Below are 110,841 nucleotides of genomic sequence, written 5' to 3' on the forward strand. Positions count from 1 at the left end.
TGACCATTCTAACTTTTTCATAATGGAAGTGTCTATCACTTATATGGGGTAGGGAGATGGAACTATATGATGTTCTGGAGAGGCTGGGCCCTCTAGATTTCAGGACTTATCTGGTCTAGGGACCCATCTGGAGGTTGTAAGTTTCTGGAAAGTTACTCTAGTGCATGGAACTCTTGTGGAATCGTATAAATTTCCCTAGGTGTTCTTTAGGATTGGGTGGAATGGTCCTTTTGAGGTTTGGCAGGTTATGATAGGTAGCAAGGTCTAACTGAAGCTTGTGGAAGAGCAACCTCCAGAGTAGCCTCTCGATTCTATTTGAACTCTCTCTGCCACTGATACTTTATTAGTTACACTTCTTTTCCCCCTTTTGGTCAGGATGGAATTGTTGATCCCATGGTGCCAGGGCCAGATTCATCCCTGGGAGTCATCTCTCATGTCGCCAGGGAGACTTTCTCCCCTGGATATCATGTCCCACGTAGGGGGGAGGGTAATGATTTCACTTGTACAATTGGGTTTAGAGAGACCGAAGCCACATCTGAGCAACACTAGAGGTCTTCCAGAAGTAACTCTTAGGCATGCCTATAGGTAGTCTAAGATTCTCCACTACCTACATAAGCTTCACAAGAACAAGCCTCAGGATCAAGGACATGGCCTATTGATTTGGGTGTCCCTAAAGTTTAACACAGTATCGGGGGATATCCTGATGGTAAGGCTTAATAGTTGCATATCCTTTCTCCCATCCCTCAAGGTACTTTACCAATACTTTTTGATTATCTGCTTAATATACTCTAGGATGTATGCAGGTATTACAATAATCTATACAGGATTAAAGGACCTCCTTTTTATTCTGGGATCCCTGTGTTTCAGTTGTCCAAATGAGCTATATAGATAGGTTGAGTTAGATTATGCGCTACAGAAAATTTCAGTTCCAGACCAAACAAACCTTTCTTCTTTTGGTCTCAAAGAGCATGTGTGGTTCTAAAATACAGACACCGTATTCCTTACCCCTGTTTTAGCCCCAACCTGTTCAGCTTCATTCTTATCTCTAAATATCAAGATATATATATATATATATATATATATATATATGAAATCCACCACTCTGGACTTAAGGTTATAAAAGCTTACAATCTAGGCCCCTGTTTTCTTGTAAGCATGTTCTAAAGGAGACCATAACATTGTTGTTCTTTTGTTTCTGGCTTATTTTGACCCACCAAGTGTCCCACATGTTCATTCACATCATTGCATGCCTCAAAACTTTGTCCTTTTTGTAGCAGTACAACCTTCGTTCATAAATATACACCATTGGTCGCCAATCTACTTCTCCATCAGTGCATCCTTCAGCCACCTGCATTTATCAGGCATCATGTATAGTGCCCAAAGTCCACAGTCCATCAACATTCTCAATTTTAGATAATTTCATTGTTCCCAAGATAAAGAAAACCAATAAGCACACCCTACAAATAGGAAATCTAAATCTAAAACTCCTCTTAACCCTTGTCCATCCCCCCATTACTTACCTCTTCTGTTGCTGTAGTACTGCTGATGTTTTCCTTTTGAACACAGGAAAACTGCAACAGCAGTATGCCCCCTGTACCCTGGACCTAAACACTCTTTGTACAAGAATCATATCTTCAGGGCAGGCCACGGTGGCTCAGCAGGTAAGAGTGCTTGCCTGCCATGCCCGAGGACCCAGGTTCGATTCCCAGTGCCTGCCCATGTTAAAAAAAAAAAAAAAAAAAAAAAAAAGAATCATATCTTCAGAGTAATTCTTCCAGGAACTAATTTATATTTCTAGTGTTAATCAGTGGGACGCATAGGTCTATACAACCCCTTTCAATCTTGTTCATCCTCAATATGGTAATATTACTTACAGACCCACAAGAGAACCACCCTCACTTCTAACTATTCCCTTACATTGGAGTTCAACCTCATTAGCTAATGATTCACCTATCTCTAGCTTCTATGTATCTCTAAAAGTCCCCTATATTCTCTATTATAAGCCTCTGATTATACCTTCATGCTGATCATAAAAGTGGAATCATACAGTATCTATCCTTTTGTGTCTGGCTTATTTTACTCAGCATTATGCCCTCAAAGCTTATCCATTTTGTCATGTGCTTCAGGATATCATTTTGTCTTACTGCTGCATAATATTCCATCATCTGTATATACCACATTTTGTTGATCCACTCTTCTGTTGATGGGTATTTGGTTTGTTTCCATCTTTTGGCGATAGTGAATCATGCTGCTATGTACATGGGTGTAAAAATGTCTGTTCGTGTCATTGCTTTCACCTCTTCTGTGTATATTACAAGTAGTGCTATTGCTGGGTCATAGGGCAACATGATATTTAGTTTCCTAAGGAACTGCCAAACAATCTTCCATAGTGGTTGCACCATTATACATTCCCACCAGCAGTTCATAAGTGTCCCAATTTCTCCACATCCTCTCCAAAATTTATAGTTTCCTGTTTATTTAAAGCAGCCATTCTTATAGGTGTGAGGTGGTATCTCACTGTAGTCATGATCTGTATTTCCCTTATAGCCAATGAAAATGAACATCTCTTCATGTGCTTTTGAGCCATCTGTATTTGCTCTTCAGAAAAATGCCTATTCATGTCTTTAGCGCAGTTTTATAACTGGGTTTCCTGGCTATTCTTGAGTTTTTTTCAGATTACCTTTATTGTCATTCTATTACATTTTGGGTAAAATCTTTTTGATATTTTTATTGAGTTCCACTGATTTTTTAAGGTTAAGAGATTTATCATCTTTACAATATTGACTCTTCTGTTCTATGAACAAGGCATTTATTTATTCACTAAACAAATATTTATTAAATACCTACTCTGGATCAGTTACTCTTATAAGCACTGGGGATATATGAGCTATTAAAATAATCATAAATTTTTCCCTTGGGAAGCTTATATTCTAAGGGTGTGACAGGTGATAAACAGGATAAGTAAGTCAAATACATAATCAGTTAAATAGTGACAAGAATTATCTGGTAGTGATGGGAGAAGTTAACATATTAGATGGGGCAACCAGAAAAGACCTCATTGAGAAGTAGACATTTGAGTAAAACCTTAAGGAAGGTAGGAAATGAACCATGGAGTCAATTTGGGGAAGAGTTATTCCAGAAAGAGGAAACAGCAAACGCCAAGGTCCCGAGGCAATAGTATACCGAGTGAGTTGGCAGAAAAGAAGGGAGGCCTGGACAGGTAAAGTAGAGTGAATGATGGGAGATGATGAGATGAGACTGGGAAGATCATATAGGGCATTGTAAGGCATAGCAAGAAATTTGGAGCATTTCAAGCAGAGGAGTGACATAATCTGATTGAATTTAATGGTACTTCTCTGTATATTGTGCTGAGAATAGACTGAAATAAAGGAAGGTAGAAACAAGGAGACCAGTTAGAAAGCTTTTGCAATAACACAGGCAAGTAACAATGGTGACTGGGACTAGGGTGGCACCAGTAGTGATGAGAAATATCTAGCGTCTGGATATATTTTGAAGTATCTAGAAGTATCTGGATATATTTTGAAGTATCTAGAAGTATCTGGATATATTTTGAAAATAGTGCTGAAAGGCAGAAACTTGAGTCATTGCAGATTCAATGAGTAATACAGGGAGCTTAGTTGGGGCATGTTAAGTTTGAAATCCCAGCAGTGATGTCATATGAGCAGCTAGATATACTAGTTTGAATTTCAGGGGAGCAGTCTAGGCTAGAGATGTAAATTTGGGAATAGTCACCAGATAGAAGGCATATAAAGACAGAACTAGATAAGATCATCAAGGGAGATAGGAAAAACAGACAGGCTCAAGGACTGGGCCACTGGGTACTCTAATATTGAGACTTTAGGGAGTTGATGAAGAACTAGAAAGAAGACTAATAAGAGGTCAGGAAGATAAAAGGACATCTGTGAGAGTATGGTATCCTGGAAACCAAGTGAAGAAAGAGGAAGAGGGAGTATCAAAGGTAAGATGAGACAAGATTAACTAGGATGAAGACTGAGATTGTCCATTGAATTTAGTAATGAGCACATCAGTATTGACTTAAGAGCAGATTTGGTGGATTCGTGGAGGCAAAATATGACTGGAGTGCCTTCAAGTGTAAAAGGAAGGAGAAGAAATGGAGTTTTGCTGTAGTAAGAAGATTTGTAAGGAGATAGCTGAAAAATAAGCTGGACCAGGATTTTTTAAATAAAATGGAAGAAACAACACCATGTTTACGTGCTGACCAAAATGATCAGAGTTAGAGGGGAAATAGATGATACAGGGATAGCACAGAGAGTTGCTGGAGCCTGTACTTGAGTCAGAGACAGGGTTGTGAGCTAGTGCATAAATGCATAAGCTAAGGTACAGATAGTTTATCCAAGTAATAGGGGAGATGGCAGAGTGTATGGACGCAGGTGCGAGGAGGTGGTAAGATGTGGTGGAGAGATCCCGTGGGATTTCTCTTCTGATTGCTTCTTTAGTCTCCGTGAAATAAGGAAGCAAAGTTGCTAGCTAATAGTGAGGATAGAGGAAGAGGTGTCGGTAGTTTGAGGATGGAGGAGAATATACAGTTGTGTAATAGAGTAGAAGAGTTAATGATTATGGAAATATAGTATAATGCCTAGGCAGCATGAGAGGCCTACTTGAGGTTAGTGATCATGAATTAAAAGTGACATCAGTGTGCATGGCTTTGTATTTTTCTCCAAACAGATTTAGCTTATTCGGTGCAGATGTAGAAGAGGTAGAGGGTTGGATTTGCCCAAGGTTATAGGTTATCCAAACAAGTACAAAGAAGTGAAAGTCAGATAAAGGAATTAATAATGTATGCAAGGAGCTGATTATGATGATGGCCCGAGGGGATTTAAGCTGAAAAAGGAAGGAATTGAGACCGTGCGTGGATAAGCTGAAGGAAAGGAGTTGGGATCAATAGACTGTCCTGATGGGTCCTGATAGATTCTAAAGTTTGTTGGAATTGGAATATCAGAGGAAGTGAACTAGACAAAGAGGAGATGGTGATTGGAAATAAAGTTACTTGAAATTGATGTCATGGAGAAGTTCAGTTATTAGTTATGACAAGGTCTGCTAGGTTATGACCACAGGAGTGAGTGGCTGAGGGAGAATGGAGAACAAGATTACGTGAAGAGGGGAGGTCAGGAAACAGGGGTATTGGATGGATCCTCAAAGATGCATACTAAACCCACCAGAATTAGAGCAGAAGAAGAGTTGAAGAGATTGACAGTGAGCCAGAGCTAAAATCTACAAGGAGTAAGGTAGAATGACATCAGGAGTTGGTAGTAGATGGCATTAAGACAGAGAGTAAGAAAGTTTTAAGATGTTTGACTCAAAACTGTTGTTTTTTTTTTTTTTTTTTTGAGTGTTTTAGGGAGGAAGAAGGGAAAGTGGTTCAGATTCTGCAATGAAGAAAAGGGAGCATGCCTATCTCACTTCTCGGCCCAGTAATACAAGGATGTGGGTGATACACTGCTACCTACCAGTAGTTTTTAAGTTTTCATCATGCAGATCCTGAAAATTTCTTATTGCCTTTATCCCAATGTATATTATAGTTGTATTGACGTTGTAAACAGGATATTTTCTTTGGGGTTTTTTCTAACTTCTGCATAGCGTCTTAAACCCTGCACCCCAAACTAAGCATGCCATTCCAGTGAGTTTATGAGAGGTAATTCATCAAATCTGTACCTCCTGCGGATCTCCACCACCACTGCATTTGTTTAGGTTCTTACCATCTTTCACCATGACTATTGCAAAGGCTTCTTAACTCTCTACTTTCAGCCTCCCATTGAGAATCCATTTTCTACACTGCTGGGAGGGAGAGTTGTCATGTATTTGTTCAATACGCATTTAGTAAACACCTACTAAGTACCGGTCCCTGAACAACATGCTCTAATTTTCAGATCTGATCAAGTCACTTATTTAATTAAAATGGGTCCTTGTTACCTATATAATAGAGCCCAAATCCACTTGCTATGGCACACAAGTATTCCCATGGCTGTCTACCTTTCTAAGATCCTCTCCGATTACTACTCCTCCACACCCTTCACCTCCCCATCCTCTCCAGTCGTCTATACTCTGCCACCAAACTAATATTTTCCTTGAACAGGTGATGTTCTTCCTACTTCTATGCCTTTGCTCTTGCCATTCCCTCTTCCTGAAATGCCTTATCCTCTCCATTCTCCACCTGCTGATTTACTTTCATTCTGGCATTCTAGCTCCAGTCACCTTATTAGTGAAGCCTTCCCCAATTCTCTCAGACCGCAAAGTCCTCTTTCCCGTCCACTTGGGTCAGTCACCTACTGGAGAACTTCACATAGGATGTTTAATTATTTGCCTACAAGTCTATCTTCTCTATAAGCTCCAAGTTCCCCTTGGAGAGCAGGGACTGGGACCATGTCTTATTCATCTTGTATCTCTGATACCTAACATAACAGTAGGGCTCATTTAATGTTAATTAAGATATGAATTATAATAGATAATATTTACTATAGACTTACTATTACCAGGGCAAATAAATGCTCTGCATATATACACTGTATGCTTAACCAATAAAGCATACCACATCTTTATGAAAGGTGTGCATCTGAAAACAGCAGAAAACACCATCCCATTCTATTCTTATGTGTAATTCTAGTAACAGAATAACATCTACAATAACATTGCTGACTGTGATCCACTAAGACCTCTAAATCTTTTCCTGTTACTCTATTTTTGGTTCCTACATTCCTTAGACCTTTGTACTTATCCATATCACACCTGCTGTTCTTTGGGTTTGCTCATTTCTGTAATTCCTGGCACTTTTCTAGTTTCAGGGAAGTCAGAGGTTGACACATTTCCTTAGATCCCTGTCTCAATTTCTCTCTCTGATTCAGTTTTTCCTTCCTTCCTTCCCCCTCACTTCTTCTCCTTCCCTCCCTTCTTTCTTTTTCTTTTTCTTTTCTTAATGTTTGATATGAATTACAGTTCCATGATTTCTTATTTTTTTTTCTAGCTGCTCCAAGATCTGGAAACCAAAAGAAATATCAATATAATGATTCAGCAATCATACTCATTTGTTAAATCCTATCTTCTCTATTACACTCCTCCTTCTCTTTAAATAACATATGTACATAAAAGCAATAAATTTCAAAGTACATCGCAACAATTCATTGCAGAAAAGATTTTGGAGTTTGATATGAATTACAATTCCACAATTTTAGGTTTTTATTTCTAGCTGCTTTAAGGTACTGGAGGCTAAAAGAAATAGCAGTACAATGATTCAGCACGAATACTCATTTGTTAAACCCGGCCTTCTCTGTAGAACTCCACCATCACCTTTGATTTTTCTCCCACTCTTTATGGGTATTTGAGCTATTTCTGTTCTAACTTTTTCATGTTGGAAGGGGCTGTCAATAATATAGGGTAGGGGGATGGAACTAGTTGATGTTCTGGAAGGGCTGGCCCCGCTGCATTTCAGAACTTAACTGATCCAGCCTCCTTCCCTTCTTTCCATGCTCTCTTTGTAGGTGAAAATCAAATTCACAAAGGAAGAGCAATTAAGACCCTCAAATCCCCTGAATCCAACAGAGAATGTCCTATTTTTTCAATTAAAGAGGAGTATTCCCTTGTCTCTAATGATTTACATTCAGAAGAAAATGCTTTTGTGTTAAACACATATGTGAAAGATTTTCTATTTTACATCACTGAGTCTTTATTCTTTGTTTCTTTGATTGCTAATGTATGTGTGGTCAAAGATTTGTCTATATTCACCTTGAATACTGTACCTATCTTCTGTGTCTGCAGGGATCTTTCTATCCTGGAGTCTCTCCCTCCACTGCCCCACATTGATTTTTGGTTTCTTGTACCCTAAAGGGGCTCTTCCTTTTCAGACGTTACCTGTAGCTCAATTCCTTGGAATAAAGAAGACACCAAGATCTCTCTGGGCTCCCCCAGAGAAGCATAGTATGTCCTGGCACATCCAGCCTTGTTGTCACCCCATTCCCCACCTACACAATGAGAAGGGATGCAACTCTTTTTCCTTCCTTTTCTGTATCCGTCTCCATTTCCCATGGCTTCTCTTCCATGTCTCTCTCCCCTTTCATCTCCCCCTCCCCCATTCCTACTGCCTATTTATTCTTTAAGCCTTTACCTCCTAGGTACTGATTGCATAGCTCATAAATATTCAGCTTCTCCTAGAAGCAACCTCTAAATGATATTTCACCAGCCAGTGCTGTTCCACACCTAATCATAAATGGAGCTAGACTGTTCTCAGGGTCCATTTGCCTCCATCCCTGGAGTCCTGCACTTACTAGGAAGGGGTCTTACTTTCCTCTCAAGTTCTCAACCCTAAAGGGATTCCCACAGTGACTTTGGAGCAGAAGCCATTTATTAGATTCTAACTTCAGTAGGCCCAGAGACCCCTATCTATAAATGCAAGGATTTCCAAATATTCATGATAAGAAGTTTGGCCTAATCCAGGGCAAGAAACCTGGTAGTAGAAGAGGAGACAGACCTAGGAATGCATCTGTAGTTATGATAAGGTAGAAAAATTTCAAGAACAGTACCTGGCACATAGAAGACATTCAGGAAATATTTTAGAAATGTTAAATGATTTTCTATATGCATGTGAAAAAATGGAAAGAAAATAAATAAAAATTGAAAGCAAAGATTGACCTGGGGGTGAGGAAATAGGTACAATTTTCCCATCTTTCCCCATTTTCAAATACTTTATGTTTATAGTAATAAACAATGTAAAAAAATAAAAATGATCATTTCTAAAGGATCAAGTAGAGGAAGAAGGGCAGGCAAATTATGGATCTGGGGCTCTCCTCAGGACACGGAATTACTGCCTCTGTGAACACCCAAGACCAGCTCAAGTCTAGAACATCAGAAAGTTTCTCCTTTCCTCCACTGGTTTGTCACAAGGGTCACCAAGGTCACAGCTCTTTTCATGAATGGAAATAAGAGAGATAAGAATGGGAAATACATGTAGGGAATCAAAGAATGGAAGGTCCCTTTGCCAAATCCTCCCCAAACCTCTCTTCTGTGACATTTCAGACAGATATCATTCAGGGTTGGCTTGAGTCCTTCCAGAGTCAAGGAACTCAAAGCCTGAAGGGAAAGTCTAGTCCAAGGCGAGACAGCTCCAGCCATAAGAATGGCTGTGGCCTAGAGATACCTGCCTTTTCTGTAACTTCAACCCACTGGACATGGTTCTAGTTCTACCTCTAACTAACGAATTGGTTGGGAAGTGAGTGGGAAGAAAGTTAGGAACAAGAAATAGAGATTCAAGTCAAAGAATGAAGGAAAAGAAAATCTCTTGGTAAGATCCCAATATTAGTTGAGACACTGGACACTGAAGACCAAGCTCATCTTTTAACTCTGCCTTGAGCCATCTCTGCACAACCCACAATGGGACTTAGATTGGTAGGGGTTGGAGACGGAGAGAGCAGCAAGGACATGGGCCAATGTCCAAGGGAGCAGCTTCATAGCCCTCGTTTAGCTCCTCTTCCAACACAGCTCAGGCTGGGGATGGGAGTGACAAATGTTCCAAGAAGCTATTGCAGAAGGCCAGGCTGCTGTCAGAGGAAGCTGTGAACGTGTCTGTGTGTGTGCACGTGTATGTGTGTGAGGGGGAGGGTCGGTGTCCGGACAGGGCCCATGTGTTTCGGGCTCTATTAACTAACTCCCTCCCATCCATCACAGTCTCCCCCCGGGGCCGCCGCAGCCCTAGCAGCTGGGTCACCCCGGGGAGGCTGGGCTGGGGGTCCCTAAAGGGATCCAGACTTGGGGCAGAGCAGCAGAGACACATGTGTGTCTGGCTGGGTTGGGGCCGGCACCTCATTGAGAAGTGGGCTCTCCAAGCTGGGCTTCATTAGGACAGTGGCACTAATAGGGGAGGGGGTGCAGGGGACTGGGCTGACAGCCAATTACTTGCTCGTCTGCATTATGGATTAACCCATCTGGGACTGGGAGATTGGCTCTGAAAGGGGCACAAAAGGGGGGGCGTGACCACAATCACACACTGAATTATCCCGTCTGAGAGCAATTGTCCACCAACAAACGGGGCCTCAGGATGGGTGACCCCCTTGGGTTCTCTCCACCCTCCACCCCTTGCCCCACAGGAAAAGCCAGAGATAAACTGCTGCCTGGTTAAAAGGCAGGGTCTGAGGACTGGGAGAACAAGGACAGGGTTCCAGAGAGGCGGGGGCTTTAGGGGAGAGGGCTGGGTTTGAGGATAAGTCAGAGGAGCCAGAAGCCAAGCAAATTTCTGCCAGCATACTCTTTTGCTTCAGCTCTCTACCTCGGAGGCAAAGCAGGACATAAGAAACTCACCTACTTGGGATTCCCGGCAGAGCCACAGAGCAGAGGAGTTCGCTGGTGGGTCATTGGGAGAGGAAGGGGAAGTACCCTCAGAGCCTGCTGCCTCATATCTCACCCTTCACCCCTTCTAAGGCTAATAATTAATTCCAGTCATGAATAGGGGTGCTCGGAAGGGGCCTGGGAAGACCCCTGCCCTGCTCTGGCATCTCTGATGCTCTCCCAGTGGGAGTGCCTGCACCCCTCCCCCCCATCCTTCCAGGAATAAGCCCACAGTGCAGGACGATGGAAGGAAGAAAGGGAGGGGGCAGCAGGCAGGGGGCCTCTCTCCTCTAGCTAATCCCCTCATTACCATTACATAATCAGAATCACGCTTTCAATGTAAATGGGGATGTTAAATATTGGTTTCTCTAGACACACGCTCCTTTGGAGAAAATTATCGATGCTCCCCCTTTTGCCAGTGTTGGAGGCTCCCCCAGTAAGGGGGGTGGGGTAGGGATGGGGCATTAGTGAGGACTGGGGCTTAAGGGTCAGGTTGGTGGGGAAGGTGGAGGTGTCTGACAAGAGGAGCAGGCTGATACATTTTCAGTTGGCTGGAGTAGCCCTGGTTTCCCTGATTCAGCAGAAGAAACACATTCAGAGGAAAGTGGCTCATTTCAAACTCATCAAGACTTTGTTGGAGCTGATTCGCTTCTAGTCTCTAATGACCAAAGATCAATATGGAGTTGTAGATCCCAAAGTCAGACTACTGGGGGAGGGAAGCACATTTATTGGGGGGGGGGGAGCGCCTCGGGCTCCTTGCCCTACTGCCCACCTCTAAAAACTTCTGGCATGCCCTGGGTAAGTGACCAGAACCTTCCTTCCAATCGCTTGTAGAGACAAAGCAATGGCATGAAATGACAACGCCCTTTCACATGCAAAACTTCATGTTTGTCCTCTTACCACAGCCCTGTACCTAAAATAAGGAGGGCAGGTATTGTTCCCAATTGGCAGATGAGGCTCAGAGAAGTCAAGCGATACATGCTGATTCACGTGGCTAGTCAATGGCAGATTCGTACTGGAACCTGAGTCTTCTGAGACCAAATCAGCCCATCCCTTTGCTCCATGCTCTCTCCTTTAAAATCAAAGGCTGCCACAAGTGGGGAAACTGAGGCCATTTGGAGGCTCTGACCATAGAGGTGTGTGCTTTGGGCCGGGGGGGAGGGGGAGGGAGTCAAACAGAGGTAATTTTCTGCTCTGCTCTACCGCTGTGGCTAGTACAGGGAGGTACAGACTGTTGGAAAGACCATTACACTGCCTGTTCTCTCTCTGTTCAGGGCTCCATCCCTCGTGTCTCTATCCAGGGTTCAAAGATGGGAAATAATAATAATTATGGATTCTTCTCACACTTGCTTAGTATTTTACCATTTATGAAGTCCTGTCTGTATGTTATTTGATCCTCACAACCACCTCGTGAACTAATCACCGTAGCTCAATGCTTAAGGACTCAGCTTCTGGAAGCAGGCTGTGTGGATTTCCTTTCCAGTTGCACGGCTTATTAGCTGGGTAAGCCCAGGCAAATTATTTCCAGGCATGTCTCCCTGCTTCAATGTCCTTAGCTATGGAATAAAGATGATAATAACAGAGCCCACCTCCTGGAATCACTGGTAAGAATAAGTTAGATTACACACGCCAAACGCTTAGAGTACCCAGTTCTCAATAAATTTCACCTACTTTTAGATAGGGTAAGGAGTAGGGTCCCAGTTTATTGAAACGGATACTGAGACTCAAAGGGCTAAGCAACTTGCCCAAGATTCCTCAGTTGGAAATGAAGTTGCTGGCTCTTACTTAGGGTCTGGAATGCAACCTGCAGGTGGTCTGGGACTCATGTCCATCATTCCCCGGAGGAGTAAAAGAAGGACGGGTCATCTTAGCTGTGTTCTAGGCGGCCAGGGCAGGTTCTCTTTCTGCTTAGCGGGTCCAGACACACGCGGACGAAGGAGAACCGACTTCGCTCCGCGGCTAGTCTGATGGCGCAGGCGATCCCTCTCTCCGCCGGCCTGAGCCAGCGAGTGAAGGAGGGCCAGGGGCGCCATGTGGCCCGCGCTAACCTAAGAGAGGGCGGGAGATGCCTTCGGAGGCCCCCTCCAGGGCCTCTGAGACGGCTTCCGCTGCTCAGCTCGCTCCGTTTAGCTTTCTCCTCATTAACTCCCCGGCCTCATTAATCAGCGGCGATGAAATGCGCCCCCGGGAACGCTGCCCGCCGGCTCCGCCGTTTGGCGCTTTAATTATCCTCCCAGCGGGAGGAGGCGGGGTCGGTGAGGCACACGCGCACATACACACACACACTCACACTCTCCCTCTCCCTCTCTCTCTCTCTCTCTCTCTCTCTCTCTCTCTCTCTCTCTCTCACACACACACACACACACACACACACACACACACACACACGCTGGTCCACGAGGGCCGAGCTAGGGGTCCGGGTCGTGACCCAGCCGGGGCGGCAGACGCTGGGCTCAGTCCCCAGGAGGCCACGCCAGCCCCGGGCAGCCCAAGCGTCTATTCGGCAGCTGCCAAGGGCGCCTCCGTGGAGGTCCATCAAGTCCTGGCCCTGCAGGGGAAAGGAGATCCAGACCTTCAAGAAAAAGACCTCGAACCTTCACCTCTTGAGTCTAACCCCAGTTCCTAACCAAATCCCTACTGACCTGCTCGTGCGCTCCTGGCACCCGGTTCTAGACACCGGGGATAGACACAGCCCCCGTCAGGCCTTCGGAGGCCCCCACCTGGTCCAAGAGGGAGACAAGTAAAAAAACAAAGCCAAGCTTCAAAGCAAAAAATAAAGAGAGCACAGGATGCTATAGAAAGGCAGAGCAGGACAGAGGATCCAGCCAGGTATACCACGGAAGGTAAGTGAATTGACTCTTAAGCTAGAAGGGGGGTTAGCCCCTGAAGGAGAGGGTGCTTAAAGAAGCAAATAACAAATACAGGGGACAAAATAGAGACAGCACTGTGTGCACAGAGTCCTATGGGTAATTCAGTCTGGCTAGAGGATGGGGTCACCAGCAGGGAGCAGGATGAAGTAACAAAGTAGATGTAATAAAATTGGGTCATGAGAGGCCTTACCTGCTTTGCTAAGGATGGTTGACTTCTAACCTAAAGGCAGTGAGAAGTTAATGACGGATTTTAAAACCAGAGTGACATGATGAGACTTCTGTTTTGGAAAACCTCTTTGCTAGTGAGGAGGATGAGTTGGAGGGGGGCAGGAAAGGAGGCAGGGAGGCTAATTAGCAGCCTAGGTGACTGACTGGATGTGGGAGGCAAAAGAGAGAAAGGAGTTTGGAATATTCCTAAGTTTCTTCTCCAAAGCATGTTTTGGGAATTGGGAGACAGGTTATCTTGGGGTGTTCTGAGGTCTCTGACTCAACCCAAATTGAAGGTAGGGCAAAGTCCAGCTGGTTCCCTCCAGGTTGCTTTGCTCTCCTCTTGAAAGACAGCCAACAGACTTGTCTTCTAGTCACAGGTAGGTGATTTCATCAGTTCTCTCATATGTAAGATGAGATGGTGGGATTTGATTCGGTTTACAAACTCATGCCTGCCAGCTACGAAGAGATAATAGAAAAGAGTGAAGCCAACCAGGGCAAGAGCAGGTGCCCACCAAAGGGGCTGATGCCCTCAACAGCAGCGGCCAGCTGCAGCCATGCTGGAAAAGAGCTCAGAGGACTGGATCTTTTCCAGGAGAAACCAGATCTCAGTATTTTAAATATGAAATCTCCTCATTTAAAAATGCACAGGCAATAAAAAATTCTTCATTTGAAATGCATTAAACATGTTGAAATCTATGAGTTTATAATGATAATAATGCTTAAAAAAAAAAAAACATTGGTCACCTTTAGAGGCTGCTAAGGGATGGTTTGTTATTTTTGAAAAATACTAAGTAAAGGAAAAGAATCAAACATTTACCGTAACCAAATAGTTGATGTCGGGTTCTCTTTAGAGAAGTATTCCATCAAATAAATGAAGGTGGAATGATAGAATTAGAATGTCATAATTTGTCAATCCTTATGAAAGAATAGATCTGGGCAATGATCATTACTGGGTGCTAATCTAACAACAATAACAACAGAGTGAAATAGGAGATATTACTCTTGATGGAATTAAACAATTTTGCCCATGAAGTATTCTTGCCAGGGGGCTGGGGTGGGGGTGGGGGAATCCCAGACATTAATTGATCAAGCCTCCATCTCTAAACAACCAATTTAAGGAAATCTAGGGACAGAAGAACATGTTAAATGACACCATGAGGATGCATTGAGCAAAATCCAGACTGTGGAAAATTCTACAAAGCAAATGACCTGGTTTCTTCAAGAAATAAATTGCCAAGTTACAATAAAGAAATTAAGGGGCACTGCAGATTTAAAGAGACATTGCCCTCTATAGACTCAGTTGGGTCCTAATTTGAACAAAATAACAATGGCAAAAAGAAAAGGATTGAGACAATTGGGGAAGTTTGAACACTAACCAGATATTTGATAAGGAATTCTCATTAATATGTTAGGTGTGCTAATGGTATTATTATGCTATTTAAATGAGTTCTTACCTTTTTAGGGCTACATTGAAATACTCACAGAAGAAATTATATGAGAGGGTACAGTAGTAGATGAAGGAAAATGGCCTTTAATGAATAAGTGTGGAAGCTGGCTGATGGTTTCATGGGGGTTCATTACATTATTCTCTCTCATTTTGTATATGCTTATTGCCACATTATGCTATTATCCATAATAAAATGTTCACATAATACTTAGTGGGCCAAAATGAGTCTGAAGCCTGAGTTGCCCCATTGTGGCCTCAAGATCCGATGATGGTTCCACTTACATTCAGTTCTAACCCATGAATCCAAACCATAGGTGGTGGGGCCTCTGACTGGAGCTCACTTTCCTAAACCTTCTTCAAGTTATTTTTCAGGTGCTTTCCCAGAGGTGCCCATCTTCCAGGGGATGTTATATTATGGACAGAGATGAGCATTTTGTGGACAGAAGACACCACAGGAATAGGGATCCTGAACTGTAACAACCTAGCATCCTTCCTCAAGATCCCTGTCTGTGCTCTCGCGCCCGTGGAATTTTTCCCCCCACTACATTAAAGGTCCACGCTGCAACTGGCCCGACCTCCCGACTTTTACCCCAGCACTCCAAAGCCAGGACTAAGGCATCCGGAAATAAGAAAAAAAAGAGGATCTCCCTAGAGCAGCTCAGAATAGGGAAGAGGTTCCTCAATCTGGGGAGACAGAACACATGGGGCGGGGGAGGGGAGCGATAGTGAGAGTCTCCTTATCCAAAGGCACGTGTGAGGGACAGTGCTGCCGGCAGAAACAATGACGTTTCTGTGCAATCTCTTAGTTGCACCTCTAGTTTCCTCCACCCTATCTCGTTTCCCTCCGCGGCGAGCGACCCTGGCAAATGTGTGTGGCGCTGGCTGCTCATTTAGAAAGAAAAGGCTGGCTTGCCGAGGGAATTACTAGGGCTGAAGCAAAGCGGCGGCCGCCGAGCGGGCGGAGGGGATGGGCCGGGCCGCGGGGGGCGCGGGGGCAGGCGCGATGGGGCCGGGGGAATGCACAAAAGGCGCGATCGGCGGACGCGGGAGGTTGTGTCTAGGCACCCGTGGGGAGCGCGCACCTAGGGCGTGCGTCCTGCCCCTCCGGTCCCCACGTGCCGCTCCTTATTGTTTCCTGCATCATCCTCCTCCCACCCGCTAGATTGGCGCTGGCGCTTGGGTGTGGGGAGGGTCAGTTTGGGGACCGCAGCCTGGAAGGGGATTCTCGGTACAAGCCTGTCCTCTACCCCGCGCTCACTTGGGCCCAGGTGTCCGCACGCGGTTATCCATCGCCCTCGCAACCCCCACTCCCATCCAGCTTCCACCTCCTTGATCACCCGCTCCCCGACCGGTCAGGGTAATGAGTCACCGTCCCCTGGTCCCTGCGCCATTGTGTGCACGTTCGGGTGAAGCCGGGTCTCCGCGGCGCGATGGAGGATGACCGCGCACGCTGCCGCGACGCCGCTTCACACCTGCTCCCCGCCCCCAGCCCTGGGCGGCCGCCCGCGCATCTTCTCGCTCCCCGCGGGAGGAGTCTCAGCTGGGGCTGCACTTGGTAAAGAGGCCGTGGAGAGGCCGGCGGCGGCCCAAGCAGGAGCTATAAATTTGGAGCAGATGCGGCCTGACAGTCACCCAGCCCGGGGAGGTGGGGGAGGGCTCTGCTCCCCGCGCAAGCCTCATCTTCTAATCTGTAGCTGAGTTAGACCGACCCTAGGACGAAGTGACGAGGGACTCTGGACATACGGAGATTGTTTGCTCTCCCCTCCATTCCTCTCCCCCACGCCTCGCCTGCTCTTTGTGTGCCCACGTGAGGGGAGGAGGAAGGGGTAGGGATGTTACCTAAATAATCTCTACTGCTTTCACCTGAAAAAGTGAAAGACTGTGAGCGAGAATGATGAGACCCTGGCCCCGAGCTTCACTTGTTGGCAGCAGTTAGAGAAAAATGTGAAAGAGAGCAGAATCAGGCTCCAGTCATTCAATCCACACCATTGTGTGCGTTTTGTGCTAGAAATGTCAGGTGGGGAAGCATGGGCAGGCAGGATGGGGGAGGAGGCACTGAAGAGGATGGCGGAAAAAATACTAAAGAATAATGCTGTACCGTATCGTATGCACTGTAATACTGTAAATTTAAATAACATTTCTCTTTAGCAAGTAGCATTATCTCTATCCAACAGGAGGGAGAGGGGAGTGGAGTGTCTCCAGGGGGTGGAAGGAGTTAGTACTCAATCCAGGTATCCAACCACAAGTGGGGCGGGTGAGGGGTGTATTTTCATTACACCCCATTGCTAGAGAGTTGGGATTGGGTCTGTGATGGATCTGAAAGAGAGTGGAGAGTTGAAGCTGAGTCTGGGAGAGGAGCCGAGCATGGATAGGGTTGAGCCTAGCCCTAGTTTGTTTACCCTGCTCTCTCCAAAGCAGCATCAGTGGAAGACTGAGTCCATGCCCCTCATCTGGAGACCTTGATACCATACCCAAGCTGACCAAGGATGATTTGGGGGTTAGTGTCCACAGCCCAGTGCCAAGTCAGGGAAATCTTCTCCCTTTGTAGCTGTCCCTGTGCTTTCTTTAACATGCTGGGGATAACTGGACTGGCTGGTATTATCTGTCACTCCTCCATTTACCTCCCACTCCCCCCAGTACCCTTGGTCCACACCCACAGGATTTTCCTTGGCCAATTGTTCTCAAGCTTGAGTGTGCATCAGAATCGCCTAGAGGGCTTGTTAAACTACTGATTTCTGGATCCCACCCCCCAGAGTTTCTGATTGGGTAGCTCTGGGGTAGCACCAGAAAATTTGCATTTCTAACAAATTCTTCCTAGATGAGGACAGCGCTGAAACCGAGCACCATACTTTGGCAACACTGACCTAGGTGGAAAGGAAAAGTCCAAGCTGGTGAAAGAGGAAGAAAATCAAACGGCTGGAGAAGGTTACTACAAGTTTGAGCTCTGCAGGATCTTGGGGTACCTTCACTCTCTGTGCAGGGTCTATAGGCTAAATCCTCAGGAAACAGTGGGTATATTCTAGAATCAGCCCTGTGTGTGTGTTCGCGTGTGCATGTGAGTGTTTCTTTTTCTGGAGACTTGGCACTCCCCCTAATGGACTCAGATGGTTCTGCGTTCTCCTCAACCTTTCAACGGGAAACAAGATTGAGGGTAATTTTCCCACCCTAACTTCATCATCCACCCATGTTTTAGTCACTAAACAAACAGAAGCCTTAGTAAGTTTATTAGCATAGGTCTTGGCACACAAAAGTGATTAAACAGTGTTTGTGGATGAATGAATGAATCGATGTCTTCTTTCCTCTTTAAGGGAAGCAAGATCTATCATTCCCCTTCCCACCTTTGCTTCTCCCTGCCTTTCTAAAACACTGTCAAGGTGATTTAAGGTGCTTGAGTTACAGAAATTTGCTGAAAAATTCTCCCTAAGGTGACAGTATCACTGCAAGGCCGTTTAGGAGCCCTTAGCTAATGGCAAGCAAGCAATCCCCCAGTAAGAGGCTAAGGGCATGTATGCAAAAAATGGCACTTAAAAAATAAAGGGGATGGGGGCAAAAAATAAATGAGAAGAGCAAGTGGGATTTTATTTCTTACCACCAGATGGCAGGCCTTGCTTCAGTAATGCAAATTATCCCTAAACTTTGAAGCCACTATAGCCTGAGTTCTACTTTTTTTTTCAAATCAGAGTCAGGACAAAAGGGCTATTTCTCTGTTTGGCAAGTATTTCCTTAGAAAAGCTGAGAATTGAAGAAGGGAGAGCAGTTGCTTGAAAACATCTTTGTAACTGCTGCTGGTGTACCTGAGTGAGCTTTTTGAGTTTCCTCATCGGTGAGACAGGGTCCACTGAAGCTTTCTAGTTTTTCCTTTTGGAAAAGAGGCTTACCATCTTGTACATGTAAGACAATGGGTTAATTAATCAAGAAAATGCAAAGGATCTAACTTAAAACCAGAGGTTTCTGGTCTCCCACAAACATGTGGCAGCCCTAAACAACTTCGCAAGCACATTGCTTGGTTTCCTTTGCTCCCAGCTCTTTTCCTACTGTGAATGAGTTGTTTTGTTGTCCATATTGAACTTTCCCATGCTAAAATCAAAACACTTTGTTCTAACTCTAGACTCCGCTGAGGACTTCTTACTAAATTCTGGTTTGCAGTCTGATGGCGTTCAGATGGGATGGTCTCTACCCCCAAATGCTCTCACGCCTCAGATGATATTCATCATATAACCAAAACTAAATCATACACTCACTATAGCAAGAGCTACACATGTACACCAAGAGTTCACATCTCTTACAGGAGGGTTCAATGAATGTTTTGGGGGAAGGGAGGGTGGAGATTTCTGTTTTACATAACTTTTTCATCTCAGGTATAATCTTATACAAATGCTGAGATTAAAATAGCACCACCTCAATGCAAGATCAGAGCAGATCTATACCTTATACAGAAAGTAGGAAATACATGATCTACACCAGCATCAGCTCCCTTAGCATAGGTGGAACATTGGCCTTTTAGCCTGAAGGTGTCATAACTTCTGTCACTCAATCATGTTTAGGTCTCTTACCCCATTTTTGGGTGGGCGGATCACACTAAAAATCTTAGACTAAGTAAAACTATTAATCTTCAGCAATTCTCTGCCACTGCAGCAGCTACCTGGTATACCTTAAGTGTTTATAGATGCACTAAATAGAGACTATGATAAGAAATAGAAGAAGATAGAAAGAGTACATATATATTTTTTTCTATGTGGGTTGTTAACAGAATCAGTCAACACATACAGATGGAATGCCTGCGGGGCACATTGCATGATCTTCACCCTTTGTTGAAAATCCATTAGAACAGTTACCAGGTCATGCTTGGAAATGTTTTTTCACAAAGGAATTTGCCCTAGTTGCTGGGTTAGCAGGAACTAATTGAGATGCAAAGCTAATAATCCCATTTGTTGTTAGGAAGCCATCACACAGAACAAATAATATATGTGAGTTTATTTGTACGAGCATCTGAGTTTATGAACTTAAAAGCTAAAGACTAGTGGGGCTAATGTTCATATAAGGGAATAAGAATTTTCAAATTTAGTGAATCATCTGCTACTAATGTTCCAAAGTTAAATGTTCATCCAGACAGTTATGCCCTGGTTATAGGCAACTAACGACCATTAATACATAAAACTGGGTTCACATTTATGATAGTTATGGAATATGTTACTCTCTTGCTCTCATATCAGGTAACTAGGCTCAAAACAAGAAACTACAAAACCGCTTTTTACTGAGATACTGTTGATCAAGGCAAAAAGCCAGACTCATTCAAACCAACATTTGGTCTCCAAACTTAATGTATAATTAGAAGAAGATTTCACGAGTTCATATATTATTTTTCTCACTGCTAACTTTAACTACCTTTTTAGCATATGTATGTATACACAGTTAATTGTGTCTTCTTTCAATCATTCATTTAATCAGGAATTTTCATTACCTAATTAAAGCTTTCAGATAGAACGTTTCTCCCCATGTTACTAGTGGACACAAAGTTTGAGGTAGTTGTGGGTGGTGCTAATGGTTACTAGGTGTAGTGGGGTCCCCACCATTTCTATGTCTGCCCATGTTTCTTGTCTCAGGTCTCTCTGTGACCATTATCCAATCAAGTCTTCTACTATATTCCTTACCTACTCTTCTACAAAGAGGAGAGAGAAAGAGTGGAGTTTGGCAAAGGGGTTTACTCTGCCTTAAAAGAAAGATATACTTTCTGTCAAGTGGTAGGATGTGATGCCAACCTAAGGAAAGTATTATAGGTTGAAAGCATATATTGGGGTCAGACAGTCCTGGAGTTGAGCAGATCCATCACTTACTTAGTGTTATGACTTGAGACAAGTAACTTCTCAGAGCTGAGGATAGCCTTTTCACAGGAAAAGTGAGGCTTAACTATGATAATGCATGTAAGATGCTTAGTGCAGTGCCCTGTACAAAGCATCCGTGAATGGAAGTTCTTAGTACCCATGAGACCCAAAGCTCTGTGCGAAGAGAAGCCTACTTCACCTCTGCTGATCCTGGCTGCTTCTGGAAGACCGCTATCTGTGATTATGAGTGTAAGCATGTATGCATGTGAAAATACAACAGGAAGCTCATTGAACTGTTAGTAAACCGGGATGCTGCATCATAGGAATGTTCTGCTCTAGGGACAAAGCTTTATTTTGAGTAGAAGTCAAAGAGCACAGCTCTTTCTCTTTCTTTCTGATTGCTGGGGGGTCAGATTGAGTTCCCTCAGAGGTAGACACTGAGTCAAGAATTCTAGTGTAGCGAGTTTATTTGAGGAAGGAGATCACCGGTAGGAAAATAGAGAAGTGAGAGGGAAGGGAAGGAACCAATAAAGGGTGAGTTGTGGGTAACCAGGGCTTAATTTCACTGAGAGAACTCTGGGAGATGGTGTAGGACACACCTCAGAGTCATTCGAGGAAATCGGCATATTTATCTACCAACTGTCCGCCCATTGGCTACCATCTGCTTCTGGGAGCATTAGCCGTTGCAGGCATGGCCTTGCAGCAGGATCCTAGAGGTCCATATCGTGACTTTCTTAATTGAGCTTGCAAGAGACTCTATTTGGCAAACATATCTGCAACAAATACCTGTTGCATCATAGATCTACTGGTCATATGACCCAAGTAGCAAGGCTGCTTGAACTGCCACAAGAATCTGCTACAGAGTCTAGTCTTGCCCTGGGCCTCTCTCAAAGATGGTACCTTTGAACATTACCCAGAACATGGATTAGAGCACTATTTTCAAATGTGGTATATGTTGCTGCAAAAGCCTAAAGGGCTTTACCTGCCCTATACCCCTTTCTAGGTGGTAGGAGGTACAAGATACAATAGTTTGTCCTCAGATTGGGAGTGGATATCTCAGCATGCCCTCAACAACTGGCCCTGTAAAAACATCACCAATCTGGCAGGTCCTTGAATCTTTTTGAAGTTTATTTCCTACCTTCTGGTATTCATGTGGTCCAATGAACATAATGCCACTAAGTAGAGGAAGTTTGTGGTGTTCTGTGCTGTGTAAATCAAAACAGTCAAGGTCTTTTTTTTGGCAGTGCTTTGAGGCTATTGTGGGATAACACCCTTTAGATCCTGAGAAGTCCTTTTACCTAACTAATAGGGTCCCTTAGGCTTTGCCTTAAATCATTCAGGAGTCTTACAAGGGGTCTACAGCTATATCCTTGATATGATCTTTGGCTTCAGTTTTCTTTTGCTTTGAGAAATTTCTACCAGCTGGTAAAACTGGAGATAAGATACAATTACATTTTCCAAACCAGTTTCTATATATCCTATAAATTTTGTTTGTAGACACAACAGTTCTTTCATTTGCTCATCTCATACACAGGTAGGAAGAGTCAAAAGGCACCTTGAACATTAGGTTGGGAGATCTGTTTAATTATGTTTTTAAAAGTTTATCAGGTATTTATTTGGTGTGAAATTTATGTTTTGGGGAGAGCATTACCTAATTTAACTTGTTTGGTCAGTTTAGTTGAGTACCATAAGTACGTGGATTCTTGAACAGGGTGTAAGATCTTGTTGTTTTTTAACAGGTTAGTGTGATGCCTTGATATATCTGAGAGTAATTTGGGCAGAGAATAAAGAAGTGTTTACAAAGTCCTGATATGGCAGGTCCTTGAATCTGAAGGGGGAAATATTCAACTTCCCTATTTGGAGAATTCCACCCAAGCAGTGGGGGCAACCCGATCAATAGGCTAAGCCCTTGGTCTTAGGGTTTGCCTCCGTGAAACTTATTCCTGCAAAGGATAGGCTAAGCCTACATATAATTATTTCTAAGAGTCATCCTCAGAGAACCTCTCTCTTTTTTTTTTTTTTTTTTTAGAAATAGGTAGCTGAAGCATTTATTATTCAAAATGTATTACAAGGTACAAAGGAAAATGTTTCCCTCTCATGCTTATTCTCTAACCATGCTTTTCTAGTTTGCCAGCTGCCGGAATGCAACACACCAGAGACGGATTGGCTTTTAATAAAAGGGGATTTATTTTGTTAGTTCTTCAGAGGAAAGACAGCTAACTTTCCACTGAGGTTCTTTCTTAAGTGGAAGGCACAGGATGGTCTCTGCTGGCCTTCTCTCCAGGCCCCTGGGTTCTAACAACTTTCCCCGGGGTGACTTCCTTCTGCATCTCCAAAGGCCTGGGCTGAGCTGTGAGTGCTGAGATGAGGAATGCCGAGCTGCTAGGCTGTGCTACGTTGCGCTCTCTTATTTAACCACCAGCCAATTAAGTCAAACGTCACTCATTGCAGCAGGCACGCCTCCTAGCCGACTGCAGATGTAATTAGCAACAAATGAGGTTCAGGTACCATTGGCTTATGTCCGCAGCAACAAAACTAGCTATGCTCACCTGGCCAAGTTGACAACTGAATCTAACTAACACACATGCTTTATGAGACATCCAATCTTATTAATTTCTTTTGTGTCAATCTAGAGATTCTCTATGCATGTATAAGCAAATAAATATACAGTCTTTATTTTTTACAAATGTTCTAGACTTTGGTTTTTTTTCCAAAATAAAGTAAGTTGGAGGTTTTTCATATCAGTGCTTAAAGATCTGCCTCACTTTTTAAAATGTTGTTTTAATTGTGAAATATAACATATATACAAAAAAGCAATAAATTTCCAATTACATTTTAACAAGTAGTTATAGAACAGATTTTAAAATTTGGTATGGGTTACAGTTCCATGATTTTCATTTTTTTCTAGCTGCTCCAAGACACTGGAGACCAAAAGAAATATCAATATGATTCAGCCGTCATACTCATTTGTTAAATTCTATCTTCTTTGTTATACTCCTCCTTCTCTTTAAATAACATATGTATGTAAAAGCAATAAATTTCAAAGTACATCACAACAATCAGTTATAGAACAGATTTCGGAGGTTGGTATAGGTTACAATTCCTCAATTTTAGGTTTATTTCTAGGTTCTCTAAGGTACTGGAGGCTAAAAGGAATATCAGTATAATTCAGCACTCATACTCATTTGTTAAACTCGACTTTCTCTATAGAATTCCACCAAGGAGCTATTCCCATCCTAACTTTTTCTTGTTGGAAGGGGCTGTAGATAATATGGGATGGGGAATGAAACTAGTTGATGTTCTGGAGAAGCTGGGCTCTCTAGATTTCAGGACTTATCTGGTCTAGGGACCTATCTGGAGGTTGTAGGTTTTGGAGAGTTACACCAGTGCATGGAAACTTTGTAGAATCTTATATAATGCTCTCGGTATTCTTTCAGATTGGCAGGAATGGTTTTGGTTGGGGTTTGGCAAGTTATGATAGGTAGCAATGTCTAACTGATGCATGTGTAAGAGTGTAACCTCTTGACTCTGTTTGAACTCTTTCCACCACTGATACATTATTTGTTACACTTCTTTTCCCCCTTTAGGCCAGGATGGCATTATTGATCCCATATTGCCAGGGCCAGGCTCATCCCTGGGGGTCTTTTCCCATACCATCAGGGAGACTTTCATCCCTGAATGTCATGCCCACACAGCAGGAAGGGCAATGGTTTCACTTGCAGAGTTAAGGAGAGAAAGGCCACATTTGAGTAACAAAACAGATCCTCTAGAGGTGACTCTTAGGCATACCTATTGGTAGGCTAAGCTTCTCTGATACATACATAAGCTTCACAAAAACAAGCCTCAAGGTCAAGGGCTTGGTCTATTGGTTTGGGTGTCCCTAATGTTTGGCACAGTGTCAGGGGGTTCCCTGGTAGTAAAGTTTAATAGTTTCATAATTTTTCTCCCATTCCTCAAGGGACTTTGCCAATACTTTTTGATTATCTGCTCAATATATTCTGAGATGTATCCAGGCATTACATTAAACTATAAAGGATTAAAGGCTCTCATTCTTATTCTGGGTTCCCTGTGTTTGGATTGTTTAAATGATCTATCCAGACAAATTGTGTTAGATTATGTGCCACAGAAAATTTAGATTCTGGGCACAATAAAACTTTCTTCCTTTGGTCTCAAAGAGTAGGTGAAGTTCTAGATACAGGCAATGCCTTCCTTACCCCTGTATTTGAATCACCTTAATCCTGACCCAATTGGCTTCATTCACTCCAAGTACCAGGTTATACATGTATGAAACAGCCCCTCAAAATCCAGAAATAACAATGACCACTCCAGGTTAAATGTGAGTACCATAAGAGCTTACCATAATCTAGGCCCCCGTTTTCTTATAAGTATTTTCTGAATGAGATCGTACAATATTTGCTCTTTTGCTTCTGGCTTATATTGCCTCACGAAATGTCCCACAGGTACACTTACATTGTTGCATGCCTCACAACTTTGTTCCTTTTGTAGCAGCACTGTGCTCAATCATATGTATACACCATCGTTCACCGATCTACTTCTCAATCAGTGCCACTTTGAGCCACCAACATCTACTGGGTCTCATGTATAATGTCCAAAGTCAACAGTCCATCGACACTCAATTTTAGATAATTTCATTGTTTCCAAGAAAAAAATAACCTATAAACACACCTTCACCAAATAGAAAATCAAAGCCTCCCCCAACTCTTGTCTCTCCCCCCATTATGTACCCCTGGTGTTGCTGCAGTACTGTTGATGCTTTCCTGTTAAACATAACCCATGGCATGCAATAGCATTTCCCCCCTCATACCCTGAACTTATACATTCATTGTACAAGATTCCTACCTTAATCTTGCAGTAGTTCATGCAATAACTTATTTATAATTGTAGTGTTAATCGTGGGACACATGAGTATATACAACCCATTTTAATCATGTTCACCTTCAATATGGTAATATTACTTATAGACCCACTAGTGAACTGTCTTCATTTCTATCTATTCCCTTGCAATTAAGTTCAACCTCATTAGCTAACTGTTCACCCATCTCAAGTTTCTGTGTATCTCTAGATCCCCTATATTCTGTATTATAGGCCTCTGCTTTTTACCTTTACCATGGTCATAAAAGTAGAATCATACAGTATCTATCCTTTTCTGTCTGGCTTAATTCCCTCAGCGTTATGTTCTCAAGGCTCATCCATTCTGTCATGTGCTTGAGGACATCATTTCATCTTACTGCTGCATAATATTCCATCATATGTATATAACACATTTTGTTAATCTACTAGTCCATTGATGGGCACTTGAATTATTTCCATCTATTAGCAATTGTGAATAATGCTGCTATTGAACATCGGTGCAAATCTGTTTGTGTCACTGCTTTCAGCTTTTCTGGGTATATATGGAGCAGTGGTATTGCTGGGTCATAGGGCACTTTGGTATTTAGTTTTCTGGGGAACTGCCAGACTGTCTTCCATAGTGGCTGTAACATTATACATTCTCACCAGTAGTGCTAAAGTGTTGCAATTTCTCCACATCCTTTCCAACATTTGTTGTTTTCTGTTTATTTAATAGCAGCCGTTCTTATGTTAGGTGATCTCTCATTGTAGTCTTGATCAGCATTTCCCTTATAGTTAATGAAAATGAGCATCTCTCCATGTGCTTTTTAGCCATCTGTATTTGCTCTTCAGAAAAAAATGTCTATTCATATCCTTAACCCATTTTATAATTGGGTTCTTTGTTCTTTTGTTATTAGGTTGTATGATTTCTTTATGTATACAGGATATCAAACCTTTATCCAATATGTGATGTCCAAATATTTTCTCCCATTGAGTTGGCTGCCTCTTCATCTTTTTGGCAAAGTCTTTTGAGGAGCAAAAGCATTTGATTTTGAGGAGTTCCCATTTACCTATTCTTTTCTTTTGTTACTTGTGTTTTGGGTATAAAGTTTAGGAAGCTACCTCCTGTTACTAGGTCTTGAAGATGTTTCCCTACATTTTCTTCTAGAGGCTTTATGGTACTAGTTGTTATATTTAGGTGTTTGATCCACTTTGAGTTAATTTTTGTATAGGGTGTGAGGTAAGAGTTCTCTTTCGTTCTTTTGGCTATTGATATCCAGTTCTCCCATGCCTATTTATTTAAAAGACTATTTTTTTCCAGCTCAGTGGATTTGGGGGCCTTGTCAAGAATCACTTTACCATGGATTTGGTGGTCTATTTTGCCCTCTCAATTTGATTCTATTGGTCAATACTTCTGTCTATCTTTGTGCCTGTGCCATGCTGTTTTGACCACTGTGGCTTTATAATATGTTTTTAAATGGGGAATGTTAATCCTCCCACTTCGTTCTTCTTTTTTAGGATGCTTTTAGCTATTTGGGCTCTCTCTCCCTTCCAGATTAATTTGGTAACTAGTTTTCCAATCTGAAAAGTAGGTTGTTGGAATTTTGATTAGTACTGTTGAAACTGTATATCAATTTGGATAGAATTAACACCTTAACTACATTTAACAACATTTAAATTGACACCTTAACTACTTAACTATCCATAAGCATGGAATATCTTTCCACCTATTTTATTTTCTTTGATTTATTTTAGCAATGTTACATAATTCTCAATGTGCAAGTCCTTTACATCCCTAGTTAAGTTCATGCCTATATACTTGATTCTTTTAGTTGCTATTTTGAATAAGTTTTTTCCCTTAATTGACTCCTTGGTTTAGTCACTGCTCATGTATAGAAACATTACTGATTTTTGCATCTTAATTTTATAACCTGCCACCTGGTGAATTTATTAGCTCAAGTAACTTTGCTGTAGATTTCTCAAGATTTTCCAAGCATAATATCATGTCATCTGCAAATAATGAAAATTTTACTTCTTCAGCTCCAATTTGGACACCTTTTATTTCATTTTCCTGCCAGATTGCTGTAGCTAGAACTTCTAGTACAATGTTGAATAATAGTGGTAACAGAGGGCATCCTTGTCTTGTTCCCGATCTCAGATGGAACGCTTTAAGTCTCTCACCATTGAGTATGATGCTGGCTAAGGATTTTTCATATATGCCCTTTATCATATTGAGGAATTCACCTTTGATTCCTACCTTTTGAAGTGTTTTTATCAGAAAAAGATGTTGAATTTTGTCAAATCTTTTTCAGTATCAATTGAGATGATCGTGTGATTTTTCCCTTTCAATTTGTTAATGTGCTGTATTACATTAACAGATTTTCTTGTGTTGAACCATCCTTGCATTCCTGGTATAAACCCCACTTGGTCATGGTGTGTAATTCTTTTAATGTGCTGTTCAATTCAATTTGCTAATATTTTGTTGAGAATTTTTGCATTTATATTCATCAGGGAGATTGGCCTGTAGTTTTCCTTTCTTGTAGTATCTTTATCTGATTTTTATATTAGACCGATGTTAGCTTCATAAAATGAGTTAGGTAGTATTCCTTTTTCTTCCTTTGGAAGAGTTTGAGCAGGAATGTTGTCAGTTATTTTTTGGAATGTTTGGTAAAATTCCCCTGTGAATCCATCTGACTCTGGGCTTTTCTTTCTAGAAAGGTTTTTGATAACTGATTGACTTTCTTAACTGTGACTGGTTTGTTGAGATCTTTTATTTCTTCTTGAGTCAGTATAGGTTGTTCATGTTTCTAGGAATTTGTCTATTTTCTCTAAAATGTCTAGTTTGTGGGCATCAATTATTCACAGGATCTTCTAATGATTTTAGAAATTTCTTTGGGATCCATAGTAATGGTCCCCCTCTCATTTCTGATTTTGTTTCTTTACATTCTTCTCTTTTATTCTTGTTAGTCTAGCTAAGGATTGGTCAATCTTGCTGATCTTCTCAAATAACCAACTTTTAGGTCTATTGATTCTTTCTATTATTTTTTGTTGATGTTGTTCTCCAGTTCATTTATTTCTGCTTTCATCTTTGTTATTTCTTTTCTTCTACTTGCTTTAGGATTAGTTTGCTTTTCTTTCTCTAACTTCTTCAGTTTTTCAGTTAGGTCTTTAGTTTTAGCTCCTTCTTCCTTTTTAATGTATGTATTTAGAGTTAAAATTTTCCTCTCAGTACCACCTTCACTGCATCCCATAGATTTGATATGCTGTATTGTCATTTTCATTCGTTTCCAGATATTTATCAATTTCTCTTGCAATTTCTTCTTTGACCAAGTGATTGTTTAAGGGTATGTTGTTAACCTCCATATATTTGTGAAACTTAATGTTTTTTGTGTAGTTATTGATTTCCAGCCTCATTCCATTTTGGTCAGAGAAAGTTCTTTGAATAATTTCAGTCTTTTAAAATTTTTTGAAATCTGTTTTATGCCCCAGCATATAATTTATCCTGAAGAATGTTCCATGAATACTAGAGAAGAATGTATATCTTGGTATTTGGGGATATAATGATATATATATGTATCATTATATATGTTATAGATCTCCTTTATTTGTCACATTGTTTAGGCTCTCTATTTCCTTATTGCTCTTCTGTCTGGTTGTTCTTTCTATAGAAAAGAGTGATGTACAGAAGTCTCCCACCGCTTTTGTAGAAATGCCTATTCTCCCTTCAGTTTGCCAATGTCTGCCTCATGCATTTTGGAACATAAACATGATTATGATTGGGTGCATAAACATTTATGATTATTATTTCTTCTAGGTGAATTATCCATTTTATTAATATGTAATGTTCCTCCTTGCCTCTTATGACATCTTTGCTTAAATGCAAAAATTTAATAGACTTTAAATAGTCTATTTTGTCTGATATTATTATAGATACATCTGCTTTCTTTTGGTTACAATTTGCATGGAATATTTTTTCCATCCTTTCACTTTCAATCTATTTTAATCCTTTGTTCTATGGTAAGTCTCTTAAACAGCATATAGATGGATCATACTTTTTAATCTGTTCTTCCAATCTGTGCCTTTTAATTGGGGAATTTAATCCATTCACATTCAAAGTTATTCTGTGAAGGCAGTACTTGAACCAACCATTTTATTCTTTGGTTTTTATGTCAGATCTATTTTATTTCCCCCCCCTCTCTTTATATCCCTCAAATTACCCTTACTAATACTCTTCAATTTTATGACCTTCTCCAGACCTCTGTCTCTACTGTCTTTTTTTTTCTCAGCCAACATAACTCCCTTTGGTATTTCAGAGGGCAGGTCTCTTGTTAACAAATTCTCTCAGCATTTGTTTGTCTGTGAAGATTTTATTATTATTATTATTATTATTATAACTGTTTATTTTCCTTGCCAGGTGGGTCTGCATCCCTTGGCACGGATTGTGCGCTGGGTAACAGGATGTGTGGGTGAGCCGAGCTGGTGGTAAGAAAATTCCATGAGTTTTGGGGTCTTCTTGAGCCATCCCGAGGAGGGCTGCGCACAGCAGGGCTGCTAAAGGCCAGTGAAGGCTCAACCACAAAGGAAGAGGATGGAGATGAAGTGGCAAGATAAGGGGAGGGAGATTTGGGAAAATTTCCCAAAACTCTGAGGGGTTAGGAGCCCACAGCATCAGACTCGGCGCTAGGCAAGGAGTGGGGTGAAGAAACTGGGGGAGGGGCAGAAACAGAGGTACGTACGGATGAAGGCTAAGAGGTGTCCCTGGCAAAGACCTGAGGCAGATGCTAAGTCTGGGGCCTGAGGTTGCAGATGAAAGAGACGGTCCTTTCTTCACCAAGATCCAAAATCAAAAAAGCCATAAAGGACATGATGAATGCACAGAATTATGTCCAATTCCAGTGGATAAATGACACCTTAAAGCCAAAAGACAAGCAACTGGCTGGGAGAAAATACTTGCCACATGTATTAATTATCATTTGCATCCTGACTGTGAAGATTTTAATCTCTCCCTCACTTTTTTTTTGCATGGGCAGGTACTGGGACTCGAACCTGGGTCTCCAGCATGACAGGAGAGAACCCTGCCACTGAGCCACCATCACAGCGCCCACAACCTCACTTTTGAATGGATAAAGAAGTCTTGGCAGACAATTTTTCTCTTTCAGAATCTTAAATGCACCACTGTCTTCCTCTTGCTTTGATAGTGGCCATTGAGTAGTCAGTACTTTGTCTTATATGGCTTCCCTTGTATGTGATGAGTCACTTTTCTCTTGCTGATTTCAAGACTTTGTTCACTTCAGAATTTGACATTCTGATTAGTATGTGTCTTGGAGTGGGCCTATTTGGACTTATTCTATTTGGAATTTGTTGGACTTCTTTGATTTGCATATTTATGTCTTTTATAAGGGTTGGGAAGTTTTTCCCAGTTACCTCTTCAAATACTCATCCTATCCTTTTACTCTTCTCTTCTTCTGGGGCACCAATTATCCTTATATTTTTTCACTTCATGTTATCCATCATTTTCCTAAGACCCAATTCAAAATTTTCCATCTTTTTCACCATTTGTTCTTTTGTGAACTTGCATTCAATTGCCTCTCGTCTAGTTCACTTATCCTTCCTTATGCTTCTTCAAATATACTGTTGTTTGTCTCTAGTACATTTTTAATTTGTTCTACAGTATCTTTCATTTCCATAAGATCTATTATTTTTCTGTTTACTCATTCAAATTCTTCTTTTTGATCTTCTAGTATCTTCTTGAGATCCTTTATGTCTTTAGCCAACTCATTGAAGTTATTCTGGAGATTTGTATGAAGTTCTTTGATTTGTTGTTCCAAATTGTGTCTACTCCAGCTTTTTTATTTGGTTCTTTGGCTTGGTAATCTCTTTTTTGAATCTTCATGTGTATTCTAGTTCGCTAGCTGCCAGAATGTAATATACCAGAAACGGAATGGCTTTTAAGAAGGGGAATTTAATAGGTTGGAAGGCTGATAAAATGTCCCAGTTAAAGCAAGTCTATAGAAATGTCCAATCTAAGGCATCCAGATAAAGATACCTTGATTCGAGAAGGCTGATGAAGTTCGGGGTTTCTGTCTCAAGTGGAAGGGCACATGGCGAACGCAGTCCAAGTTTCTCTCTCCTCTGGAAAGGTACATGGTAAACATGGTCAGGGTTCCTCTCTCATCCGGAAGGGCACATGGCAAACGGCATTAACTGCTAGCTTATTCTCCTGGTATCCTATTTCATGAAGCTTCCCGGGAGGCATTTTCCTTCTTCATCTGGTGGACTCTGCTTCTCATGGGTTTGTCATTCTCTGCTCTCTCAGAAATCTCTCATTCTCCAAAATGTTTCCACTTTTATAGGACTCCAGTAAAACAATCAAGACCCACCCAAATGGGAGGAGGCACATCTCCCCTAATCCAGCTTAACAACCACTCTTGATTGGGAGACATCTCCAGGGAGATGATCTAATTACAGATTCAAACATACAGTATTGAATAGGGATTATTCTGCCTTTATGAAATGGGATTTTGATTGAAACATGGCTTTTCTAGGGTCCATACATCCTTTCAAACCAGTATGATGTGCTTTATGATTTTCTGCTGATTTCTAGACATTTGATTATCTTGATAAGATTTTTTTTTAATGTCAATGTGTCTCACTACCTAAGATTTTATTTTTTGCTTGGGTTTGTGTTGAAGCTCAGAAAAGCAATTTGCCAGCGTGCACTTTCCTTGCCTTCCCAGAAGATGGCGCTCTTGGGCCATGTCTTCCACACAACCACATTTCTCCCCAAGGATTGGGCCCACACCAGGCTACAATCCAGCCAAAGCCACCACTCTCCTTGTGACCTGGTATCTTCTGATGCTGGGGGTAGGGAGTGGGCACTGTACGCCTCGAGTGAGAACTAGCCTATGGACACGATGTGTTTAGCATTTCCCAGGCTCCCCCTTGGAAAAGCCTTGCATTGTGGGATGAGAGTTTCAATTCCAACAGCCGGACCAGGAGTCACCTGCTTTTTGCTGTCCAGTAAGACCTGGGTTTATTAGGGTCCTCCTTTGACAGTTGGGTTGTCCATTTTTCTCAGCCTAAACAGACCTGGGTACCTTTGTTGACTGTGTAGACCAGCCCTGACCACACCTGTGATAGGATCTGGAAAAGCTCTGAAATGCCTGGTAATTTCCTTGCCCTTTCTGGTCTATCCAGCAGATGGCACTGTTTGGTGACTTAATTGTCCTCAGAAGCTGTTTGCCTTTGAATCCAGGCAGCATCTGCCCCAGCTGCATCTGACTGTGGAGTTCCTCTACCCTCACTTCCCTGGCCAAGATCTGGCTCAAAATGAGTCCATAACCCCCACTTCACTTGTAGTGGCAGATTCCTCCAGTTACCCCAGCCTGCTGCCATCCCCAGGCCAGGATTGGGCATCCTGCTATTTCCCTCAAGGGTGTCCCTCCCCTGTCCCCTGGGTCCCCAAACATTTGATTTGGGTGGTCTCAGGATGTCTGCTTGCTCCTTATAGGGAAAATTTTGCAGTCCCCTCCCTATCCTCCATTTAATATAATTCTGCTCCCCCTTTGTATTCTACCCTCCCTCATGGCTTAATTCCTACTGGGGTTTCTGTGGGCTTGGGTCTCTGTGTTTGGATATAGTTGGAAGTCTGTCTCACTGCAGAGATTTTTTTTTTTACATTTTTATTGTGAAATATAATATATATACAAAAAAGCAATAAATTTCGACGTACACTGTGACAAGTACTTATAGAGCAGATTTCAGAGTTTGGTATGGATTACCATTCCACAATTTTAGTTTTTTCCTTCTAGCTGCTCCAAGACACTGGAGACAAAGAAATATCAATATGCAGCAGTCAGAAACATTTGTTAAATGCTATTTTCTCTGTTATAATTCCTTCCTATACTTTGATCCTTCTGCCAATCTTAGGGGTATTTGGGCTAGGCCCTTTCTAATTTTTTCATGTTGGAAAGGGGTGTCAATTCTTTGGGATAGGAACATCAATAGGAATTAATTGATGTTCTTGAAGAGGCTGGTCCCTCTGGGTTTCAGGACTTATCTAGGAACATTTTTGGGAGTTGTAGGTTTCTGGAGAGTAAACTTCATGTGTAAAATTTTGTAGAATCTCAAATAGAGCTGCAAGTGTTCTTTAGGGTTCACAGAAATGGTTCTGGTTGGAGTTTGGCAAACTGTGGCAATTAGAAATATCTAGGTGAAGCTTGCACAAGAGAAGCCTCCAGAATTGCCTCTCAACACTATTTGAAGTGTCTTTACCACTGATGCCTTATTTTTGTTACATTCTTTCTCCCCTTTTGGTCAGGAAGGCATTGTCAATCCTACAGAGCCACAGCCTGGCTTATTCCTTGCAGTCATATTGCCAGGGAGACTTTCACTCCTGGATATCATGTCCCATGTCAGGGGGGTGGGCAAGGGTAATGGGTTTCCTTGCAGAGTTGGGCGTAGACAGAGAGAGAGGCAATATTTGAGCAGCAAAAGAGATTTTCTGGAAGTAACTGTTAGGTAGAGGTTGTTGTCCTGTTAAATTTAGACCAGAGCATGCAATAGTAGTTTTCCCCTATACCCTTCTATTACTGACTCTTTGTACAAGTTTCAGATCTTCATTTCACACAAGAACTCATTTATATTTGTAGTGTTAATCAGTAGGATACATGGCTCTATAAAACCTTTTTCAATCATGTTCACGTTCAATATGGAAATATTACTTAAAAACCCACTAATTAACTGCCTTCACTTCTATTCATTCCCTTATATTTAAGTTCAACCTTATTATCTAACCATTGACCCATCTCTAGCTTCTGTGTATCTCTAGGTCCTTATATTCTATATTATAAGCCTCTGAGTTTACCTTTACCATGGTCATAATAGCAAAATCATATCGTATCTATCATTTTGTGTCTGGCTTATTTCAACCAGCATCATGTCCTCAAGGTTCATACATGTTGTCACATGCTTCAGAACCTCCTTTCATCTTACTGATGCATAATATTCTATCATATAAATACTCCACATTTTGTTTATCCACTCATCTTTTGATGGACACTTGAATTGTTTCCATCTTTTGGCAGTTGTGAATTTTTTGCTATGAACATCAGTGTGTAAATGTTGTTTGTATCACTGTTTTCAGCATCTTCTGGGTATATACCTAGTAATGGTATTGCCGGGTCATAGGACAATTTGCTATTTAGCTTTCTAAGGAACTGCCAAACTGTCTTCCACAGTTGCTGTACTATTATACATTCCCACCTGCCGTACACGTAAGTGTTCCAGTTTCTCCACATCCTCTCCAACATTTGTAGTTTCCTGCTTGTTTGTAGTCTTGATCTGCCTTTCCCTTATAGCTAGTGAAAGTGAGCATCTCTTCATGTACTTTTTAGCCATTTGTATTTGCTCTTCAGGAAAAATGTCTATTCATATCTTTAACCCATTTTATAATTGGGTGGTTTGTTCTTGTGTTGTTGAGATATACAATTTCTCTGTGTATACAGGATATCAAACCTTCATCCAATATGTAATTTCCAAATATTTTCTACCATTGAGTTGGATACCTCTTCACCTTTTTTGACAAAGTCCTCTGAGGCACAGAAGCATTTAATTTTGAGGAGTTCCCATTTTCTATTTTTTCTCTTGTATTTTTTCGCTGCTTGTGCTTTGGGTGTAAAGTTTAGAAAGATATCTCCTATTAATAGGTCTTGAAGATGTTTCACTATGATTTCTTCTAGCAGTTTTATGGTACTGGCTCTTATATTTAGGTCTTTGATCCACTTTGAGATAATTTTTGTACAGAGTGCAAGGAAATGGTCTTCTTGCATTCTTTTGGCTATTGATATCCAGTTCTCCCATGCCCATATATTGAAAAATGCATTTTGTCCCAGTTCAGTGGAATTGGGGATGTTGTTGAAGATCAATAGACCATAGACTTGGTGGTCTGTCTCTACACTTTTGATCCTATTCCATGTCAATACTTCTGTCTTTATGCCAGTACCATATGGCTTTGACCACTGTGGCTTTATAATAAGTTTTGTAGTCAGGAAGTGTTAGCCCTCCCACTTTATTCTTTTTTTAAAGGCTATTCCAAGTGATTTGATTTCTCTTTCCCTTCCAAATGAATTTGATAACTAGTTTTTCCAAGTCTTCAAAGTAGGTTGTCAGAACTTTGATTGATATTGCATTGAATCTGTAGATCAATTTAGGTAGAATTGACATTTTAACCACATTTAACCTTCTTATCCATGAGCAGGGAATGTCTTTCCACCTATTTAGATCTTCTTTATTCCTTTTAGCAATGCTTTGTATTTTTTGTGTACAAGTTCTTTACAACCTTAATTAAGTTTATTCCTTGTACTTGATTCTTTTAGTTGTCATTTTGAATGGTATTTCCCCCTTACTTGCCTCTTCAGTTAAGTCATTGCTTGTGTATAGAAACATTGCTGACTTGTGCACATCAATCTTGTATCCTGCCACTTTACTGAATTTGCTTATTAGCTTAAGAAGCTTTGTAATAGATTTCTTGGGATTTTCCAAGTATAGTATCATGCCATGTGCAAATAATGAAAGCTTTACGTCTTCTTTTCCTATTTGGATGCTTTTTTTTTTTTCCTGCCTGATTGCTCTAGCTAGAACTTCCAGTACAATGTTGAATAACAGTGGTGACAGAAGGCATCTGTTCTAGTTTTCTAGCTGCCAGAATGCAATATACTAGAAACAGAATGGCTTTTAAAAGGGAGAATTTAAAGACTTCCGGGCCAAGATGGCAGCTTAACAATGTGTGCATTATAGTTTGTCCCTAAATAACCAGAAACAGTAAAGAACAACCCTAAATAACCAGAAACAGTAAAGAACAGCTCCTGGGGCCATGTCAGTGACCAGACACACAGCGTACCCCAGCCTGGACCAGCTGGACTGGCTGTGAGCCTCCCCAGAACCATGAGTTCCCCAAGCTGTGGCAGCCGGCACCCTTCCCCTACAGGATGCTTCCCAGAGGGGAAAGGAAAGAGAATTTACCAGCAGCAGTGGCTGAGCCCAACCAAACGCCAATTGTGGAATTAATTAACAAATTCTGACCACTAAAATTAGGCCCCCAGCTCAGGTGAACCTGGTCAAAGTGGAGATCACTCATTTTTCCCCAGGGACCAAGGGGGCACGGCTGACAGAAAAAGAAAAAAAAAAAGAAGAAGGGAACAGAGGTTTTTGTGGCTGTGTTTCTACAAAGGCTTGACTGCCTTTGGATACAGTGGCAGGACTTCTCAGGCTGCAACTGCCCCAGGCATAGGCAGAAACAAGCTCTTTTGAGGGCTTGTCTGGAACCTGTGCCTCCCCCAGGGGAGGGTTGAAGCCCAACTCAGGTGGAATCCCTCCCTCAAGGAATTCAGACACCAGGGCTTGGTAATTTGAAGCCATTAAAACCAGCCTACAACCTCTCCTGTGTCCCCACCATGCCCCCAGCAGGGAGAGTCTGCCAAAGTTAAAGGTACCGCATCATCTTATGCTAGTGGAGCCTGCAGGTGCCCCAAATTGCTAAAAGTATCTTGAAGAAAAAAAACGAAGCTGGAGGTCTCACGCTGCCTGACTTTAAGGCATATTATGAAGCCACAGTGGTCAAAACATCATGGTATTGGCACAAAGATAGATATATCGACCAATGGAATTGAACAGAATGCTCAGATATAGACCTTCTCATCTATGGACATTTGATCTTTGATAAGGCAGTCAAGCAAATTCACCTGCGACAGAACAGTCTCTTCAATAAATGGTGCCTAGAGAACTGGATATCCATATGCAAAAGAATGAAAGAGGACCCGTATCTCACACCCTATACAAAAGTTAACTCAAAATGGATCAAGGATCTAAACATTAGGTCTAAGACCATGAAACAGTTAGAGGAAAATGTATGGAGATATCTTATGAATCTTACAATTGGAGGCGGTTTTATGGACCTTAAACCTAAAGCAAGAGCACTGAAGAAAGAAAGAAAGAAAGAAATGGGAGCGCGTCAAAATTAAACACTTCTGTGCATCAAAGAACTTCATCTAGAAAGCAGAAAGACAGCCTACACAACGGGAGACAATATTTGGAAACGACATATCAGATAAAGGTCTAGTATCCAGAATTTATAAAGAGATTGTTCAACTCAACAACAAAAAAACAGCCCACCCAATTACAAAATGGGAAAAAGACTTGAACAGACACCTCTCAGAAGAGGAAATACAAATGGCCAAAAGGCACATGAAGAGATGCTCAATGTCCCTGGCCATTAGAGAAATGCAAATCAAAAGCACAATGAGATATCATCTCACACCCACCAGAATGGCCATTATCAACAAAACAGAAAATGACAAGTGCTGGAGAGGATGCGGAGAAAGAGGCACACTTATCCACTGTTGGTGGGAATGTCAAATCGTGCAACCACTGTGGAAGGCAGTTTGGCGGTTCCTCAAAAAGCTGAATATAGAATTGCCATATGACCCAGCAATACCATTGCTGGGTATCTACTCAAAGGACTTAAGGGCAAAGACACAAACGGATATTTGCACACCAATGTTTATAGCAGCGTTATTTACAATTGCAAAGAGATGGAAACAGCCAAAATGTCCATCAACAGACAGGTGGCTAAACAAACTGTGGCATATACATAAGATGGAATATTATGCAGCTGTAAGACAGAATAAAGTTATGAAGTATGTAACAACATGGATGGACCTTAAGGACATTATGCTGAATGTAATTAGCCAAAAACAAAAGGACAAATACTGTATAGTCTCACTGATATGAACTGACATTAGTGAATAAACTTGGAATATTTCGTTGGTAACAGAGACCATCAGGAGATAGAAATAGGATAAGATATTGGGTAATTGGAGCTGAAGGGATACAGACTGTGCAACAGGACTGAATATAAAACTCAGAAATGGACACCACAATACTACCTAACTGTAATAATGTTAAAACACTGAGTGAAGCTGAATGTGAGAATGATAGAGGGAGGAGGGCTGGGGGTATAAATGAAATCACAAACAAAGACAGATGATAAAGATTGAGATGGTATAATCTAGGAATGCCTAGAGTGTATAATGATAGTGACTAAATGTACAAATTTAAAAAATGTTTTTGCATGAGGAAGAACAAAGGAATGTCATTACTGCAGGGTGCTAAAAATAGATGATAATTAATATTTTAAAATTTCAACTTATGTGTGAGACTAAAGCAAAAAATGTTTATTTGGTACAAAATTTATATTTTGACTAGTGCATCTCCTAATATAACTTATGTAGATAGTTGGTTGAACACCATAAATACATGGAACCTTGGGTAGGACATGAGATTTTGTTGGTTTGTCCATGTGATGCCCCAATGAATCCCACAGTGATTTGATCAGTGGGTGGAAAAGTATTTGCAAAGTCCCCTTCAGGGAATGGTGAGAACGAGGGAAACTCAACTTCCCAAGTTGAATTCTTAATATTCTCACAAGCAGTGTGGACAACCAAAGCTATAGGCTGAGCCCCCAGTCTGGGAGTTTGTTCATATGAAACTTAACCCCACAAAGGATAGGTCAACCCTACTTAAAATTAAGCCTAAGAGTCACCCCCAAGAGAACCTCTTTTGTTGCTCAGATGTGGCCTCTCTCTCCAGCCAACACAACAAGCAAACTCACCACCCTCCCCCTGTCTACGTGGGACATGACTCCCAGGGGTGTGGATCTTCCTGGCCACGTGGGAGAGAAATCCGAGAATGAGCTGGGACTCAGCATCGGGGGATAGGGAGAAACCCTGGAATGAGTTGAGACCCAGCACCAAGGGATTGAGAATACCTTCTCGACCAAAAGGAGGAAAAGTGAAATGAGACAAAGTGTCAATGGCTGAGAGATTCTAAACAGAGTCAAGAGATTATCCTGGAGGCTATTCTTATGCATTAAGTAGACATCACCTTGTTATCCAAGATGTAATGGAGAGGCTGGAGGGAACTGCCTGAAAATGTAGAGCTGTGTTCCAGTAGCCATGTTTCTTGATGATGATTGTATAATGATATAGCTTTCACAATGTGACTGTGTGATTGTGAAAACCTTCTGTCTCATGCTCCTTTTATCTACCTTGTCAACAGATGAGTAGAACATATGGAATAAAAATAAATAATGGGGGAACAAATGTTAAAATAAATTTAGTTTGAAATGCTAGTGATCAATGAAAGGGAGGGGTAAGGGGTATGGCATGTAAAAATTTTGTTTTTGTTTTTGTTTTATTTTTCTGTTGTCTTTTTATTTCTTTTTCTGAATTGATGCAAATGTTCTAAGAAATGAGCATGATGATGATTATGCAACTATGTGATGATATTGTGATTTACTGATTATGTATGTAGAACAGAATGAGCATATATTAAGAATGTTTGTGTTTTTTTCTTGTAATTTTTTAAAAATTAATTTAAAAAAATTTTAATGTAAAAAATGGGGCAGGGGGAATTTAATAAGTTGCTAGTTTACAGTTTGAGCGGGAACCCCTGATCCTGTTCGCCATGTGCCTTGCTACCACATTTTATGAAGCTAACAGCACTCTAATACCAAAACTGGTTAAGATGCTACAAGAAAGGAAAACTACAGGCCAATCTCCCTAATGAATATAGACGCAAAAATTCTCTACAAAATACCAGCAAATTGAATCCAACAGCACATTTAAAGAATTATACATCACAACCAAGTAAGATTTATACCAGGAATGCAAGGGTGGTTCAACACAAGAAAATCAATCAGTGTAATTTAGCACATTAACAAATTGAAAGAGATCATCTTGAGTGATACTGAAAAAGCATTCAACAAAATTCAGCATCCTTTTTGGATAAAAGCACTTCAAGAAATAGGAATCAAAGGAAACTTCCTCAAAATAAGGGCATATATGAAAAATCCATAGCTAGCATTGTACTCAATGGTGAGAAACTTAAAGCCTTCCCCCTAACATTTGGAACAAGACAAGGATGCTGTGCTGGTTTGAAATGATGTATATACCCTCGAAAAGCCATGTTTTAATCCTAATTCCATTTTGTAAAGGCAGCTGTGTCTTCTAATCTCTATTCAGTACTGTATGTTTGAAACTGTAATTAGATCATCTCCCTGGGGATGTGATTTAATCAATAATGATTGTTAAGTGGGATTATCTGGAGGCATGTCTCCACCTATTTGGGTGGGTCCAAGCTAGCGGATGAAGCTGTGTTTGCCACATGCCTTTCCAGATGAGCGGGAAACCCTGACCATGTTCACCATGTGCCTTTGTATTGACTTGTTATAGAAACGTCCAATCTAAGGCATTCAGGGAAAGATACCTTGGTTCAAGAAGGCCGATGAAGTTCAGGTTTTCTCTCTCAAGTGGAAAGGCACATGGCGAAGATGAAAATTTCCTACCTGATATTTTAATTTTTCTTCAATTCAGTTTTTTAAAGATCCTTCTACAGTCTATATCTTTCTCCAGTGTTCTGAGCAAGTGGGAATAGTACTTTTTTCCCACAGTATCTCTGAGGAAAGTTTTTCAGTAGCTATTTACATTGCCATATTGGTGATGTCTCTCCCCCTCATTTTTGAAGGAGAGCCTTACTGGATAGAAAACTCTTGCTTGGCAATTTTTCTTTCATTATCTTAAGTATGTCATGCAACTGCTTTCTGGCCCCCATGGTGTCTGATGAGAAATCAGCACTTAGTCTTATCTGACTTTCCTTGTATGTGGTGAATTGCTTTTCTCTTGCCCCTTAAAGAATTTTCTCCTTCTCTTTGGCATTTGACAGTCTGATTAGGATGTGTTTTGGAGTGGGTCTATTCAGATATATTCTGTTTGGAGCATGTTGGGCTTCTTGGATTTGCATCTTTACCTCTTTTATAAGGGTTGGGAAAATTTTAGCCATCATTTCCTTGAATATTCGTCTTGGACCTTTTCCTTCTCTTCTCTTTCTGGGATACGCATGTGTGCCAGTTTGAATCTCTGGTGGACCCCAGAAAAGCCATGTCCTTTAATCTTCACTCAATATTGCTTATGTATAAGCTTCCTGTTTCATGAAGCTCCCTGGGATGCATTTTCCTTCGTCATCTCCAAAGGTCGCTGGCTCATGGACTCTGCTTCTCATGGCTATGTCATTCTCTGCTCTCTCAGAAATCTCAGTATTGCTGGGTGGGAGCATTTTCATTGTTTCCATGGAGATGTGACTCACCCAATTGTAGGTGGTAACTTTTGATTAAATGATTTCCATGCAGGTGTGTTTCCACCCATTGAAGGTGGAGTTGCTTACTGGAACTCTTTAAAAGAGGAAACATTTTAGAGAGAGTCCCTTTTTTGTAGAGCCATGAAAAAGCCAGCAGATGCCTCCATCTTTGCCACATGCCCTTCCAGCTGAGAGAGAAACATTGAATGTCATTGGCCTTCTTGAACCAAGGTACCTTTCCCTGGATGCCTTGATGGGACAATTCTATAGACTTGCTTAAATTGGGACATTTTCTTAGCCTTAGAACTGTAAACTAGCAACTTATTAAATTCCCCTTTTTAAAAGCCATTCCATTTCTGGTATATTGAATTCTGGCAGCTAGCAAACTAGAACACCATGTTATGTATGTTTGTATATTTTATTGTCAATCATTTCCCTGGGACCCTGTTCTGATTTCTCCATATTTTCTCCATTTGTTCTTTGTCTGTTTGAATTTCGTTACTCAGTCTTCTAGCTTGTTGATCCTTTCTTCTATCTCTTCAAATCTGTTGTTGTCTATCTCTAGTGTATTTTTAGTTTCACCTATAGGTGTATTTCATTTCCATACTATGTTATTTTTCTATGTATCCTTTCAAATTCTTCTTCATGCTCTCCTAGTGTCTTCTTAATATCCTTTATCTCTGTATGTACAATTTCTTTGCATTTACTCAGGAGATTTCTTTGAATATTTTGGCTAATTGTTCCAGATTCTGTGTCTCCTCTGATTTTTTTTGTTTGTTCCTTTGACTGGGCCACTTCTTCTTGAGTTTTAAAGTGTCTTGTGATTTTTTTGCTGATATCCGGTCACCTCATTATCTTGATGAGTCTACTCTGAAGATTGGTTTTTCTCTCTCTTGTCTAGGATTCAGTTGTTGCCTGCATTTGTATTAGGGCATTGCTTTAACAGTTGGATTGTATTTCTCAACTAAAACAGGTCCAAATACCCATGCAGAGGGTGTTAGACTGCTCCAATGGGCCTGTCACCATAAGATGTTAAGCAAGCCAGAACCTGGAGAGAGCCAAGGGAAGTCAAGAGATGAAAGCAGCCCCAGAGAAGCAAAGTGAGGAACTCCCATAGAAACAGAGGCTGAAAGCAACAGAGCCCAGGAGCAAGGGACCAGCAGATGTCAGCCATTGTGCCTCAGAGCTGACAGAGGTGTTCCTTACCCATCAGCCTTCCTGGATGCCCTAGTTTGGACATTTTTATAGTCTTAGAACTATAAATTTGTGACTTATTAAATTCCCTTTTTAAAGGCCATTACATTTCTGGTATATTACATTCCAGAAGCTTAACAAACTAATATAGTTTGTAAATAGCAATATCTGGCTGAAGCTTGCATAAGAGTAGCCTCCAGAATAACCTCTCAGCTCTATTTGAATGCTCTCAGCCACTGATACCTCATTTTGCCACACTCTTTTTCCCCTTTTGGTCAGGAAGTCATTATCAATCCCACAGTGCCAGGGCCAGGCTCATCCCTGGATGTCATATCCCATGCTGTCAGGGAGATATTCACTCCTAGATATCATGTCACACATGAGGGGAGGGCAATGATTTTGCTTGCAGAGGTGGGCTTAGATAGAGAGGCCACATCTGAGTCAAAGAGGCTGTCTGAAAGTAACTCTTAGGCATAACTATAGGTAGGCTTAGCTTCTCCACTTCATAAATAGGCTTCAAAACAGCAAGCATCAAGATCAAGGGCTTGGCCTATGGACTTGTGAGACCCTAATGTTGAGACAGGGCTTTAATTGTGTTTTTCAAAAATTAGAAGTTCTGACTCAGCACTCATACTCATTTGTTAGACCCAATCTTCTTATAACTCCACCATCACCTTTGATCTTTCTCTCACTCTTTAGGGGTATTTGGCCATAGCCCAATTATGGGCTATGATAGAAAGCCCAATTATGATGAAGTCCAATCTATCCATTCTTTTCTCTTATGGATTATGCCTTTGGTATCAGATAAAAATGTATTTATTTGTCTGACCCGAGGCTGCAAAGATTTTCTCCTGTTTTTTTCTTGGAGAAGTTTTACATTTAACATTTAGGTCTGAGATTTATTTTCAGTTAATTTTTATATGTGGTGCAAGGAATATATCCAAGTTCAATTTTTGCATATGGATATCCAATTATTCCAGTACAATTTGTTGAACAGATCATCCTTTAGCTGCTGAATTATCTTTTTTCTTAAAAATCAAATGACCAGGGGCAGGCCATGGTGGCTCAGCAGGCAGAGTTCTCGCCTGCCATACCAGAGACCTGGGTTCAATTTCCAGGGCCTGCCCAAGCAAAAAAAAAAAAAAAAAAAAAAAAAAATCAAATGACCATATATATGTGGGTCTATTTCTGGGGCAAAATACTTTTTTGAGTGTTCTACTCAATGCCACATGAAGTATGAGATTTCCCAATCTGGCTAGTGGGAACAGGAATGGTTTCTTCCCTGGCCTCCAGTTGTTTTGTCACACGCATGTTACAGATCAGTGTTCAGTTAAAAAGATTTGAGGGACACTCTCTGCAGTTCTCTGGCATTCTCTTTTTGCAGCTCTTTGCTCTGCATTATTCTGCCTTAGGAGCTTAAGCTGCCTTGGCCACTCCAGATGCTCAGCTTTGTCTCAATTCAGGGAGATCATAGAATTCCTCTGGGGTTCCCTCCTATTCCACTTCCTACCTCTATCCCCTCATGCCATGGCCTGGAAACTCATTCTAGTCAGTCAGTTTGGTCATTTGTAAGACTCACCTTATTTGTTTCCCACCTTTCAGGGTATACTGTCCTTTGTTGTGTGATTGATGTCCAATGTGATAGAGAGGCAGGGAAAGTGATCAATAAAGGCTTCTCTGAGGAAATGACATTTGAGAGGTGAATTATAAGAAGGCTGTCACTTGTAGAGCTAAGATAAGAACGTTCTAATAAAAGGACATAGGACAAGTCCAAAGACCCCAAGAGAGAAATAAGCTCAACTTGTTTAATGGGATATATATGAGATCAGTGTGGCTGGAATATATTTTAGGTTGGAGAGTTTGGTGCAGTAGGTTGGGCTTAGAGTAAAAAGGGTCTCATAGATCATTGTTATGGTTATTTACGGCTGCATAACAAAACACCCCAAAACCAAGTGGCTTAAAAACAACAGCCATTAATTTCATTCATGAATCTGGGGCTTGCCTGAGGTCAGGGAGCAGCTCTTACAAAAGGTCTGTCATGTGGTTGCAGTCAGGTGGTCGCTGAGGCTAGGGGTAATCTCAAGGCTTCTTCATTCACATGTCTGGAGCTTGGGCTAAGAAGACTTAAACAGCTGGGGCTTGGAACATCTCTGGATACATGGCTATCTTTCCCTTTCTCTATGTGGTCTCTCCATGAAGACACAGATTTACCCAACTTCTTATGTGTGGTTAAAGATTCAAGAGCAAATATCTCAAGAGAAACTGGTAAAAGGTGCAAGGTATTTTCAAACCTAGCCTTGGAAGTGGTCAGATTTAGGAAATATTTTAAAAGTAGAGGTCACAGGACTTGATGTGGACTGTTGAGAAAAAATGCTAAGATAAAGCAAACATACCGACAGCCATAAAACTCAGTGAGAAAGTATATAACAGAAATAACGAAGCTCTTGAAACAGAAAACATTAACATGAAGTGCCAAATTGTGTGAGTGGGCATCAGATGGAGAACTTCTGTCCAACTGATTTGGGCAAGGTTTCATAGAAAATCTGGGAAAAAGAACACAACATAGGTCATGGAATATAAACGAATGAGGGGATGATACAATCAATGGGAACAGTGTGTCTTAATACTTGGTTGTCTACAGGAAGATTAATATGTATCATTTTGTTCTCTTGCACATTTTTGAGACATTGCATAGTATTTCTCAAATATACTTTTATCTACTTATGACTATCATGTGAATCCACAATAAAAGGTGTAGCACATACTTCAAATGCAGGAGATATTCTGTCAGTTCTGACTGAACTATGAAGTCTTGAATACACACCTCACACATTCCCAAAAATCCAGAAACAGCTACGATAAGAGAGCATGACAAACATGTGATCCTGGTTGCCCATACAGCACTGTAAATACATTGCATAATACATATGAATAGCTCTTACGATACTAGTTTAGTTTTAAGCTGAAAATGTTACTAGAAATTGTATTTTTTAACATAACTTTTTCTCACTAGATATACTGATGGGTGTGGGAATAAATGGGGGTGGGGATTGCAGAAGTTTGTGGGAACTGAAAATTCCATCAGCCTAACTTATCTAGGAAGGCTTCCTGCATGAGTCAGTGTTGATTTAAGAATCATCCAGAATTAGGCAATAAGAGGAAGAATGTTTTTTTTTTTCAGGCTTGTGGGACAATGAAAGTGGGATAAAGCAGTGATTTAAAAACTCTTTGTGGAGTCACTGATTTAATAAATGATTTAGGCATGGCTTTCCCTTTCCTATATACTACATACCTCATGACATTAAAAAAATCCACCACTGGGGTGACTGAAAGTGAACTTTGCTTTGAAAGATGTTTGAGATTCCCACCAGCGCCCTTAAGATAACTGAAAATAAGAAGAACTAAAAGTTTAAAACCACTGTGGGAGAGAAAGCAACAAAGGAAGGTTCTTATTAGGTAGAAAATAGGCAAGGTAAATAATAGCCAATGCTCATACAGTCTTTACTGTGAGCCAGGCCCCATTCTAAGGTCTTTACTTAAACTCATTTAATTCTCACAACCATGCTCTGAGGTCATCCTCATTTTATAGAGACACCAAGGCATTGAGATATTGTTTAAGTAATTTGCCTGAGGTCACACAGCTAGGAAGTGGCAGAACAGGAATTTGAAGTCAGCCATTTTTACTTCAGAATCCATATGCTTAATCAGGATGCTTTGAAAAAGAGGAAGGAAAGGATAGAATAAATTCTAGAACTTCCTTATGCTTGTTCATACTGTTAGCTTATAAACTATAATGGCATTTAAATACGATTTATGTAGACAAATAATTAAATCATCTCCTTTTTCATCCCTATTGCTTATTCCTTTAGCTTTCCAACCTGCAACCATAAGTATTAGCTATCCTCATGGGTAATTCTCAGAGTTAAAAATGTAGCCGACCTCAGCTCTTTCTTTTTAACCCAACATATATTTTCAATTTAAACTGCTGTATAATTTATTCATAGTCATTAGTCAGCCTCCTGTTATGTGTGCTTTAAAAAAAAATCGTCGACGTTTTTAAGTTTAAAATAAAAATTAGACATTCAGCTTTGAAGAATTTTGAAATACCTTACAGCTATGTACTGGATTTGGTGTGCTAATTTTCATTAAGTGCCAGCGCTGTAATGTGCTTTCAGGGGTGACTAACACACTAAATGTATTACCAGGGGTCACAGGAGCTTTCATCATTGACAGTCTTCTTTTTAAATCTCCTTATACTTGAGGGTATGAAAAACAGTGAAGAAACTGCTCAGGAATTCTTACAGGTTCAAGCTAGACAAGCTGTACAAATGCAATGAAGACATCTAATTCCTCTATAAATGGTCACACCTACACAGACCCAGCTGGAAAACAACAGATCATAACTGGAATCAGAGTCACTATTTTTCAAATAATGAGCTCGGGTTTCTTGAAAGGCCACAGCATACCAACTCTAACCCTGGGCAATATCTACTTTTTAAATTTCCTTCAGAAACGCTCTCCTTTCAGCCCTGGCGCCTTCCTGGATCTATCCCCAGCAGGTTTCCCCACGTTCCACCCAAGACGTCAGCCTCTGCACCTCGAGGCCAGCTAAGAGGGAAGAGAGGCAGTGAGCAGAGAGAGAGGAGAGAGCGAGAGAGCGAAATGGTCAATTCCTCCTTAACTCCGAGCCCCCTCGCGGGCCTCACCCCTCCTCCCCGGGCTGAGATTGGAGAGGAAGTGGGAAGGCTCGAATCCGTTCCTCACACCGGCGCCCTCATGCCCCCACCCTTCTCCTCGGCTCTGGGGTTCGGCGCGCCTTCTTCCCGCCCCTCGCCCCGGGAGAGGAGCGGGCGGCGCGGGAGGGCTCGTGGAGAAAGGCTGGCGGGAACGGACCGGCCCCGCTCGGAAGCCGCATCCTCCGCAGCTGGAGCCCGCTGTCGGCCGGCCAGCGGCGCACCAGGCCCGAGGGCAGCCCCGGAGACCGCGGTGGCCGGATGCAAGGGCGCGTCACTTCCGGGCGGTGCAGCAGCGGCCTCTTGGAAGATGGCTGCGCCCTGTGGCTCGGAGCTGCCCGCCAACTCGCCGCTAAAAATCCCGAAGATGGAGGTGCTCTCCCCGGCCTCGCCTGGTGGCCTGAGCGACGGAAACCCATCGCTGTCCGACCCGTCCACGCCTCGGGGTGCCTCCCCGCTCGGGCCGGGCAGTGCGGCGGGCTCGGGGGCAGCGGCGTCCGGGGGTCTCGGGCTGGGGCTGGGGGGCCGCAGCGCCGCCTCGTCCTCGGTCTCCTTCTCCCCTGGAGGCGGCGGTGGTGGGGCTGCAGCAGCCGCCGCCGCCGCCTGCCGGGGCATGTCGTGGACGCCGGCCGAGACGAACGCGCTCATCGCAGTGTGGGGCAACGAGCGGCTGGTGGAGGCGCGGTACCAGCAGCTGGAGGGAGCCGGCACGGTGTTCGGCAGCAAGGCCCCGGGGCCAGCCATGTACGAGCGCGTGTCCCGGGCCCTGGCCGAGCTGGGCTACGAGCGGACCCCGTCCCAGTGCCGGGAGCGCATCAAGGTAACCGGCCGCCCGGTCTGGGGCAGCGAACCAGAGGCAGAGAAGGCGGGGATGCGGGCCTCGGGGGCGGGGGCCGGTCGGAGCACAGGGCTCCCCTCCGGGGCCCCGGGGACGATTCGCATCTCCTCCGCCTCTTTCTTCTCTCCCTGGGAGGGGGCTTTTTTCCAGATGGCCGCCAGCCCGTAGGTTTCCTGAGTTTGAAGTTGGGCGTGTCTGCCGCCGCCCCTCTTTCTTGCCAATTGAGGTTGTTCACGCGCTCCGAAGTTGGTAGTTTCTTATTGTGCGCCCTGCGGCGGTCCGGGTGCCGCTGGCGCTACTCGCCCCCCACCGCCGGGGCCTCTCGCTTTGTTCCAAGCCGAGGGTCTCCCTGGCAGAGGCTTACCGGCCTGGGGCGGGATTGAGAAAGGACAGAAGAGGGGGGCCGGTGAGCCCTCAGTTAAAGGATTTTTCAATGAGTGACAGTGACCGAGCCATACAAAAAGCGGCTTTGGACGACTGGCCTTTGTGTCAGTCCTATTGCTTCCTACTTGAGCTACGAAGGACGAGAAAGATTTGAGATGTTTTGGAGAATCGGAAAGGACTTGATTGTAGCCAAACTGTGTGTTGTTATCGTGGAGTTATTGGACACAATGAAAGTTACTCTGGCTTAGTGTTGGTTTGGAATTTGGAGTGTCGATGCCTCCAGTGTTAGATTGGTTTGAGGCCCTGCAATATTTTTGATGTTGCCCCTTCATGAAAGCCAGTTTTACCCTGGCTTAGTTATTGTGCCGGATGTGGTGACAAGTAAAGTTCTCAGCGTACATCTGGCTATCCTTGTGTGTCTGAATATTTAAATGTTGAGATTTAATTTGGGCTGGAAATTTTATCACCAGCCGGGTTATCATTTTGCTGTTTCTACTGACTAGGCATTCAAATTAGTGCTATTGACTGATGTGGGTTTATATTTCAGTAGCTAAAATAGCTTTAGTTCCTCATCATGGAGTGACTATTAGAGTTGACAGTCGGGTAGGTTTCTTCCATTTCTCACTGAAATACTTCCTCTTCATAGTCATTCTATCTTTACTTATTTTCTGGTAGGGGTGACACTCTCTTCGGAAACTCCTTGGGTGGTAAAAACCCAGTAAGAATGATCATAATCACATAAGGAGGATTTTTTGTGTATATTATTTGCAGAGGGAGATTGCTTCCAAGTTGGCAAGGTCTTGGCTCAAATACTGTTCTTCTGGAGATACTATTGCTTAGAAAATTTGGTTAAGAAACTTGGATATTTTAAACTTATTAATTGTTGTTCAAAGAATCTGGCGCTCAATTATCAGTTACAAAATTAAATTAGTTTACTTGATAACATGTACATTTGGGGCTTCTTATGCCCACCCCCCCCCCTTTTTTTTCTTCAAAGGATGTTATTAAAGAAGTAACTAATAAACCAGCAATAGGCTGCTGTTCTCTGAACCTCATTCATTTTTCTGTTCAGGGTCATTAAGGTTAAATTTGGGGGAGAGTTTTTGCACTGTACTGCTCAGCATTAATCCATGAACTTTTCTTGAGTTTAGAAGTGCACCTTAGATATTTGTAACTGTTTCAGCTTGAATGGCTTTTGTCCAAAGACATTTTTCAACCAAAGGAAAAAAGTGTTGTCCTATCAAATCCTCACTAAACATAAATCACTCTCCATAAAATTGATTTTTTAATGATAAAGGAGTATCTAGTTGGATTGCTTAACTGTTCAGTTATGAGAAGGCATTTCATAAGACAAGGAAAGGAGATTGAACTCCCTTGAAGAATTTTAAAAAGAGGATCGATTTATCTGTTTTTGCACAGATGAGGCCAAGTTGACCTTAAACTCTTAGAATATTTTGAGAATATGAATTCTGTGATTCACAAACTACTGTGGCCAGTGGCAGTTAAGGAGGGCAGATAGCTTTAAAAAAGAAAAAAGTGCTCTGCCCCTTAAATGATTTCAATACAGTAATCCAAACTTGTTCATTAATAATGTTTTTCATTAATAATGTTATTTTTCCTGCCAGAATTATAAGCTCCATAGGTTCTGGTCTCCCATTCACTACAGTATCTCCAGACCATAGCACATGGTAGGCACTGAATACATATTTATTAAATTCACCAAATAAAGTCTAGAAAGAGATTATTGGAAAGTATTAAATTTCAGAGCAATGTTATTCAAACTTTAACCCAGAGGTACAGACTTTGGAACCCAGTTTGAAAAATACTGCATTAAAAACTAATGTCTTGGGGAGGCCTGGGTTCGATCCCCCACCCAGGCACTTCCCCAAAACAAAAACAAACAAAAATAAAAATTCAAAAAAAAAAAACAACTAATGTCTTGGGCAGGCCACGGTGGCTCAGCAGGCAAGAATGCTTACCTACCATGCCAGAGGACCTGGGCTCGATTCCTGGTGCCTGCCCATGTTTAAAAAAAAAAAAAAAAAAACTAATGTCTTTCCCCTTGGGAGACTTGGTATGAATGTAATCTTAAACATAGAAGCAAATATGGTCACTGAGATCACAGCCTTACACAAAGATGAAGTGGAGCTTATGAAAATAAAAACACAACTGTAAAAGATTCTGAAAATTTCAAAACTTAAAAACGAATTCAGAAATGCCAGTTTAGAATGGGTAATTCAGAAAGATTTTACTTTATTGTGTTGATGAGAACTGCAAAGAAAGAAATTCAGTAATCCTTTTTGCTTTACATTTTACAAAATAGAAACAGAGTAGTATGGTAAAAGTGGAAAATGAGGGACTCCTTGAAAAGATTAATGCCCTTCATTCAGTGTGAACCTAATGTCAGAGGCTCACAGAGAAGAACACTGTGAGTTAATTACATTTCTAGTCTATCACTATATTGAAATACTTATCAAAAATTCAATTATGAAAATTCAGGACATAATTTCTTCTAACTTTGAAGAGGGGGGATATTTATTAGCTTCAGTTTTTCATGAAAACCTTTCCTTAATTATATAGACTCAGCATGTTGATGGAGCAGTCTTTATCTCAGAATATTAAATCTGTAGCATAGGCTGAGGCACCAGAAAACAGAGTCCTATCTCAGTCCCTTCTTTGACCACCTTCCTGAATAACCTTTAAGTATGTCACTTAACTTCTTTGGACCTGTACCTCAGTCCATTTGTACAATGAAAGTATTAAAATTGTAAATCATGACATGGCTTTTAGTTACCAAGGTCTATTTTCTAGAACTATCCCATCAATATGTACTGTCTAAGCAGACACATTTTAACTTAAAAGTCAGATGTAAACATTTGTTTATTTCTGCAAAGAGCTTTATTTTTGATGTCTGGCATGTCCTATTATTGGTATTTGTTAATGCATTTGGAAATGGAAATGTTTAAGACTGCCTTTGCTATGCAGATTGTTGTTTGGTTCTTAAGTTTTGTTGCTTTTTTTTTGTTTGCCAGAAGAAAATTTCCTAACAATTTCAGCTTAATTTTGAAGTCATATAAACAAATGTAGGTGGTTTTCTTTCTAGTTATGCATGATTTTTCTCCTTTTCTTTAAGCCTTTTCTTAATATCTCCAAATATTCACCAAATATTTGAGCACTTACTATGTTCAGGGCTGTCTGCTAGGTGTTAGGATGACTAAAAGAAGAGTTTTTTTATAGTTCCTGTAGTCTACAAGTTTATAATCCAGTTGAAGAGTTTGTATACACACATCAAAGAGTTAAAAAGCTGTACAAGACAACACAAGGGATGATATGCAAAGCAGTTTTTGTCATATGAATAAAACAGAAAATAAGTATGATGACTTCCAAGGAGGGAGAGATCGCATCACAGTCCATACTGTGGTAGTTGTATTCAGCTTTGAAGGATCTATTTAGACTTGGAATTCATGAAAACATTCACTTCTGAGCCAGATGCTGTATTCACACTTCAGTCAGTTAATCTGATGCACTACAAAACTCATTTTCAAGTCCCATATTTTTGGGTGATCTCCAAAAATTTGCCTCTTGAGAGTTGGCTTTATATGTTTGAAACAGATGTGCACTTCTAACTCTGCCTCAAGATGAAATGCAAGGTGATTACATGACCTAAAAAAGCTTGTCTTTGCCGGATCAGTGCTGCTTGCTTATCAGGCAAGTTTAAAAGGAGTCTTCTCCCTAGCAAACAAAATGATTAATTTTTTAGGAACATTGCTTAGCAGTGGTTATACTCTCTGGAACCAGATTCTTTCTTTAGCAGACAAATCACAATACAGTATATTTGGACTTTGATTTTAGCTCTCAAACCTTGACATTATTTGTTGTGAGAGCCAATAAGGCAAAGATAATTTGGAGGCAAAGATACTTTGTCTCTGTATAAATATTTTAGTAGACTCTGTCCATCTTTGAGGACTTTTCTTAGGTGTTTTTACGGAAAAAGCTTTCCCTCTGCATTGTCTTTGAAAGATTTCCAAGAAATGTGGTTTGTAAGATAGATTTAGTTGGATTCACCTCCTTCCATTTTCTGTTCAGCTTCTGTTGTTCCCATGCCACTGCAACCCTAAAGCTTGTGCATTCCAGTTTTGCTTGTCTGCTGATGAATGTGACTGAGGTTTGGTGAGTAGCTTAAAGAATAGACCATATCACACTACTGACCGTGAACTTATATTTAGGTTTCTGTTTTGGAAATAAGCAATCTAACAGCACATGACAAAACTGAATGAATGGACTTCTGAGATTATTTTTTGACATTTCATTAACTCTTATGAAGATTGGAGTTAAATATTCTGGGTCCTTCATTAAGAAAATATATACAAGGAGAAAAGAATTTAGAAAGCATGTAGTAAAAGCAGTGTTGCTCAATAAAACTTTCTGTGGTGATAGAAATGTGCTATATGTGGTTAATGTGCCTGAGGGACTGAATTTTTAATTTAATTTAATTTAGTTTTAAATTGTGAGGAGCCACTTGTGGCCATAGTTATTGGACAGTGTAGGTAAAAAGTCGTTATTCAGAGTACTTAAGAATGGTCATTTTATAAAGAGATTTTCTTGGCCACACACTTGAACCTCTAGGGGTAGCTCAAAGTTCCTTCTTGCCCTGGCTGGTACTTTACCCTTGAGTGGAGGGAACCTTGATAGAAGCAAAAAAATGGTTCACCATTCAAGGAGGAGGAGGTTTTAGTATTATAACCTGAGTTGGCTTTGGCAAACAATATCATACTCTTGATTCTCTGGATTAGTGCTACCAATAGAACTGTCTGTGATAATGGAAGTCTTCTGTATCCACACTGTTCAATATGGTAGCCACGAACCACAAATGGGTTTTTAACACCTGAAATGTGGTTAGTGTGAATGTGAAACAATTTTAAATTTTATTTTAATTAATTTTAATGTAACTAGCTGCATGTGGCTAGTGGCTATTATATTTGGCCACGGCAGCTGTGGAATAATGATGTTCGAACTTTTTACTTATGTATGCCCAAATAGTTTTGAGATCCACTTACTCACTCCAGTGTGTTTAAGCTGACACTAAAATTTTTTCATCAGGTGTTCTAAAGTTTATAGGAAGTTAATAGATTGTAGAAAATATTAAATATTAAATTCCAGGTAAAGATTGGCTATGAAATTTATTGAATAAGGTACTCTGGATCTGAAAAACCAGTGCGAAATTTTTATCTGTTGGTTCTGTTAAATGTATCTTGAAAAATTTGGCTGTCAGAAAATAATACTTCTTACATTTAAAAGAAAAGTATTACTAACGGATATTGTTTCAGTTCTAAATTCAGGGGCCAACCTTCACCCCTAAAATACCCAAGCAAATCTGTAAGATGGGAATGTCCAGAATCCCTAAGGTTTTAAGACATCTTGCTCAATCATTAAAAGGAGGTTCTCCCCCCTAAACCACTATTTCCACTTCTCTTTCCTGGTTCCCTGGGTGGTTTTAGCCCCCAGGATAACATGCCATAGTAAGATTTATGATGGGTGAAAGAGATACCTTTCTTTCCTTAAGCAGAGAAAGAGCTATTATGTACAATGGACCATTTTTAAAAGACTATATGGAAACTGAAGACCTGGAAATTGATTCCCTTAAACATATTCATACATGTAAAGACTCGAAAAGACTTCAGTATAGCTTCACATGCCTGTAGGTGTATGGATACCTCAGTGGAAGACCACTGCTTTAGAACTCTCAGATCTTTTTGATAACTTTCTTGGCTGAGGTAGTAGGACTGGGCTGTTGAATACCATTGCCCTTAGAAAGCCCAGAGGGGAAACAGGAGGGTTACAGGGAAAAGCTATGGACCTTAACTCTAGCTAAAGGGCCAGGTGTCTGGGAAGAGATTTGGAGATCTTGCCCATTCCCTTCCATCAGACACAACTGACAGATTCATCACAACATTTCCTAAAATACCAAGGTTGGAAGTGAGAATTTTTTTTTTTCCATTTATTCACCAACAATTAAATTTGAGTGCCCTCTGTACAGTGGTAGGCTGGGAATATGGCAGTGTTCTGTTTCCCTTCAGGGTGTTCCTCTTCCAATAAAAGGGTCTGATTACTAAAGAACCAGTTGTAATACTGTGAGCAATGGGTTGTGTACCACGCTAATGTTAAACCCTTGCTGCTTCAGGAGCACACATGAAGGGCAAGTTATCCTACACTTTGAAGAGTGGATCCTGAAGGTGAAGTGCAGTGGGCAGAGGGAGTGAAGCGAATAAACAGTTTGTGTAGGAGTCCAGAGGCAGTATTACCTAGTGTAGTGTGAACTGTACATACAGTAAACTATTTTTAAGAATCCAAAATTTGAAGCATCTAAATAATGACTTGTTCCAAAAGGTTTTTATAAGCAATTAGCCATTTAAAAAGTCATGCCTTTGAATTGAGGAACAATTTGCCATGATGTATAAAATGTGAACTGTTGTGACAGTGTGCCTTGTGAGCTGTAAATGACTGCTTGGTGGTGCCCTGAGATCCATGTAACACGGTGTGGCTGGTAGTTGGGGGATAACATTGTCGTAGACATCAGTTTGTGGTTATTTATATGTTTTGACAAGTAACAACTTTTTTTTATAGAGTTGAATTGCAACTTGTAAATGTTTTATATTCTCATTCCTTAATTTATATACTGGGGAGAAAAAACAAAGCATTGTATTTTGATCACAACCCTTAAGAAGAAGAAAAATATTTTAGCATGGGATATAGTATTCACATAATTCAGCATACACATAACAAATTTCACAATATGAGTATAATAATAGCCAACAAAATGTAGCACTTATTCTGTGTCATGCACTGTTCTAAGTGCTTTACAAATACTAACTCACTTAATCTACATAAAGACACTACCTGTGTGATACACTGTACTATCTTCTATTTTATTTAGTTTTTTCTAGAATGCTTGATACAACCCACTAAAATTGATTTCTAAACCCACTAATGGGCCATAACTCAAGGTTACATAAAAGAGGATTAGAAGATATTGAGATGAGATTGTCTTTTTACACCATTATGCTTTTTTAGAGTTAAAATAGCGAAACTCCAGAAACATTAATTTGGAACAGGTCAGGTCCCATATAGTCTGATAAATTGTTCCAGATAGCTGGAAGATGAGGGGAGGTAGAAAGTGGTAAGAAATATAACTTGAACATAAACAAGGGGTCAGATGATGTGATAAGGAGTTTGGGCTTTATCCTAGTTGTCAAAGGATTTTGAGCAGAGGAGTGACATTGTTAGTCTTAGTTTTAGAACAGTCACTGGCTGCAGTTTGGAGAATGGATTGGAAGGGGCAAGACTGAAAGCACAAAGTCATTGTAATCTAGACAAGAAGTGGAAGTAGTGGCAATGAAGATGGAGAGAAGTGAACAGATTTCAGATATATCAAAATCAGTAGGGCTATTTGGAGAATCTGAACATTTTTAATTTACAGGACTTTTTAGATCTTAACTTGTAACATAACTCACTATCGACTTCTCCACCAACAGTATTCCTTGCTTGTAGTAATTGAAGATCACAATACTTCATAGTTTTTAGGCTTAATTTCTAGAACCCAATGAGATCCAACTAAAGTAACAAATTAAGATAGTCCTGTCTGTGTTCTCTTTAGGATATGCTCTATACTGATTCTTTTAGATTCTATTGTTTCCTAATCTTCAGAAGTGATTATCGTGCCTTCTTGTTTCTCTCTTTTTCTTATTACTACCTCTTTTCACCAGAGAATAAGACTGAATATTCAGATCCAAGATTTCAAATGTTAATTATCATACAGCTCCCCAAGTATGCTCTTATCTTTTAACTTGAGGTAAAACAGGATAAAATGGGGTTGGGGGATCTTTCTGAGTCTTTAAAAATGCATTTTTAGGATTGCAGGGATGATTAGATTCTCTTTAGTTTTATTTCTGCCCTGTGGTTACTGTAATGTGTTCTCTGCTTGCTATTTGCCGTTGCAGAAACTTCATTCTATGTTTAAAAGAAATGCTGAATGAATCTGTGCTTCGTATACATATATTACAAATTATCTGGAGATTGTAATCCATGTTGGGTCTTTCCCCCTTATTGTTCTGAATAATTGAAAGTTGTCTGCATGTTGGAAAAAGACATGTATTCAAATTTGTATAATTCTTAATTATTTGTAGTTGAGAGAGTCCTCAAGAGCCAGTGGAAAAAAACATTTCTCTTATTGGCATTAATCAAGCAAATGTTACCTTGTCACTTACTAAGATATGTTGTTATTCCTCAATTATTAAAATACAAACCTGTGTTTATTCTCAGGCATTTTAGGAATGACAGCCGCTGTTTTGCTTTTTTTATGTGTTATTGGCTGTATTCATAAATTACCTTTTTGAGCATCAAAAGTACTTAATTCAATATAAATTGATAGAGTAGAGTGGACATTGTTTACTTAAGTATGTTTTCTAATTGCAGTTTCTCATCCTATGTAAGACTACTTTGTTGTAATAGACTGAATTTTTGAAAATCACAGTACTGTTTTCTACTGACTTAAGATTATTTCATTTATTCAAATAAGCCAATTATGTTTGTAATTGATATTAATAAACCAGAATAAAGTTCATATCTACGAAAAACTGCTTTTATTATTTTTTAAAACACTTACAAATACTTTTCTCTAAATGGGAAGAGCTGGTTTATGATTTAGAAAGAAGACCACAATAGATCAAAAAATACTCTGAGCTTGCATGTGGTGTCTCAGCCACCTATATATAGTTTCAAGGAATTTCCATCCATCTATTTATTTATTCATTCATTCATTCCAAAAATTTACTGAGCACTTCGTACATGCTGGGTATTGATTTGGGTGCTGGGAACACCTCAGGGAACAAAACTGACAAAAATGCCCACTCCTTCCAAGAGTTTATATTGTGGTAGAAAACATTATAATATTAAAAATATGTAATTCAAAATAGAATGGACACAATTAGGGAAAAAAAATCCACCTCAAATAAGCTAATCCTCAATGTTAGCCTTATTGATCTTAGAGACTTTGAACTATTTACCTTTCAATATCCATAAGAAATAACGGTCCATTTATTGTTGACCATGAAGCTGTTTGCCTTTGCTTTATTAAGAATGACTTACAGAGTTTAATATTACTTATTTTTATTGTATATATCCAGTTGTCACTGACATACCACCTAGCAACAAAGCTCTGTGTCGCTAGCATTTACTCAGTTGCAGTTATTAAACCAGCCACTGTGCTGATTCTAAAGGCACAGCCCAACAAAAACCAGGTGGCATCCCTTTCCTTAGGAGCTTTCCATCTTGGGCAAATCAGGAGACATTGTTAATAGTTGGGTTTTGAGATGTTAGAGTTGTGCCAATTTTAGAACAGTGTAAAATAATTATTTTTCTTTATATAAGTAATATAACCATATTACAAGATTAAATGAAAAGATAAGGAAAAATGCTGACTTCTTCACTATAGCATAATAACATATCCATGAAATATTTTGTCATTTTTCAAGAAGTGGTAGGAAATCTGATTTTAATTCCATGAAGTGTCATCTAGGCACCGAAACGGAATGAAAGGTCTGCATGCTTTTGTGCTATCAAACTCAAAGAAAACATATGGATCATTCACACTCCTTGTTTCTGTTCCTGCTGAGTTTTGCCTGCCTTCTGCTGCTTACCCTGTAAGCAAGTGAAGCCTAATCTTCACTTTGGATGCATAGTTAGGATCCCCTTTTTTTACCCCCTTGGTTTATATGGCAGTCGGTATGATAGTCACAATATACTTGTTGAGACCATAAACCTTTGAAAATGGTTTAATGATTGGTTTTTATCTATACAAGAGGAACTATGAGCAAAAAATTGAAGAAGCTATGATGATATCACCAAGTATTTCTGAAACCTGAATAATGTGTGGTCAAAAACATATTTATATAATTACTTAATATCCACAGAGCTAAAACTAGGTATAAACTCCTTTTACTTATAGACCTCACATTACTAAACAAAAGCAACTTTATAAAACACTGTAAGTACTAAATAAAACTAAAAATCAAGTTAGCATTCCTTTAATATTTTGGATGATGTTGTTTTGCTGAAACTTGCTTTTCCCAGTGTTACTATGATACTGACTGCTCTACTGTAGGTTCTCTTGAGTTTGTTATTCCTACCATGTGCCTTGTGATAAGTTATGCTGCTCCTACTTTACTTGAACTAACTTTTATTCATAAGGCACATTGGTTTCCATATGGTATGATTGTATCATTTACATCATAATGATGGCTAACATTTACTGAGTGCCAGCTTTTAGGCAGACATTGTTTTAATGCTCTGCTTGTATTTTTTCACTTAAATCACATGACAAATCCTTGACGGAGGTAGTATTAGTCCTACTTTACAGATGGAGAAATAAAGGCACAGAGAGATTAATTTGTCTAGTGTCAAAAAGCTAGCTAAGTAAGCAATCTAACTCCAAAACACATGCTCTTAAGCTCTTGGTTATATTGCTTTTTTGAGTCACCAGCCCACCTTTATTAAATTTTGACAGTAATATTGTTGGCATTAATACAATCATTAAGTCATAAATGCAATGCCAAATTCACATAGCAGATCCCAGATGGACATCAATGTGCTCATACGTGCGTAGCATTGAAATGAAAACTAAAATTTTAACAATTCTTGCATGTAATTCATAGTGTCCAAAGATTGTGAACACAATGAGAAACACTGATTTGGAAGTCCTAAGGAAGGATATAAAACGGCTTGAAACAGAAGTAAAGCCTTTATTGTAGAAGATTCATTAGGTCGTTTATACAAGTCTTTATATAAATGATAGTATTCCTTGGACTACCGACTCTTAAAAGAAGTTTGAATGATAACTAGAGAAACATTTACAGTGCAAAATTATTTTTTGACAGTAAAAGCAGTTAAGGATGTGACTGACCAAAGGAGTCCATGAAATGCCCCATATACTCTGCCTGCCATTGTTTATCTAATGCCCAAGGAATGGTTTGGATACTCATTGTCCTGGAGGTGGTGGGGATGAGAGGGACTGTTTTGTAAAGTAGAGTATGCAATTAAAGGTATATGCATATTGAGAAAGCTACAAATAGAACAGAAAATAAGAAATCAGAGGAAATACAGGGAGTACAGCAAGTAGAACCCTTGTAAATATGGTTACTCTATTAAAATGATCTATGAGCTTCCTGGCAACTATGATAAAAAGATAAATACAGTGACTTCATGATTTTCAGTGTCTGCTGGAGAGAAGCAAGCATACCTAGTTTAGAAACACAAAATGAATTCACATTAAAAATACCCTGATAGTGACTTTGGATAAGCCCTTTTTCTTGTCTATTAAATGAGGATGCATGATGTAGCTCTCAGTGTGTATGTGAGACACTGCCCAGATCCCACCTCCAGGAGGGAGGCACTGGTACTAATCCTCCTCACCCCTCTCCCCAGCTATCTGGAGCCCTGACTGCTAATGGTTTATGGTTGAATTACTCCTAGAAATTTTCCTTTGCCAAGGGAGCTGCCTCACTCAAGATTAAGCGCCTTTTCCAGTGGCAGCCTGAATCCAGTGACTGGTCAGTGTTGAAATACAAAGTTCCAGCCTCCTTACCTCAATTCAGGACAACTCTGAAAGTTGCGTGACTCACCTTAGGATCAGCCGAGGCCTCTGTTGAATTACGTCTAAGTCCCACTTCTTTCTCAGCCCAGTTCTTTTTCCTTCAGTCTCTCACAGGCATTCTCAAGAGTCCTCCCCAATAAACTCCTCCTTAGAGTGTTTCTTGGGACACCTTCTTTTAGCAGTATTGTAAGAATTGGGGATAGTAAATGTAAACTGCTTAGCACAAATTTCAGTACATAATAGCCACCCAGGAAATAGCAGTTATGATCTTAGAAAATTTCATTACGTGGGGCATTGAGCCACATAATGGGCAACATTTGATTTTTGTAGATGATACATGTTTATTCACATGACCATTTCTCTTTGCAAAACCTGTAAAGCTAAGAATGAAATATAAAAATTCTACCAAGTGAGCTATAAAAATAGTTTTATGAATTTCTTTCCAAAAACATCCTAAATAAGTTCAGGTTGTCCAAGGACAGATGCTTATAATAAGCTTTGAAAATGCTTATTGTTTTAAGGTTTTCATGGAAAGGTTATATGTCAGGGTATGAGGTTATGTTTTTCCCTGTGCTTAAGATCTGTAGTTTGCACAACATAAATATAAAAGCACTTGTTCGGAGTAATTTATGTTTTTCACAATTGACTGAATCTTGACTTAATGTTTGTACCCAGATATCTTCACAGAGGATTTCTAATAACCTTAGTTTTTAGATGATTTTATCTGAATGTCAGGATTATTCTTTTTTTCACAATCAAATACAAATACATAAAATTTACTCATGGAAAAAGATCTATATCATAGATTATCTTTGCATTATAGAGAGTAGTTTTTCAGGCATAGTTGATTGTGGAACAGTTAGTAACAATGGAGACCGTTTGTATGGGAGGCATTCAAAGATGGATAGCTCTCCCCTGCAATGCTAAAAATACTTTGGATAATTCTCTTGGATGTGTTTTTTAGATAGCACATACTAATAATGTCACTTTTAACGTCATCCGAATACCACTTTGAGGTGGTGCCTGAGGGTGTGAGGAACTGAGAAAAAGATTCAGTAGAGTCACTGACATAAGCAACTTTATAGGTCATGTAGGAGGTGGGATGAAAATCACCTCTAATCTGTCAGGTTTTTACTAATAATTGATTTTTTTCCTTCCAGTTGGGGAGGAAGTTCTAGAAAAATAGTGTTATCTGCTATGATTGCTGCCTGTGTTTGAAGTAGTTAAGTGGTTCATTGTACCCTGATTTTTTGACCTGTCTGTTCTAAATAGAAAAGACATGAGGACTCTATGTCCAGAAGGATTCTTGTATCCCAAAGAAGCCTTTAAAATGAACATGTATATGAGGCATGCCTTTTATAGAGTATTACTGTTAATAAAAGATAATGGCATATGTGTCTATATGAAGTACATACAGTGTAAGGTTAAAGCTTTATGACCACATGAATTTTGTTCATTGAGTAATTGAAGATGTTGATTTTTGACAATAGTATTGCCTTTGTGTGTGGTTTTTTTTTTCCCTTCATAATCTGAACCAGCAAGACCCTCAGCTGTTAGGATGAAGGAGCCAAAAAACTTAGGGATTGATATTCATTGAGAATCAAAAATTCCTAAATTATATACTCAATGCAAGAATATCCCCCTCATGAAGACAGTATGGACCAGTTACATAAACACTAAGTGAATGAGTCGGCAGTAGCCAGATTTAGAATGAAGTACAAACTGATAGGATTCAACCCTGGAAGTTCCCCTTAAAGACTGAGGCTCCAGAGAGGTAAGACCTCTTGGTTTGAGATGGTTCTATTAAAGTCCAGGAAACAGTGGAATCTTTTTTTCCTTTTTATATGTGTCAAAACTGCCTTATTTTCTTAAGTACCCTTTTTACTTATTTCATTTGTAAGGCATAAGAAGAAATAAAGTTTGGACAGGGCTGCAGAGTACTCTTTGGCAGGTTACCGTTCCCCCCTCCTTGCCCCCCCCCCCAAGAAAAATAAAACCACAAGTACTGTAGTTTTAGAAAAGCCTTGCCTGCTACATTGGACTTTGTTCCAAAGAAATTAATTTTTATGAATTACCTGTATGTTTTCTATCCTTGTCTGCTCCTGCTTTTCTTAAAAGGTTTTAGGGGCCCTACCTACCTTGGATTTATTCCTTATAATTTATAGATATAACCCACCAGTGCAGCTAAACAGTGAGTTTCATGATTTTCTTCACTAAGAAAAATTTGGTCCTCTTTGCTAGTACTTTCCTACTTTAAAGTTATCTTAATTCATTTATTTAGTAAATGGATATTCAACAACCTTATGCAGTAGGCTCTGTTCTAGCTCAGATGAACAAGGCAGACAATATTGCCACTTCATGGATTTCACAATCTAGTGGATTAACCCTCTTAGTGCTGATGAGTGGCATTTTATACTTTTCATATACCATGGTCCTTTTGAAGGAATACTTATTTATCCCTGGATCTTAATTCTTCATTCAGTAAGTGAGGAAGTTGGACTAGATGATCTCTAGGGTTCTTTTCGGTTCGAAAACTTCCATAATGCTTTAGTAGCTGGAGTCTGGGTTTGCAATTAAAGCCTTGGGCATACTCACTCACCTCCCTTTTAGGTCACTGTATTATAGAAAGTTTTATAGAAGAGAAATTTGCAAGGATAGTGACATAGATAGGTGAGGAATAGGAAAGTACCACAGGGAAGTCAATTAAGTTAAAGACAAAGTTTAAGAAACTTTGTTCTAATAATTAAGATGATATCGATGTCCATATTGTAAACAATTTCAGTGGAATAGTAGATCAGACTTTGATCCCATCAGGTTCAGCATTGAATCAGTGTAGGTTACAAGTATTGCCTACTCCTATGAGACTCTTCCAGTCATTAATTAATTCATTCAATGAGAATTAATACTCAAATTTGCAGTATTAAAATTGTAAAGAGTCAAAATTTAGCCACTCTTAACTACTGAGGAAGGCGATCAAGACTTATATGCCTATACTTGCTCCTGGATGTTGAATATCCCCTCTTTAAGGTGTTACCTTAGGTAATTTATCTAGCATCTGTATTGATAAGTCAATCAGATAATGAATGATCAAGTGCTATGTGATACAGCTGGATAAAATAATCTGCATAACTAATGAATCTTTTCATTCGCCCAATTGCCACTTCAGAAAAAGATTTCTTCCCAGGAAGTAGAAAAAAGTGCTATGTTTTGTGAAGGCTAAATTGATATCTTGTATACCCTTACAGTTAGAAATTGTTTTCTTTAAGAAACTGGAATTTGGCTACATATCTCTTAAAGGAAATATTAATACTGCTTTTCTAAGTGAGCAGGATACTCAACAAATTGGATACATTGCACTTAAACTGGTTGCCCCAATATTTAGACTCTAGTAAAGCTTAAGACATGAATTAAGTCCGTTTTCTTTTAGGGCTTCTGACTAATATGCCAGACTGTTTACTGACATGTTATGGAATTGAAAACTAATTCATAGTATAGAACAGAGATTTTTTTTTTTTAACTAAAGGTTCTTGTGTGTGTTCATGCACCTCTTGAAATTATATAGCAAAGTTTGTGTTTGTGTGTATTTTTCTGGGGAGGGGCTCCATATTCTTGCCAAAACTTGCTCTATAGTGCTACAAACTGGGGGAGTATGAAGCAAGTTTGCTCATTTTTTGTTTTTAAGGAATTTAGGTGATTGACAAGTCAGTTTGCCAGAAACTAAAACGAAGAAAACATAAGAAAATAGGTAGTAAAAGTTCTGCTAGTCCTATGTGGACTTTGCTATTGATCTAATCCTTAGTTACAGCTCTGTGTCAAAAAGATACATATAATGATTTATACTAAATTTTTTGTCATCCTTCTGGCTGTGTGCAGAAATCTGTTTACTTATGTCTGCTACTCTTTCCTACCTTTGTGCTCACAGTAAGAAAATAGAGCAAATTAAAGAAGTTTTGATTCTTTCTTAAAGATACTAAAATAAATCAGGTGGTGTTTTGTTTTATTGTCTCAATCAACAAGAGCAACTAGTTATATTATTTACAATAACTTAGTTTAAAAGAGGTAACTTATTTAACAATAAAGCAGTAACAGTTTAAAGGCAGAAAGATCTTTTTTTACAAAGACTTGGTGCTTCAACTTACACTCTTGCTTTAGTCTGAGATATTATTTTTAACACTTTCATAAGAAAATCAGTTATTAGAGATTTGCTCTCAGTGTAATCTCCCTTATCTCTTGTGGCATGTAATATGTGACTTTTTAAGGCTTTATTTGCAAAAAGTGTGTTCTTTATTAAATCAAAAGAATCTCAAATTGATCATGCTTAAGTTCACAGAGGGTTAAGATAAACTATATAATCCATTTCTAGTATGGCCAGTTTGACAACTACATTTGAAAATCTGTTTCACTGCTTGTTTTTTCTTATAACATTGTTTCCTGCTATTATAACTAAGCTGTCCTCCCTGCAGTTTGACTTTATTTTTCATCAGACATCTTAGACTGATCATACCAGTGTTTTCTAAACAACACATTTATATAGCTGTTATGCCTTATTTCTATTCCTCTTTGTCCCACTTCCACTGTTAAAACAGTGGCTTTGCCATGTCGATTATTTTATGATTGTATGAAATGGGGCAAATGCTGAGAAAATTATTGGGCCAGTAGCAGGATTAGTGGTATGTGTGCCCTTATGATTTATTTAGTTTGCTTCCTACTTTGCCACACCAGAGAAGAAATCAGTTCTTCTCACTTCTTGAAAGTCAAAGGAGGGATTGAAAAACACTGAGGCAAAAAAAAAAAAAATCTTTTTACCCCAAAGTAGCTTATAAGATGTTAGGAAGGATTTTGATGAAACCACTGGCCCTACTTATAGATCTTATTTTCCAAGCCTTTCATTATTTTATTTGCCCTTTTCTGAACTCTACAATTTCCCTCTCTTGTAGCTGGTTCGATGCCCAGAACTGAATGCTGTGCTCCAGCTGTGGCCTCACCGGTGCTGAATAGAGAGGAAGAGCCACCTTCATAGCTTACATGTGATTCCTCTGCTTAAACAACCCAATACTGGATTTACTTACTTTGGCAAGATAGCTGCATTGTGCACTGTATTTAATGTTACGTGTACTGTATCCCTGGGTCTTTCTCTGCATTGCTGCCGTTAAACCCCAAATCCTGCCAATCTAAAACTCCTGCCTTTGTTTACCTGCGTTCCCCCACCCCCATAGATTCCCCTTACATTCATCCACAATGAATGTCATCTTCTTATTCTCTCATTTCCTTTCACTCTAATCCTAAAACTTTGGCAAATCTCTGTCCTATAAATTATCAGTTGTCAGCCATCTTATTTATCTCTCTGCTTTGGCAATGGGACATCTTTCAAGTCTCTTCTCTGGTTCTTTTCCTTTTATGGTCATTAAATACTTGGAATGGTGGATTTAGTAAGCATTCACCTGACATTTCGAAATACCAAGAACTCCTCTGATTTGACCACCTGATCAAGTAGTAACCTATACTTTAGTTCTTCTGTTCAGATTTTCTTGATTTCTTTTGATCTCTATCCCTGTGCCCTCATTCAAGGTATAGTATTATCTCACAGCTTTTCTGATAGGAAGGAGACAATAAGATATTATCAGTTACCTAGAGATATCTGACAATAAGGGAAGTATTATTATTCCTAAGTATGAATAGAGTAGTCTTTAATAATTCAAAGATATTCTTTTCCCTCTGAGATCATAATTTTAAATATATATGTATATTTGGGAGCTTAAGTTAGTATAAATTTCTAAGATGAGTGACATAAAGGGGAAAGGAAGGGAAATAAGGTGTTTGTATTGAATAGGACATGGTTCTTCAAGATAGCCAAATTGAAGTTTGTACTGGGTTTGTATAGCTGTCTTCGGATGGGAGATGAGACTTCATTTTTCTTAGATTCTGGAGCATTATTTTAATTTCAGATTTAGAGTAGGTTTTCAAGTTGTTTATTTAGGATTGTTGACTCACAGTGTTTTAATTACATGCTTTGGTTAATCATTTGGAGTGCGGAAAGTATAACCTTTTCTGATTTATTAAGGATAAGAATTGGAAGATCTCCGTATGTCCTTCTTATCCATTTTTAAACTCCCTCAAGTTTAACTAAATCCCAGTGTTTCTTATAGCAATAGCAAAGCTGATGTTTGGAGTTTTACTTTTTTTTCTATCTCAGTTGGTGTGTCTCCTTTAAACAGTTTCTGCATGGATTTGTGGTCTTTACTAAACCCAGGAAGTACCTCTTAGATGTATTTATGCCTTGAGAGAGTTAAAATCAATTTGGAAATCTTTTAATATTATTTCAGTATACCAAATTCCTATCAGGCGGATTTTGAAGTTACCAAATATCTTTTATTCAGACATCTAACAGATCTTTTACATTTCAGAATATTATGCTATGAAAGTGTATTACAGAAGTACACCACAAAATAAGTGGTGGCAAGAACTATGAGCCTTTTTTGGTGAAATACAAAGTATATCACCTGCCTATTCTTCCACATATCTCTTACTATTAGATATTGCTAGTTTCCTCCTTCACAATTGCACAAGGCCAGTAAAATTTTAGGTTCAACCTGGTGGTTTCAAAGAAAGCAAGAGTCTTTTCTGTGGTTTTCCACCATGAACATTGTCAAAGATTTAAGGCTTTGCTTATAATGCCTGTGTCACTTCCTAACAGGTGTGCTTTCTAAAGCACCTTGCTTCAAAGGAACCTTAGTTTTATCCTTGACTTCTGAAGTTACCCTCAATGACAGAGACAAGTCGGCTGGGCATTTGTGGGCTGTGTACTTTTCTCTAGGCAGCCAGTAAGTAGGGACCAATGGCATGGTTTCCATCTCCATTTATGGCCTCAGAAGGGTGAAAGAAGCATGGTCAGGCCTCTCCATTTACGGTCCTTGGAGGAGCTGAAAAGAGTGGTTGGGGTGTTCTTGGAGGCAGAAACTAGGCATTGTGAGATAAAAATAAATTGGCAGGGGATGTTTGCAATGCAAATTCCAGTCCCTGCAACAAGGGCAGAGGGCACTGGGAAAGGGAAATATGTGGAGAGTCAAATGAGATCTGCTGCAGGCATTTGTTTCCTGCCATTGGAAGGTTTGCCCATAACACACTTATCCCAAGTTTTGTGTTTCTGGTTTGTTCTATGAAGTTTTATGTAGTTGTGACCAACCTTATAAAGAGAAGGAAGGAATGCTGTTTTTAAAAGTATATTACCAAAACCTCAGTCTTTAAAGCATGATTTGAGGCCCAGAAGAGATCTTAAGAAAGGGAGAATGAAGCAGGTGCTTAGGCAGGAGTTAGGTCTGCTGGCTTTAGGGTGGGGTGACTATGTCGTTGCTCTGCTTATGTCTGAGAAGATCATCATATATACCAAACTTTTATTGTTTCTTGTGTCCAACTGGATTTCTGACCTCAAGGGAGAGATTTGCAAAGTATTCAACAGAGTGTCTTGTAGTTTGTCAGCTGTGATTTAAAGATACTGAACTTTCATGGAGGCTCTGTAAAGATTATGAAGAGTTGTTTTGATTTGCCAAGAACAGATAATATATTGGCTTACGGAAGGTAACCTCATGTATAGGAGAAATTTCCAGTCTGACCAATGCCTATAAATTAAGTCTGCAGTGACTCAGTTTTACACAGTTGAGAAGAAAGTATTTGGGAACCACCAGGGAAAAGGGGTCTTGTATCTCAAGAAAATTCTTAGTGTGAAACCCAGTAAAGCAGAAGGGAGATTAGCAGGAACAAACGGAGGCAGAGATGGGATACAGTCTATGAATGTAACCAAACCAAATTACTAAATTTGGAAGCTGGGACCAAGTCCTTGATTTATCTTTTAAGTATATAAGATAGCATACAGTGTACCATTAAACTCAGGAGCCCGGGCTAGTAATCAGAAATGTGCGTTAGAAACAAAGACTATGAAGGAAATTGAAGGATTTTACAAGATAATAAAATTATCCAGGATTTATCTGTGGACTTGCATAATGATATTTGCTGTGTGCCATACTGGCAGTAAACGAAGTGAAATAACACTCTCCCCTTCTCTCCCCCCCCCCCCAAAAAAAAGTATGCTTGACCTCATTTGTTGGATTGTTTAGCTGGCAGTTTGAGTTGGTAGAATAGAAGAGCATTATTGGCTAACTTTTAGGCAGAAGTATTAGGGTACTGTTTCTTGATAGTTGATATTTGAGACTGGGAATTTGTAGCATTACTGATTTGATCTTCATTTTAAACCTTAGCAGTTTCCCCAAAGACAGAGTTAGTAAGGATTATGGACCATGTAAATAATATGTTTTACTAGCTAATCAGTTTAGGCAATTGTTTTTATCCTGAATTCTTTCTTAATCAGGAATAAGGAAGGTTATATTCTTTGCTTTGGGGAATTCTTCTTTCTGTCCTCCCTTCCCTCACTTTTTCCAAATTCTGAGCACAATAGCAGCTCTCTCTCTTCTGTGGCAGGTGTGCATCCTATTGGCTGGCTGGTATTTCTTGTTTTTTTTTCCCCCTCCCCTTATTCTTTTTAAATTGGGGTGGGGGTATAAAAATATGTGTATGGGGTACATGCAATAATGTTGTAATGTTTTTTTTTGTTGTTTAATGGATAATTGATTGCAAAATAATTGTTTGAATTATAACATGTTTGAATAAATGCTAAAATTAGTAATTTTTTTCTAATATAATAATGAATTTGAAATCTAGCATTCCTGTAACAATGTGTCTATGTTTGTCTGTCTGTGTCTGTCTAATAGTAATTAATATCTGTGGTCCATACCTGGAAGAGGAAGTACAGCTTTAAAGGAATAACAAAAGACTTTGTGTCTTAGACCCTTCGCAGGTGTTACAGTCGGGTGAAAGAACATGGTGTTGGGAAAAGAAAGAGCAGTTACACATTTGAACAGTTGGAACAGGTGTTTGGTCAGGGAGGATGGGATGCTCAGCCCTGCCAGCCTGTACTTATTAACAGTAGTGGCTTGTACCAGGAGCTGGAGTCAGATGGCAGCACTATGGAGGAGTATTCACAGGAGGACTGGGGAAACCACAGTCAGGATCTCCATGGCTATCCAACAGATCAGGAATTGGGTAAGAAAGCCAATGTGTGTAATACTTGCCTGTATATATATGTATGAATATATATACCTGTATATGTGCACCAACACTGATACCTGTAGCTCACATTGTCATCTCAAGGCACTCAGTCTCTTCAGGGCACTGTGGGCGTCCTTGGTGTGGCCTTTAACTGCCAACTAGTGCTTGGTATTGGTCATTTCATGATTTGAGTACCAGCAAGACCTCTAAAGACACCTAAGATTTCCTCCTTCTGAAGCTCAGTGATTCAGTCCTGTGCAGTTCTAAATATCCTGCGCCTTCTGGTTCTAAAATGACTTCCAAGAGTATTGACTCTTGGCCCATCTGCCAAAGATGAATCTTTTTCTCCCTTCATCCCCAGTACTTTCTTTTCTGTTTGAGATTTGGGAATAGTCCCCTACCACACTTAAGTCTGAACAAAAAAAGAGGGGAAAACGCTATTTATCTTGAAAAGAGCTGAGATTTGAACTTTATCAGGGATCATATTCCTTCTGCCTTCTTAAGTGACCCCACCTTGGCAGTGGCTGGAGTATTCCTACACAGTCACCGGACTTAACAATAGAAAATAAAACTCCTATCCATCAAATCTAAACTTGTAGGCCTAATTAAGAGAGTATGTGTAGTTTTTTTGTCTGTCTCTTTTGGCATTAAATGCTCCAATTTTGATTTTCATAGTTTGAACCTACTAATCAAGATTCTTCAGAAGCCATTCATTGTACATTAAAAGCAAGCTGTAGGATGAGTGCTCACTCATAAGTAAATATTCTTACTCCCTAGTGAAGCACCCAGACAATCCTGAGGAAGTGCCAGTAGGATTGGCAATATAAATGTGCTTCCCTAACTTAAAAGTCCATTGGGACTGGGTTAAAGATTTCCTGATGTTTGAGAAATTTACAGAATTTCTGTTAATTCAAAAGAAAAATGATTGAATGCTAATATATTCCTTAAGAATAATGTTTTTTAAAAAATCTTTCAAATATTGAAAAAGACTATAAAACTAAGAAAAAAGCTTAACGATTGGAAGAATGAAAAGTACAGATGCTAATTGATTTCTAACCACCTCTTAATTTCAAAATAGTAATAATTCTAAATTATTTTAGCATCCTATAACTCTGGATTTGCCCTAGTGGGTTAGGTCACTAACCTAGTGGGTTAGGAAAAAAAACTCCATTTTTTCCTTTGGGAAAAAATGATAAGATATATAGCTGCAGACTTTGCTGATTCCAACATTGGGGGAATAATTGCTCTGTAAAACCTACATGGCAAATCTAAATTGAACAGAATTATTTTCATTCGTATTCTTTTAAAATCATGTTTGCAGTGAAATTAAGCTTTAAGCTCCTAGCTAGAAATCCGCTGGTGACCTTGAAGAATTTTATACATGTGGAGCTGGTTTCTGATCTTGCATCTAAATGTATGCATCTCATTATATGTTATATTTATAGATTTGGCATTGGAGAGTGTTCGACAATAGAATTGAGGCCCCACATTAGAAAGTATAGAATGAGCAGTAAACAGTACTTATCTACATAAATGTATGCCAACACCTAGGAAGATATAATTTGTTTCAAAAACTTTGCTTTTCAGATGAAATACCTGTCACAAAGAGAACATTAAAAATAAAACAAGAGTCTTCTGAAGAAGCACAGTAAGTAGAAGTTTCACTTTTCCACAGAGCATATTGGCCTAAGTTTAAGGACTGTTGAGAGGATTCAGCAAATCACTGCTATCATTTAGAGACGCCAGGGAAGTTCTAGCCACACCACTGAAGAAGAAGTCTATTCATTCTCTCTCATATGCTTAGCCTAAGTTTTCCAGTGGTTAACGTAAGATGTTGGAATTTTAATGTATACATGAAACTAAGTATGTTTATGCCATTTGCCTGTATGTGTGTGTGGAGCCCTGGATGTTTAAATAAAGTTTAAAGATGAATCCCAGTGCCCTGAGTTTAGGTGAAATGAAAGGAGGGCCAAAAGGACACTTTAATTCCTTATAGTATTACATTTGGGAATCAAAAAGCAAGGTCACTGATGACCTGTTCATACAGGGACGGGGTCCTTCCATTGGCCTGCATCACCTCATCTTCCCTCTAAGAGTTAAGCATCATCTCTTTTGTAAGGACATCACAGATCTCTGAGTTACCAGTGATGTTCTGTTTGTGGTTCTTTTTAAAAGCTTTAAGTTAGTCCCTGAGTAAATCTAATTATTGAAGATAATATGTTAAAAGATAAATTTAGGGGGAAGAACACCATTTTTTTCACCTGTAACCCTGGAGTGTTTAGAGCACCCACTTGTATACTTCTTATACTTCATTCTACACATGAGTTCTTGATGTTTGAGACATGGTGGAGGGGCATAAAGGGGAAGAAGCAAGGTGAAAAGACTAATAGCAAGCAGGGCAATGAAGAAACATTAGTCTTTTCATTCAGCAAACCACCAAGACCAACACCGTCACCCCATATCCCCCTTTTCAAATGCTTGTTAACTTTTGGTAGAGTACCTCTTGGTAACCAAAGAACTCCCAGTGCCAGCTAATTCCATGTCTGAGGAGGCAGAAAGTTCAGGGATCAAAGGGTCATCTCCCAAATTGCAACCATTATCCTGTCCCTCAAAAAAAAAAGTTTATTAGTCAAATCAGTAAGTTTGAGGCCATCTGTTCTCAGAAGGAGGTCTCTTAAGATTGTGACTCAGAATTTCCCAAAAGAGGGGAACTTTTCTATTTAAGAAAATGAGTTTTTACAACTCCTTACCTTTGAACCTCTATTCCCTAAAAATGCCTCTAGCTCCTTCATTATAGTGTCCCACTCTCCCTTTAGCTGCTCAGGACCTGAACCTACAGGGGAGGTCCTGCAGTTGAAGTAACTGGGCATAAACTTCACAGAATTGAAAATATCCTCAAACACTTGAACTTTTGCTGAGGTTGAAACTCGAGAAACCAGGAACTCCAGTCCTGGAACTGTTTAAATAACTGGGTCTGGTTTTTATTAATGTTCCATGATGTCAAAAAGCTGATATGAGTCATGAGCCCAAGGAGCTTTAGGCTGAGATCAGATCAGGAGAGCAGAAAATGGACAGGCTCTACAGAAACCTCCTGTTCTGCCTCCTCTCAAGGTTTCGACTTACTCAGTGAAGAAATTTTGAAGAAGTTCCTGGAGGTTATTTATTTTCCAGTCCAGTGGTTCCTTCAGAACTGTTCCTTGAAGGTTCTGACTATAGCATTAATAATGGTTTAGGGCCATGGCTGTGCTGAATAAAATCACTTCATTTGGATAATTGGATTTTTACCTCTGGAGGTGTAGGTGGGATTAGCCAGAATTAGCTGACAAAATCAGTAGTAAAATACACTATCCCTTGTCCATGAAGAAGGGCCACTCTACCTGCTTGTTTACTCAACATTTATTTATGAAGTGCCTACAGTAAGTCAGGCATTGAGATATATCAGTGAGCAAACAGACAAAAATCTGTGTCCTCCATCCCAACTCCTTACCTTAGTCCTCCTTGAGATCAGTAAAACTCATATCAAAGGTGGACAAAGAAAGACTATGAAAGATAACTTTTCTTTGAAGTGTTGACCAATGAGAAGCATAGTCCTATGTCAGAGCCTCACAAGCATCACAATCCAAGTACTAAAAAAGTGGTCATCACCAAGTGCCTTTTTGTCCTCTCAGTAGGTAGGTGATTCCCCAGTGAGGCAGGAATCTCATCTAGATGGCCATTCTGATATTTGAAAAGCTGTTAAGATAAAAAAAAAAAGTAGAGGGTAAGTCAGGGCAGTGTTTTACTCCAAGAAGCAGCTGATAGCAAAACTCTAACTCTTTTTCATTCTACAAAGAAAATGTCAAAGAACAAGAGGACTGATGGAGGGTGGCTGTATGGAAGATTCCCCGGAGTGCTCCAAAAACTCCTCCTTTAAGCAGTATGAGAATTTAATAGGAAATTCTCAGAAGATCTGTTACCTTCCAAAGCCTCTTTCTAAGAAGCTGTTAGCAAACCAGCATGTTCACCCTCTTTTCTTACTTTTGCTTGATTGTATGTGTGTGGTAACTGAGTATTTTTGTAAGTTAAACCTATAATTGATGTAGAGTATAATCGTTTGTTGCTAAGGTGATTTTTAACAAACTGTAATCTTCCAATATCAAAGTTTTTCCATAACTGAGAAAAAAATTATGATAATATATCCTCCTTGACCAGTCATCATGAAGTATGCATTTCAATTTTGTAGGTTAAATAGCACGTGAAGCAAAAATTTCCCTGCCTACTCTGTTAATTATACAAACAAATCAAAATTGAAATCATTTCTATATTTTTGCTTCACTTTATAAAGGATTTTTGGGACAGTTTCAACTCATTATCTTGAATCTTTCTCTTTTTTGTTGTTGTTTTAATTTCTTTTTTTATTAGAGCAGTTATAGGTTTACAGAAAAATCATGTAGTCTTTCTCTCTTAAAACCCCAGCCTATTATGGACATTCTCCATCTGAATTCTCAGATTTTAATTCTGTGCTGAATTGATAGTGCTTTTAAATTGGAAAGTAGTGATGAATTTCAGACAAACAGAAGAAAATGTCATTTTGTTTTTACATCAGGTCATGAGTTATAATCTGTTGTACATTTTCCTACAAGCAGGTAGGGGTCAAAATATATTGAATTCTCTGAATTTCTGGGTTAGATATTAAGCTGTTAATTAAGTGGCACTAAATGCCTTTCTGAATATAGCAACCTTCACCTTCTTTTGGGAGTTAGGTCTAAAGGCCCTCATTACTATGTATTATAGTAGCCACTTTAAAATATCCATGCTCCTTGGGTTTCTGAAATCTTGGGTTTTGTGTATCAACATTTACAAAGCTTGATATAGCCAAACTATAGAAATAATAGAAAACAGTTTATCATTGATTCCTAGAAGCTTCTTAGGGGCAGGTGATTCTCAGATATACACCATGATTATTTAGGTCTTCACTCTCCAATATGGTAGGCACAGGTTACATATGGCTATTTAAATTCAGTTTAAAATAAAATAAAGTAGAGAATCTAATACCTTACTCCCCCTAGCCACATATTAAGTACCAGTGGACACTGTATTGGATGGTGCAGATGTAGAACATTCAGTCGTTGCAGAAAGTTCTGTTGGATGGTGCTGATCTAGACACTTGAAGAATTTGATTTTTATTTCTCTTTCTAGGAAGAGAGACATCATGCAGAATATTGTACAGATTTTGGAATCCGTACAGTTGAAATGGGAACTGTTTCAGAGCTGGACAGACTTTTCAAGGCTCCATCTTTCTAATAAACTGGCCATTTTTGGAATTGGTTATAATACCCGTTGGAAAGAGGATATCCGTTATCATTATGCTGAGATCAGCTCCCAGGTTCCCCTTGGCAAGCGACTTCGGGAATACTTCAACTCGGAAAAGCCCGAAGGACGGATCATTATGACCCGAGTGCAGAAGATGAACTGGAAAAATGTTTACTACAAATTCTTAGAGATCACTATTAGTGAAGCCAGGTGCCTGGAGCTGCACATGGAAATTGACTGGATACCCATCGCCCACTCCAAACCAACTGGTGGAAACGTCGTTCAGTATTTATTACCAGGAGGCATTCCTAAAAGCCCAGGTCTTTATGCCATTGGCTATGAAGAATGTATTGAGAGGCCCCTCTCACCCCACATGGAGCGGCGTTCCCTGGACCCAGGAAAGGAGGGCCGGGTTGACCTGGAAGCCCTTTCAGCACAAGCCTCATTACAGGTGGAAATGGAACCCACCCGAATTATCTATTGCTACCTCGGAATTGCTGAGGTCAGGACTTTACAGCAATGCTTATTTTTACATTTCCAAGCTAATACCAAAACCTTTAGCAAAGATTGGGTTGGTATTAATGGGTTTTTGTCTCAGAACTGTATCGTGGATCCCGGAATTTCCCCCAAATCCATCTATATCAAATTTGTGGAAGTAGAGAGGGATTTTCTTTCCGCTGGCTCTTTAGTTGAGTGCCTGGAAAAAGCCATTGGATACCCCTTAAAATTTAACAACTGAAAGTTATCCTTCATAAGGATTTTGGGCTCTTCCCTCCCTCTACTCACTCCCCATTGCCCAGCGTATCCCTCATCCAGATGCTGCCATCAGACTTTTCAAGGAAACTGACTTTCCACAATTGGGCCAGTACAACTTATAAGGATTCACAGTAAACTTTGGGAAGAACAAACAGACCTTACCTGAAAATGCTCATTTTGAGCAAGCAAGATATTCAATGAACTTGCATGGTGGGCCAGCTATTTCTTTTTTAAAAACAAAAAGACAATTTTTAAAACGATTTTAGAGCCCTAATATAAACAAATGTAGGTACATTCCATATTGGACAAAACTTATACTTTGAGTTTCATATGAAATTGAAAAATTGTATTTTTTTCACAAGGTTTCATTTTTACACATAACTTCATGTCTCTCTATATGTGTTATTTACAACCCTGAATAAATAAGCAATAGATAATGGCAAGTTAAATCTTGAGTCACATTAAATAAGACTGTTTTTCAATATCACCCTTAGCTATTGTATATAATTTAGGGTTCCATTTTTTCACAACCAAGTGTTTTGCTATTTCCAATCAGTGTTGCCTGCAAAGACCTTTGTTTCTGTGATGTACCCACTTTATGGTTGTGTTGCCATTTAAACTTTTTAAAAATATATATATATTAAAGTAATACCTGACCTCTTGACGTACTAGTTGAACTTTTTCGGGGACTGTGTTCTGATTTCACTACTAAGAACGAACAGAACAGAGCATCTTCACCTCCTTTCTCTCTATACCTCACTAATCAACGTCATTACTACTTGGCAGATGACCAAAGGTCACTGGACATCTCATTTTGTATATTCTTTTTAAAAAATGATAGGATACTCCTGAATTTGTAAGAGGCTTTCATTCCTCATCTTTACATTCAATCATCAGAGGTAACTCTGAAGGATAAAAAGTGGAAAATAGATGTCATCATTCTATGTCTAGAAAGGAAAGAGAGGAACTGATAGAAACATGACTTGTTTTTAAAAGTGATCAATGGGATTGGAATTTGGAAGGTATCAAGCCCATCAGGAAGATAAATATATTTGGATCATTCAAAGATTTCTAATGGGTTAACTAATGCTCTCAGCTAAGTACGGCTTACTGGTAGGATAATCGAGGATCACTTTTGTCTCACAGTGGGAACTTATTAGATTGGTTATTTATCTCTAATGATTCCCCAGAATCTCTCAGGTGCTCCACTTAAAATGGGCTGCAAATCCAGGGAAGAGCTATAATTCTCCGTTTTTCTATACTATCAAAGACAAAAGTTTTACGATTTTAGAAAATATTCTTTTCTTTTCCACATTTTGAATGGTCCTAAACTAGCTATTTTATTTCTCAATTCTGATGCCTCTTGGTTGGTTGATGCTTATTTTTCTAATGGTGCGAGGATATAACCAATGGGATGACTTTCGTTTATGCCAGTTGAGTCTGGGTTTGTAGAGTAAGCTGTTTTCTCATGTGAATATCGGGTGCTAGTTCAGGGAGAGTGTAAGTATTGTGAGGATGTTTGAGTATAGCACCTCTCATCCCTGGGCACAATCTGTAGGCACAGACATTAGGAAATTCTCATGAATTCCTCTTTTGAACTTGGAATTGAAATCCTAAAGCTGAGGCTCCATTAACCATCTTGTAGCAATAATCTCATAGCATTCAGTGCTATAGGAAATAGAGCATTACCAGGAGTATTACATGGCATCCCCCAAACTTTGCCACTGACCAACCCCAAAACATTATGCTTGACACATTTTTTTTCTCCATCCTACTTCCCATTGCCATTATTTACTTGGCTGGGTCAGAGCATTTGGAAACATTGTGTGAGGATGTTTTAGATCTACTTCACATTACTGACGATGGGCCACTGCTAGACCACTTTGAGAAACACGGAGATGGCAAAGACTAGACCCAGTGTGTTTTCACCATTTAGCTTGCAATGGAGTGAGGTGAGGGGTGGGGGAAAGAAGACAAAGCTGAGCATTGGGAAATGGAGGATGGAAAGAAAGTAGCTTGCTGAAATCTATTCAGTGTTTTCAGCCAGAACAATCTAGAATAAAGGGCAGCAACTGAAATATTTAGTTTTCAGATAACTAAATATGAGCATTGCCGAAAGCAAAGAATGGCCCGTTTAGACCTTAATGAGGCCATAAAACTCACTGGAGGTGGGTGGTGGTGACACTATATTCAAGCCTAAGAAGCAGTATTCAAGAAGACTTTAGAGATACAATGTATGATTTGGGGAAAAATGCTAACTACCTGCAAATTTCTAACATGAAATTATGATTACAGTTCTTGTACATGTCACATTTATGTAAGCAATTCCCAGGTCACTCAAGTCATCTGTGCCAACATTCTTATTTGACAGAAGGGAAGAGAACAGTGGCCACCTTAAGATGCATCTTGGGAAATCTTTCAGAAAGTAATGGAGTTACTCTGCTAACTTCTACCATTTGTCTGCCTCAAGGTCAGGGGAAATGGGTGGTTGGAATGGAGATAATGAAGACAATTCTTTGATTGGGGGGTGGACAGTAAACAAGTCCTGAAGGGACATGGAGACATTTACTTCCTACAGATCTTTGGTTGCAAATTATTTGGGACCAAAATTCTGAAGGAAAAGTTGCTATAGCAGGTGAATGCTGAGGTTTTACCTTATGTAGCATTTAACAGGGATAAGTTCAGACTTGTAATTAAATGCCTTGCTGTTTCTGGATTACAACCAAAAGACTGTGTACTGCCTTTCTTGGAAGGAGTTACTTATTTGGGGTCCCTTAACTAACCTAGAAACAAAGGCGTAAGCTACAGCCGAGAAGACTTTGAGTATGATAATTCCCCACCCCACCCCCAATCTATTTGAGTACTCCTAGTTTATAGGTCCCTGCCTAAGGATATGAGACTGCGAGCTCCCTATTCCTCTGGCCTTTGCTGCCACTGAGCTGCCAGTGTTAGATCCCAGGGTTTGCGCGAGCAGAGCAGTCTAGTGTTTACATAGGCATTTCTCAAAGCCACTGCATGGCAGCTATTTGAAGAGAAGCCAGGAACGTCTCCCTAGGAAAAGACCGCTGAGAGGGTCTGTGAGTACTGGGAAACAGACCTTGTGCAACAGTGGCACAAAGACCATACACTGTTAAGTCGAAGAGCACAACTACCGGATAAATGGAATCCAGTAGGCCTGGCTGCTTTTCTTCTCAGTTCTGCCACCCGGAGCGGACAGCGCCAGGAATTCGTTGCTATGCTTTCTACTCTCGGTGACCTTTGCTAGTTGGTTGAGCTGAGCCTGGATGTTTTGAAGCATCCTTTTTTCGTTGTTTTTTTTTGTTTTTGTTTTTGTTTTTTGTCTGCTGGACTGAGGAACAAGAACAGGTGCATGCAGCTCTGGTGCGAGCAGCCGCCGCCAGAGGGCGCAGAGATGCCTTGTGCTCCACCGGCGGGGGGAGGGGGCGGTTAAATTAAACTCGCTGCGAACAAGATCTAGTCCCGGGAATTAAAGGATCAGAGCTGCCCTGAGCCGTTGACAGCAGGGATGGAAGGCAGCGAAGATACCCCCCAGGGAATAAGGAAGAAATTGAGGGACTTCGTTCTGTCTGCCCTTTCCCGCAGCCGCCCCCTCCTTCCCCAGTCCACACGAGGCACGTAAGCCGTGCTTTTCGCTGGGAGAGGCTGGGAACAGGACTCGCATTTCCTCAGTTTCCTGCCCAGCTCCTGGGGTTACCTTGAGCCAATCTCTTCCCTGCTCGGGGTACGAGGCACAAGAACCGAGTAGTCCTCGGGCCTTCGCTTGGGGTCTCTACAGAGAACTCACAAAACTGGTGAAGCCGGTCCCTGTGGCCCCCTGCGGCGCTGGCGAGTCCGCATCTGCCTCGACTTCCTCAAGCGCAGCCTGAGTGCTCCCGGGGTGCTGGAGGTGGACGATAATTTTTCATCCAAGAGCGCTTGGGTGCAGGTTCCCCCTTCTCGGCTTCCTCTCTGCCTGGCCCGCCCCTCGCCCTGGGCTGAAAGCAGTTGAATCCGACCGGACAGAGGGTCCCGCCGGGCCGACCCGGCCTTTCCTGCCGCGCCGACCCCACCCCACCCCGACATCTCCCACTGCGGAGTCCAGTGGCCTCGGGGGAATGTGGCCCCCTCTCCTTCTCCAGGAGGGCGGCTCTGGTTAGGCAGTAGACGCTGTACTGCAAGTCCAACGTGGGTTATTCCGGCCGGAGCCAGGGACTTGTTAGGTTGTCCAGCACCGGCAGCATCTGGACGTCGGATAATCAATCCGCTCCTAGTCCCCTCGTTACCCCCACGGCCCCTCAGCGACCCGCGCAAGCACCTTGACTCACCCGACCCTACCCTTACCCTACCCAGGCAGAAGCAGTAGGATCCCGACGGCCGGAGCGCTAGGAGCGGCCTGCACCCCCCAGCGGCGGGTCACCCGCGCCGGGCCCGGGCAGGACGGCGACCTCTCCGCCCCTCGAATGCCCCGCCCCCTGTCCCTGTCGGTCCCTACCCCACCCCGGCACACATACACACACACACACACACACACACATAGACTCAGGCTGGAGCGGCTCTTGGTGTCCGCCGCCCGGCTCCCGCGCCCCCGCGCCCCGGCTGTCGCGCAGCCTCGGCACCTGTCGGTCCGTGCGTCCAAGAGCACCAGGGAGAGCTATGGTTTACCTGCCCGGATCCCCGACGTTCAACGTGCTGTGGTTTTTGTTCGCTGGGCTGAGCACCCTCGGTGAGTGAAACTCGGCACCAGGAGGGGACTTGGGATGGGGTAGCGGTTGAGACACTCGTGAATCTGGACCCTAGGGTGATGGCTTTAGACACTGTGAAGATCTCAAGCGGACGGACTCCCGCCTCCGCCACCCCCTCCCGCCTCCTCCCCAGTACATCACCGGTTGGAGCTGACCGCTCTTCCGCCACAGCCGGAACGCAGCAGGGTCAGCTCTCAGTTGGGGAGCGGCGTTTTGGGGGCGGAGGGGCGTCACTGCAATAGGCCCCAATACCTCTAGGGCGAGTTATCAGGACCGCGTCTTACCCCCACTAAGCCCCCAATTTCAGCAGAGCCGGATGGATGAGCTGAGCTGCTGGATGAGACACCGGCTAAACTGCTTAAGGACTTAACTCCAACCTCTCCCCCTCCCACCCATCCCCCCCCACCACCCTCCCCACACACAAGCAGATGCGCAAGAACCACCGGGGGATTCCTCAGTCCCCGGAATTGACGCTTTCCTTGAGGAACTGAGACACTTGGACTTCAAGTTTGTTCCCCAAACTGGATCCTCCCGCTTGGTCCCTCCCTCTGCTTCCTGCCCTGGAAACCAAGGGAGGTGCCCCAAAAGCTCCACCGTGAGGTCATTTGGGATGCAGGAAATGGGGGAGGGGGTTCAAATACTCAGAGGATCAGAACTGGAACCCCCAAGAGGGCCACCATCCCCACTGATTCTCAGAGCCAAGGGGGCAGGGAAATAGGGAGGAGCAGAAGGGAACTTCCTTTGAAGCAAGTGCCTGGGGAAGACATGAAGGACTCCAAGGAGGACCTACCTCCTGCGAGAAGGACCCAGCTGGAACTAAGCTGTTTCAGTTGTCTCCCAGGCCTTGCCACCACCCCCCTTCAAGGATTCCCAGAGGTGGTGAAAGGTGCTCTGGGTGAGGTCAACTTTAAAGCCTCATTTCTTTCAGGTTGAAGGCTGCCAGAGCCTAAGGGCTAGTAAGGAATGAAATTCTCCAGAGATGGGGAGTGCCTAACTCTCACCTGTGTCCTCTTTAACCTAGTCCTTGTCCTAAGGGTGTTGAGGCAGAGATAGTAGGGTCTGCAGACAAAGTGGGGCTCAAGAGCACCCTGCCAGCTGCCCCAAAGCAAGGACTGTCCTAGACTTGGTGGGCCTGCTTCAGGATCCCTCAATTTCTCGGCCTCCCTCTTTCAACCTCAAGCTCAGCTCCACATTCCCTTCTACACTGATCATTCCACCCCCAACCCTCACTGTTGATCTCAGAAGCAAGGGAGGAAAAGCCAAGTTTGCTATCTGCAACTCCTCTGCATAACCTCTTTTTTCTGCCCCAGCTCTGAGTATCTGTTTGTCGTATGGAAGGCCAGAGCTCAACCTCCTCACGGGGTCGTCCCGGAGTGTCGCCGAACTCCCCCCATCCCCCACCGGCCATGCGACAGTTAAATGGCCTCGGGGCGGACACTCCGACGCACTCCCGAACTTCCCTCCGTTGCGTTCTTCCTAGGCCCTTCTCCCCGGCCTTTCCCGAAGTGAGGCGGCTCAACGCCGCTGCCCCTGGGGCGTGAGAAGCCTTCGGGGGGAGTTTCTCATAGCAAGAGAGAGACTAAAAATAGTAGCCCTAGGGAGCGGGCCCATTTTCACTTTCCTTCGGTTCTTGCCTGTTGCTTGTGTCTGATCTGGAGGCGAGCCGGAAGGGTCCCTTTCTTGGGCTGCTCTGGTCTCCTTCATTCAGATCCACCCATCCTCTTTTTCTCTCTCAACGGACACCTGCACCCTGGGAGCGAAAAGGGCCGACAATTTGGGGGCTCCTCCTCAAGCAGACACCTAGAAGGGCTGGGATGTATCCGGGCTGTCTTCTGCAACCAGTTACTGACTGGAGATTTGGCGGCAGGGAGCATTTGTCCAGGCCCCAGTGTGTCCTCTCTATCTATTTTTAACACCCCCTCTAGGTTTTGCAAAGTGAAATAAGTGGGACCCCTGCGAGATATCACTGGGGGCTCCTACAGCAAGGGAAGCTCCGGCTCTCCCAAGACCTGGACAGGTTCAGTTTCTGGTTGCCCCAAAAAGGCCTTGGAAGCGCCTCCCAGGCCTCCGAGCATACCCGGCCTCAGCCGAATAGCTAAAAGCTAGCCGGACAGGACCCCAAGAGGTGAAGAGCTCCTTGAGGCGGGGGTTGTTTTTGCCTTAGAGCCTCCGGTCTGGCGGCCCCCCCCTCCATTGTCTTCTGGCTTATCACCAGGCGCAAGTTTCCTGCCCGGCCCGCAGGGACCCGCCAGGAAATGGGAAGGGGGATACTGCTGAGGCCAAGGAATAGGGGTGAGGGTTCTGTAAAGACGCGCTGCGGGAAGCGGTGAGGGTGACGCGCATCCTGGAGAGACCGGTCCCTGGTCCTAGGAGGGCGGAGGGCAGGTTCCCCACACGCAGGTGGCATCTCCTGCTGCAGGGCCGACGGCTGACAGGACCAAGGACTAGGGGCAGCATCCTCAGGCTGGGCCAAGGACAGCCCAAGATTATTCCCCAAACGGCTTAGGACTCTGGCTGCTCCGTCCCCTTCCGGAAGGGCCCAAAGTGATTGTATGTGGACACCACGGTGTGGGCGTTGATCCGAAAGCTCCCTCCTTGAACCAACACCTTAACCCATTTTCTGAACGTGACACGTACAGAAGAAGCTTTGTACTTGATTGTCCGGAGATCTTCACCCAGATGACCCGCCCAGATTTCCTGGTCCCCAGAAGGGCGCTTGAGGGCTTTGAAGGCCTCAACCCTCCGCTGTTCTGGGGAAGGCCGCGGGTGGGGACTGAGCGGGAGGCGGGGAAACGCGCAGTCTCAGGGCCAGGACTGGGCGCTGGGCCGCTGTGGTCTCTTCTGCTTTACTCCCGGCAGTTGCGAAGAAGCTGTGGGTATACTCCGCCACCCGGCAGCACCCACCCCCCTCTGTCCATCCGGGTGAGAAAGCAGGAGAGAGGGACCCGGCAACTACTACCCGCGACGTGTCTCGATCTTGATTCCTTTCGGGGAAATTGGGGGAGCAAGTGAGCCGTGTGGGGTGAAAGTCAAAAGTGTGAAATCTGCCGTTCCTCCTGAATATCATTCCCTGCTCTCTAGAAATCTGCCCCCTCTTATAGGAGCTCAGAAATCTACGTCTCTGGATACTAATAAAGGCATAAAAATATGTCCCTGTCTCTGTCCCTGCCACCAACCCAAGGGGCTGTTTTGTTGTGTGCCCTGATGCCGTCGAAAGCCGAGCACCGGGACAGAGTCCCTGGGGCAGGCCTCCGGCCGTTCAGGATCAGATCGAGCGAGGTGGATCCTGGGGTTCGCGCGACTTTCGCCGCCCTCGGCGCTCAAGCCTCACGGCCCTTGTCCGCAGCGCCCACGTCGCGGGCCCAGCCGGAGCTGCACGTGCCCGCGGGTCTGACCAGGTTGAGCGCGGTGGAGGGATCGGAAGTAGTGCTCCCGGCGTGGTACATCCTGAAAGGGGAGGTGTCTTCGGCCCAGCCGTGGGAGTCACCCATCGTACAATGGTTCTTGGAACAGGAAGGGAAGGATCTGAACCAGGTGAGGAATGGAAGGAAGCGTCTCTGCCAGGGCAAGCTGAACCCCGCGCAGTGGAAGTGGAAGGGGTGGGATTCCCAGGGAATCAGGAGGGACGGAGTTCCAGAAAAAAGCCAGCGTCCTCACTGTGTCAGTGTTCCTTCTGATTTTGGGGGCTTCGGCAAAGAATTCCCTTTTTCCACAACGGTCCCTAGAAACCCAACCCACGAAACTGTCAAAGTAACTCACGCAGATTTTCAAGGTTGTGCGTCTTTCTCTTTTTGACACTCCCTGTGCTTTGAACACTGTCCAGTCACAAGCTCCTTCTGAAGTGATTCTCATTGTTTCCCTGCCCCTTTTTACCCTTGCTGCTCAAGGGGGAGGTTCCTCCTACAATTCTCCCACCTACCCTCCTTCCTGGCATCAGACTTTTACACAGAGATGGATTTATCTAGAAGGGACTGAAACTTTATTTTCAGAGCCCCTCATTTGCACTGGCTCCTTCCAAGGTCCTGGAAAATGTGTTCACAAAGTTATCTGTTCTTATTTTTGTTTTTGATACCGTATGTGACTACCGATGTGACTATCCCCTTTTTGCAGCACCTTTTGTTGAATTTTTGGGGGAGTAGGGAGGATGCAGGGGCCAGGAATCAAACCCCAGTCTCCGGCATGGCAGGCGAGAATTCTACCACTGAACTACCCTTGCATTCCCCATTTGTTCTTAAGAGGATAAATATTTTATCTTTTTCTTAAAAATGCCCCTCCCCCCAGGCACAGTCATAGAAGTTTCAGGCTCTACAAAAGCCTGGATTGACCCTTGATTGCAATCTAAGATTTTTTCATACATATCCCCCATTTGCATTCTCTTTCCCACCCCCATTATACCACCTTTTAAAACACTCCAAGTGGGAAATAGAGTAACAAGAAGTGTTCTGGTGAAGGGGAGCCAAGAGTGGTGAGAGTGTGGCTGAAGAGTCAAGGCAGGATGGGGAGCTGGTAGAGGTCAGAAGGGATGGAGGCAGGTGCAGGGCATCTGAAGAATGCCAGTTTGGAGGAGAGGAATTAGCTGAGTCCTTGGGTATAGCAGATACATTTATCTCCCACCCCAGGTGCTGGCGTACGTCAATGGAGCTATAACAAGCAAACCTAGAATCTCTCTGGTCTACAGCATGCCCTCCCGAAATGTGTCCCTGCGATTGCAGGGTCTCCAGGAGAAGGACTCTGGATTCTACAGGTGTTCTGTGAATGTGTTTGATAGTCAAGGCGTAAATAGGGGCTTCAACAGCAAAACTGTAGAACTCATTGTGCTGGGTGAGTGAGCAGCGCACTTTCCAATACCACCTCCCCCCTCAGGGGCTCGGGCAGGTCTCTCTTCCCAGTGGCTGAGTGTAAGGGTTGGAGGAGGGGCAGATGGGGATCGTTGTATGTATGGGATGGGGGTAAGGAAACCAGATCTGTTGATCCCTTGGATGTGAGTTTTTATTCTGTCTCCCCTCCCCCAGTTCCTCCAGCTCCTCCATCCTGCCGTCTCCTGGGTGTGCCCCGTGTGGGGACCAACGTGACCCTGAGCTGCCAGTCCCCAAGGAGTAAGCCTGCTGCCCAGTACCAGTGGGAGAGACTGTCCCCATCCCCCGAGGCTTTCTTTCCACCGGTCTTAGGTGAGGAAACGTAAAAGACTGAGGCTTGGAAGGATAAGAGGTATCTTATCCTCTTGGGGGGAAAAGAAGAGGCAGGTACTGGGAAGAAGTGTAAGGATGATATGGGAAGGGGGGCAAAGCAAAATGGCTGAGCAGAGGCAGGGGTTGTGCTAATAGAGAGGCCATATGGATTACCCACATTCAAATCCCAACTGTGTCTCTCACAAACTGCATGACTCTTAGCCTCCATTCCTTCATTTGTAAAATGGGGATATCAATATCCCTGATTTGAAAAACTGGCATATTTTTAATATGGACAGTACTCGACGATTTCAGGGAATTTTACTGATTCGTGAGATGTGATGATGATATTGTGGTTATGTGGGACAATGTCTTTATTTTTGGAAGATTCATGCTGAAGTATTTGCTTTAAAATGTCACAGCAGATGAAATAAGTATGGCAAACGTTAAATTGAATCTAGGTAGTAGGGGTACGTGGGTTTTCATTTTGTCTCTACTTTTAATTTGGCCATTTTTCTAATAAAATGTGCTTTAAAATATTCCATACCTCATAGGTTTGTTGTGAAATGTTAGTAAGCTAGTACATATAAAGAACCTCAAACAGTCTTTGGTATAGAGTAAGCAGCTGATAAATATTAAATGTTACAATGACTATTTCATGTTATTCTTTCAAAATCACGAGGCAGGTCACATTATCCCCATTTTACAGATGAAGAAATAGAGACCAGGAGATAGCAAGTAACTTGCCTGAAGTCACATGACCTATTCTGGAACCCAGGTTTTCTAGTTCCAAGTCCAATGTTCTTTTTCTCTCACCACAAGGCCTTTCAGAAATAAAAGTAAAAATGCTGTTTTGGTTTTTCTGAGCATCACTGTCTCTTTAGCCTGCTTTCAGATGTCGATTAGGAGGACTGAGGAGTGGGAACGGAGGGGCACTGAGCTAGCATTTCAGCAGCAAGGAGCAGGGCCAGCAAGCTGGCTGATCCAGTCTCTCCCTTCATCAGAGGACAGACAAACTGAGTCTCCTAGAGAGTTGAAAAGAACTTTCCAGAAGAGGGCAGGATTGGTTTGGGTGGGTGGGGTAGAGGTGTAGGAGAGGGCCTCTGGTCTGACAGCTGAATTGTGTCTACAGATAACATCCGTGGGTCTTTAAACCTCAGAAACCTCTCCACCCCCATGTCTGGAATGTACATCTGCAATGCCTACAACGAGGTGGGCAGTGCCCAGTGCAACGTGACCCTAGAAGTGAGCACAGGTCAGTGAGGGGTAAGTGTGAAAAAGCATGGTCAACTGGGGTGGAGGGACCAGGGGCTGTTTGAGAGGGAAAAGTCCTGTCGTCTGAGGCCTCTGGTTGTAATAGGCCAGGGAGCTTGTCTTGGTCAAATGTTTGGTTAGTGAATGACTATTTCCTACTTGACAGCCACCCCTTCCTCTTCTTAACAGAGAAGAGAGTATCTATGGTGGCAGTAGGGGTGGTGGGGTTAGAGAGGGGTGGGTAATCACTAGATGACCCCCTCTGATACTGAGGCTTTTCTAGGGCCTGAGGCTGCAGTGGTGGCTGGAGCAGTTGTGGGCACCCTGGTGGGACTGGGGCTATTGGCTGGCGTGGTCCTCTTGTACCACCGCCAGGGCAAGACCCTGGAGGAGACGGCCAATGATATCAAGTAAGTGTCCCTGGTTTCTGCCATGGTGGGCATTCTCTATAGCTCCCCTATAGAACCCTGCAATTCAGACAGATCCCATTGAAGGGAAGGGCAGGTACTGGCTGAAACTCCATTCCTCTGGGCAGATTTTAAGGGAGAGAGAGAGATGGGGGAGGGGATTGAGGGTGGAATAAGACAAAGCATGTAGAAGAATCCCCCACCCACACTGCTTACCACCTATTACTTCTTTGACAACTAGGGAGGATGCTGCCGCTCCCCGGACCCTGCCCTGGCCCAAGGGCTCAGACACAATCTCCAAGAACGGGACTCTCTCCTCTGTCACCTCAGCACGAGCCCTCCGGTCATCCCAAGGCCCTCCCAGGCCTGGTGCACTGACCCCCACGCCCAGCCTCTCCAGTCGGGCCTTGTCCTCACCAAGGCTGACCAGGACTGCTGAGGCCCACCCTCAGCCAACACCCTCCAGCCCTAGTAGGGTTTCTTCTTCTGCCCTGAGCCGCCTGGGAGCTGTGCCTGTGATGGGGCCTGCCCAGAGTCAGGCCGGGTCACTGGTGTGATGGCCCAGTCCCTCCTTGACTAAGCCATCTGATCTCTCTCCTCCCATAGGGGCCACCCCTAGCACAATCCGAGTCTTGGGAGGGGAGCCACTTTCCATACCTCCAATCCTCTGCCCCCACGTTTCTTTACTGATAGAAAACTGAGTCTCAGCAAGACCCAAACTTCTAGGAGGTAGAAGGAGAAGTGGACCTGGGATTTGGAAGAGTCTCCATCCCCTCTGTATCCTCATAACCACAGCTGAGTGCTGCTGAGATTGGCTCTCTCCAAGACCCTAGTGAGGATTGCCAGTCGATGAGTCCTCCAGGGACTCCCCCTGTGCTGTACCCCACCCCTATCTAACATTACCCTTTGTCCCCGCTCCAGCTCCCTGCATTAATAGTGCCTGTTCTGTTGGTTTGGTTGGGGCAGGGGATGAAGAAGATATTTCTTTAAACTAACTTGAAATGTGTGTTTTTGTTCATGCAAATTTCAATAAAGATACATTGTGCTTGTATGGAAAGTGAGAGACAAATTGCATTTTCAAACCTGGGACTCCGGGTAGAAGCTGAGTTTCAGGATGATACAAAATGGGCCCCACTGCCCAGATTCTGCCAGGAGGGCTTCTGCACCCAGCCTCAGAGCTTACAGGCTCAGGATAGCTCTTCCAGAGTCTTTAAAAGGATAATTTGCTGTCACGTGGAGAAGTGGGGGAACAAAGGCGAAGGAGACCCTAACCCACTCTAACAGGAAGGGGATGAGTTTGGTGCCATTTCTGCTGGGTGCTTGAGTGCATGGCTTGGGTATGCATGTATTTGCTTCCCCCTCAAGGGCAGGGGAGTGGGACCTGACTTGTGCTCTCCTCTCCCAGACCACAGAATTCTTAAACACACCTTCTTACCCATCCAGCAGTGATCACCTTGTTACAAAGGAGAGAGCTGTGATACTGATCAATTGTGGTGAGTTCTCTGCCTGATGTACTCTAATGACCAATACCTGAGACAACCGGGTTTCAAAGAAAGAAGTTTATTGCTAAGTGCAAAGTAGGAGATTAGATGGCCTATTGGCCTAAAAATCTGTCTCCTTAAACTGCATAATACTGGTATTTTTACAGTATCAAGAAATGGGCAGATTTTAGGATCATGAGCACAGTCGCTTGAGATGACAAAGTTAGGGATGATCTAATTATTGAGCATGTGCGGACTGATTACATGCTCAGTCACAGAATGTATGTGAAAAAATGGTGGCCTTGATATGATGATAGGTGTGATTTTTAGTATTATAATGACGTATAGGTTACTTACAGGGTAAAGTTTAAGCTACTGCACATGTCGGACAGGCCAATTTTGGTTAGATCCACCTCCGTCTAGCAAGATAGTTTTAGAATTGGGGTAGGTTAGTTCTGGACTGACTCAAGGCCCTTTACTAATAAATATAAGGGGCTGTCTTTAGCAATCTTAAGACTCTAAAGTTGAAAAATAGGATAAGGGGGTAAAAGTGAGAGGCAGTCATAAGATTTTTATAACTACAAGATACAATTATGCAATCATTACCAAAGATCAAGGCAGCTGGATTACAGTTTAGTAATCTCAAACATTTCCTTCTGGCTATTCTAATATAATAGAAAGAAAAAAGAAACATCTGTATAACGAATCAGTAGTAGTAATCATCTGTTAAAGCCTAACTTCTCAGTACAACTACTCCTCATTTGATCATTCTCTCAATCTTGAGGGATATCTGTGCAATGACTGTTCTAATTTTTTTCATGCTGAAAAGGAGCATTGAAATTATGGGGTAGAGAAATGAAACAGGTTGTTATTCCTGGAGAGACTGGTACCTACAGGTTTCAGGGTTTATCTGGTACAGGAATAATCAAGAGGCTTTAAGTCTCTGAAAAAGAAACCTATAATTAAAACTTTCAGTGAGTCTTAGATAGAGCCTGGGGTATTCTCTAGGGTTTTCAGAAACACTGTTAGTTGGGGCTTGGCATATTTAGCTAAAACCTGCATAAGAGAATGTTCAGAATGACCTCTCGGCTCTATTTGAAATCTCTTAACCCCTGAAATTTTATTTTATTTCTTTTCACCTTTTGGTCAAGAAAGCATTGCCAATCCCACAATGCCAAGGCAGGGCTCAACCTGGGAGTCATGTCCCATGTTGCCAGGGAGACTTATGCCTCTGGAAGTCATGTCTCAAATGGTGAGGAGGGCAGCGAGTTTATTTGCAGAGTTTGGCTTAGAGAGAAAGGCCACATCTGAGCAACAGAAGAGGTTCTCTGGGGGTGATTCTTAAGCATTAATTATAAGTAGGCTTAGCTTTGCTATTAGAGAAATAAGTTTCATAAGGGCAAGCCTCAAGATTGTGGGCTTGGCTTATAAAATTGGGAGCCCCTACTGCTTAAAAGAATAGCAGGATTCCCCAGGTGGGGAAGTTTAATATTTCCACATTTTTCCTTCAGGCCCTCAAAGGACTTTGCAAACATTTTCTCCTTTTTGCTCAAAATACTCTAAAATGCATCAGAATATTACATTAACCTGTACAGAATATTAAGTTCTCATTCCTTATCTAGGTTCCACATCAAATAAAACCGAATTTGGTTGTTTAAATTAACTGACCAAACAGGTTAAATTAGATAGTGTGCTCAGAAACTTTAAATTTTGGACAAAATAAACACCTCTCCCTTTGGTCTCACACAAACGTTAAAGTCTTAAAATACAGACAATATCATCTTTTACCCTGTTGTCTGGTTTACCTTCCTCCTAACCAGCTCGGCTTCATTTGCGTATCTAATTGAAGTCTTCTCTCTTGTTCAGCTTTTTTAACAGTTGTGTATGGAATAATACTGACTTTCAGGGCTGGAAATTCTCTTAGCCTCAGGTGTCACACAGAGACCCAAACTTCCAGGGAACTACCAGGTTATACACAAAGAACATCTCAGAATCAAAGTTTAGGAATAACTGTGACTGCTGTTTGAGCTTACAGTCCTTTAAAAGTGAAAAACTTGCTTTCTGAAATAAAAGGTGATGAGGTCAACATAAACATCATTAAGGATACTTTTCTGATATGATACAAAATCTTTGTCTTCTAGACAGAGCACTCAGATGGTTAAGATTTTTTTTTTATAATCTTTCAAAAGCTTACCAACAATCCACATTACTTTAACAGAGAGAAAATTAAACATTGGCTCTAGACCTGTGAAACTCACAAGTTATCTGCTGCCGATATACAAGGAAGGACAGTCATAGGATACATGTTGCCATTGCCAGAGGGAGAAATCAAAAGGTAAACAGCGGTCACCCTACCCAAACAGTTCCGAAAAACCGCAGGCAAAGGCCATTGGATTTCAAAGTGTGAGAGTCATTTATCCTCAGGGCTTTAGAAAGCAGCATTCCACCCTTTCCAAGGGCCTACCCAGCAGCCTTGCTCTTTCTCCAAATGCTGGGGTGAGTTGCAACACTGGGGAGCATTGGGGGAACCACCTCTTTTTTTGGCTCCAGCCTCTCCAAACACCAGGGGGACACCCGGGGTCTCTGCCATCTCTGGGGCACATGCTTAACCCCTCCAGAACAACGGGGCGGCAGCCAGGCTTCCCATCATCCACGGTTTATGAGCTCACCCTCTCTAAGGCCTGACTTGGCACAACTCTTCCTGAACAACAAAGCAGAAGGACTTTCTTCTGCTTCCTGGGCAAACTCATCCTCTACAAGTGTGTGAATGAGTTCACGCTCCTGACCCAAGAAGTAATAGAAATGTTTTAAGAATGTTCATGGGGATGAATGGGCAGCTATGTGATGATACCGTGAACCACTGATTGTATACTTTGGATGGATTATATGGTATGTGAATATATCTCAATAAAATTACATTTTTAAAAAAGCCAAGTTAAAAAAAATCATCAAAAAAAAAGGAATAGGACTAGACTGTCACTACATTATTTTGCAGCTATATATGCTTTTTTAAAATTCCTTCTATTGGAGGTTAAAAAATCTCTTTGTTTCCACATATCCTAAATTTATGAACAATCTCAAAAGAATATTGACTATCAAGCTCTGGAAAATATACTATAATTGTTTAATTTGTCTCAAGCATAAATCTAGGGAAACTTTCCCATAGCTCTCAAGGACATTTTATTTTACTTATTGATTCGGCAATTAGATCTTATTCATTTACTCCTATCCCAAGCTTATTCACATTTTAAGAATGAATTGTTTACTACAGTTACCATTGCAAAGGTACAATTGGAAAAAAATAATTTTAATTAGGGATTTATTTCAGAACAAACATGGCCTATTCTGCAGCTTTTCTTCTGTTCCTATCATTTCTAATTTCCAGGCCCAGCAGAGAGAATTCTACACCAAGCCCACACTTCCCCCATAGCTGCCTTAACTGGTTAGGTCCTGAGGGCAAAGATAGTTGAGACAGAAAGAATGAGACCTTCTGCTGAACTTGGTTTTAAAAGAGGACAGTGGGGTTTAAGACCCTTAAGGTGGCCTTAGTATTGATGAGAGTTCCTACGCCCTTCTTTTAATTGTTTCCAATTATTAGATTTATTTCACTTAAAAGCTGTGACCCAGGTAGCTGAAAAAAATCTTTGCAGTTTCCCATGGCAGCTCTCTGCTGCCTTTGGGAAATTCCAGTTGGTCGTTTCTTTCCAATGTCCAGGTTTGTTTACAGTAATTACAGATTCTAATGCCTTAAACCCTGGTGCCTAGAGTTTTTCCCCCCTTTTTTCCTTGGACTGTACATACACACACACACATACACACACACACACACACACACATATATACATTTATCTGTCTTTTTTTTTTTGGCTTTTAAAAAGGGAAATCTATTAAGCTGCAAGTTTACAGTTCAAAGGGTGTGAAAATCCCTAAATTAAGGCACCAACAAGAGGTTACCTTCACTCAAGAAAGGCCAATGAAGTTCAGAGTTTCTCTCTCAACTGGAAAGGCACATGGGGAACATGGTGATGTCTGCTAGATTTCTCTCCAGGCTTCTTGTTTCATGAAGCTCCCCCAGGGGCATATTCCTTCTTCATCTTCAAAGACCTCTGGCTGTGTGGAATCTCGTGGTTCTCATGGCTCTCATGCTTATCTATTTTTAAGCAATTTGAACAGAGCTCTTTAAGAACTTTTTTGTTAATTTGCTATTACCATCCAGAGGTATGAAAATATACATTGAACAAGTAGACAGACACAAATAGAAAGTTAGTCACACACACAAAAAAAGAAACACAGAAATATGCTTTTGAGAGGGACAAATAAAGGATTGAATATACATCATCTCATCCCATTTCTGTTCTCTTTTGCAGAACAATTCTGTGTCCTTTTTTATAGAATCATTTTCAGGCCATTTCTTTCCTGATATTAAATCAGACTGAGGCTAGACTATGTTACAGAAATAAACCTTTTTTTTTTGTTTTTTTTCATAGGTTCATTATTAAAATCTTTCTAATTTTTCAAAATATAGTGCAAAGGGCTACATTCAGGAATGTTAGTAGAATTTAAATTTCCCATTTCAAAGAATTTCCAGAATCAGTAACTAATTAGGAATTCTTAAACAATACAAAGTAGTAAAACACCAATTCACAAATCTAAAAAGACACTTAATATACTTACTATATATTTAAGTCACACACCATCTAATAACTAGACTGAACACACTGATTAACAGGTAAGCAGGCATCACACACTTACTTAATTCCATTAAATACCAATTAAGAGTTGGATTGCTTATTTTCTAGGCATATACTCAACAGACAAACTTAGGTCCAGGCCAGAAATCCCATATAGAATGCTACTCAGAAAACAGAAAGGTGTAGAGATCAGAGCAAAAGGGGATCCTTCTGAAGTGGGACCTGGGCCTCAAACCCAGGTCCAGGGTACTTGAACTGCCATGTTAATTTTCCATCCTCATTTACCTTGATGCCCCACTCACCCAGTCAGATTCCAGACTTGGAATTGGAAAGGGTTTCTCTCTTTGAAGCTTTCAAAGGCACAGAAGATCTGGAGTGCTGGCAGAGCAGAAAAAAACTTGGTTGCCAGTAGCCTCTAGACTAAAGGAGTCTAGTGGCCACAAAAGCCTTGATTGCCATGTTTACCTGTCCTGCCAGGGCTTCTCAGGAACTTGTGTCCCATCTTAGTCCCTATTTCAGTTTGCTAAAGTTGCCAGGATGCAATATACCAGAAATGCATTGGCTTTTTCAATGGGGATTTATTAGCTTACAAATTTACAGTTCTAAGTCTATGAAAATGCCCAAATTAAAGCACGGAGATGAAGATACCTTCTTGAAGGAAGGGCTGCTGGCACCTGGGGTTCCTTTGTCGCATGGCAACGTCTGCTGGTCCTTCCCTCCTTGGTTGGTTTCGGTGACTCTCTCTCCTCCAGAGGCTTTTCTCTGGATTTCATCTCGTAGCTTCTCTCAGCTCTCTGAGTTTCATCTGTTTTTCATCCTCTCATAAAGGACTCCAGCAAGGGGACTCAGACCCACCTTGAATGGGTGGGTCACATCTCCATGGAAACAACCTAATCAAAAGGTCCTACCCAACAAGAGGTCTCCCCCTACAATAATGGATTTAAAGAAAATAGTATTTTCTGGGGAACGTAATAGATTCAAACAAGCATTCTCCAGATTGATACTGATAAAAAATGGTGGGTTCTCTGCCTGATGTGCTTAAATGACCTGAGAAACTGGGGTTTCAAAGAAATTGTTTAGTGCAAGGCAGGAGATCAAATGGCCTATCAACCTAAAAATCTGTCTCCTTGAAGGGCAGTAATTCTGATAGCTTTATAGTATCAGAAGATGGGCAGGTTTTAAGATCATGAGCACAATGGCTTGAGATGACAAGGTTAGAGATGATTTAATTATTGAGCATGTGCAAATTGATTACATGCTTAGTCACAGAATACATATAAGGAAATGGCAGCTTTAACATGATGACAGGCATGATTTTTAGTGTTACAGTGAAGTATAGGTCACTTAGAGGTTAAAGTTTATGCTACTGTGTATATCGGGCAGGCCAACTTTGGTTAGATTCGGTTCCATCTAGCAAGATAGTTTTGGACTTGGGGTGGGTTAGTCCTGGATGGACTCAAGGCCCTTCATTAATAAACATTAAGGGCTGTATTTAGTGATCACAAGACTGTATAGTTGAAAAATAGGATAAAGGGTACAAGTGAGGGTCAGTCGCAAGGTTTTTACAATCACAAGATAAAGGCCATATAGTTATAAAATCATTATCAAAGATCAAGGCAGCTGGGTTACAGTAGTTTCAGATATTTCCCTCTGGATATTCTAATACACTAGAAAGGAAAAAGAAATATCCATATAATGAGTCACTAATCATAATCAATTGTTAAATCATAACTTCTCAGTTACAGTCATTTGGGCATTGCATACATATGGGAAACCTAGCTTTTCAGCCCCAGGAGATAGGCAATGAAGCGATGGAAAGCCCTTCCTTCCTCCCTGGCAGCACACTTCACAGGAAGGCCACGCCCTTTCCTGTCAATGGGGGGTGGGGAGTCTCTTGTAGGTCTTAGTCTCCCCGCATATAAAATGGAGTGACCCTGGAAGTGGGGAGGAAGTTTCAGTTTCCATGGAGACACCTACTTCAGCAAGTGGTGATAAAAGCGCCAAAGAAGAGAAGAAGGGCTTGGAAGGAACGTGAATCTCTGAAGGGGCCGGATCTGCACCCTGGGACTTGGGTTTGGTCTGTGACTGCCCCACGATGTCGCACGTGGGGCATGATGTCAGTTCCACTGAGAGGGCGTTTTGCCCTCAGGGTTTCAGCATGCCCGTCTCCTCCTGAAACACCCTTTCCCTCCAGAGCTCCAGTTCAGACCCATTTCCCTCTGGGTGCCTACCCCAAGCCCAGCCCCTTTTCCAGGGCCCAGCAGCTTCAGAAATGGAAGGAAGAAAAAGGAAGAAGGGAGCAGGGTTATCTTGACTCCTGCATCGGGCCTCGAGGAGGGAGGAGCATTTTCCTACTCCAGGCTGCCGGTCTCTCCCCTTGTTTGCCCTTAGATAGTCAGTGCCGCTCCTGCCCGGCACGAGGAGAGTACCCTTTGGGCGCTCCCTTCCCACCCCCAGACCCAGGCACCCAGAGGGAACCAGAGACTGCAGGACGCGGCCATGGCCGGGTGCCCCCTGCCTTTCTTTTGCGAGGCTCTGCTGGGCTTGGTCTGCTTGAGTGGTGAGGAAAGGGCTGGGCGGGAGCTGCGGGCACAGGCCCGACTTCCCTGAGCAACTTGGGGGGGGGGGGGCTGCTCAGCCACCCCGCCGGCTCCGGCAGGGGATCAGGGGGTGGTCAGGGTGAGGCTTGGGGCTGGGGTGCCCACGGCCGTGGGAGCAAGGCAAGGGTCGCGCAGGCAGGCAGGCCAGGCTGGCCTCTCAGAGGCTGAGGACTTAACCACGGCAGGACCATTGTTTTCCTTTCCCTGGCAAACACACCCTCATACCTGTCTGGTTCTCCGTCCTTTCACCCACAAAACCCAGCCAAGTTGCTGCTGGCCCCTCCCTCCCAGAAAACTCAGGTTTCGGGAAGGGAGGAATTCAGGGGAGGAAACCCCAGCCTCTGTTGTAGACGCAGTGCACTACACCGGACCCTCATGATCTCTCGGATTGGGTCTGGGCCTCCACTGCCACCCCAGCCCCTCTTCCCCGGGTCGATCTCCCTCTGAACCCCAGCGCCTGGGCGAGCGGTGGAGGTGAAGGTGCCTGCCGAGCCGCTGAGCAAGCCTGTGGGCCAGACCGTCGAGCTGACCTGCAGCTACAGCACGTCGGTGGGGGACAACTTCGTCCTAGAGTGGAGCTTTGTGCAGCCTGGAAAGCCAGTCTCTGCGTCACAGCCGGTGAGCTCAGGGCAACTGCGCGGGACCGGGCGTCCTCGGCCTCTGGAAGGGAGTGGCCCCGAAAAAGGCAGGAAGGAGGCACACAGAGAGTCCTTCCAGACGGAGGGGTGGAGTCCTGGGGGTGCGTGGGGATCCGCACGAGTGGGCAAAAAGGGTCTTAGCTCCTCTAAGGGCTGCAGTTTGGGCCCCTTGATCACCCATCCCTCTCTCACAGCTCCCAATCCAACTCCCCTTGGTAATGCAGTCCCAGTTAATAAACCCACTCACACAAAGGTGTTGTGGCTGATAGTAGGAAAATAGACTTGCCCCCTCTAAAAATATTTACATTAGTTTTCCCCCTACAGTTATAATTTTTTTTTTTCCCCACATAGAACCATGATTAGCTAAAAGCAAGGAATCCAGTTCACTTGGCACCTGGAAGGGGGTGGTATTTTGGGCAGACAGACCTTCCAGGTTTCTGCTACAGAGTACCAGCCAGGGAGGGGCCTTTTCTACCCACGTTTAGGAGGACGGACTATAGAGTTGATTCCAGGCAGAAAAAGGCACATAGTGTTATCGTCTGCCTCTTCCCAGATTCTGTACTTCACCAACGGCCATCTGTATCCAACTGGTTCTAAGGCAGCTCGGGCCAGCCTGCTTCAGAACCCCCCCACGGGAGGAGTTGCCACCCTGAAATTGACTGATGTCCGCCCCTCAGATACTGGCACCTACCTCTGCCATGTGAACAACCCGCCAGATTTCTACACCAATGGGCTGGGGTTGATCAACTTCACTGTTCTGGGTAAGGCAGGCAGGGACCCCGCCAGCCTCCACGTGCCCTGAGAGACTGCTCTGGCCTTGTTCAGTCTTCCCTCATTCCAATTTCTCGTTCAAGCACACAACTCCAACCTAGAACCCCAAGGAAACATGACCCCTCCCCAGAGTCTGCTAATTTAGACAGTCACACTGCAGATTCACCCTGCACCGTGTGCCCCGTCCCTCAGGCCCTAGTTACCAAGGGGCTGAGAGAGAAAGCCCTTCCCATGTATGGGGATCAGAGTCATACCCCCCAAGAGCTCCGTCCACAGAATCACCTCCCACTTGCAACTCAGATTCTGCCCCTCCCCATGACCTTTCTCTGTGCTGGCTTCTCCTCTGAGCACCAGCTTTGTGTTAGAGCTTCCATCTCACCCCAAACTAGAACCTGTTCACAAGTGAGCCACCAGGTGAAACTATTCAAGAGTCCAGGGATATTTAGATGGAAAAGAGAAGATGTAGGAAGTGATATGACAACTGTATTCAAATATCTGAAGGGCTGTCCTGTGGAGGAGCGATGTTAATTTTTCTTTCCGGACCCAGAGGGCAGGAATTGAGATCGATGGGTGATATGCGATTAACACAGAGGAAGAATTTTCTAACCATCAGAATTTCCAACAGTGGAATTCACCTCCTGGGAATGCAGTGGTGTTAGAAAAGAAATGGGCCACTTTTGGTAGGAGTGTTGAAACAGGAATTCCTGCACTGAATGGCGATAGGATTAGAAGATTGTTAAGGTATTTTCTGTGATTCCCGTTGCAGTGCCCCCCAGTAGCCCCTTGTGCAGTCAGAGTGGGCAGACCTCTGTGGGAGGTGCTGCTGTGCTGAGATGCAGCTCTTCCCAGGGAGCTCCTAGACCAGTATACAACTGGGTGCGTCTTGGATCTTCTCCTACGCCGTCTCCTGGCAGCATGGTACAAGGTAAGGGCCCAGGGCATGAGGAAAGAGGGGACTCAGGACCTGGGAAAACCTGGCTTCTAAACTTCACAGATCCACATTCCCAGTCCCATGACTGGAGGTATGAAACAAACAAAGATACACTTCCCTGCTTCTTCCTTGGCTTCCTTTATGATTGCCTCCTGTCCATCTTTCTGCACATGTTCTGGCTGGGAGGCCCTGGGGGTGTTTCTCAAGATACATGTACTCCTGATATTCTGAAGAAAGTAGACCGCAGGAGGCATTCTCATGATTCCCACTTGACTACTTTTGTGGGATTTCTTAAGGGCTATGAATCCTTTCCAGACTTCCTAGAGGGGTAACTGAGGCAGAGCAGCCTGGACTGGCTTGAATCATTTAGCCAGTTTCTTTGGAGGAATCATAGCACTCACTAAGAGCCTTGACTTCTCAGCTTCCTCAGATGGGCTCTGGTGGCCCTGTCTCTTCTCCCCCTAGCATAAGAAAATCTCTTTAGCAACCCAGAGAACTCTCCAGATCACCTCCTGGCATTGTGCATTGCCTGCTAAAGCAAAGACAACCACTTTAGAAAAGCATATGAATCACTTTAGAGCCATCCAGAGGATGCAGTTTCTAGCCTTTTACTTCTAGTTTGTTCAACTGCCAATTTCTAAACCCTTCCTGTGTGTGCGGTCTACCTCCCCTCTGACCTGGACTCCCTACCCCAGCCCTGAAAAGACAGCTGTGTGGGGTGGAAAGAGTACAGAGGTTGGCACAGCGGCTTTGGCACTTCTGTCTGAGTCACCCCGGACAAGTACCTCTCTTCTCTGAGCCAGTTTCTCCACCAATATAATGAGGTTAATTCCCTCCTGACAAGATTGTTGTAAGGATGAAGTGAAATATGCTTTGCTCATAGAAGGCACTCACTGTTGGTTGAATGAGTGATGAGACACTTCTTCTTCCCCCTCTAGATGAGGTGTCTGGGCAGCTCATTCTCACCAACCTCTCCCTGACCTCTTCGGGCACCTACCGCTGTGTGGCCACCAATCAGCTGGGCACTGCATCCTGCGAGCTGACCCTCTCTGTGACTGGTAGGGGATGCTGGGTGGAGGCTGGGCTGGCAGGTCAGGGGTGGGAAGCTGTATGAAGCAGTCTGAGGAGGGGCCCAGGAAGGTCTGCAGCTCTGTGTCTCCTTAGACTCCTCCAAAGGCCGGGTGGCTGGGGCTCTGATCGGGGTGCTGCTGGGCGTGCTGTTCCTGTCGATTGCTGCATTCTGCCTGATCAGGTTCCAGAAAGAGAGGAGGAAGAAGCCCAAAGAAACATATGGGGGTAGTGACCTCTGGTGAGCAGGAGGGCTGGGGGGGGGGTACAGAGGGAGGAAAGGGCTGGGGCTAAGATTAGGTACCTTCAGCTGTCAAACTTGAAGGACATTGGCAGATGTTTAGGGCTACAGAATGCTACTCAGCCCTGGAATTTGGTGTTGGGAGCAGCAAGATAGCCTACATCTTGCTGAGTGAGATGTCCAGGATAGAAGGATTGGTTCACAGGCTGGGGCAGAGATGGCTCACTTTACAGGAATGCCCTGAACTTCTGCATACTTAAGAGAATATTTACTTTGCAGTTTATACGGCATTTTCATATACATCACCAACTGGGGAGTGGTGGTGGGTGGTGGGTGGTGGATGCCAGGAGCTAGATTTGCCCTGAGCATTCAGCTGCCTCTAATTTTTGTGTCGGGGGCAGTAAGGGAAGGAGAAGTGAAAGCTGCCTCCATCATCTACCTTAGCTGTTGGCCCCTGGTCCAGAAGAGGGATCAGAGAGGAATGTTTCTCAAAGTGTAGTCCTCAGATGACCCCCCACAGAAATCAACAGGAGCTTGTGAAACATTTAGATTCCTGGGCTAGATCCAGTCCCTCCTAAAGCAGAAGTTGATGTGTGCATGTGTTTGTGCGTGTATGCGTGTGTGTGTGTGTGTGTGTGTGTGTGTGTGTGTGTTGGGGTGATAGAGCCCTGGAATCTTTATTTTAACCAAGTTGTGCAGATGATTCTCATGCACAGTAAAATGTAAAAGGCCCTGGGTTAAAGGGTGGGGTCCTCTGGAGAGAAGGCTTCCAGCCTTCGCCCAGAATTTGCCTAAAATCCATCAGGGAAGATGCCGTCGCTCCTGGGGTATCGGAGCGAACTTCTGCGAGGGCCGATTCTAGCAATGGGCTCCTGGAGAGGACCTCGTCTGCCAGCACTGTGACGACCACCAAGTCCAAGCTCCCTACGGTTGTCTGACTTCTGTTCGGATCCCTGGGAGGCCGAGCGGGAATATTAATAAAATCTTTGGGTGCCGTATTTTTCTCCCTCTTCTTTCTGCCGGTGGAGCGAATTCTTCTAGGCCGCCCAAAGAGGCACCCCAGTAAGGGAAGGAATGGGCTGGAAGTCTGAAAGATACTGCTGTAGGCAGGAGGTTTGGTTGGGTCAAAGGGTTAAGTTTCAATCTAGGCGCCCCACATCGCCCCCCACCCCCAGCTCTTTGGTCGGATCAGATGACACTAGCTCACGCTCCAAGCGGTGGTGGCTCGGTGCACCCCAGCTCCCTTCCTTTTGGCACCCTCTGAACACTTGGACATTCCTCTTTATTGTTCGCATTCCAACCCAGTACGGTCACATGCACACACGGAGATTAAAAACCTTCGGGCCACAGCCCCAGGAGCCCGGCGTGGGGCGGGGCCAGCAGGGGCAGGGGCGGGACCGCGGCAGACTCCTCCCACCGAGCCTCCCAGGCACTCGGCGTTTGCTTAAACAAGAGAGCTGGAGAGGCGGCTCTCAGGGTGCGCTGGAGAGAGGGGAGGGCAGATTACAGGCAGGAATGGGGCTAGGGTGTGAAATAGGAACTTCCCTTCCGATCAAAATAAGGGGAATCAACCACCATAAAACCCCTTTTCCCCCTCTCCTGGACCCAGATCCAAAGTTCTGGTGCTACATTGGGGAGGGAATAGCACAGAGACGCAGGGCGCCCCCTTTCGCTGTGCACGGAAAGACAGGACTTCTTTTTTCTTTTTTAAGTGAGCGTACTTGGGCTACGCTTAGAGCGCCCTCCGCAGTGGCGCTGGGAAGCGCACAGAGCCTGCGGCGGCAGAGCGGCATGCGGGGGGCGGGGAGAGGTGGGCGGAAAGCAAAAGGAGGAGGATTTGGGAGCGCGGGGTTGGGGGCTAGGGTTGGGAGGAAAGGCGAATGGGGACCCGACTAGACAGAAGAACTAATTAAACGGGGCACGGACTTAGCGACTCCGCGACGGAGCCAGCTTGGGGAATGGAGTCTCTGGGGGCGCAGGAGGGCTCTTGAAGCTGGGAGGCCGGTGGGAAGGAGGGCATCACAAACACTGCAGGGAAGTCTCGTCACTGCGTAGGGGCGCGGCATCCATCTCTCCTCGGGAACTGAGGAGAGAGAAGGTTTGAGAACCTGCCCTCTTCCTGGACTTGGTTTACCCCTCCATTACTTCCTCCCGAACCCGGGCACTAGGGCGAGGAGGGCCAGGAGGCCCTAGTCACCCAGAACCGCCCCCCGTCCCGCGAGTCACTGAGCTGAAATGAGCCCCGCGGCAGGTACGTGTGTACACCTCAGTGTGTCTGTGGCCCTGGGCCCTACTTGTGCAGCCAGGTACGGATGACTGCGCATGTGTGTCAGCCCAGGTGTGTGTTCCAGTTTCAGCCTCAGGCATCTCGGTCTATTGGAAAATTCACAGGCTCAGGGTGCATTTATCCCGGACTGGGAGGGTAGTGTGGGCGGGCAGAGGAAAGGGATGGGAGGAGTTTGGGCCCTTTTCTCCTACTCAGGTCTCCCACTTCGCCTCTCAGGGGTCGTACAATTACCTTCTAAAATGCTCAGTTCTTCTTCGGTCCAGGGTGGGACAGCAGGGTGGCGGGGAAGAGAGGAACAGGTGAGCTCCCCGGATCCGCAGCTTCCTCAGCCTCCGCCCACCCACCCACAGCTGACCTAGGTTTTCTAGCCTTGCACACTCCTTCTCCTCCCCGCCGGCCCGCCCTTGGTCTTCCCTCGCTCCTTAGGAGGCAGCGAGACCCTGGGGCGGGGAAAGGAGGACCCTCCGCCCGCCGCGCCCCGCCTGGCTCACCTGGCCTAGTCTCCGCTGGGACCGCCGCCCGCGCCTCCCCGGGCGCCCCCAGCTCCGCCGGCTGCCCCCGGGCCAGAGCCCTTCCGGCCGCGCTCTCCGCTCTTTATCTTCTTTCGCGCCATATGGCCCCGGAAACTCGCCTGGATTTTGGCAGCGGCCGCGTTGGCCCCGGGATCGTCCAGAGGGATGTCTAGTATGTCGTCGTCCGGCTTGGAGCAGGCGCTCTCCTGGGAACGGGGCAGGGAGATTCTTCTGGGGTGATTGGCCGAGACCCGAGAGACTCCGCAGGGATAGGGTAGGCATAGAGCCCTGGGGAATTGAGACGCCGGCGACACCGGGGTGAGGGATACGGAGCTCAGCATCCGGAGAAGGGGGGCGCGCTGCTGTGCGCGTCTCTCCTTCCTGGGCCGCGGCAGGCTAAGAAAAGGGTTCAGGGCTAGGTGGACCTGGTTTTGGTCCTAACTCAGGAAAGACACGTGCACGGTGGGCCAGGATACAAGAAAGCCAGATAACCCTGGGTGGACCAAGGGCCTATCAGCCGAGCTAGGAGTGCTGCTGAGTTGATTGGAGGGTGGAAGATGGGTTTGGAGAAGCAAAGAAAAAACGGCAGCAGGGACTCCTGGATGTAGCCATCCTTACCCCTGTCCTCAGTTGGGAAGGGCCCCTCCTGAGTTCAGGATTGCATGGGGAAAGCATTGCAGAGTCAGCAGGACAGTCCCTTTCCTGAGTGAAATCACCCCAGAGACCAAAGCTGGGATTAGGGAGAAGATGGAGCCACTTCTCAGTGAGTCAGCATCCCCAACCTAGGGATAGAGGTCCAAAGAATGTCTCCCATTGACCCTTTCCATTTTCCACTGCCCCCAGGATGAATTCAGGCTCAGAAGAGAGGATATGGTCTGGAAGGAGTGATAGAGAAAAGGCTTCACTCCAAAAAAAGAACAAAGGAAAGATAAGCAGGAGCAAGAAGCCCTTTCCATGATGTGCCTATGAGGAAGAAAGGAATTATGACAATAGCTTCCAGAACGCACTTATCTTGTAAAACAGGTCATTTTAACTAGTAAAAATTTATCCCTAGTAATATTGAGGATTAGATGGTTCAGAAACCTGGTAAGGTCTTACAGATAGCAGTGGACCTAGGATTCTCTTGCATGTCAGAGTCCAGAGTATATTTTTAACCTCTACTGATAGGATGAGCAAATGCAGTTCATTTGACACTGAATCAAAACCTTATCACTGGCTAACCATGTGGCCTTGGGCAAGTTATCTAACCTTTTCCTGTCTTAGTTCCCTCATTTGCAAAATAAGGATAATAATACCTACCTAGTAGGTAGTGAGGAAGATTAAACATGATGTGCACAAAATTCCTGGCACAATCTTGGGGCTCAATATATGGTAGCTATTATTATGATTCTTTTAAATATCGATAGTTGTTTTTGTAGGTCAAAAGTAGTCATATAATAACATTATAATGGTCATTATATTAAGTGATTTCAAACGGTTCAGATGGTTCACCTTAATAACAATTGAGCCTTCCTCCTGGGCCCCTAAGTAAGTTTCTGTTTCTCCTACATCTTGCTGAGAGTCAAAGGGGGTTGGGAACTGATGGTATTGGTTCTACAGATTTCCGAGGCAAGGCTCTGGAATGGAGAGGGACTTTGCCTCTGGGCCCTCTGCTGTTTAACATCACTCACAGCCTTAGTGTGGGTCGGGATGGGGATGGCCTCTGTGAGACAGAAGGGTATCTTCTCCTTTGACTTGACCCTCTGGCTTCTATGAATGTGTCCTCATTTTTTTTTTGTTTCCTGAGGGCTTTCACTTTTTTTCTTCCAGGACATGAGATGACCAAGGTCTCTAGTAATAGTGATTCAGTTCTCATCAAAACCCCACCCCACCATCCCCCAACCAGTTCATAGAAGTTGTGCTGTCTCCTGTAGGCCTTAAGCGATCACTGCTTCAGGAACATACATTTAAATGGAAGATGCCCAAGCCCAGGTTTAAAAATGTCTTCCCCTCCCTTGATGTTACCCTCACCGAGCTTCCCAAGACTGCTGTCATTCGCTGGACTTTGAAATACTTCAATTGTTACTCAAGATGCCCACAAATGATTTAAATGCAGTTAAAAGGAGTTGCCAGGAGGCCGATGCGGTGTGATAGGGCCTGATACACTCAATTTTTCTTTCCCAGGTCAGAAACAACGTCTTTGGGTTCCGTGAACCTCAGAGCTCAAGGCTTTCTCCGATATCTTCAGGGAAGAGTGAGGCTTCTTCTCAAAAGAGGACAACCAGCGAAAAAGAATTCCCAACCCACCTCTCCCTAGCCTTGGAGGCTGTGGAGGCATGGGCAGGTAGGGCCAAGGAAGAGGTATCTTCTCCCAACCATGCTAAGACCTTGCTGTCACTACCCACCCCAGCTAGATCCAGAACAGAAACCTACAGCATCGGGCAAAGATACCCGCTGGCACACTCGCTGCTTCTCCCCAGAATCAGCCCATCTCCTCCTAATTCTCAGGACAGAGTGCTAGATGGCCTGTCCACAGGAAGAACTGGAGGGACAGTGAAAGAAAGCTAGGAAGAGCTCATTTGTCATGGCATCTGGGTGGGGGCCTTCCAAAGCCAAGGTTTCATGGTGGGTGCCTGAGAGTTCCTTTTGAACTGTGAGGCATCTGGGAGGTGGGGTTACCAAAGCAGGGGCCCTGGCCTCTGGTTCCAATGGGGCATATCACTTCACCCTGGGGCCTCAGTTTCTTCAGCCACAACTCGGACTCGGCCAAGATGAAACCGTCCTCTTCAGCTCCCAAATTCCAATAGCTTTAAGAATTACCCCTACTGACAGAAATCCTAGAATGAGCTGGAACTCAGTATCAAGGGACTGAGAAAATCTTCTCGACCAAAAGGGGGAAGAGCAAAATGAGACAAAATAAATTGTCAGTGGCTGAGAGATTCCAAACAGAGTCGAGAGGTTATCCTGGAGGTTATTCTTACGCATTAAATAGATATCACCTTGTTAGTCAAGATGCAATGGAGAGGCTGGAGGGACCTGCCTGAAAATGTGGAGCTGTGCTCCGGTGGCCATGTTTCTTGAAGATAATTGTATGATGATATGGCTGTCACAGTGTGACTGTGTGGTTGTGAGAGCCCTGTGTCTGATACTCCCTTTGTCTACCTTATCGACGGACGAGTAAAACACATGGATTAGAAATAAATAAATAATGAGGGAACAAATGTTAAAATAAATTTAGTAGATTGAAATTCTGGTGATAGGTGAAGGGGAGGGAGGGGTAAAGGGTATGGTATGTATGAATTTTTTTCTGTTGTCTTTTTATTTCTTTTTCTGAATTTATGCAAATGTTTTAAGAAATGATCATGATGATGAATATGCAACTATATGATGATATTGTGAATTACTGATTATATATGTAGAACGGGATGATCATATGTTAAGCATGTTTGTGTTTCTTTGTTGTCATATATTTTTTTAATTTAAAAAATTAAAAAAAAAAAAAGAATTACCCCTGCTTACTGCTTGTTTATGGGCCAGGCTCTCTGCTCAGAATATTGCACACATCAACTCATTAATCCTCAACTTAGGAACCAGAGCCCCAGAGAGGTTTTGCAACTTGCCCCAGGTCACACAGCTAGCAATAGTGAAAAGTGGTCCAGGGACAGTGAATTCAGAAGCCTGTGCTGTAACCTCTGCCTCAGGGCAGGAAATTATTTCTATGAATTTAGCTGGATCAAATTAACTATACTAAGCTAAAGAAAGGAGTAGGATCCTCCAAAAAATGTTTCTTTGCTTTTTCACATTAAAGTGAATGCAGGTAAGTCATTTTACGTGGCTATGTAAATCAGTGAATGGAGCATTTGGACCAACAGCTTTGTCTCAAAAAAAAAAAAATAGCAGTTTCCTTCTTCCTCATTTCTGTTGGAGCCTCCTTACCAAGGAAAGATGGGAATAAGGCAGAAAGATTTCTTCCCTACACCAGGTTAGGTGGTCTGTGAGGAAAGCCCCAGAGTGAAAGCGAAGAAGGACCTGCCCTTAACCCCCCAATGCACACTTCTCTCTATATGTCCCAGCTCCCTTCCAGCACTAAGCCAGATCCCTGCCTTCCCTAGACTGGGGTACAAAGATGCTCAGCCCCGACATTCTACCGCACTGCACTGTCTGACAAACTACTCTCCCCAGCTCAGCCCTTTGGTCCTGCAGATCTAGGAGAGGTGCTCAAAGGTGAAGGGTCCTGTGTGCAGGATGCCCAGGGCTCAGGGCCACTGGGATAATTGTGTGCTCTTCTGTATTCTATCTGCATGGGCAACCTCTCCTTTTATCAAGGGACACTACTTCCAGCCATGTCTGCAGTCCCGCATTATGGTTTCCTAAACTCTCAAGAACGTGGTCCATGACAGACCAAGGCCTACAGGTAGGGATTGAACACCCTGCCTTTATCACTTCTGTAAGCACCTCCTGAGCTTCTTAGATACCTTGCTCTCTCACCTCTTTCCACTGACCTTTCCTTCCCCACCGAATATTCTTACCTTCTCAGCAATAGTCCCCCTCAGCCTTTCCCCCCCCACCAAATTCATGTCCCAGAACACCCACGATCCAGTTATTTACTTCACTTTATAAAACACTGCTGTGGGGGAGAGGCTCTTCCTCTAAGGAGCCCAGGAACCTCCGTGAGGAACCCTCTCCTTTAACAACCAAGAATCACTTCCTGGAGAATGACAAGCAGAGGAAAAGACTGGCAAGGAGATAGATATGTCATCAAGACGTTTCTCCAGTCGGTGAGATTGTAGATGGTTGACATTTTTCTTTTTGGTGCTTTTCTCTAGTTTCCCCTTTTCTATTTCTATTTGAGCATATTTTATATTGAGGGGAAAATGTAAATATTTAAAGTAGAGGTTGAAGTACAACCAATTGAATCAGACAGGGCTATGACTGAATCCTGCTTCCATGCTTAGGAGCGCTGCCTACTTGGGCAAATCAGTCTTTTGAAACCTCAGTTTGCACATCTGTAAAATGGGGAAAATGATACCTACCTCCCGGGGTTGTTGTGATGATGAAAGATAAAGCACTAGGCACATGGCAAACATTCACAAGTTGGCAACCGTTATTGAAACTAATGAGAGAATAACAACCACCACTCGGCCCTAAGATCTCTCTGCCTCTTGGCCGCCCGGAAACAGGGAAACGGCACCACTTCTAGAGCTGGATTCTCCTTTCCTTCCGTACCTCACTTTATTTATTTATTTTGTTGTAGTCCATGGAGTGCAGGGTGCCAGCAGTCAGTTGCCTCTTGTATCATAGCTGGGTTGACCAAATGGGAGCACAAGGAGCTTCAGGGTTGTCTATCTTTCTCCACATGTGGGGGTTAAAAAATTCAATATATAAATAATTTTATATTTAGATATGTCTCTATAATTTTATATGTAGATATGTCTATAAAATTTTATATAATTTTAGTTTTATATAATTATATAAATAGGTAAGTCTATATAATTTCATATGTGGCTAGGTATATATGTATATATCTACAAACTGTCCTACTGGTCTGAGCCAGAAGCCAGGTCCTGTGCTAAGCGCTTTCATATCGAGTTACCTTAACAGCAACCTACTTTCACTTCAGGTACTTGCCGCATCCAGGTTCCCGTGTGGGCGCTGACAAATGACAGACGCTTCCTTCCCTTACCAGCAGGGCTCTCCCGCGGTCACATCACCCAGCCCCCTCCAGAGAGAGAAGGCGTTGGGGGCCGGTCCAAGCCCCCTCTAGAACCACACTGAATAGCTCTTTGCTGTCCATCATCACTCCTAAGCAAACTAGTATGAACTGCTTATCCCATCCTACTCTGCACAGGGCGCTTAGGCGCTTGTCCGAGGTCATTGTGGATCAGTTTGTTTGCCCACTGACAGTGGCGACAGTGGGATGGAGAATAAGGGTGGGAGCCGAAAGCCAGGGGGAAAGGAGTTGCCACAGTTTTCTTAGGCGACGGTTTCCAGCGGCTCTGTGGGGGAAGTTCCTCCTGTCGTCTAACCTGCAGCTTCTCTGCTGCAGAGCCCTAACTCAGTTTCCGTAGCAGGTTACCGAGCTCCCAGTCCAACCTAGACTGCCTGGAGGATGGGCGCACAGACGCCCCCGCGAGCTGGGGAGCATTTTCCCTAGGATTTCCAAGTCAGGCGGGCACCTTTTAACACCCACCACCCACGTCTCAACAGGCACCCCTTATTGCTCCTCGGTCTTCCGCACCCACTTCCACCCCTCTCTCTCCTTCCAGGGGCTTCTCCAGCGCCCCTTGCCCCAGACCAAGCTGAGTGCCAGTCCCCCCAGGCCCTTTAACTTACGGTGCAGCAGTCCATGCTGGTGTTGGGGGTCCTTGGCTGGGGCGGAGGTTCGCTGAGGGCGGGGGCGGGGTCTGTCTGATGCCGGGTGGGGACCCTAGGGCTCTGGGGCGCTCGCCGACCCGCGCCTTACCAGCAGCTCTCCGCTCGGGTCCTCTCTCCCGCGCTCAGCTCGGCTCTCGGAGGTAACCTGAGTCCCACCGTCGGGAAGCCAATCAGGAGAAGCCTTTGGCAGAGTGGGTGGAGAGAATGGGGTGGAGGGCCACGCCCTCTCTCCGCTCCCTCCGCCTGCACCCCCTCCTGCCCCAGCCCCTCCACCTACACACTTCCAGCCTTTCCTCCTACACACCCCATCCTCGCAAACTCAATCCCCTTGCTTGCTAAGCGGCAGACTGCCAGGCAGAAGGAGGCTCCCGACATCCCGGGCACAAATACACTTGCATCTGGGCACAGCACTCCCTCCCGCCCCTATATCGCAAACCACGCACCTCCCCCCTGCCCACCATTCCACAACCTAGCTCGAATCCCAAACATGGCTCCCTTTAACTTCCCTCCCCTCAGTCTGCAAAGCAAAGCTCATGAGGGCGTGCTGTAAAAAGTCCCGTCGCCTTTCCTGCTACAGAACAGAGAAACGCGTTTAACAGGTGACACAACCCTGGGATGGGCACACAGGAACGCAAAAACTCACAAGCGGCACGTGTCCATATATGATACTCCGCAGGCTCACTAAAACGCCCACTTCTCCCAACACACAGACACCCAGACACATTTATTCTGCAGACATAACCTGCAAAAACAACTACACAAACTTTGTACACACCCCGTGCAGATAAGTGCAGATGCCCTATGTTATGATTGCACACACACGCACACGCACAGGCCATCACACTACACAACATGACTGTGTTACATATATCACATCCATCCCTCTCTCTCTCCCTCTCTCTCTCTGTGTACCCTATACCAAACAGACAAAATAACATATGCAAAATACCCATTTCTTCTGTATGCATTTATCTATGGATACAGACTTGCAAGAAACACCCTCTCAAAAAAAAAAAAAAAAAAAAAAAAAGGAAAGAAAACTAGGCACCCTCACCCTTTTTCCTGGGAAGAAGAAAAACATCCTAAACCCATGGACAGAGAAACATCAGAAGTGCTCTTTTGATCCATTGTGGAGGAAGGATGTGTGGGCTTTGTGAGAAGCTGAAAAGAGGAGATATGGAAGGACCATCTAGAAGTCAGCCTGCGGATTTTGTGGTCCCTGGTCTCCCCGCAACTTGCCGTGGTACCAGAGTGGCAGTATGTTATGCAGATAGGACGGTTTGTCCCTGAGAAAACTAGAAAGAAAGCTTTTCTCTACTAAGATTCCAGAGGAGGCAAGAAGGGCAGGCTGGCTGTGTTCAGGCCGTCCTGATAGAGCAAAGGAGAGGAACTAACTGGTGGGTCTGGGTGGGGCAAGAGATCCTGAAATTCATCCTGACAAGTCATCCCCAGCCCACTGGCCAATCACAGCATGGCTGTTAAGTGCTTCCTTTCTACCTGAAAGTTTGGGCCAGAGACTTGGCTTGCCAAAGGCGAAATGAGTGAGAGGGAAGTTCTGGTATCCCCTGTGGGAAGATCAGGCAGGGTTAGCCAGCTTGGGTCCCCAGGCTTGACTGGAAGCTGGCTGGGATTCCAGGGCTCGGGGTTTAAGGGTGGCTCTCCCAGCATGTTGGGGACCCACCCACTGTTGTAACTGCAAATCTGTTCTCCAATCTGTCTCTGCCACATCCTCCATACCCCCACCTGCTCCAAATGGCAGGATGTCCTGAGTGATGGAACATCTGGGGCCTCAGGTTGTGCCAGTGCCCACTGGACTTCAGCTTTTGAGAGTCCGGGGTGGGGGTGGGGGGAGGAAATTGGGGGCAGAGTGGATATCAGGCCCGGACTCTGTGCTTTTCCCTTTCCACATTAGAGCTGAGGAATTCGGGATTTGGTGAGTTTGCAGTAAAGTCTCCCGAGTTGCTAGGCAACATCGCTCTGCAGGCTGTGCTGCCTCTGGGCCCTTCTTCCTG

At 42.9% G+C, this 110,841-nt stretch overlaps 4 protein-coding genes across 7 annotated transcripts; 3 read left to right on the forward strand and 1 right to left on the reverse strand.

Annotated features, from left to right (window-relative positions):
- The first annotated feature begins 47,941 nt into the window (after nucleotides 1–47,941).
- On the forward strand, nucleotides 47,942–76,367 carry MSANTD2 (Myb/SANT DNA binding domain containing 2). Of its 3 annotated transcripts, none has more exons than XM_077112572.1 (4): nucleotides 47,942–48,488; nucleotides 69,375–69,630; nucleotides 71,224–71,284; nucleotides 74,815–76,367. In XM_077112572.1, exons 1-4 carry the CDS (start codon nucleotides 47,979–47,981, stop codon nucleotides 75,665–75,667), a joined length of 1,680 nt encoding a protein of 559 aa, XP_076968687.1. In that variant the 5' UTR covers nucleotides 47,942–47,978; the 3' UTR covers nucleotides 75,668–76,367. The 3 variants fall into 3 exon arrangements, with proteins under 3 accessions (XP_076968687.1, XP_076968688.1, XP_076968689.1); XM_077112573.1 differs by having other exon boundaries at nucleotides 47,966–48,488; nucleotides 69,531–69,630; XM_077112574.1 differs by lacking the exons at nucleotides 69,375–69,630; nucleotides 71,224–71,284; nucleotides 74,815–76,367 and adding an exon at nucleotides 65,475–68,605 and having other exon boundaries at nucleotides 47,966–48,488.
- Nucleotides 76,368–80,210: 3,843 nt separating this feature from the next.
- On the forward strand, nucleotides 80,211–88,312 carry ESAM (endothelial cell adhesion molecule). The gene is made up of 7 exons (XM_077112576.1): nucleotides 80,211–80,407; nucleotides 83,773–83,960; nucleotides 85,046–85,247; nucleotides 85,439–85,594; nucleotides 86,727–86,849; nucleotides 87,132–87,258; nucleotides 87,497–88,312. Exons 1-7 carry the CDS (start codon nucleotides 80,338–80,340, stop codon nucleotides 87,810–87,812), a joined length of 1,182 nt encoding a protein of 393 aa, XP_076968691.1. The 5' UTR covers nucleotides 80,211–80,337; the 3' UTR covers nucleotides 87,813–88,312.
- A 7,022-nt stretch (nucleotides 88,313–95,334) lies between these two features.
- On the forward strand, nucleotides 95,335–100,667 carry VSIG2 (V-set and immunoglobulin domain containing 2). Of its 2 annotated transcripts, XM_077112577.1 has the most exons (7): nucleotides 95,339–95,987; nucleotides 96,482–96,645; nucleotides 97,219–97,426; nucleotides 98,203–98,361; nucleotides 99,306–99,425; nucleotides 99,532–99,676; nucleotides 100,482–100,667. In XM_077112577.1, the coding sequence occupies exons 1-7, from the start codon at nucleotides 95,927–95,929 to the stop codon at nucleotides 100,612–100,614; spliced, it is 990 nt and encodes a 329-aa protein (XP_076968692.1). In that variant the 5' UTR covers nucleotides 95,339–95,926; the 3' UTR covers nucleotides 100,615–100,667. The 2 variants fall into 2 exon arrangements, with proteins under 2 accessions (XP_076968693.1, XP_076968692.1); XM_077112578.1 differs by lacking the exon at nucleotides 99,532–99,676 and having other exon boundaries at nucleotides 95,335–95,987.
- NRGN (neurogranin) lies at nucleotides 100,394–108,932 on the reverse strand. Its single transcript, XM_077112579.1, has 4 exons — nucleotides 108,788–108,932; nucleotides 102,455–102,681; nucleotides 102,195–102,215; nucleotides 100,394–101,759 (listed from the first exon to the last, which is right to left on the reverse strand). Exons 1-2 carry the CDS (start codon nucleotides 108,800–108,802, stop codon nucleotides 102,460–102,462), a joined length of 237 nt encoding a protein of 78 aa, XP_076968694.1. The 5' UTR covers nucleotides 108,803–108,932; the 3' UTR covers nucleotides 100,394–101,759; nucleotides 102,195–102,215; nucleotides 102,455–102,459.
- Between the last annotated feature and the right edge of the window lie 1,909 nt (nucleotides 108,933–110,841).

The sequence above is a fragment of the Tamandua tetradactyla genome, chromosome 8 (genome assembly GCF_023851605.1).
Source record: "Tamandua tetradactyla isolate mTamTet1 chromosome 8, mTamTet1.pri, whole genome shotgun sequence".
NCBI classification, from domain to species: Eukaryota; Metazoa; Chordata; class Mammalia; order Pilosa; family Myrmecophagidae; genus Tamandua; species Tamandua tetradactyla.

What these genes read in the sequence shown, in the direction of transcription:
- ESAM (XM_077112576.1), top strand. Translation starts at nt 80,338, where the DNA reads ATGGTTTACCTGCCCGGATCCCCGACGTTCAACGTGCTGTGGTTTTTG. An exon ending in CGCTGGGCTGAGCACCCTCG is followed by an intron (nt 80,408 to 83,772) that starts GTGAGTGAAACT and finishes CCTTGTCCGCAG; the next exon opens with CGCCCACGTCGCGGGCCCAG. An exon ending in GAGACGGCCAATGATATCAA is followed by an intron (nt 87,259 to 87,496) that starts GTAAGTGTCCCT and finishes TTTGACAACTAG; the next exon opens with GGAGGATGCTGCCGCTCCCC.
- VSIG2 (XM_077112577.1), top strand. Translation starts at nt 95,927, where the DNA reads ATGGCCGGGTGCCCCCTGCCTTTCTTTTGCGAGGCTCTGCTGGGCTTG. An exon ending in TCCTGGCAGCATGGTACAAG is followed by an intron (nt 98,362 to 99,305) that starts GTAAGGGCCCAG and finishes TTCCCCCTCTAG; the next exon opens with ATGAGGTGTCTGGGCAGCTC. An exon ending in TATGGGGGTAGTGACCTCTG is followed by an intron (nt 99,677 to 100,481) that starts GTGAGCAGGAGG and finishes AAAATCCATCAG; the next exon opens with GGAAGATGCCGTCGCTCCTG.
- MSANTD2 (XM_077112572.1), top strand. Translation starts at nt 47,979, where the DNA reads ATGGCTGCGCCCTGTGGCTCGGAGCTGCCCGCCAACTCGCCGCTAAAA. An exon ending in AGTGCCGGGAGCGCATCAAG is followed by an intron (nt 48,489 to 69,374) that starts GTAACCGGCCGC and finishes TTTGTGTCTTAG; the next exon opens with ACCCTTCGCAGGTGTTACAG. An exon ending in TCCAACAGATCAGGAATTGG is followed by an intron (nt 69,631 to 71,223) that starts GTAAGAAAGCCA and finishes TTTGCTTTTCAG; the next exon opens with ATGAAATACCTGTCACAAAG.